The following is a 141,784-nucleotide window of genomic DNA, read 5'->3' on the forward strand; positions in this document are numbered from 1 at the left end:
AAAGGAATGAACCACAGAGAAAGGCTATAAAAGGTCCATCTGGCGACACCCTTAGGCACATTGATCTTTTATGCTGCTGCTTTTCTGTAAGAGAAGATTTGTCATTCTTCCCAGAATTGTTGGTTTATAAGATTAAACACACAGACACCCATTTATACTTCTATACTTCCGCACACTGCCTGCATGGGAGAATACTGGGTAATGGCACAAACTTTTGTGTGCCTCACACTATGCATAGGTGTCTTTATTATGAGCATGTGTGGAAGTGTGGCTTCCTTTCAGAGTAATTGTATCATGTGAACCAGCACGTGGTTCATTGCTCAGGGCTAAAAAAGAATATTTGGCAGTTTTTCATTCGTAATAGAATTGCACAGAAACAGAATTGTAGAGTTGGCAGGGTCCCTGAGAGTCATCAAGTCCACCCCCTGCAATCATAGGACCGCTTTATTAGCTAAGCTTCCTTCGCTGGTGCAATAACAGCCCCACCAAACGCAAACTCTCATTAGCCCCGCATGTAAGCCCATGATTTCTATCATCTTTATCTAATTTGCCAGAAGGCTCTTTTTCCTCATGTGGAATATCAGCTGCTCTCTGTTAAGAAAAATTAGGAGGGGCAGTTTTGCTCTTAGCATTTCTTGTGGGGGTGTTTGGCATTTTCTGAAGCACTGTTCAGTTTCACCAGGGTTCCCTGGGCCCTACATAGAACTAGAGATGGAGAAATGCATTTGTCATTATATTATTCCTTGCTCTCTCTCTTTTTATTTGCTACACCATCTTCAAAGGCTTAAAGCCCCTGAGATGTGCTCATTTCCTTGACAAGGATCAATAACAACTTTATTATATAGCACCTTTTGAGTGTTCAAAGCCCTTCACATACAATAGCTCAGAAATCCTTACAAGTCTACAAGGTAGGGTCCTATTGTTGGCATCCCTCTGTTTCAAGAGACAATGGAAGAGTGAGCCATCAAGGGTAAAGTCAAACTGCTGGAGAGTTACAGTATCTGCTGTGGAGACCCTATATAGGAGAGACATGTTTTATCACAGGTAGGGTAGATGAAGGTTTTGCTGCTACAGATGCACCAGGACATTTCTTCATTCTGTGCTCCTCCCAGCAGTCCTTCCTCCTTTGGCCACTGCTGTGGACACACAATCTGAGTGTCTCAAGGCGCTGTGGTTGTCTGCAAGGGATGATGTCAGCCTTCACGCCCTGTTTGCAGACATCTTTGTAAAGCAGAGTTGGTCTGCCAACTCAGCTCGCCGTAAAGCACCTGCCATCTTCCACTCTGTGGACATGACCAAGGCGGCATAAATGTCATTGAGACAGAAGTGTGAAAATGCTGGAAATGTGGGCTTGGGAGAGCACATCTTTGTTTGAGACTCTTGTCCTGACTTAAAATTCCATTCTTACCATAGTTCTTGTTACATTACAAGTGTTGTTACGATCCTGCCAATGTTTTTAATTGTTTTCAGTGTTCTGCAAGGTAACTTATAATTTCCCCCCATTACTTGTTAAAGTTTTTGTTAGCCTACTGTACAAAAGTAAAATTCACCCTTTGCTTGTGGCCCTGCCCGCCACAGGTATGTGGCCCCCAGAAGGTTGCTCAGGCCAGGATGTGGCCCTTGGGCTGAGAAATGTTCCTCACTCTTGCCCTAAATATATTGCAGGCAGGGCTTTCACCAAGAACAGAGATGGGAAATCATTCTGCCCCCCCCCCAGCAAGTCTCTTTGGAAGAGACAAGGTTCTTTTGGGGCCCAAGCGAATAACTTTTAATGCAAAAGGAGTGCAACATATTCAAAGGATCTGCTTGATCCAATGCAGCACACCCTTTCCCCTTCTTTCATGAGATCAACTAAACTACCTGGCACTCTACTTTGCAGTGAAAAAGGCAACTGATATCCAGCAGGTGGCAGCATAGTTCAACCCTTCCCCGGGCCTGGCACCAGGCTATGCAATAGTTCTCCACAATGGATTGAATCCAAGAGCAGGAGGGGCCTCATGCTTTCATTGCGTTTTATGATTGTTGATTATTGTTATCCATCAATTTCTCTCGGGCTGGTTTTTTACAATTATCCTACATAAGGCTGTGGGCTGCTCCTGGCTCCTCCACCTGTCAGAGCCTTCTGTAGCAAATCATGTAGCTGGAACCTACACTGATTTTACCACTCTGCCAATGTTCCTCCAGTGCAGAGTTTATCCTTCCTGTTTTCTTGGCCCTGGGCTCCCAGATTTAGCAGATGTCCCCAAATCCTTGAGCCAGCACTATCTGGCTCTGTGCCTCCCCTATTCTGTCTCTCTCCCTGCCTCCTTTTTCTTGCACTCTCAGGTCTCTGATCTGGCTTCATCGGCCTGTACATCCATAACCTTCCTCTTCCTTCCTCCCTCCTCCCCCCTCTCTTCCCATCCATCTTTACCAGCTCTTGCCAGCCTCCCTTTCTTAATTCATTACGTTTATGCCATGCCCTTCCTCCAAGGAGCTCATAGTGATGTGCATTGTTCTGCCCCCTCCAATTTAATCTGAACAAAAACCCTGGGAGGTAAGCTAGGCTGAAAGATGACAGCTGCCCCAGGTGAGCATTATGGCCGAGTGGGGACTTGCGCGTTCTCTCCATTCCTTCTCCAACACCCTAATTCTTTTTTTATCTTCCCTGGCTGTGTTTCTTATTTCTCCTCTACCCCACCCACTTCACAAACACAAAACCAGTGCTATCTTCCTTTCTGCCTCCTGCTACAAACCAGATCATATTACCTCCCACTTTCGCTACTGGCAGTGGTGTAGTAGTAAATGCTGACGTGCAAGAGTCCTGAGTCATTTGTAAACCACCTTGTGATTTCTGGATGAACGGTGGTATAGAAGTTTAATAAATAATAACAATATCAGTAATGATGATGAGGATGATGATAATGACAGACCCCTCCATAGCCACCTACATCCTCAAGAAGAACCCCAAAATGCAGAGAGATGTGTTGATCAGTTATTATAGGTGTATATAATCTCACACACACACACCACAAAGAGCAGCAGTACACAGCATGATGCTCAGTGTATTAGGATCAGCATGGTTGCACTCAAATGCAGTTTCCGAGGAGTAAGGAACCCAATGGTACTTATTTCTGACGGCAGAGGTTTAACTCTTAAAACATACTGAGCTTTGACAAAAAATTGTCAGCCACAGCCAACTAAAATGCAATTTTGCAAGGACAATAAGTATTACTGTTTAAACTGCTAGTGTGAAGTAGGAACCCTGTCTAAGAAAAGGAAGACCATGTCTAGCATCTAATTTTGTTCTGCATTCACTTTCTTCTTCTGTGCTAATCTGTTACAAAACTCTAACACCCTGTGTCCACCCATCATCCAGGCACTCTTACATCATTGCCTTGGATTTGAATAACTTTACAGACAGCTTTTGGAATATTTCAGTGATATCCCTTACAATATCAAATAAGAATTTAAAGACAATGTGAATGATAAATCCTACTGTTTATGTAGTATGTTTTTAGTGAGATGGTTCATTGGTATTTCAACTTAATTCACTGGGAGACTCATTATAGATTGATAAAAACCATATTATTGATGTTATGTTATGTTGTTATGTTATGTTATAACATTGTGCAATAAAAAATTCAATATACAGGGAAGTGCAATCTATGGAATTAATGGGCAGAATTCAACATTGCACTGTGATGGACGTTCTCTCTGGTCAAGCATTGCAGCTTGCAAGCTGGAACGATCATCTCTCTCTTCCCCCTGTGCTTTGTTTGTGGGGTCCCCCTACGCCGCAGCCAATTTTGGGGAGCATGAGGGTGTGCAGGGGGAGAAGTGGGAAGCCCTGTTGCATGGTGCTCATTAGCTAGGGTTGCCATATTTCAAAAAGTTAAAATCAGGACACCCCAAAGATTGTTGATTTTGGGGGTATATAACTATGTCTAAATAGTAGTGGGTTATATAGATTAAGAAGAGTGATATGCATACACGGTTAAGTAAGAATGAAGCTTTATTAAATGTAGATATGGATTCTGCAGAGGATGTGAAAAAACTGTTACCAAAGGGTTTTCTATTTTGGGGAGTGGGGGTGGATAGTGGGGGTGGATAATGTTTTGAAAGATCTGTACTTCAATATTCTTGTGGCCACTGGGCTACATGGGGAAACCACACTTCCAAATTGTCACTATTTTGGGGGTGGGATCCCACCATATATCAGAAATCAGGTTGCACCATTAGAGTGAATGGGGAGCTCTAGCACCACAAACCCATTTCCCCCAAAGACTGGACTTTTTTTACAGCAGGGAAAGTGGCTGGGGGAAATGCACTGGAACACGTGTGGGATCAAATGCCAGTGATAGCCATCAACCTAGATGGTTTTAAAAGAAGAATAGACAAATTCAGGGAGGAAAGCTCTGAGGGCTGCCAGCCATGTCGGCTATGTTGTGCCTCCACAGCTGCAGGCAGCAGTGCTTCCAAATGCTAGTTGCTGGAGACCACAGTGGAGGAGAGTGTGCTCCTGCGCTCAGATCCTGCTTGCACTTTCACCACAAGCATCTGGTCGGCCACTGTGAGAACAGGAAGCCTGACCAGGTGGGTCACTGGCCTGATCCAGCCAGGCTCTGCTTATGTTCTTAAATCAGGACAAATGCTCAAGGAGCAGGCTGGGCCTGGAAGCTCCCATTGTCTCCCCAGCCAGTCTTCCAGGTGTCCCCAGCACGGTTTGCATAGGGACAGGTAAGGGAGGGCTGGGCCTGAGAAGCCCCCAAAGCCTTAATATGGAAAGCCCCATCCTCCCATGTCTATCTTTGCGAGGAAAGCTAAGCCACCCCAGTCATGCGCTCTGCTCTTCTCAGCTTGGGTCAAGGAATGTGACACATCAGATGGCAGCTGCTATTTGGGAGGAGGAGAAGCCGGGGGAGACGGGGGGGGGGGCATGTTGGAAACTGCATCGGGGCTGGGGACTCATTGGTCCTGGGCTCCACAGAAAAGAAAAAATAGGGGGATCTTTCAGATGTGGGAGGCACTAAATTTGCTAAGAGGTAGGGAAAGTTTTAGGAGTTGTGGGTTGGGGAGAAGTGAGTGCTGGTGAGCAAACTCAGGAGGGCCGTCTCAGCCTGCACCAACCAGCCTGGCTCCCTTGAAGTGCTGGGATGGGCTGGCTGCAACCTGAGAGCATCCTAAAAATAACCCCCTGCCTGGCAGAGGAATGACCTTCTGGGACTTTGTCCGGCTGGGTGGGCAGGCACCTGGGGCTGCAGCGTCCATGCCCCCTGGCAGGTACCCAGCAGCCGGGGGTGGGAGGTCAGATGCGCGCAGAGGGTGAACATCAAGCAAGGGGGACGGCTGCTTGGGGAGTGCTGCCAGGGCCCAGGTGGCCGGTGGGATTCCCAGCCTGCTAGAAGAGGGGCTTTTGTTATGGACTAGATCGGCAAGCCCAGGCAGTACTCGACGTGACAGGGTGTGCAGGCCCCACCGAGCCATGCAGAGATCTCAGGGGCAGAGCAACCTCCATCCGGCTGGGGGGACGGGACGGGGCTCAGGGAGAGCCCCCCCGAGCCCTGCCATCCCTCCTAAAAGAGCCAAAGTTGCGACGACTGAGCAGGGAAGCCCTGCTGCTGCTGCGCCGGTCTTCCTGCAGGAGCTGACGGACACAACGGTCAGCATCGGCCACAGCATCCTGCTGAAGGTCGTGGTGGCAGGCAGCCCCCAGCCGCACCTGAGCTGGTACAAGGAGAAAGCGCCCATCGCATCCACCAAGGATCAGGACGGCCAAGAGGAGGAGTATGGCAGCCTCCGGATCTGCAGCTGCAAAGCAGCCGACGCTGGGGTCTACAAATGCAAGGCCAAGAATGAACATGGCGAAGTGGTCAGCAGCGCCACCGTGACTGTCGCAGATATGGAAGGTACGGGCAAAGTGAGAGGCGGTGGTGGCGGTGGGCTAAGGTGCTCTGCCTGGTCTCTGCACCGGCAGCAAGAAGCTTTCTGAAAGGATCAATGATTACTGTTCTTCTCAGAGATGGGTGGCTCCAGGTCTTCAGACCTGTTGAGGGTTGAACCACAGCTAGGGCTTCTCACTCTTTCCAGCACAGCCCTAGAAGTGGTGAAATTATGCCTCAGACCATTCACAGAGTGAGTCAACACGGCAGTTTCCAAGGAATGCTTCTGGGATTAGTGGTGCAAGGGGTCCACTCTGGTTGTTGGCTCTTGGGCAGGCTTGAGCCCCTGCACCTCTTTAGAAGTGTATCAGAGGCATGGAACAGCCCTCTGCCGCAGGTAGAGGCATTGCAGGAAGAATGGGGGCTTCCTGCAGGCTGTGTTGAAGACTTGTCACCCTGTAAGCATCTAGGCCTTTTTCCTTGGATAGAACTGGACAAAGCAGTGCTGAAGCAGCAGCAGCTATTAGATAGATAGATAGATAGATAGATAGATAGATAGATGATAGATAGATAGATAGATAGATATAGATGATAGATAGACAGACAGACAGACAGACAGACAGACAGACAGATATTAGGACTAAATTGGAAGCAGGAGCCCCAGAATCTGTGCACTCCCCATACTTTTTGTCATTGCTGGGGTGCAAATTAAACATAAGGAAGTGAGTGTCTCTGAGCACATAAAGAGCGGCAATCCCTATTTACAGAAGGGCCATAGCTCAGTGGAATTGCACTTGCTTTGCATGCATAAGGTATCTCCATGTAGGAAAGCCCAGCCTGAAATCCCGAAGAGCTGCTGCCAATCAGTGTAGACAATACTGAGCAAGATAGACCACTGGCCAGACTTGTTATAAGGCAGCTCCAAGTCGTTCCTAATAACCACAGCTTTCTCTTACATGTCTGCGATAAGGCTTCCCAGCAGCTCTGAATCTGGCTGCTGGTGGAATTTTGATGTTGAAATTAGGTAGCAGACCCCTGGAGGACCTATTAGGGTGCTTTGAAACCTTGCAGGAGAATTCAGCTTGTGGCGCAGATAGTATCAAAGGCTGTGTTTTTAACTGCAACGCAAACCTGGCAAAGATAAGGGGCTCTAGACAGGCACATCCTTCCTACCCACTACGTGAGCACAGCAATCCGTAGCATCTGAAAGCTGAGTCCTTTCAGGAAATTAAAAATGCCTCACACTCTGCCGGCACCCTGCCACGTAGGTTGCTTCTGGCACCATCTTCTGAATCATCCTTCCCTCCCAGCATCCTCCATAAACTTAATATGATCTGTGGTTCTGCAGTGGTGCTGGGTGCGCAATAGAAGCTGAAGCTTACCAACCGAAGATTCCTTCATCGCGGCTTGCGTCAGAGATAGGGGAAGGTGGTGGTTTGGGTTAAAGTGGGCCCACTGGGAAGGTGGCGGCAGTACATAGGCCAGGACTGGCATGTGCAGAGGCGATACATCCTGTTTTTGCATCGCAGTTCTGTGATCTCTGCTCAGATTTAGGGTTAAAGTTGGGGTTCCTGGGTTAGAAAACACAGAGAAAACACCCTTTCCCCTTTAACAGTATTAAGAGAGGCATAGAAGGGACAACACTGCTAGGTGTGGTTTGTTTTTCTGAATTGGCTTCAAGGACAGGAGAGGAAGAGAACAACTCTTGCAGGCTTGGCAACTCTACTGTTGATGTGTTAGGGAGGCCCCTGCCATCTTTGCAGCCTTGGGGTCCCCACATTCCTGAAAAATCCCATATTTGTGTTACAAACACATTTGGCGCCATCTCTGGGTTGTGTTCTCTGAGCATCGTCCAAACCACCAGAGAATCACATGGCAGCTGTTCCTCTTGGGGAATTGTTGGCACTGGCACCCATTTTGTCAGGGAGGTGAAGGTCATAACCTGGATGGATACAGATACATCTGGGCCAGGGGGAAAACAACCCTGGCCCTAATATGGCCCAAAAGTTTCACGGGGAATGTGTGGACGGGAGCTTTGTAAATTTACCCCCCTCCCCCCGTCCCTTGTCCTGTATCACATTCAGTGTCTGCAGAGGAAACAAATATGTTCAAATCCTCAAGCTTTGTATAATTTAAACAGTCTGGGGAGGCCTACCTTCTTCCGGTGCCTCCTTTGTTAGACACAGGGCCAGAATGAGCATCTGGAACACTTGGGTAAATGCCAAGCTAAAAAGGCCATGGTAGGATCTGCCCATGCTGAGGCAGATGCCCCTTCAGCCCACTTGCTTGCCTATTTCCTCCTCTGTGAGCTTCCCTGAGTCTGGGAAGCCACCGGCCATGTTAAACTGCCCAAAATGCACCAGTCCACTCCAAGGCATTGTGGGAAATTCAATATGGAAAGAGGTTCCTCAGAGCCAGGTAAGCTGCAGCTTAAGGAGACGACTGACCAGGGGTGGGGATGATGGCACCCAACTTCGCAGCTGGCCTGGATAGGTGAGTAGCAAATGTTTTGTAACAAGGCCTAACGGTTTCGGTTCCAGAGATACTGGTAACAGAGAAGAAACATAGAGGAGTTCAGTCCTACCTGGTTGAGGCAGCCATTTTTCTTATGCTGTAGGGTTCCCCACTCACCACCATATAATATGATGTGAGGCTAACCGAGCATAATGTTGCTTTCCTCCATGTAAGAGGGAAGGATCGCATGGATTAGGCCTCGGGGTGGAAGGCTCATCTCTAATGTTACCTTATGTGCTTGGTGATGGGAGGGTATGAAACCTTTTCCTCCCTCACAGGGAGACAACTCCTGCCCACAAAGTTGCTGCTCCTCTGGCTCCCACCCATTATGTTCATTTGTTTGTGAACTTGAATGCAGTGTGCAAGGAACAAATGGATGGTTCTTACGGGGAAGAACCTGCAGCAGGGAAGGGGAACCTGTCATCCTCCAGACACTGTGACTATAATTCCCATCAGTCCTAGCCAGTACAGCCAATGCCCAGGGTTAACGGGAATTGTAGGCTAGCAGCCTCTTGGAGGGCTATAGATCCCCCCCCCAAGTCACTGTTTCTCTTAACGCAATGCAGGTTTGCAATGCAGATTTAAGGCTGCTCTGCTGCCACTGGAGGAAGGAATTTACTTTGCTTACAGGACAGCTGGGCACACTGCAGACCCCAGGGCTGGTGAGATTCTGCCCACCCACCATCCACATCTCTACATACAATTTGGCATATAGGTGTTGGTTGTTGTTTGCAAATGTGTGTCATGGACCTGTACCCTGAGTCTTTTAAATACCGCCTAGCAATGCCCCTGCTTTCAATGTTGCTTAGCAATTATCCCATTCAGGTGTTCTCTATGGGTAGAGAACCTACACCCAGAGGAAGAGAGCAACAGGACTGCACTGCTGGCCTCAGCCCCAACATATTGCGTGGCTCTGGCCATGCCCTCTGGATACTCGTGCATGGGCTGTCTGCATGGGGAAAGTTCCACACCGTAAGAAACCCTGCGCAACCAGGGTCTCTGTTTACGTGGGAGCCTATGTGTGAACAGCTGTTCGCACATAGGCTTTCCGTAGGCAGGTGTCTGGACTTCCAAGACACATAGAATGTGCCACATGGATGCTGGGCGTGAGGTCAGCAATGTCATCATGCTCTGACCCCCACATATATGCTCCTGCATGCAGGCTTCCTATAGGCATCTGGTTGGCCACTGTGAGCCTTTGGCCTTATCCGGCAGGGCTCTTCTTAAGCACACACAATGTCTGAGTGAGGACAAGAAAAAGGAAAGTGTTGTTGTTGCTGTTAGTATGTGGGCCAATTCAATTACCACCTCATGCACAATCCTCCCAGGACTGGCCCTGGACATCTTGCCAGTTGCAAGTTGCATGAGGCGGAGTGCATGAAGTGAAGGCGGTGCTGCCACTCGGCAGGACCAAGGTGGGGTGGGGTGAGGTGGATTGATGGTGGTGGCAGGCATAAGTGTGCACACATACCTGGACCCACAGCTGTCAACTTGGGACATGCCTACCCCTGCTGCTGCCCTGCCACATCCTGGTCCCAGAAAGCAGCATAGAATCATAGAATTGGAAGGGTCATCTTGTTCAATCCTCTGCAATGCAGGAAGATTTTGCCCAACACAGGGTTAAACCCACAACCCTGAGCTTCTCATGTTCTACCAGTTGAGCTATTCCAGTGGCCCATTCCATTTCATTACCACAAGCCAACAAGACTGGCAGCTTGATCTTACTTCAGTACTCACAGCACACTCCCCTGCACCGCAGGGCATCAGGCAGGCAGTGGTGGCTGCTGTCAATTGGGACTGGTACGGTGTAATGCAGGAGGCCTGCAGTAGGTGGAGCTAGAGCCAATGGCAGGCAGAGCCAGTTAATTCTGTTTTGGACTCCACCTGCTGATTTCTACAAGGGGCAACCATAAGACCAATGAAGAGGATGGCGATAGCCAGACCCCGGACTGGTTGCAAGTAAACGCAGGCGAGTTCGAGCTCGATAAGGGCAGGCTGAAGTTGGTGGGGGCAGTTGCCCATTTGACCTAATCATGGACCGGCTTCCACTGGCACCAGGCTAGCTTTTGGGTGCAGGGCAGGATGCAAGGTACACACAGCTCCAATACTTAACCTCTGCTCCATGCCCTCAGCATCCACTGCTTGGGTAAACCACCCCACTCTGCCCACATCTCATTCGCAAAGTTAGAAGTTGCCCTTTCCTGCCTATTTTCCTTAAGAACTATCATTGTTCAGTGTAGAAGTAGTAATGTAGACCTAGGTGGTGTGGCGCAATAGGTCTGTGCATCTGGCTATTAACCAGAAGGCTGGCAGTTCAAGCCCACCCAGGGATGGCTGTGGGCTGGATTCCAGCATTGCAGGGGGTTGGACCAAATAATGACCCTGAGAATCCCTTCCAACTCTATGATTCTATGATACTAATCCAGGGCTTCTACTAAGAGTATCCCACGGTATTAGGTAGGGGTCTTGTTGGTACTGATAAAACAAGAGTCTTCTGGGGGTGGGGGGAATCCTACTGCTGATGTCAATTAGACCACCTTTATCCAAAATGTATAAGTTACCTTTCTGGATCAGAACCTTTTTCGTTCCTAACCATGACCAGCCAGATGCTATGGATTGTAATAGTCTGAGGAAGAAGAGGATGGACATCTCATTTTGTTTATGCCACCAACCCCACTCCATTTTCAACCCAGAGGCAGGACCCAAGTATGAGGAGGAAAGAAGCACTTTATTGGGGATCAGAGATCCTGCGGACCCCAGCCCAGGTTGCCGGGAAGCTGAAGCTAAATTGTAGATAAGGCTTGGCAATGTTTGTGCAAGCTGATTTCCCTGTAGCTGTGCACCTACTGTCCAGATCTTTTGGGGTTTTTTCTGGAGCCAATCAAAAGCAGTGCTAGAGCAAAACAAGTAATATTCTGAACAGCGAGTCATGGCCCCATCCCTTCTTTAGAACCGAATGTGTGCTTGTGCAGTTAAACTAGGAATTATCATTTGAGAGACAGAGAGATCTGTGCCCTGTGTGAAATGCGCTCCCAGGGACTCCCAGTCCCAGAATTTCTTGTTTATCAGCAGAAGGAAGGTGCAGCAGAAAGGAAAGACCAACAGCTATCATGATCAGGGACTACATTGGTCACATTCGCACCGTACAGTTTAGGGACACTAATAATTCCACATTTGAAGTGATATAATTAAGCTTCTTCATCATGATTTGGGCTGGGTGGGAATGAGTTTTCATCTAATCCGCCTGCTTGAAAACCTCCCACAAAATACTGACAGTCTGGAGGCAGCCCCTGTTTTCCCAAAACACAATGCCTCCCCCCAGTGCAATTGTTCTGCAGTACAGTGGGCTAGAAGAAGAAAATTATCTGATGGCCACCATGTGCTCTTTACCCAGAATGCCACAGAATGACAAAACACTTAGGGATCGCGATTTAGGAAAATTGCTATGGTGGCTGCCATTGTAGGTGCAGAAACAAAGGTACTCTTGGGCCTCGGCTGGCATCATTTGCTGTGATGTGGTGTCTCCAGGTGGAGAGAGAGATGATGGCTTAGGGAGACATAGGAAGCTGCCTTCGACCAGGGCAGGCTATTTGTCCACCCAGCCTGTCTATGTCTGATAATGACTCAGGGTCTCAGATGGAGGCCCTTCCACCACTACCTGCCCCCGATCCTTTCCAATGGCAATGACAGTGCCTGGACCTAGGACCTTCTGCATGCAAACCAGGTGTCCTGCCATGGAGCTGCGAGGCCTCCTCTTGATTCAAGCCACCTAAACAAGATCACTGCCTGCATTGAAATTCAAGCCATGGCCTGCTTGGCTCCAGCTGACACTCCTCACCACACTGCTACGCCACCTCTATTCAACGTGGCCAATACCTTATTGGAGTTTTCAGCCAAAGTCCCTCTCTGGAGCCTGGTTTTAATTTTTATTTTAAGCCAGCCCTTTGTGTCCTTGCTATGTGCACCTTTCTCCTTCGGCCCCTTTGGCAGCCGTCAACGGTGTTCTCATTCCACCGCCCTTCGCTCTCTTCCTGCAGCCTTTCCGCACTAACTCCTCATTTGCCAAGGACTCACCTGGTCCTTTTCATCTCTCTCTCTCTCTTTCTGACTTGGTGCCCAGCCTTTTTGTATCCATGCTGCAGTGCCATCCTTGGGGACAAACCTTGCAAGAACACCTAGTCCTCTGCTCTGCTCTGCCTTGCCAACCTTCACAGGTGCTGACTTCAGGGCTGATTAGCTTAACAAGGGCAGCAGGGAGGGGTTGGCATGCTGGCACGACTGTCCCCTTCATAATTATGGGATTGAGGGCCCACTTCCAGTGCCCCCATACGTGGGACAAGACTGCATCATGGCTCTGCAGGAGCAGAGAAGAAAACGTAGCAGCGAGCAACATTGCTGGTGAGGCTCAGAGTTTCTGTGCCAGGTGATGATTGATCTCCTGGTACCTTTGCCATTGTCCGACGTAGTTATACTGGGTGGGTGGAGATCCCGCATCTGAGATAGTTACTCTTTTAAGGAGGGTGACATGGGGGCCTGAAGTTTTCAGGTGTCAGCACTGGGAGAATATTTTTGGGAGCACAGCATCATAGACAAGTCATTTGCCTGCCTCAAGAGGCTCTACGGAAATAATAGGTTTGAAACTGGACAGCTGCCAGGCTGTGGACCACAGCCAGCACAATAAACTGTGCAGGTATTTGCCTGGAAGCAAAGGATCAAAACCACAATGCTTTAACATACCCATATGCACATTTGCAAATCCATACATATCTATGCACTTGTATTTTCTGGCTAGCCATCTTTATTTGTTCAAATGTACATGTGAAAACAGGGACAGAATTGCAGAAAGGGGGCCTTAGGTTGCATTAGAAGAGGTGCCAAGTTCTCATTTGGAAAAAAGTGCCTCTGCCTTTCAGTGTTCTGAGGCACCAAAACAGGATGCAGCTGCAGGGCCTTCTGCCCTTTTCCCTCCGTGATCCACATTGCCTATGCCCTGCTCTTCCCTTTCTTGATGTGAGGTAGAATTAGGGTTGAAGCAAATGTGGAAGATCTGTGTGACTAGGTTTCTCATGCTTTCCCTTTAAGCAAATGTGTATGTACAGGGTATGTACACATGCACACATGCATAGTCTCACTGGAGCAGTTTTAATGCTCCCCCTCCCACTGTTTCCCCAGCCTAATGACTCCTCAAAACCCATAATTGACTCTACAGGGTAGGGGAGGCACCCAACTGACCAGGGATTGCTGTAGCAGATTTTCTACATTGGCAGGGACCTTTGATGTCCCTGCCAACTCCATGATTCCATCATACAGGTACTTGCCTTGTTTCCTTCTGTAACAAGGGAGGGGGGGTGAGGTACATATGGGAAATAAGACAAGGGAAGAGCTTAAAGATCCCCACCACTGCGCTGATTGAAAACAGTCCCCCACCTAGCTGTTTTAAAGAGGGTCTGTGTGGAGTGGGAGATCCAATTTCAGATCCTTCTCGCCACAGGTGAGAAGATGATCAGTAGGGGAATCCTGTGAGAGGTACCATGGTTGGCACCTGTCTCAAGCATTAAGGCAAGTTTTCTGGTCAAATGGAAGCTGGTTTGAGGAAAAAGTGCTTTGAGGATTCCTAGGGCTTGTGGCTAAGGTCTTGTAAGTCGGAGTACAATGGAGGCAGAGTAATATTAACATGCTCTCAGAAAGGAGGAGAAGGAGCTGGATCTTCAGAGAGTTGGGCCAAGACATTTGCTGAAAAGATGAGACAAGGGGCTCACCCACACATTTGCTTGACCTGTATTTTGACTGTATTGTGTATTGATCACTTCTCCCAGCTCGGAGCGCGTTTCTCAATGTTCTGAAGCTATGCTTTGTGAAAATCCAATCTTGCCCGCTGAAGTGGATCTTATCAGATGCATATAAAATCTGAAGACTTTGCTTAACTGAGCTTCAGTTCAGCAGCTAAGATAGGATTTTAACAAGGAACAGCTGTGGAAAGATGAGAAAAGCTTTTATACCTGGGAGAATTGATCAGTACACAAGGTGGTCAATATATGTGTCAAGTGATAGTGTGAATAAGTCAGATCATAAGGGGGTGGGGGTGGGAGAGAGATAAGAGTACCATATAGTGAATATGAGGCTAGCATGGCTAAGGAGTGAAGTCTATAAGGTGCAAGAAGTCTGCACTCTGCTAAAGAATGGAAAGATTATTTGAAGACCAAAAGGGGAGTGACCAATGTCTAATCTGCAATGGGTGGAGCAAAACTAAGTGCCAGTAAAACTACCTGGGCAGCCTATTTATGTTGTCCCCTTCCAGGAATATGGTGAGTCCTCAGATCCTTGGCTTTGGGTTCTCCACACCTGCTTGTTCTGAGGCTTTGACATGAATCACTCACCCACTCTCTCTGCAACAAGAGAGCTGCTAATTGTGAGGAGAAAATTGAGATTTGCAGGTTTTTGAAAAGATAGGTCTATTCCATGGTAGGCATGGTGTGCTTTTCTAAGCAGAGACCCCCTCAATTAACACCAGAATAATGAAAACAATGGAATAATCCAGTCTAATTAGTGTTTCGGTCAAAAGTTAGGTGCTGATACAGATCATGATAAAAGTGTTGTAGGCGCCAGCACAAAATGACTGCCAGAAGCAGGGGGGCGGGGGAGTGGCAGCCTTCACAGAAAAGCATTGAGTTTAATCCAGTGTAGGTCTTGCCTTCTCTAGTGCAAACTGAGACAGTGGGCCTCTCTATTCAGAAGGTAATGTAGAATGACCATGTGAAAAAGAAAACAGGACAGTGGCACTCTTTAACATTTAACTTGTCAATCCAGCTACACCTGTTGAAATTCCCTATGCCTATTTAGGGTGCAAGAGCCCCACCGTCTTTTGCATCTGGCCACTCTGGCATCATGTGATGTTGGAAAATCCAGTGCTTGCTTTTAAATCCCAGTCTCCTGCTCCCTGATTTCCCCTTATGGATAAACCAAAAGTGTGATTTACAGGGCAATTCTATATATGCGTGTTCTCAGAAGTAAGTCCCTTTGAGTTCAGTGGTGCTTACTCTTGGTTGGGGAGGTATAGGATTGCAAAATATCTGTAATCGGCTGATTTGAGCTCTGCTTTGTGGGTAATAGCACCAGCCACACCATCCATTAAGTTACATTCAGTGGACATTTAAAGCACATGACTATTATTATAAATTTATTGTTTAGGCACCTTCTAAACAACTTTCTCAAGGTGAAATACACTGAAGATAATTAACAACACAAATAAAGGAAATACATTTAAAGCAAAACTAAAACTTCCACCAAAGAATCCTGGGAACTGTAGTTTCGCCCTCAAGGAGCTACAATTCAGCACACCCTTAACAAACTACAGTTCCCAGGATTCTTTGGGGGAAAGCTTTGTTCTTTAAACGTGTATTGAATGTGCTTTAAATGTGTGGTGTGGCTCTGCCTGAGTTCACCCTGTTCCCTTGCTGACAAATAACCCCCACCAAACTGTCACTAGAGAATTAAAAGAGAAAATTGGAGGGGTACGAGGTGACAAACTTTCCTTTTCCATCAGAAGGGCCTATCTAACAGAACAGTAAAGGTAAAGGGACCCCTGACCATTAGGTCCAGTCATGACTGACTCTGGGGTTGCGGCGCTCATCTCGCTTTATTGGCCGAGGGAGCCGGCATACAGCTTCCAGGTCATGTGGCCAGCATGACTAAGCCGCTTCTGGCGAACCAGAGCAGCGCATGGAAACACTGTTTACCTTCCTGCCGGAGCGGTACCTATTTATCTACTTGCACTTCGGCATGCTTTTGAACTGCTAGGTTGGCAGAACAGCAGATCTCAGTAAATGTGTACCCCAATGGGTGTGTGTTTGTGCATGACCAGGATGTAGGGATTGGGTGGGGGAAGAACATGTGTTTATGTGTGGATATCCTGGCATATGTGCACTGTAATTTTGTGCAAGAGTGAGCAAGTTGTGTGTGCATGTGTTGAAGAAAGGATTAGGTACAATGAAAAAGAGGTGATGGGTTTGTTGCCGTTTCTGTTACCAAATTTGTGTGTGAAGATTCCCATATGTAACATCCTCTGCCCTAGAGGCCATGTTTCCTAATCCTAAATGTGTATGGGCTTGTTATAATTATTTAATAGTGAAAGATGCCATATATGCTATTTCACATCCCATTGCAGACTGTATTCCAGTGCTGACCCATGCTGGCAGTCTCTACATTCTTCTCGGTGAAATATTTTTTTATTTTATTTTAGTACCCAGGACTAGCTGCCTAGACAGGAGATTAGGGTTAGCTCTTCTTTGATCTGCTTTTCCATGCTACAAACACAGATAGGCTTCCCACACGCCTTAGATTATCATTGATCCTCTCTGCACCTGCTGTGCTTGATCACTTTTCTTTGTTTCATATGGTCCGTACTGTTAAATGCCAACTCAACCTCTGAGCAGTAAGAGACTCCAGGAGTTCCAACACTTATCCAGTGTTCAGTTTCCATGGAATGAAGGTCAACTGTGGTGTTTTTAGGCTATATTGTTTTATTTGCACGTAAGTGCAACCTGAGCATAAGATGGAGGAGCTCACAGCATTCACACTTGCTTCTCAATTAGTTACAGCTCTGAATCCAACACAGAGCAAAAACATGTCTCTCTCTCTGCCTCTAGCTCCCAGCTCAGCTCTCACACATTTCTCTGGCTTTTGTTCTTTGTTTATGGCACTTACCGTACCTTGACAAAGGAACTGCTTTGGCAAGCTTGCTCATATACATTCCACCGAATTCCCACACCCAGATCCCAAGATTTGGAAGGAGCCCAGACCGATCCCCCAAACTCCTAATAATATGATTCATTATGCGTTTCCAGCATTGTCCCTACTGATATAATCGGCTCAATTTTGCTTTTGTTGACTAACCAGCATCAGGATGTTTTTCTAGACTGGATGCTCACAAGTGTCAAAACTCCCCTTGTGGAGATCTCTACTAATAACATGCTGACTTTGATTGAAGGTGGGCAGGAGTATGTATGGGCAAACTACACTTACGCCCCTGCTGCAGATGTAGCCTCACTTCTAATGCCCCACAGGTGTTGCATGTCATGTTGTGCTGAAACAGTTCACTGTCCTTCTTCTTCCCCGAGAGAAAGGAAGCTCCAACCACAATTGGGTGGTTTTTAACCTGCTTCACAGGTTTGATGTGAGGATAAAATGGGATAACTCCAAGGTTTCCTTTCTCTTTCTTTGAAAAAAAGAAATCAAAGATGCACAAGGAAATGAAATAACAAGAGTGATGATAGAAAGATAGATAGATAGATGATAGTTAGATGATAGATAGATAGATGTAGACAGACACACGTACACACAAACACACACCCCTTCCCTCTGAGTGTTGTAGACCATAATAAAATCTGCTATTCCCCCCCCCCTTAGATACCCGCAAATTAAAAACAGCAATTTAAATCCTAAACACTTTGGGGAAAGAGTCTGGGTTACTTAGCCCCAGCATTTTGCATTGTGCCCTGGATCTTCTGCCTCTTTTAAAAAGCCAGCGATTCATGTTTTCTCTTTGCTTACAGGGAAGCTGAGTGCACTGTAAAGCACAATGTTGGGGATGCCTGAGCCGACAGATAAATTAGCACATGCAAGTGTTAATGCAAACTTGTGTCCTGGGCCTGTGTCCTAAGTCCTGCTTAGGACTGCTGAAATACAAATGCAAATATGTGGCTAATAAACTAAATAGTTCCAAAGTGATGCAAAGGTTTTGGATCCATCAAGATTCATAGTTCAAAAGGCACAACCTCTTTCCAAACAAGTCACTGACAGAACTTCTATTCTACAGATGTGCATGACTGCCAGGAAGCAATTAACATAGCTGGGGAACAGGGTTCGGATAGCCTGCTTATTGCATCCTATTGGACACTGAATCCATTTGAGTTCCCACCCTATCAGTTAGGGATCTAAAAGCATGGTTGCACCTCAAGACCAAGATCAGTAAAAAAGCATGTGTTTTACATTATTGCTCTTTCTCTGCTTTTAAAATGTCTTCATGCCATAGTGCAACCCCCATTTCTCCTCCTCATCAGAAGCACAAGCGGATAAGTGGACTAAAATCCAGCATAAGTGGTAGTCAAAATGGTCGCCTTGCCCCCCAGATGTGTCAAGCTGAGTGACTTTGGCGCTGTCCAACTGGAAGCACCCCTGGGCCAAGAACAACCCCTCCACACGCTGCCGGGGGGAGGGGCGGCACGTCCCAAATGCATTGCTAGTCCCAGTTTCTGTGTGACGGCTCTGTCTGTTGCAGCTGTCCAGTCAGTCAGCCTCTCGCTTGGGGTTTGGTGGCTATTTTTGCGACGGAATGTGCCAGCCCCTCAGATTCTAGCGGTGCAGCCAGAGCTTGTGTTACACACCAGGCAGAGGGCAAGTGCCAGGCCCACAAGGGGAGTAAATATAGTGCTTACACTAGAACATTGCACTGAACCCTCCTCAGGCATCTAGGCTTTTCTCTGAGTGTTGCCGTCTCATGCCTGAGAACATGGCCGGCTTCTTCTCTCTCCCCACTCCCACTGGCTCCTGACATGTTTCACCACCTTCAGGGCAAGGAGTGGGGGAAAGATGAGGAAGGGTGTCTCCACCAAACACACCCAGTGAAGCTGGCAATACTCACCCAGAGCCAGATATTATTATTATTATTATTATTATTATTATTATTATTATTAGTCAACTTTCACACGAGTCTCAAGCCGACTTACAAACATGCAATAAAAACAATTCAGTGCACTTTGAATGGGATTTCAATCACATGTTGGCAAATCCAGGTTGCACAATTCTAGTTGATTGAGAGGCCTTGACCCAGAAATCCGCTTGCCCTAAAGATGACTTTTTCCGTCAGGAAAATTGTGGGGGGAAGCCCTGGAAAGTGTTGTGTATCCCTTGTTTTGATGCAGAGTTGCCTAACTTCCCTGCAAACAAATTTTAATGAATGTTTATTAAATGGCCAACATTGGCTAATATGCCTGCAAACAAATCAGGATGTATGCTCAATAAACAGGTTGTCTGAAAGTGCCTTTAAAATGGTTTTTAAAACTATGCAAAAAGCATAGATAAGTTTAAAAACAATGCAAAATGAACACCTTAGACCGAGAACTTTTCATGAAAACGCTGTGCAGTCAATTGACAGGGTAAAATGAAGTTACATCTCTTGAGTTTCTGAATAGGAGAATCTGGAGAGATTTTGAATAGCAGACAGGGAAAGTGAGAGCTGAATGAGATTCTTGTTATAACTAATTATACTCAGAGCATTTCAGAAGTGCAGCACAGCACTCTGGGGATAATCTTTCCCATTCTGCTCTCCAACTCCAAGGTTAGAAAGGTTTTGGTGCTTTGCTTCCTGGGAATGGGAAAAAAAAGGCTTCCTCTCTGGCTCAGAAAAGAAAAATATTGGGGCTTGTAATTCTGGTTCACAAAGCATATTAGAAGCAGAGCAACCAGATGTGGAAGGGGAAGGTGCTCCTGCGCCTTTAGTAGTTGTGTAGAAGAGGAAAATTCAGCAGCACCCGTCAAGGTGCAGGAGCCCTGTCCTATTTTTCCATCCAGGGCCAGTCCAAGACATTTTGCTGCCTGAGGCAAAGGAGAAGATGGTTCCAAATGCCCATTCACAGCTGGCTCATAGCAGCCTGGCACTGAATTCTACCTCAGCACTGGTGATGAGAGACCGTCCTTCACTGCTCCTGAGAGCAACAGGCTAGTTTCTGGGCCGTGGGGTACACCACATGGCATACATACAGCTTAGCCCTCTGGCATCTTGCCATCATTCTCCCCACTCTCTCAGCATCCACTGCCTGGAATGGCTGCTTTTCTCAGCCTAATGGCAGGGCAGGCACTGCTTCCCACTGGCCACTCTGCTCAGAGGTGGGACTTTCAAATAAGCCCCAGGACTTGAAAGGGAGGTGGGGATTGTCCAGAGGCCCTCTGAGTACCTCCAGGGAAGAGAACAACTGCTAGGAAAGGAAGCTGCAAATGGTCCCTTCATCGGAAATTACACTTCAGAAGGGCAGTATGAGGTCAGGGGCAAGACTCCAACCCTGGGAGGAGGAACAAGGTCCTTGCCGCCAGACATTTTGACTAGGTAACAAAGCAAGTCAAAATTTGCCCACTGGGGTCGCCCCTACAAAGGTAGCAGAAGTGAGTTGGGGGCATTGAATATCACTTCAAGTTGCTCCATGCTTATATTCCATATTCAACCAGTGCTGTGATTCTACATAAGTCCAAAAAAGAGAGGAAAAACTACAGAATGTGCAATTGATCGAAAAGCATATTGAGGGCCACAGGTTCCCCTTCCCTTTACTAAGGAAAACCTTCCCTCAGCCTTAGGTCAGATGCAACAAAGAAGGACAGGGTCCCTGCGCCTTTAATAATTGTGCAGAAGAGAGAATTCAGTAGATGTAAGCTTCCACGACAAACCACGGCCACTGAAATTTCATCTTCTATACCACTATTAAAGGTGCAGGAACACTGTATTTCTTTTTTTGAACAGAGTTTTAGGGATCACGGAAAAGTGGTATGAGGGCAAGGCTTCTTTAAGAGATGGCCTCGAAGTAACAACCAGTAATATATAAGAAATGAAGGGGTGTGGCTAGCAGTAGAAAACAAGTTGAAAAGATAACTCAGATGCAGTGGTCTTGCAGTACATCAAGGGTGGGGAGCTTTTTCAGTTTGAGGGCCGCATTCCTTTCTGAATGACCTTTCAAGGGGCCACATGTCACTGGTGGGCAGGGCCCGAGGCAAAAGTGGGTGGACCAATATTATAATTTTTTTTACCTTTGTATAGTAGGCTACTTTCAACACACACTTGCCTGCCCTGCTCTGCCCAAGCAAGTAAGAGTATTTTCAGTCTTCAAAGATGCATGACAGCCAGGCAAAAACACACACCAAGGATGTGCCGCAAGGCTGGTGAGGGGTGTGTCTTGTGGAGGGGGTGTATGGCTGGAGAAGGGGCGTGGCCTGGGGAGAGTATCTGTGGCTAGATTGCGTAGAAGAGTGAGTGCAATTAGACTTGAGCCTCTATTTAAGCATTGGCAGAGCTTTTCCCCCTTCAGCCGGAACTCTTCAGAACCCAGTTCCGGCACCTCTCAGGTGGGCGCCATTGCCCTTATAAGAGAACAAGGGAGGCGCTCATGGTAAGTTCTGGCATCGCATGCTGGTATTCTTCCTTTTAGGGCTAGCTCTGCCAAGGCCACTCACAGCATTTGAAGACACCGTTCATTGCAGCAAAAGCAGTAAAACAACAGGAAAGTGTTATAGCAGCAAGGGACGGTGCAAGCGCTAAAGGTCCCCTTCCCTACTGCACCACTTGCTGGGGGGCGGGGTTTGCTTTGCTGTATTGTACCATGATATGGAGCACCAACTCAAAGTAGCTTTGATCCTGAATGTATGGAACAGCCAGTACTCAGCTGTTCTTTTTGCAAGTCTCTGGCATTTTGTGTATTATGTTTCACTGATGTTGTCTTGGTGGTTAGTAATGGTTTGATGATGGTGTTTTTTTGTTTTATTGCTGATATTAACACAATATGTGAAATGGAGGGCATTTCTATGGTGGTTAAACTGCATCGAGCACAGTCAGTGTAGAAAATGGCCTGGATAGTTAAATGCTCCCTAACAAAGAAAAGGAAAAAAATGGCTCTGCACACAGAAAATATGTTTGTTTGTTTGGGAAGCAGGCTATAGGCTGAACAATTCTCTCCAGTATTTTCCTTCTCAATGTCCAAAAATTGAAGTATTTTAACGGGATGTAGTGAGTTATTAAACATGTGATTTCTCCACTTGCACCCTGTATGTTCCTGGAAAAAGAGAGAAAAGATTTACCATTTGATTATGCCGAAATCAAATGTATAAATTGGCCCCAACACAAACCCCATGGCAGTAGTTTGTGGCAGAGGCTGGCTGAGTATGCTCAGGCAGCAATCGGCGCTCCTGCTGGTTTGATTGAGTGAGAGCACTTAGCTTCACATTCAAAATTAATGAATTTTTTAAAAGCCTTTAAAAGCCATTCAGAATTTTGTGTGTGTGGCCTCTGGTAGCTTGAACTGTTTTGTAAGTTGCAGGCTTGCAGCTGATGAAATTGGTCTTGGTTATGGAATAATAGCTGTAGGCCATAATAGATGTAGGCTGGGCACACAGCAAAGAGGACAGGCTGCCTGCACCTTTGTGCATAAAAATCTAGCTGAAATTCACTCTTCTGCACAGAAAATATCTTTTATATGCCTGTTGTCTTTGTCCATGGAGTTTTCTTGGCAGGGCACTGGAGTGGCTTGCCGGTTCCTGCTCCAGATGGATCACGTTTGGTCAGAACTCTCCACTATGACCTGTCCATCTTGGGTGGCCCTGCATGGCATAGTTCATAGCTTCTCTGAGTTATTCAAGCCCCTTCGCCACGGCAAGGCAGTGATCCATGAAGGGGGCACAGTAATTAATGCTGGGGAAATCTTGCCCACTCTTTCGCCTGGCCACCCTGTGAGATGTATTGGTCTTTAGTGTGTCAAAAGACAATTTGTTTAGAATGTGTAGTCTTATGTGCACTGTGGCTAATCTTCTGGTTCTAGTGTTTTGTGACTGGTTTGCATATTATATTAAACCATAGTCTAAAACAAACTATGGTTTTATGGGAATAAGGAGCATGATGGTGCATACTGTTCAGAAGCTCCCACGGAGCTCCTTCCCTGCTGTTACTGCTGCAAAGCCATGAATGAAACAGGCCAGAGTCTGCTTTTTTGTGTCATCTGAACCCAGGCTCATGGTTTGTTTCTCTCCAAACAAACCATAAGTGGTAACCAAGGTTTGTTCTTCACTTACTGACAGTTGTTTGTTTATGAGAAGCAAACCACGAGCCCAGGTTTGGACGATGTGATGAGCCATATTGTGACTTGTTTCATTCATGGTGTGGCAGCAGCTGGAGTGGGAAAGTAGCGCCATGGGAACTTCTGAGCATCATGTACCAGCATGCTGCTCCTTCACATTAAAATTATGGTTCATTTTAAGGTTGCCTCTTGTGCAGGTGTTTGTGGCTGGAGATCATTAGTAAATGATACGTGCTGGTACCAGGGCTGTCCAATTTCCCCACCCCTTGTGATTTTTTAACTGCTGCATGAGAGCCAGTAAACCAGCAGGTGAAACTTTTTACCTGAAGGGACTGAGCTTTTACTAGCTGAATTTTCACCTACCTGCAGCTGCTAAAGCAGGGATGGGGAGTCCCCACAACAGCTGGAGGGCTTCAAGTTCCCACCCCTGTGTTAAAAGCTCAGGAGCTCTGCCAAAAAACACACACACAGAGGTGAGCATTAGTTGGCACACTCCATCACCTTGTTCTTGTAAAAGCAGCAGGACAGCAGGCTGTTTCTTATAGGCTTGTCTGTTGAACGAAATCTGGTGCCTTCCGGTATTTTTTGTACTTCTACTGTGCTAATGGCTTTCACCTTTTGTTCAGCTTGCGCATATACATATGTTATGCATGGAGCTTATGCCTTTCTGGGACTCTGGCTCACTCCTACGCTTCAGTGTTTGACAGATGCAAATATGTACACTTTCTTTTACATTACGCAAACCATGAATGAAGCAGCAAGCAAGTGGCATGAGCAAGTACCTAGGTGGTTCTGGGGATGCTGCATGCGCTGCATGCTGAGGAATTTTGGGTACCTTTTCATAATAACATAACCATTTTTGCATTTTCAAAGCGGCATTCAGACCTTAACACCATAGGCTGTGATTGGAGTAGGAGGTACATTTCAAGGCACACTGTTCATTGTAGGTACACATTTGGTAAATGCACACTAGACATTATTTATATATAGTCTTTAAGTGCAGATAGGAAGTATGCAGACACTTTGCTACATGTGAGGCTTGGGACTCAAAGAGACTCTCCCTTAATGATTGATGTTGTTATGTCATTTATTGATTTATATACTGCTTATATTCCAAAGTGGCTTCTAAGTGGTTTACAGCTATAAACTCAATACATAATTAAAATGCACAATAGCAAAGCCATTGGGGGTATTAAAGCTTCCCCAGTTAAAATATAGAATAAAACAAACAACTGAAAAGCATAACAGTTAAAAAGAGTTAAAACAATAAAGTCAGGAGCTTGCTGCAGCTCCCCTTCCATGTTATTGTTAAACTGCGGCTGGGAAAATGCCAGGCCAGGCCCGTGTCCCTTGAAGGTCATGGCACTGCAGGGAGGAGAAGAGGCTGTGCTGTGAATGACACAGCCTATCTTAAGCAACTTAGCCTTGTGGACAGACACCCAGAGAGCTAAACAAGGGGGGTCAGGTTGCAGTTTACTTGCTCCCTTCTCCCCTCAAGGCTTCCTAGGCACAAATAAAGCTGGTGATGTCATAGTCAGCACCCTGGCCGGATCTTTCTCCCCAAGGTGCAGGCCTGGGTACAAGGTGGGACAGGCCACAGCCAGTCTGGGGTCCTTGCCATGGCGATGATATCAAAGGAAATCCTGGTGAAGGGAGTGTTCTCCCTCACACTAGTACTCTCTCTGCATTAGGCCCTTTTAAAATTCCTGTCAGCTTAGAAAATGTCAGCTGCTTCCTTTTTTAGATGAAAAAACCATGTTCCCCAAAATGTGGAAGGGTGGAGGAAATGAATATCTGCATCCTGTGCACGAATGTGTGAAATATACAGCAAATGTTCCAACTGTTCTTATTTATCAAGAGCAATCTCTGTTTTCAGGTCCCTGGTAAATCGTTGTCACTATTTTGACTGTTTCTGGAGACTGAGGGATGTTTCCCCCCCCCCCTTAAGAATTGAATAAAGGGGTTTGTGACTAACAGGTTTATTATGGCACCAGCCTTCATGGATCGGAGCCCACGTTTGACAGCTGTATAAAATATCTACGGGTATAGACGGGGGGTGGGGGAGGTGTCTTGTGAACAGCACAATCACTGGGGTAAAAAGGTAAAGGTAAAGGTACCCCTGCCCGTATGGGCCAGTCTTGACAGACTCTAGGGTTGTGCGCCCATCTCACTCAAAGAGGCCGGGGGCCAGCGCTGTCCGAAGACACTTCTGGGTCACGTGGCCAGCGTGACATCGCTGCTCTGGCGAGCCAGAGCCGCACACGGAAACGCTGTTTACCTTCCCGCTAGTAAGCGGTCCCTATTTATCTACTTGCCTCCGGGGGTGCTTTTGAACTGCTAGGTTGGCAGGCGCTGGGACCGAGCAACGGGAGCGCACCCTGCCGCGGGGATTCGAACCACCGACCTTTCAATCGGCAAGCCCTAGGCACTGAGGCTTTTACCCACAGCGCCACCGCGTCAGTGGGGTAATAAAATATGAAAAGTACAATCTATGTAAGGCTTAAGTTATGCAAAGTGACCACATTCACAACAGCCGTGACTGGTGATAATTCCATCATCATAGCTGAAGAATAAAAATGTAGTCCATGTACGTTGGCCTACTTTTCATTCTGTAGGGTTCAGCTCTCCTCAGGTCACTGAAGGTTAAGCTCTGGCTACATACACACTCTACATTTAAAGCACATTACTTTCTCCAAAGAATCCTGCCCATGTACGTCGGGCTGCCCTTGAAGACGACTCAGAAACTTGAGTTGGTCCACAGTGCAGCAGCCAGATGCTGGCTGGGGTTCCTTCCAGATGCTGTGTTTTAAAACAGCTGCATTGGTTGCATTTCCAGGCCCGCTTCAAGGTGCTAATGTTGGTGTTGAAAGCCCTAAAATGACTCAGGCTCCAAATAATCTGATATTAACTGTTACAGCTTTTGCATCCATAGATCCTGGGGTTCAATTAAAAGTGGTTCCAGAAAGTCTGCCATCTGCCCACTCCTACTCTAGGGGGAAGGAGTGCCATTGATGGGGCGCCACCACAGATAAGGCCCTTCCCCACATCACTACCCCATACGCTATGCTTGGTGATGGGATCATGAAGAGGGCTTCCTCTGCAGGCTGCAGCTTATAGAGAAGAGTTTTAAGTGTTTGGGACCAAAGTCATTCAGGGATTTGTAAGTGAGTGACAAAAACCTTGAACTGGTCCCAGTAGCATATTGGCAAACCAGTGCAGTTTGAACAGGACCACTCACAAAAGTGGCAGCCACCTTCCACGCTAGCTGCAGGTAGCCGTGCATGGCATGTGTTGCAGCCATCTAAATATGAGGTTACCAGAGCACAGGTAGCTGTTGCTGAGCTATTCTAATCCAGGAATGCTGGAATGGTGCTGGAATGCTGACTGAGCATTGAGGGAGGAACAAAACTGGGGAGATGAGAAATGGAATGGCTGGAATGCCAAACAGGAAAATCTCCAGGCTGCACCATTTTGTTGTACTTGTTAACCCACAAAATGCCAGTGCGCTTATTTCTTTGCGCACCCAGCCTTCGCAACTGGGTAGCAAAGGTGTCCGGATGTGCTGCTGCTATTTTATAAATTCAACCAGACTTATTCTGAAACTTAATATTTCATTCCAACCTCTTTCAGTTTTCAAAACTATTTCTGGTTACGTACTACAGCATATAAAATCTTCTGGCTGGTTTAGTTTCTGATTTTCTGTGGCTTCTCTTTACTGGATAACCTGGAATCTTTCTTTTTTCTTTGGTGTGCTATATAAGGTTGCTCCATTTCGTGCTGCATTGTGGTTATTATTGTGGGAGGGGTTCTTTTGTCGAATTTGTGATGTTGCATAACCTGCAAGAAGAAAAGCGATCAAATGAAAATAAAATGAGAAACTATTTATAGTCAGTAAACTCTTACAATTGGGAAACTGTTGTGTTCAGTTTCTGAAGCTCATGCTCTGCTTCAAAAACCAGTACCAGGAAGTTGTTTTCAGGGTAAATGAGTCCAGCAAGTCAATGTGTAATGGGGGGAGCACGGGGGGGGGGGGCTGTGAGAAGAGAGGTGTTAGTAGGTGCTCCTGCCTTCCTCTGTGAAAGACTGGGTATTACAAAACAGGGCAAATGAGGGTTGCTTGGATCTGACGCTGCGCCCATATTGACGTCTGTGTGGAATTGAAGTGAGCAAGGAGTAGCACAGAGAGGAACTAATGGGGTCTAGACAAACATTGATCATTTGGCTTTATCCCCTTTCCAATTAGTCTGAAAGTGTTGCGTCTTCAGCCCCACTGAGCATTCTCTTGACGGTAGTTTCATCCAGCCCACATTTCTCTTGTGAACATATAAAAATGTCTTATGCAAATGGTCCCCTAAAAGCTTTTCGGCCTGCACCATTGCTTTCGCCTTCTCCAGTATACTAACCGCCCATAGGAAAAAACAATGACTGTGAAAAGGATTAGTTTTGCGGATGTTTTCTTTTTAACAAGTCCATAGGGATTCCACTGTATGTTATGCTATCTCCTTCCACCCCCATTGCTCCTTAAGAATGCTTCTAGCATCAAGACACTGGCCCAATAGCAACCCAACATGGAGATTTCTGAGACATTTACTGTTATCTTTAAAAGGCAGCAGCAACTGCAAATTTAGCTTCCCAGAAAAGAAAAATCACCCACAATCTAGCCTAACTAGAAGATCGGTGAGCATTACTGCCCTGGCATTTCCTGGTTTCCTTTAGTTTGGAATGAACTTGAGTTGGGTATCAATCCACTTGCTGGATTTGTGTGAGTGTGTGCCCCCCGTTTTTTGCAGTTCTTTTTATTTGTAATAAACCAAAATTGGCTCGGGCATCTGCTGTCATTGTGCAGATGACAGCTTCATTGAATAATAATTTGGGTGCATGGTAGTGGTGGGGGCAGATGGAGAAATAAACCAGGTCATGATGTGTACAGCAATTTAAAAATGCTACTTTGAACACAAAGGGTGGGAAGGGGGAACCAACTGCTGTGTTTTAAGCTGCTAATCTGTATATGCCTTGAGCCTAATGCGAAGGACGCTGGCAGGCAGTGCCCCCACCCCCTGGTCTGGCTGTAGGTAAGGAGGCAAGCAGGTGGGGGCTGGCTGAGAGCAGACTGAGGTTGGTGGGGCAGTGCCCCATCTGCCCTAATAGAGCAGACACCACTGGGAATGCACTTGGATTTAGAGGCTTCATAAATGACCTCTTTTAAAAAGGGTCGCTTTCAGACCTCCGAGTGGATCCATTGTTAATGGACCAGTTATGAATTGGACCCAGGGGAGCCTATGCAGCCATTGGTTTTCCCCACCTCTGCTTATTCCCATTTCTAGCTTCAGAAATGCATGTTTGATATGAATTGCCTGTGTTCTTCCATGAAATATTTTTAAAGAAATGCATATCCATTTAAATTATAGTATTTTTTCCCTAGCTTTGCATCTCTCTCTATAAATGAGCATATGCAAAATGTATGCAAATCGCCCCTCCTTTCTCTATTTTTTGTGATGCAGTTCCGCTCTTTTGGTGTTTGCAGAGCTGAAATTCCCTCTTCAGTGCAACTATTAAAGGTGCAGGAGTTCTGTCCTCTCTTTTTCTGGTGCTAGAAAGGCTCAGAAAGTATGTTTTTAGCTAGATCTTGGCCTATCTTATATCTTGCCAACATGACACTTTCAGATAGGGATCCCATGTGTCCAGGCTCTGGACTGATGTGAAATAACTATTCCTTCTTTTCTTTTGGAAAGTACAAATTCCTTTTCATTCCCTGTGAGGACTGCACAATCAGCTTATCAAAAGCTTGAAGCTGTCGCTGTCTGTCTGCACAAAAGTATCTGAAACGAGGAAGATATGTTTACCCCCCTGTGTGAAATGACGCAGTCAGCCCTCAGATTCTCATATCCCACAGAGTGAGGCCTTGTTTATATTTTCAAGTAGAATTTCCACCTTAAGTGTGCACCGTTTGATCCATTTCAAACTAATGTTCCTTTTCTTTATCTGCTAGTACCCAATTCACACTATTTTTTATTTTTTTACTGATGATAGGAACCATGTTGTGTGACTATGTGCAGCAGGCATATTGTTTCATGCAGACTGCCACTCGCTCCATGCAATTTCAACCCCCCACATCTAATTATGGCCTGCTTTGGTCCTGCAAATCTACAAGAATATTTATTTATATGAAGCTCCCAGAATGTCTTAGTAAGGCCACCTCCTGCCCTCAGGCTTATGAGACCCAGTGTGGTATAGTGGTCAGAGTGCTGGACAAGGACCAGGGAGACCAGGGTTCAAATTCCCACTCAGCCATGAAGCCTAACTCACAGGGTTGTTGTGAAGATAAAATGGGGAGGAGGAAGAATATGCACATCACTACCGCCTCTCTTTAAAGCAAATACATCTAAGTGGATCCATTTTTGGAAGCAGCCTTTCACACACTTGCAACATGCTAAATATGTAACTGAGAGTACACATTAGATGTGTGTAAAGAATACATTTGAGGGTGGAAGCCGTCTGTCCACATTACCTTGCCTTCAATAGTCCAAACAACAAAGATTCTTGAGGCATCTTAAAGACTATGGTAACTTTTGTAGGCTTCTTGTAGACCATTGTCCGCTTCATCAGATGCAGGAATCTTTGCTGTTTTTGAAATGTTGAGAGAAAGAGAGAGTCATTTGAGGGAAAAGTAAGTTGGGTGGTAGGCTAGAGGGACAACCGACGGAGAATGAGATGAAGGTGACACTTGAGTATACTTATAAGAGAGTTGATAGTTGTTAGATAAGCTAGAGTGGACACACTGGCCACATTTACACCATTCATTTAAAAGCACTAATATACCACTGCAAACATCCATGGTTCCCTCCCAAAGAATCCTATGAACTGTAATCTTTTAAGAGTGCTGAGTGATAAGGAACACCCCCCCACACACACACACACTCCCACAATCCCCAGATTTCCATGGGAAGAAGGATTGATTGTTTAACCACTTTGGGATGACCCATAGCTCAGTGATCCATGCCTTGCACAGACAGATCACAGGTTCAGCATCTCCAGGGGGAGCTGGAAAGAAACCTTGGAGAGCGACTGTTAGCCCATCCAAGCAATTCCAAGCTAGATAGACGAATGGTCTGATTCAGCACAAGGCATGACAACCAGAGACAGGTTGGGTATTGCCATTCTGTACTGCTTGTAAGCTTATAAACTTCTCATCTGGAGTCTGTCATTGCACAAGGCAAAATGCTGACCAAGGTGAACCAGCATGAAGTAGTCTGAGTCAGCATGGTGATCCTTCTGTAACAATCCTGAATTGCTCCCATTTCTCCCTAAGTTTATGCATCTTATGCTGGAGTTAGAGTGTCCTGATTTGACCTTCTTTGCACTGCTTGAGCTGAGCGGCTGTGTTGGTAAAGCCTATCGCTGGAAAGAGGGCCAGGCGTGTCGGCAGAGTTCTGTGTGGTTCTGCTGGGCCCCCGAAGAGGTTGCACGAAGAACCCTCTATGGTGGGATCTTGGTCCGCTATGTTTGGTTCACCATTTCTGTTTGGAGGGATTGCTAGGAATGAATGGTTTAGTGGATATGAGGAGTACAATTGACTGAAAGTGGGGATTCAAGGTGTGGAAATTTTGAGCAGGAGGCAGTGAGAGGAGGCATTGTTTGTGAAGCTGGTAGCCTTATACAGTATTAGCTGCCATCTGATAGTTAGCCTCTAACCCACACGATGGCAAACTAAAGGCATGGGGCTGTGTACAGCCCCCAGCCCCATTTTATGTGCTCCCCACCCCATGTCTTCTGAAACTGTTACTCTTCCACTCCATCACAGATGCATTCTTCCTATTCGTTTCCTTCTTATCTTTTCTGGATTGTTAAAGGGTCAGTATTTTATTTGATAAATGTACTTGCTTTCTCCCCTTGTTGTATACCTTGGAGCAAAGAAGGTTTCTCTTACCCCTTCCAGATGTCAAAGAACAAATTTGTAGTCTTCTGTTCTATGTATCAAACCTTGTGGGGTTTACTTCTGCATAAATCTGCACAGGACTGGGCATTTTAATTTGAGGTAGCCATTGTGAAAATTGAAAAGGGTGTTTTCTTGATTCTGGAGTAGATAATCCCAAACACCTTTGTCTCTGGCTCATGAGGGCTCCAATTGATGACCCCTCCACCAAGGGAATGCAGCCCTTGCCCACAACCTGCTTTAGCCCTTCTACACATAAGTATTGTGTGTGTGCGCGCATGCACGCGCATTGCACACAAACACACCTTCCTGGTCTTTCCCACTTAACCTAAATTTAGCAGGAGTTTTGCTTTTTCTGTGTTGTTCTGTGCTGCACCTAGAGCGTAGTCCTGCTCAGGGTAGTGGGCAGTGTAGTGTGTTTGCATGTGAATGTCACGCTGTGTACTGGCAGATTTTATCCAGGGATGGGGAAGGGAGAGAGGGGATGTTGAACCTCACAACTTCAGACAGGAGGAAACAAGGACTGCCTTGTAGAACAGAGGAAAACTGCATCTGGTCCAGCATCCTGCTTTTAACACTGGTTATCTGGATGTCTGTGGGAAGCTCTCAAGCAGGGCAGGAAGAAGGCAACAGCCTTTCCTTGTTACCCGTCCCTCGCCCCCCCCCCCACTTCCTCACTGGGGGTATGCTGCTTTTGAACGTGGAGGTTCTCTTTAGGTACCGTGGGAAACTCCTGTCGAGAGACGTCTCCCTCTGCAAGGGGCTTTCCTCAGGGCGCTCTTGGGATGCAGCCGGGAAGCACCGGGGCAGTGCCGATGCCCACTAGACGGGACCCACGTCCCGATGCCGAGTCTTGGCTTTGCACCACGGCGCCCTTTCGCCCGTCCCTGCCTCGATCCTTCCCACGAGGCCACCTCGCCATCTTCCAAGATGGGCAGAAACCACTCGCCTACCTCCAAGCCCTCCATGGCAACCGTGGATTGATGGGCGCTGTCGAGGGTGGCTCTGGGAGGGGTAAGCTCCCCACCCCGCCAGGCTTAGAGGGGAGGCAGCCCTTCTGCGGGGTGGGGGGCCACCCCTCTCATTTCTCTCCCCCCAGCTCCTCCCTCCAACCCCTCCCTCCCTCCCTCCGGCCCCTCCTTCCTCTCGGCCCCCACACCTCCCCGCCTGCGCTGTCATTGTCTCGGGCGGGCGGGCGGCGGGCGAGGCTCCGGGCTGGCTGGCAGCTCTGCCAGCGCAGGAGAGGCAACGAGCGGAGAGAGGCCGGCGCCCGCTTCCCGCGGAGGGATGCTCCTTCTGCCCCGGCCGCCCCTGCGCTCCGAGCCCGGCCCCGCCGCATAGCGCTGACCGCCGTGGGGTGGGGTGGGGTGGAGGGTGCCCAGGGGGCGACGGAGGGGCGGACATGAAGAAGATCTGGGTGAAGAAGCGTCTCCAGGTAACGGGTCCGGGCGTGGGACGGCGGGAGGGGAGGGACGGGGTGCCCAGGCGGGGTGCCCAGCAGGCATCATCAGGGCGTTGTGGACGCCGGAGGGGAAACTGAGGACGCGCACCCCTCGCGGAGCCCCACCCGGCTTTCCCGGAGTAGGATTCCCCGCTGGTCTCGGGATATGTGCCACCTTGTTGCCGGGGTGGGGTTGGCCACGCCAGGGTGGTGGTTGTAGATCGGTGGTCCTCTGCGCTCACCTTCCAAGCCCCTCGGCTCGAGGTGATGATGAGCAAGGTGCTGTGTGGGGCTTTTAAGAAATGCCCGGGATGGGATGGGGGGCGATTAGAAGAGCCGTGCCTCTTCTTCCCCTAAGATGCCCGAGGCGATAGATCCTGGGGGTCGTGGCTCTTTTTACTCTCCATCCCCAAGCCCGGTGGCCACGGAGGCTGAGCGCCTCTGCGTCATGATCCGGCACTGCGCGTCAGCACCTGGCAGGAGCGCAGCTCCTCGTGGCCTGGACGTCACTCGGGGGCCTCCAAGCAGGGATGATCGAAAGGGGGGGGGGGAGGCTCCCCGGTTCAACTAATAGGGGGAAGGGAATCATTCACAGCAGGCATAGCTAGGGCATGTCATCACCCCACCACTGCCTGCTCCAGTAATAACGTACCCCACCACTTTCCCACCCCATCCCAACCTAACCCTCCAGCCCTGATCTTCTAGCCAGGATGCCCCACCAGCTTCCCTCTCTGCAGGGGCGGGACTGGGAAGCAAGGGCACCAGATGAAATAAGGAAGAGGGGTGGGGGCGGGGGTTGTCATCCTTCCTGCTTGGTATCTGTCCAGAAGCATCTGTCTGGGCATCCTTGGAAACAGGATGCTTCATCTTTGATCAGATGGCTCAAGGCTTTCCTCCTCTGTTTCTACAGAGGCCTGCGGCCTTGGCAGCCTGAGGGGAGATGAGCTTTCTAGACCTGAGGACAGGGATGCCAGTCTCTCACCTCTGCAGAGCAGAGAGCTGTTGCATCCCAAACCAGGCAGGCAGGAAACAGACTGACACACATGGTGGAGTGGGGAGCATACAGCCATCCAAAACATCTCTTCCTCTCCTCCTATATGCAGTTAAGAATGGAGAGCGGCAGAGAAAGAAGGACCCTGGCTGGTAAAGAAGGCTGGAGTCCGGTTAGGCCGTACAACCTAGTCAAGGCTATTGTATCCCCATTCATTGCCAAGGCAACAAATCCCCATTGCTAAGAAGGGATTTGCCTCCTGGCAGCCTCCAGCTGCAACACCTTTCGTGCTTGGTACTTACCTCTTTGTCCAAATGCCATTTTCCCTTTTTCGTACCATCCTAGTGCAACTCATATTGAGCAGGATGTCCAGCTTAAATTTTGGGCTGCTTGTGCTATTGGCCACGGAGCAGGGATGCACTTTGCCTGCCCAGATGCCTCTTTGCCCAACGTGCCACAGTAGGAAGCTGCTGGGTATGTGATCCTGGAGCCAGGGCTTGCCCATTGCCATGTGCCCGACAGGGGGGATGCCAGCCAGGTATCCATTACTGCCGTTTTATTGCATTTCCGTTTTCTTAATGGGGGAATTATCCACCAACAGCATAGCTAATCTATTCATACATCTTTCTGGCCTGGCACATGGGCTGCCCGCCAGCGCCAGTCTTGTTTGGGCAAGCTGGCTTGGCTGGAATACAAATCCACCTGGATCAGTTGCTGTTGGGAGCATTTGTTTCTTCTGGCTGGATTTTATGCCTCTGATACCTCCCACCTCAATGATGTCCAGTACAAAAAAGAAAAGGCCAAACTGGGTGGGGTGGGTATGTACATCACCCTCTCTCTTGTGCCAGCACACTGCATCACCACATCTCTCACTTATCACAGAATGATCCTGTCACCTCCATTTATTGCTGCACAAGGTGTTTCACCTCACTATTAGCATTGTGGAAATCTAGCTGGAAGAGCAAATTTTCTGGGAGATGGGACAGCAGGAAATCTGGGAGTGAGGAGTGGGCGACTTTGTGCATCAGATGCTGTGTGTGTGCGCGCACACACACACATACGCACGTATCAGTTTACACACATGCACAAGTGCATCTGTTTCACTGGTCCTGAATTCAGAGAGCTGTCCTTCCCTGATGGATGGCATGATTGGCCTGTTCTTGGGCAACTTGTCACCTAGGAAGCCAGTTGTAGCTGGATGCATGTGCCAGGAATGATTTCCCACGTGGATCCCGTAAGTCTTGATAGCTGCTCGGAACCACATAGAAGAGCATAATGGAGAAGAGAGAGTGAGCAGAGGGGAATTGCCAGTGGCAGCACTTCAGCCTGTTACTGTTAGGTTGGTGTGCCTGCGCATTTGGGGCAACTGGACTGGATCTTCATCTGTGATGAAATGCGCAAGATGTGCCTCTTCTGAGGGGACTCACCAAATGTTGCAGACTCCCAGCTGCTCAGGGCTCACCAGAGGACAGCAAGATGAGAATTTAAACAGTGGAACGCTTATCATTGGGTGGAGGGCAATCTCTCTGAGGATTTCCTCCCAGGAAAGGGGCAGAAAGTCAGCCTCTTCTTTCTTCTGATCTGCCTAGATCACCACAAGCACTCAGGCTCCTGTCCTTCTGACTTTTCCCGACTTTTGGTGGAGCCGGCAGCACATGACCTTCGGTCGCACCCACGCCATATGTTTAATGTACATTGCTTCCTCCAGAGACTCTGAAATCTGCAGTCTACCTCTCAGAGTGCTACAGTTCCCAGTACCCTGATCAAACTACAGTTCCCAGGAGCCATGCACACTAATTGTATGGTGTGGATGTGACCATTGTGCTTGGCTCTGGTGGATCCCATGCCTTGCAAGGCTTGGTGTAGATGGTACAGTAGGGGGCTGATACACTTTTTGCCCTGGTGGCAAGTTCAGGAGTAGGTGGAAGGCCTTTCCCCTGGCCTCCTGCTGGGGTTCTGGTCTTTGTGGTGACTGATGGCTATATCCCGTGAGCACAGCCCTGTTACCATATTTCCACTATCTCCCTCTCTCCATCTCAATCGGAGGTAATGCTTTTTCCTTTTCTTTTTCCTTTGCAGAAAGGTGGCCACTCGCGGCGTTTTGGGCGCTTCACGCATGGTGCGTTGTATTACTTCTGCCCCTTCCTGCCAGAGGCTTTCCTGATATGTTGGGGGCTGGGGGGGGGGAGGAGGGAAGAGAACAGGCAAATAGAAAAAGACTCTAGCTGGGGTTGAGGGGGGTATGACTAGCCTATCCCAGGTGTGGGGAACCTTTGGCCCTACAGATGTGTTGAACTACAGCTCCCGCTATCAATGGCCTAGGGCTGATGGGAGTTGTAGTTCAGCTGCATCTGGCGGGCCAAAGATTCCTCTCCTCCTGCACCCACTTTGGGAGGTAGATTGCGGGGGTGCGATGAGCTTAGCTGATAGAAGTTAGAGTTCAGTTTGTAGACCTTGGGAGCTGTACATATTCTACAAAGGCAAAGGCTTCTGTTCCCTTAACAAGTGATACTTTATTATGTATAGTTTCTCCTACAATGTTGCAATGATGGGAGAAACTACACCTTCGCAAAGTTGACCTGCCTCAGATCTCTACAAGGGATAGAAGCCCTGCCCTTTTCAGAATAAGGAGGCAACATTGCCAAAAGGGGGGATCCAAAGGGAAGCTGTGCACTGTGATATGGTGGCATGTTGTGTGTGTTTTATATAAGGAAGGACCAAAAGACAGATATTTCAGACAGATCAAATTGCTTTGTGCAGAATCACATTTATGACATTTGGATTACCCTGTCTCAGCTGAATCCTATCTCTTGCTCACACACGCAGCCTCTTGGCTCCTCCCGTTATGTTTGAGCAAACAAACTCTCTACTTAAAGCATTGTTTCCTATTTCGTCCAAACCAGGAAAAAATGGTTACCAGCTTTGGAACAAGTCAGGATATTAAACCATAGTTTGAAGTTGGTTTAATCGCCTACATTGTTCTGAAGCTGGAAACTAGATGCCACTCATTGGTGATATATTTAGGACAGGCAAGATGATGTCCATATAGAATTCCCTAGGATGGTACATAGTGCTGGTCTGTAGCTTAGGTGGCTTTAAGATGCATTCAATAAATTCAGAGAGGGTAGGCCTATCTGTTGCCATTAACTGTAATAACTAAATATAAAATGTGCTTGTTCAGAGGCAGTGTATCTTTTATTACCAGATGCTAGGGACAAAATACAGAGGTTGGCCCTCAGGTTAATGTCCTGATTGTGAGTTTGCTGGGGGTGGGTGTTGGAAGGGGGGGGGATTTGTAGTTAGCTACCATTTGGAAACCGTAAATGCTGGAGTAGGTGGATCTTGATCTGATCATGCAAGTTAAGCTCTATATAGTCACATAATAGGGGGCTTTGGTTGCCACCCAGCAAGGTTTCCTGTCATCAGCTGGCACTTCAGTTGCTGTGACTTATAGGTGGAGGCTGCAGCTTGGGGGAAAGGGAATGAGAGGGTCATGGCTTGGGGGAGTGGAGAAGATACTACTGGTGCTGGGCGTTTTGAACCCGGGTCTTGAAACATGTGGGGATTGTTAGAGAAATGGCTGTTGCAACTCCACCCACCCCAGCCCAAATTTTTAACTTAGTTTCCTGCTAGATTTCACTCCCCAGGCAGGTCCTTATGAGTTTCAATGTCAGAGCGGCACCTTCTACCATTTAGGTTATGTCCATATGCCTTGCCTTCTTATCCACTTTCCCTGCACATGTATTCTCCCAAATTTCAATGGGTTTCATGGGCCAGAAGCTATAAATCTCCCCTTCCATCACATGTTGGAATATTTGAGGGCCTGGGCTGATTTGGGCGGTAACGCTTTGTTGACGTGTGTCTCTCTTTCTTGCTGCCCCTATGGAAGCGAAGTTTTCCGCTCCTGCAGAAAGCAAAGTTACGGTAGGAAATTGTGCTGCCTCATGCTTTTCTCTTCCCGAGCTGCGTTTCATCCCACACCCCCTCCCAGCCTACCCTCCTGGCTCTCTCCATGCCCCGTCTTCATCCTGCTGTTGCTGCTCTCTTCCTTTGCGGGGCTCATCCTATTCTAGCAGAATTTGGTGGGCATCCTTTTGCTTCTCTGTGTGACTGGCCTGAGCATCTCCCCTTCCCACGCTGCCGCCAGCCCTTCCCTGCACTACTAGTACATGGCGGAAGGTTCTCTCTGTCTCTCTCTGCGAATCTTGCTATTATGCGCTGACTCGATTTCCCATGGAGATGGACATGCAACGCTGTACATGGATCCCCTCCTGCCCCCAACATGCTCTCTTTTTAACCGAAAGCAGACTTTGAGGAGGTACGGTTGTGGGAGCAGCTTGACACATTCCCTTCCAGCTATTATTCTGCTAAAATAAAAATAAAAGAAATCTCACACGCACACCAGCACTTCAAGTCCTCTCCCCAAAAGGAGCAGGGCTCTCAAAGGCCCAATTTTTTTGTTTGACTTCCGTTCACTTGTTGGCCTTTCTTCAACCTGCCAGTCGATTTGCTGCCACGCTGATCTGTCAAGCGTCACTCACGACTCTCCCTGTGGTTTTCTTAGCTGTGGGGTAAAGGCTCCTACGGAGAGCTGCAGCTGCCAGAAAAATGAGCTTCTTTCTCTCTCTCTCTCTCTCTCTCTCTCTCTCTCTCTCTCCCTCTCCCTTTCCTTTCCTTTTTTTATGGAGGAGCCTCCATGCCCAAGAGGGGCAGACTCCTGGGCTCTCAGTATTTGACTCCAAAGACTTAATAATTTATGTATATTTTTATCCAGTCCTTCCTTGGGGATGTGCAATCCAGGCTGTACTTGGGAGCAATCTGTCATGCTTCCGTGGAATCTCTCTGAGGTTGCTGTTGAACCAAGGGGGGCAGAATGATAACCTACATGTTAATATGTAGTGGCATGTAACTTTTTCAGATTTATATATATTTAAAAAGCAATTTCAGGAGGCTGTAATTGGGCGTAAAGGAATGGTGGCTTGGGAAGGCTTAAGGTATTCCCACCAGCGTGTTTTCCCACTCAGATTAGTTCCCATTAAACTACTCTTTCCACCTGCAGGGAAGAAGCTACAGCCCCCCTCCCATATCTTTCTCCCTGTGGAGAGGAAAGCAGCAGGGGGAGGGGAAAGGCAATTATAAGCAGAAAAATGGCTGCCGGGGAAAAGCACCTCCTTCCCACCCACAGGTCTTCTGATCCAGATTGCAGCCTGACTTTCATTTTTTAAAAGAGAAAATATGTCTATAATATGAAGTTTTGCCATGAAAGCCCATTTTCCCTTGCACAGTGTGGCTTCTGAGGCAGTAATTTGCATCTAAGGAAATGCAAGAAGAAAGGGAGGGGACCCCCCCCCCCCATTCCACTTACCTCTTCCAGTGTTCAGGGCCCTTGTTTACCTAGCAGACAAAATTCTGGAATTCCACAGAGGTAGAATTACAGAGATACAAATCACCTCCTCCCTTGGGCTCTTTTCAAGGGAGAAGGAATGGGCCTTCCAGGCTTCCTTACTTGCAGCTTTGGCATTTGTTTGCCTCTAGGCACTATGGCAGCCCTGAGTATCTAGATCCTGAGAGGGTGGCAAATTATTGAGAGTTGAAACCTGCACTGCAAGGATGCCACTGGTTTTGCAGGGCCCTGGATAATCTGCATATGTTCTTTCACATGGCTGAGTCTGCCCAGTTTGCCATTTGATGCCTTTCCCTGAGACTCCAGGTCATTGCTGTTGGGCATATTGCAAATTAGGGGAGACCTGAAAGAAAATGGAAACTCCACAAAGAGAATGCTTCTTAGAATCAGATTCATTTCATTGTATTTAGTGACCAACCATCATGTCTTTCATTACATTCAGAGCATTCAAAATGATCCGTGATAAGCCTTAGCCCAAAATAAAACTATACTAATGTATAAAATGACCTAGAATGCCACAAATACAACCCTAAAACAAATATTGTTCAATGCTTTTCCAATGCTACAACAATAAAACTGTGAGCATAACAGAGCCCTGCTCCAGGATTCTCTAAAGCTGGGCATTGACGGTGGTTTAAGAGCATCTCTGCTGGAGCAGCACATCTGACATCATTTTGTATGTTTTTCCTCTGTGCCCCCCATACTTTAGTAAACACTTATGAAAAAAGAATCACCAAAAATATAGACAATTCTTTCCAATAATGAATAATTATTTTATGCAATTCAATTTTTATATTGTACCTTCTCTTCATAACGGAGTCAATTTTGTCACAATCCGGCCACCCCTTTACTGAGAGCTGAATTTTCAAGATCTTACTTGGGACTTCTGAGTCGCGCAGGATCTGTTTGTGACTCTGCCATACAGTTTTGTTGGATGAGTACAAGCACCCAAGGCGAAGGTGTGGACTGACCTGTCGATCAAGGTCCTCCCCTCATCTTCTCTTTTCTCTTGCTTCAGACTCGGAGACGGGAGAAGATGATGCCAGCAGCACACAGGTGACCCAGCGCAGCCAGCTCCAGGATGAGACCACCTATAGCTCCCCAACAGGTGAGGAGAAGGCGGCAGGTGAATGGAGAGGTTTGGCATTCTGAGCAGAATGGGCATGGAACTATATTTCAAACAACGATGTTGCTGCTGGTGCCCCAGCAATTCTGCCCCCAAATCCCCTCACAATCCTGAGACTGTAGCCTCCCTGCTGCCTGGCCCTGTCTGAGGCAAGAGTGGTATGTCACATATACCATGCCAACACAAATAGCACCCCCCCCCCCGTGATTTGTTCACCATGAATCCTATGAGCAGGGTCTTTTTCTGTCCCTGAGTGTCCAGCTTTTTTGGATCATTGGCCAAAGAGTTTAACTCTCTCTTCAGGGTTCCTTTTTGCAGGCAGCTACCATTGGAGCATGAGAATTACTGCTCCCCGGAGACATAGCCAACCTGACATCACCTTTTCCTGGAAGAAGGGCACATATTAACCGACGCAGAACATTAATTTAATAAAGAGGGCAACTTTATATCAGAGGAGGACTCAGCAAAGCATAAAGGTCATTAGATTCCACAGAAATAAAACTGAAAAATCGCAGGCTTTAACTATAGCCTCCTCATGCTGGGTTCCTTCAGTACCCGGTCACTTCAGGCAGTGCTCATGCACCTTCCACAGAATGACTAGGCAAATGGGGCAAGGGGAGATAGAGCCCTTGGTTGATCATGCACCCCACTTAGCAAATTGTGCTTAATGGGGGCTGTATTCTGAATTGAGCAACACTTGGAATCTTTAATGAGCAGGGTTTAAGTGTCGATGGGCATATATATCATTCTGCATAACATTATACTGTATAAAAAAGCCAGTCACACTCCCGGGTGACAAAGAAACAGAACTCAGGATGGAGCTGTGCACATGTTTATGCAGATAGGAGCAAGCTGGATTCTCAGAAGTCAGCAGTGTGGGGAGTCAGGTTTATTTCCCTGAGAGCACCCACCTAAGCAGGTGAATAGTTTCCATTCATTCTTTTGAGTAAATGTATGAGATTATTAACCATGCGCTTCTCACTGTTAGCAACCTTCTTTGGCTTTCCAACCTCAGTTTTTCATTAGGCAACTTTTAGTCACCTGTTTGCCTTTCCACAATCTCCTTTAGTTTAAATCGTTCTTTCCTCTCGAAGAGTCTCTTTAAAAAAATGCAGTCCTATTCTCTCACATTCTTTTTACTGAACAAAAAAACAGGTCCGAGTTTTCCATCACAGAAGAGGTTTCCCATTGTTTTGATCACCCCAGTGCCTCTTTTCTGGTGGTTCTGGGGACAACAACACAAGGCATAAGCTCCCATTTTCAGTTTGGGCAACTTTATCCCCAATGAACTTGTCTTCAGTGCTTGGCACAGAGCACTGTGGTTCTGGCCTTCCATCTCTGCTCTTCCTTCAGTAGGTAGTCTTGGGTAAGCTAGTCTCTAAAAAGTTGGGGGAACGATGATCTACCTTGCAAAGCAGGATAAACAAGCCAATGATTGCAATGCACTGTGCATGTTAAAAGAGCTACATGAATATTCATTTATATCATTGCAATAAGAAATTGTTCGTCTCTCCTTCCTTCACTGCAAATGCCTGACCTTGTGTGTTGCATAATTGTGTTTCCCTTCACTCTGGCCGCACCATCTTGGTGGCTGAGTTGAGTTATTAAGTGACCAACCTGGCCTTGTCTTCTTTTCCTTCTTCGCCCCTCTTCTTTGTCCTTTCCAGCTGAGAGAAAAATGCTTATTCTTAGCCCTCAAGAACATGACCTGACGCTAACCCATGATATATGCAGTGGCACTGCACGCTCCAAGAAACTGATACTTTACAGCCTCCTAAATTAAACAATATCGATAGAATCTCGGGTTATCAGGCCTCGATCTGATGCAAGGGAGATGGGGGGCTTTCCAGCCCCCTCGATCAGTCCATGTCTGTCTTTCCTTGCAGGGGAGTCGGACACGCTGGTGGATGCCTCCATGAAGACCACGCCGACCTCAGTGCCAGGCCTGTCCCAGACAGATGAGCACTCCAACTGGTCAGGGAGCCAGACCACGGTGTTGGAGAAGGACCCAGAGGCTGGCCCCACGGTGAGGGGACCCTACCTGCACCCCAGCATTCCAAGGCAAGCACCTGCCGAGGCCCGGCACCTGGGGGTGGAGCCGCTGGTGCGGGCATCACGGGCGGAGCTGATTGGCGTGGCCCCGGGGTCCGAGGACAGCCTGTCTCTGGGGAGCGACCCCTACGGCAGTGCCTTCAGCCTGTACCGGGGCCGTGCCCTCTCCTTGCACGTGTAAGTAGCCGTGGGGCCGTGGAGTGGGGTGCAAGGGCCATTATGCTGGGACCATCTCTTCCCCCCTACTCTCCAGTCATAATCCCTCGCTGAACCCTCAACCTCTTAAGTCATTGATTTTGAGGCACCACCGAAACTTTCCTGAGCCCCATCATCACAGTCCCGATCCCTGATGTCATGGCACCTTCCATCCACAGCCCCCACTGCACTCTCTATACCCTCTGAAGCCACCCACACTATCCTGCCATTGTCTCTCCTACTGCTTCCTCTGCTGCAGTATCTTCCCCCTCCCCATCGCCTGCTGCCTTCGCTCTCCTAAAATGTTGCTATGAGGACAATGGGCTGCATAGGTAGGTATCTGCTGCTGCCCCAGGCTTCCCACTCCCTAATCAGCATAGAGAGCAGAGTCTCCATAGCTTCTCCCCTCCCCAGGTTTTGCTGTCTTCCTTTGGCTTGGAGCTAACCCTGTTTCGCGTAAAGCCAATGGCATCAGTAATAGGCCCTCCAACACCAAACTCTGAGAGATGCCCATTTAATTGGGGCATCAATTGTGGCACTTAAAAAAAACAACAACCCAAGCACAGTGGGCTGCACTCACTCTTCTGGCGCATGGCAATATTATTTAAATTGTTACTAAAATAATGCCTATATCACCTTTCGTTTCAAAAGGAATACCAGTCCTGGTATGGGCTAGCGAAGAAATTGCCATGACCAAGCGAGTCATTTAAGCCCTCCGAATCCTGGATAACCCAAATCCAAATTTATAACTTATGGGTGCAACTGAGCTAATATTAAGCACTTCTGAGTTCCATTTACTTCAAGGGAAGATTAAGCACCTGCTTAAAATGAATCCTTTTGAGATTAGTGGGACATAAAAGTGCTCTACTGAGGCTTGATTGCGCTTTATGTAAATTAGCCAAACCGCGACAGGACCATTGGATGGGAAATTGCCGTTTCATCTGAATGTTTGATTTCACCCACACACAGAGGAGACCTACTTGGTGTAGGTAAAGGTGGAGACAGTCACAGGAGGTTGTGATTGTCATATAGACAGGGGCCTATACTGTTCCCACCAAGGCCTAGATTAATGGGGAGAAATAGCAGGGTTTCGATGCCACCATTCGCGTTTGGGGATTTTAGTTTAGAAAAGTAAAGTAAAGGGAGCGCATCATTCAGGAATATATAATTATGCATGGTGTAGAGTAAGTGAATACAAAGATTTTTTTTCTCTAGCTGGCTACTGTGGAGACAGAATGCTGGACTAGATAGGCCATTGGTCTGGCCCAGCTGGGGTCTTCATATGTTCTTATATTCACCTATTCCTGAGGTCAGTGCATCTGACTGTTAACCAGAAGATCGGGGGCTCAAGACCTCCCAGGGATGGCTGTGGGCAGGATTCCTGCATTGCAGGGGGTTGGACTAGATGACCCTCAGGATCCTTTCCAACTCTATGATTCTATGATTATTAAACAACTTCAGGCAGGCAAATCTGGAGAAACAATAGAATACAGAAGCACAATCAGAGGTAGGTAGTCATCCTCATCCATAAGGATGATGTGAAAGAGAGGCTGGTTGCTGGTGATTAAGGGAATGGTAATTAAGAACCCAACAAATGATGTAATGATGGTGATGTGATTATCTCTTTGGTAGTGGTGCTTTTGGCTACACTAATGCAACTTTTGTTAAATTCAACATACACACACATTTTAACCCCCCCTCCCCGCTAAGAACTCCTTTTATCCCAGAAATGTAGTGATGCAGGGAGGCAAACAGGGAGAGATGATAAGCCGCGTCGAGTGCCAAATCTCTTCCTCATACCATATATAGATCCATTTCAGTTTCTGAGCCATTAGCAGGCACTGCCCACACATTTTTATTATTTCCCCCCTGTAATAATGGGAAACTGGATACCAGCGGTTTTTCTTAAAAGCGAAAGCTGAAACCCGTCATGCTGTGAAAATGGCAGCACACTCCATGTTAACTGCAGAGGCAGTGAGTGTCGTAAGGATCTTTGAGAGGGTGGGTCCAGAGCTACATTAGGTCACTTGAGACTCCCTCATCTCCTTCTTCTTTCCTCCTGAGTTTGCTTTCCCAACTTTATCCTCACGCTTATCATCCTCCGGCTATGGTACCTGACTAAGTATACACTTGCATAATTCTCACTGTGTGCATGCAGCTGGACACGCGTGCCCATTTGTTGTAAGGAACTAAAATGGCCTTGGAATGAATGTATGTGTGCCAAGTATGTATCTGTTCGTATGTACACCTGAGTTAGTGTTTGTACCTGGGGGAAACAGCATGCCTGTGTACAGGATGCAGCTTTCTATTCTCCTACCCTCTGCCTTCTGTTGCATTTCTGGCTGCACCAGGGCCTCCCCTTGTCTTCCCCTGCTTCCTCAAGCCAGGCCAGCCTATCCTCATCTACCACTGATGCACAGCCTGATGAACTCCCCCCAATCTCTTCCTTTGCCCTTGTGCAGCATCTGGCATGGCTCAGTCAGCAGATAAGACCAAGAGTTGGATCTTGCCAGGAAGCGTGGGTATTTTCCCTGGACTCTTGGCGGAGAATCCCAGTTCACCCATCTGGCCAGTCTTGGAATCAAATATGATGATGATTTATTTATATATATATATATGCCACCCATCTGACTGGGTTGCCCCCAGCCACTCTGGGCAGCTTCCAACAAATTAAAACACAAGACATCAAACATTTAAAAAATTCCCACATTTTTATGAGGCAAGACCCATTGCAATGCAATCCAGACCACAGTGTGCCACAGCACAGAGCAGGGGCACTGTAGAAAGGTCTAGGTGGGGCAAACAGCTTGAGGAGATTCAGATAGTAAGCCAAGCCACACAATGCTGGAGAAGGCAAAAACAAACACACACACCCTCCTCTGTACACATGCACACACATCTTCATCTAAGGACAGAAGTAGACGACTGTTCCTCCTTCTCATTGCCTCACCTCTCTCTTCCATGGCTAATTTAAACCCCAGGTCTGCCATTAGGAGGGGTTGGCCATGTGGTTTTTTATTCAGGGGGGTACTCAAGGGTACGCAGTGCTGGCACCTCTTTTGTTGTGAGGCACTTACTGTAACAACTTCATGGTGAGTACCAGCACCTATTTTTTCTAGAAAAATAGCACTAGTTCTCCATATTTATTTATTTATTTCATAAAAACGTAGCAAGGCGGAGTAGGAGGAGAAAATCAACAAAAGATAAAATCAGCAATTATAAGGATAAAATCAACAAAAGTTCCGTAAAGCAGCATTCAAAACATCAATAAGACGTCAGCATAGGCACCTGCTCCCTTGCCGCTCACCTTCTTTTGAGTTTTTCAGGCTGTCCTGCCTTAGCAAACTATGCCATGTCTTGCCTTCCAACTGCAGCAACCTCCCCCATGGTGGGTACCGGAGGGATGATGCCAACAGCAGCAGCAAAACCAGCACAGATACCCTCCACCCACCAGCACAGAAGCCTCCTCTCCAGCGCCCAGTGTCCCCCAGAGCAGGGCAGTGCCCCGTCCACCCGCCTGGGGCTGGCCGTGGCCCCACCCCACCTGTGGCTCCCCGCAGGAAGCTGCTGATGCCCCCCGAGTTCCAAGATACGGCATCCGAGGAACAGGACGAAAAGCTGAAGCGCCCCAAATCATCTGGCTACTCTCAGGCTTGCACAGGAGAGTCCCGGCCCCAGACGCCGCTGAGCGAGGCCTCCAGCCGCGTCTCCGTCCTCCGCCCATCGCCCAAGCTGCCGCGGACGGGCTCCAAGATCTTTGACAAGCTGAAGTTCTTTGAGGAGCGGCGCAAAAGCCTGGAGCAGAACGAGAACCCTTTCGCGGGGCACACATGGCTACCGCTACGCAAGACGCGCTCTTTTGACCAGCCCGGCTTTGACGATGCCAGCCCCTTCCTCTCGGCCGTCTCCCACGAGGACCTGCAAGAGGACACCCGCTCCGAGCTGGGCGGCGTGGCGTTCCGGCGCCGGGCCTTCCACCAGAAGGCGGCCTCCTTGGATGAGCGCGGCCGCTTCTCCAGCCGCGTGCACGACATGGAGCACAAGTTCACGGAGGAGCTGGGCCGCATCAAGCGCACCGTGTCTCAGCAGCAGCTGCGGCGGTCGCAAGAGCTCTTCAGGTCACCGTCGCCACGTTCCTCCGCCGAGCCATCTGCTCCCAGGGTCCCGCCACCACGGAAACTCAAGCCCCTCAAGGCTTTGCCCCTGGCAGAGAATGCCCATGGCGTGCAGCAGCTGGTGTTGTCCAGCGTGGTCCTGGTGGGGCCCAGAGACGAGACCAAGGGGACGCAGAAGCCTCTGGCGAGGAGCGTGGCCACAGCTGAGCAGGTGGCAGAGCCCAGCAGGGGTCAGAAGGAAAGCGAGCTGAATGGGCAGGATCTGCGGAGGAAGGTGGAGCAGTGCCCGCTGACTCTGGCAGCCCCCTTGGGAAGGAGAGACCTCCTGCAGGCTGGGCATCCAGAGAGCAATGACTGCATGGATGGAGGAGGGTCTGTGAGCGCGGCGAAAGGGAGCCATGAGCCCAAGGGTCCAAGTGCAGCCTCGCATGCCCGGAAACGGGAATCTGGCCAGAACGGACATTCCCTGCCCTGGGCCAAGATGGAGCCAGGAGCAGATAGAAGCAGGGCAGGGACCCACGGTGCAAACAGAGAGTTGGAAAGAAAGACTGGGAAAGTGGCAGAGAAAAAGGACAACGCATTGCAGCCTCAGGAAGGGAAGAGCACTCGGAGCAGAGGCAAAGGGCGCCGGACGCGGCGAACGTCGCCTGAATCAGGTATGGAATCAGGGCAAGTGCTGCTGTCTCCTTGGGGAGGAAGCTGGCAAGCTAGGCTGTGCTGTATGCCGTGGGGAGAACTCCACCCAACTTCCCACAGAAATGGAGAGGCCTGTAATGCCCTTTCCTCCACTGTAGGCAAGACCCTTAGGATTCAGGCCAGAGCATCATGCATGCCTGGGATTGTATGAGCTCCTCAAGAGGGTTGGTAAGTGCTCAGTCTTGGCTTGCTCTTATCTGTTCTGACTGCTTCTCACATTTCTGCCCATGTCATCAGCATCTGGGATGTAATCTCAGCCAGGCCTTGCCTGGAAGTGTCATTGGTGCATAAGCATAGCATAGGGCAGGTGTGGGGATCCTTTTGACCTCCAGATGTTGCTGAACTACAACTCCCATCAGCCCCGGCAAGCATGGGGAAGATGGGAATTGTAGTACAGAAACATCTGGAGGACCAAAGGGTTTCCACACCTGGCATAGGGTGTGGGGAAGCGCAGGTTTTTGCAGGGAAAGCTCTGGAGCAAATAGAAACAAATGGTTGGACATGGAGCTTTTAAGCTCAGATCTGTGCCTGGAAAAAGTGGGGCAAAAGCTAAGTGTGGATAAACCCCTCCTCACTATCCTTGGCCCTCTGTCATTTTTGTTCCTTTCCATAAAACAAAGGGACAGCCTCTGATCAATGGAAGTTGGAAAGAGGAGCATGAACTTGAGATCCAGTTTTTGAGGCGGCCGAGTGAGTGTGGCAACTTCATCAGGGCCTTCAAGTAGCTGGCAGATACAAGACACGGTGCAACATTTACAATAGTTAATTAGTTCACAGTTCACTGTGGCTATGTGTATGTTACAGAGAACTGTAGTCTCCTAATGGCTAACACAGGTCTTGTGACAGGATTTTCAGTGCTTCTGAGTCAAGAATGGAAATACGTGCTCTTTAGTGCAGGTTTTGTTCATTTGCTTAGCATTTAGGTACATTCCTCATGCATTCTTGCTACTGCCTTGAAAGGTAAGCAGGCTGGCCTTAGTATCCCCATTTTACAGACTGGAAGTGAGGTTGAGAAATGCACACATCTTGAATGCACAGAAGTAGTGTGTGTACCAAGAGGCTGCTGTACTGGGTCTACCAAATTACTGACAGAAAAATAAGTCCTCCAACTTCCTTCCCAGGTAGCCTGACTCAATAAGTGATCATAAATTTAGACACATTTATGACTAGTGTCAGCTTTGAATGCATTGAGCTGTAACAGTAGTTTTATGAGGGTTCTAAATTTCCCCCCTCTCTAAACAAGTGAAATGAAGCTCATCCTCTTTAGTTATTCTTAGAGACCTGTGAAGGTGGCTATCTGCGTCAAGGCAGAGTGAACTGTGCCACTCAGGAGGCTCCTCTAATCCTTTGGACTCAGCTAGGTAGCAATAGATCAAGAATCCACACTGTGCTAGAGAGACTTGGGGAGATTAAGGATTTTGAGCAAACTGTAATCATCAGCACATAAAAGGGCTCTCACTCTCTCGGGGCATAACAGAACCAGTGCATGTGAAAAAGAGAGCTAAGATTTAAACACATTCCTTCCCAGAAGGCAGTGCAAAGTTTTATATCCATGCAAGTTGTGGGCCTTTCCCCCTCCTCCACACCACCTCTTTTGCAGCTGCTCTTTCTCCCTCTCTCTGCACAGAATCTTCTGATGATTCCTACATCTCGGCGGGTGAGGACCCACTGGAACGCCCCATCTTTGAGATCCCTATCCAGGATGTAACAGTCGTAGCTGGAACAGAAGTGCTGTTCAAATGCATCATCACAGGCAACCCTTCCCCAGAAGGCAAGTGCATGGAGTACCAGGAAGAGTGTGGGATGAGTGATGATGAGCATGCATAGGCAAACCTGTGGGGTGCCCAGTGCAAGTCAGAGTGAGAGGAGCCAGGAGATGGATGGGGGCCATCTACTCTACCTTTGCTGTTGTCTCTTGGATCACACAGGTGTCTTCATTTCCACAGATCTCTAGGGAAAATTGGTTTTATTTGGTTTTGTGTATGTTGCCTACCTCACATCAGTAAGGATTCTGCTTTGAATATGGTCCAGAGCCATGTGGTCCTGGTGGCAACACTAGGAGGAAAAACACAAGGCTGGGGGAGAGAAATGGTTGCAATTCCAGCTGCCCAATAGTACCAAGTAATGTGACTGGCAAGTAATGTTGCAGTTAACTAAAATGGGGGGGAAATGGCCTAACCAGGTTTTTTGCTTTTGTTGCAAGAAAAACAAAGGGCAATACTATTTTATTTTAGCTGCAATCCTTTGATAGGCAGGCAACAATCCTGCTAGACTTTCCCTCCCTTCACCTACCAGGTGTTTGGGCTTCATCACCAGCTCTGCTTCCGTGCAAATAATTCAACCCTTACCCCTGCACCAGAATGTTCTATTTCAAAAGTTGATAACTTTTACTATGATGCAGTTTTCCAGCAGTAACACCTGTGGTGCTGCCAAACTGTAGTCCTGTATTAGGGCTTGGAAATAACCCAGGGAAAATAACCACCATCCCAGGGCATTACCCTCAGCGGCTCTGCTGCATACCCTCTTCAAGTGTTTTTGCCTGGCTGAAATGTGTCCTTGAATTCTGATCATGCTTCTTATCTGGATGGAGGCCAGAGAGGGGAGTGTGAATGTGTGTAGAAACTAGCCTACTGTACAAAGTGGGGGAGATGCATTTGTTTGGCTGTGGCCCTGCCCACCACTGCCATGTGGCCTCCGGAAGGTTGCTCAGAAGGGAATGTGGCTCTCAGGTTGCAAAAGGTTCCTCACCCCTCCTCTCTGAAAAGGACACAGTTCCAGCAGTCAGTGGATAAAGTGGAAAGTGCCATGTATGGGGGGAGGTGTTGTATGTACAGAAGTGAGATGTCCCCACGTGCTCTGACCTCCTGCCCACTTGCCCCTTCCCCACAGTGTCATGGCGAAAGGATGGCGTCCCTTTTCGGAGCAGCACCACTCGCCCTATCAAAGCAGAGGGAGAACGCCACACCCTGCTGGTCAGGAGTGCCCGTGCGGCTGATGCCGGCCTCTACACAGTTTGTGCCACCAATGAAGTGGGCGAGGCCTGCTGCAGTGCCATCTTGACTGTGCGGCCAGGTAAGTGGCCGGGGAAAGCCAGCCAGATGGGCGGGGTACAAATAATAAATTATTATTATATTATTATAAGTGTGTGATGAAGGCAGTGGAGGCAGCCCAGAGAGGACCAGCCGAATCCCTGAAGGCCAAGGGAGGGTTGTAGAGTCATATTCCTTCCCAGGCCAAGTTTGGGGAGAAGCAGTTTTGTGCCTTGGGGCTTAGTTAGCATCCTAGGCTAGGTCTTTTCCTGTCAACCTTGTGGTGCCTCAGGCTGCTGCCGCTGCTCCTGCTGAAAGAGAGATGAGGCTGCCTTTACCCTACAAGGCTTGGTTTAGGCCAGCCTGGCTGACAAACAGCCAGCAGCAGTCTTGAATGCGGGGAAGAAGGGAGAGACGGCCTGGACTGCTGGGCTCTCAGCACCAACCCCACGAGGTGGCGGCGGGGGAGGTCGATCTGGCTGACGGACTGACTCCGATTCCTGATCCGTGTTCCGGACCACAAACTCCGCGGGGAAACCCGTGTCAGCGGCGCTTGCGGTTTGCAAGCCTTCCTGGGCAAGTGCAAATGAATTATCCGAAAGGATGCAAATGAGGTCGCCCGTCTGTTGATCTGAAATGTGAGCCCTGGAGGGGCTGGGGTCGGCGTCTGTCTGGAGCCCCGATGCCTTCCTCGGCTGTGGCTCGAAGGGAAGGCGGTTCCGAAGAGGCTCCTGGATTCTGCCCGGCCTCTGGCGCCTCCGTTGAGGATCCCTTTGCCCACTCGTCTCCTCCGTGTCGGACGCTGTGTTTGTTAAGAATCGGGGATTGAGAGAGAGAGATCATCCTCGGGAAATGGCTGTAGAATCCTCTTTGCCGCGCCGATTGCAGGCTCGGGAGGGGCGCCCCGTTTGTTCCCTGCGTTCTTGCGCTGCAATCCTATGCATGTTTACTCGGAAGTAAGTCCCGCTGCGTTCAATAGAACTTAAACCCAGGTAAGTGTGCATAGGATTGCAGCTTTAGTGGGTTTGGAATTGGGAACTCGGCAGGGAGAGGGAAGGCAACTTTTCAACTCCTAGGTGGGCGTTTTGAGGGGAACAGAGATGGGTGAAGCGGAGAGGGGAGAGTGTCTCTTGCTCCCGTTAACCCTTTGTTTGTACAACTGAATGGTGTGAAGGGATGAGGACCCTCCAACATCACCACATCTGCCCTATAGGTAGGAAGAAATGGGATTCTGCTTTGGGTGCCCCTCTGGGGGCTGAGAATTTATTGGACTATAACCTCCCAAAGCAATGGGGCTGCAGAAGGGGAAGCCAACCTCAAATGCTCTCTGGGCCTCTTACCTTGTTGTCCAGAAACTTGGAGGTGAGAGAGACTCTTATGCTAAGGTGTTTTACCTTGTCTTTGGGGATAGGGGAAAGCAAGGAACTACAAGGCAGGCCATTCCCATCAACACAGGATAATCTTTCCCTGCCTGAAGCAGAGCATGATGGAGGGCTTTGAAAGACTCACCCTTTTGTCTGGATCGAACACACCTCTGCTTCTTCCTCCTATTTTGTGCAAAGGGCTAAGAAACCTATCCTGTCTCTTTAGATTTTCTTGTAAACATCCCACCCATCCCTACTCAGCTTGAAGGGCAGCATTGCCACAGAAATTGCCACAAGACTATTTCCACTAACTGGCCCCACAACAAGGCCTGCTCTTCTCACAATGCATACACTGCAAGTTGCAGTCGTCCCAGCGACTAATGTCACCTTGGCCCCTTTCAGGGAGAGCAAGCCAGGAATGATGCTGCCAACAAGAAAAAGAGTAGTGGCGCCCATGATTGGAGTTGCCTGATTCATGACTGTTTAAAGTCTTTCTTTTTACCAGTTGGAGATGACATAGATATATATCAGCAGTGGGCTTCCCTGTATGCCCCTGGGACTTGGCAGGGTTACAGGCAGTGTTGGATTTGATATCTTCTAAAGCAGTACTGGGAAAATGACTTGTTGTTTCTGTTTCTTCACTCTGCCTCTTTCTGGGTAAGAGGATTGGATATAGACTAGAGCCTAACTGCAAGAAGCGTTTCATAACCCAGATGGTCAAATTATTTACATTTATTTATTATAAACAATGCACTATGCAAATTACACACTAATAGAGATGTTGTTTGTGCAGATTCATATATGCACATTTGAGGTGCCAAACTTTTCACCTCATGACTTTGCCACAACAGATTTGCACAAAGAGCTGTTTCTCTGAAACGGCCCCATTATACACACATGCATGAAAAGTAGTCAAAGAATTGTAGGTCATTACTACGTTTATTTATTTGTTAATACACTTTAATCTCACCCCTCCTCCAATGATTTCAGGAAAGCATAATGGTGTCCCCTCAGCCCCAATTTTATTTTATTTTATTTTATTTTGTCCTCAAAATGACCCTTTGGGGTAGGTAAGACTTGAGAGATAATGACTTGCCCAAGGTGAGCTTCATGGCTGCTGAATATCTGAAAACTAACATTCTTTCTTGAACTGATAGTTGTCATATGGGGGTGAGTTTGGATACAAGCCTCTCTATAGAAAACTGAATTAATAAAATCCTTGCAGAAGGATATTACCATCTCAGTTATGAAGACAAACATAATTCAGAAATGTCACATGGTACAGTCCTACCTCCTCAGAATGCGGGAGGAGGGAAGTTCACATGTTTGTCATTAAAAGAAAAAGCAAAACAGCCTCCATGTCTGTGGAAAGCATGTCAGGAAGAAGGACGGTTCTGACTTAGTCTCTCTTACTTTTCTACTTACAGAGATAGTTAATTTAATTAAACGGGTAGCATTCAAACATGTGATCCTTCAACTGCATTTTGAATGATACAGGCCTAGGAGGACTGTATACCATGTGATGTTTCTGATTGTGTGGTTCTGTTCTAAATCAGCCTCTAGGCTCCATTCCACAGAAGCAGCAAAGGTCTATTTGAGATAACAATGTTCATGCTAGGCTAAGTGCAGTGTCCTAATTGCAAAATAGGGCATAGTGGAACAGTCAAGAGGAAGGATGGAAAGAACTAATGGGGTGTTAGTTGGCTTAGGTAGGGGCAGGAAACTGGAAACTTGCATACATAAGAAGGAACAGGGGAAAGCAAAGAATGAAAACGCTCTAACCATTGCACACCCTTAGGGCCAGTGTTTTCGTTTCAGGGCCAGGGCCACGGTTACATTATATGCTTGCCACTTCCCCAAGTTTCCATCTGGGGCTGCTCTAGTAACGTTTGAATGATGAAAATCACGTAGGAAGAGTTGACAATGTGTTACATCCCACATCAGCAGAGTGGGATGCAGCCTGCTAGGAAGCTGGTAGCCATAATGCCCCAGTAAGAGTATCTAAAGATAACATAAGCAACCAAACATTTCCTGCTGCAATGCATTTCTATTACTGTTTTGAAGGAACCAATGTATTCCAATGGTCAATTTGTGTTATTACTTTTTGTTTGTGCCCCCTCTTCATGCGCTATTTTTTTAAAAGCAAAAGCAAATTGAAATTTCATCCCTTAGAATACACTGTAGGTGCGCTGGGCTATCATGTAGAAAGCTAGATTATATCATTTACTCTGTGCTTGTGGCTAAACCATCAACTAAAATCCCTGTGTATGAGCCCTGACTGCTAGGTGGGCAGCTATGTCCTGGTCCTGCTTTCCCCCTTGTGCTGGAGAGCTTTGCTGCTTCAATGTGCTGTTCACAAGCCATGCCCTAACCCTCTTCTGCCTGTCTAGCTCCCGCAGAGTCCCACAGCCGATTGGTACCCCATCACGAGCTCAGCAGCCCTGTCACATCAGATGAAGAGTACCTGAGCCCCTTGGAAGAGTTCCCTGAGTCTGGCACCCCACGGCACCACCCTGTCATGAAAGTGCAACCCCGATCTGAGATTGGCCCACCCCCAGTGCATGTGGGCATCAACTTCAAGGCTGCCCCTTCCTTTGAGGTGAGCAGGTGGTGAGACTAGCGCAGGAGGGCATGACAGTGGAAAGTAACCTATGGCTTTTGCATACTTGAATGAGGATTCAGGTTATAAGTCGGCACTTCCTTGGATTGGGGTTGGGGGCCCTGGGCTTTTGACATGCTCAGACCTTTGAGGCAAAAGCAAATTTCAGCTTTTACTCCGTTGAAGGTATTGCACCTAGCAGAGCTTGCCCTGCACTCTGCTTATCCCTGCCCCCTGCCTTAAAGAGAACTTGATTCCCATCTCCCTTTGCAGTTGGCATGATCCTGACACCCTCTCTTGCAGGTGACACTGAGTGACCAGGAAGTACTGGAGGGGCAGGATGTGGTCCTGCGCATTCGGGTACAGGGAGAGCCAAAGCCCATTGTGCACTGGTGAGTGGGTTTTATGATACAGCATAACTTCACAAGTAGCCATGTTGTCCTGCGATGAGATGGGTGGCGAAGCTTTCCCAGTTTTGCAAAATAAGAATCTCTCTCAGGCAACCAGTAGGGGAACTTGTGTCCATCAAGAAGAGTGTTGGGTTTATTTCATTTTTCCTGTCTGGCCTTCAGTACTCCACAACTGACTAACAACAGTGTGATATGTAGACTGGCAAAATATTAAACAGACAAGGCTGGTCTTTGATTTCCAAAGGGCACAAGACCCATCCAACCTGAGAATGGTTTGTTTTGTATGTAAGTGGTGGGATGGCAAAAAGAAAGCAGGTCCTCGGCCTTCCAGAATGTATCAAGAATCAGACCTGAGACTGATAGGCCTGGATGTAATGGCAAAAAAAAAAAGGGGGGGGATCTCTGATCTTATGGCTTGAACTGCCTTGACTATATTGTACCAAAAGCTATGTTTGTAGAAGCAACAAGGTTGGGGGAAGGCCAGTGCAGAATTGACCGTCCAGATGAAGTATGTAGCTTCTTCCTGAGGCATGCTGCTGTGGAGGAGGGATGGTGAGATGAGATGACAGAAGAAGCATTTTGTGAAGTTGGATGGAGTTGCAAGCACTGCAGACTCTCAGACCCTCTCCTCTGTCCTCTAGGTTGAAGAACAGGCATCCAATAAAATATGGGCGACGCATTTCTGCTGTGGAGGAGGACGATGGATCTTTCTGCCTACATATCCGCATGGTGGAGTGCACTGATGCTGGCTATTATGCCTGCAAGGCCATCAACGAGTATGGCACCAAGCAGTGTGAGGCCAAGCTTGATGTACAAGGTACCTTTGGAAGCCACAGAGCATGAAGATTAATGCTTGCCTGCCATGGGCTGTCCCCAGAATATCCTGCTTGCATGCCTATTTCCTTGGTTTACTCACTCATGTAAGCATGCTTCTGACTCCCCCCCCCCCCAACATCCTGTGACCTATATCAATCCTCTGCCCACGAGTAGCCTGTGGCTCCATGGCTGCTTGTTTCTGGTTGTACTGTAACTCTGTCTCCTGCCCCTAGAATTCATGACAGCCCTTGACTGAATGTTGCCCTTTTTTCATCATGAGTCTAAGAAATTTAGAGCTCCAGTTTAGAACTTCAGCCTAACACCAGATTATCGAGAGGCACAAGCAATCAGGTTTCTGTGGACTACTATGGTAAATGGGGCAAGGAGAGAGGTTCAGCTGAAAGCAAGAAGGTATCATGAGTTCCTGAACATAAATTAGGATATCTTTAACACTTTTTGAATGTTGAAAGCATTTCCTAAATCCTTACAGCAGACTTGTATGGTAGTTATATTATACCCATGTTGCCAAGGTGGGCTTGAGGTTAAGAAGATAGTGGCTTGCTGAGGGCCTCCAGATTAGTGTAGTAAGAGGCAGATTAGAACTGGGGACTTGGCTATTTATTTATTTTATTTAGCAAAACTTACACACAGCTTTATAGTAATAAAACCACAAAGCTGTTTGACAAATAATAAAAAACATTAAAAGTATAAATAAAAGACAGTTAAACAGGTACTTAGAAAACATTCAAAACTAATTAAAATCAACAGTAAGCTAAACCATTATTCTATGCTACAAGCTTATATTGGTTTTTCTTTCATTTTAAGTGGCATGGACAGGGTGAGGTGTGCCACCTCTGGTAGCAGCTATTAAGTAATGTTAAAAAGCAACAAATTAATTAATCAATAGATTTGGATTTCCTGCCTCAGGCACCAAAATGTTTTGGACTGTCACTATTCATGACTTTCATTAGAGAATCCTGGGAATTTTACTTGCCTCCTTAGAACTGGGGACCCCTGGAAGGAGGGAATGGGGCCAAGCTAGTTGAGATACTTCATTTTGGAATAGTGGATGCTTATGCTGGGATTGAGATCAGCCTTTAATGCTGGGATTAGGGGTGCTCCCAGTCTATTTTTGGGTGGGATTCAGTCACATACTGAGGAATTCATGTTGCACAATTATAGTTGGTTGGGAGGTCTCTACACACCCCAGATAGGACTCTTTCCAATAAGGAAAGTGATGGGAAAACACACTGGATAGTATAGGGTAACACTTACTTAAATGATGCAACATCATTTAACCTCCCACAAACAAATCAGGATGAATGTTCATTAAATAGCCAACATCCTCTAATCTTCCTGTAAACAAATGAGGGTGAATGCTAATTAGCACCAGTCATCTGAAAGCACCCTAGTAAGAGCAGCAACGGGAAGGGGATTCTTCTCCATTCCATTTATTTGTACACTCAAAATTTCACCCACCCATGGGTGGGAAAGCTGTGGGTGGGGACTGTGTGTGTGAATAAACAAAGAGGAAAGGGCTAAGTGGGCCACCCACTTCACTACTCTTCAGCTCTCAAATGCAACCATTAGAAAGTTCAAGTTCACGACTGTAGTGTGGGCATGCTCTGAGCCACTAGCCACTAGCGCAGTCCAACACAAGGCCATGTTTTGGCAATCCTCAGCAACATTTGACACCCTCTCACCCTTCCAGCCCTTGCACTGCCTTCCCAAAGGCTCGGGGGTTTGGGAAGGAGGTGTGAGGGCTCTGACAGGGTCAGAAAGTTAGCTCTTTCTCAGCTCTGAGAAGAAGCTGGAAGGGCCTTAGGACACTGCCAAAAGCATTGCACCTCCTTCCCAAAGCCCTGGCAGCATGAGGTTGCGGGGTGAGGTGTCAAATTTTGGCCTCTCGCTCTCCCCCACCCTGGCGCAACAAGGCAGCGTGTGCCCCACAGGTTCCGTATTGAAGTAGGTAGGAAATGTTGGACCGTCCCTGCACTAGGCTAGGCTCGTTCTCCTGGGGAGCCCTCCATAGGTAGCTGCCTTCTCCTGAGCATGGCAAGTGCAACTGCCTTGAGACCCTTTGGATGCCTGTTCCAGATGGGAAGAAGAGCATTCAGCTGTTGCTTAGCAACCGAGCACCAACTGCCTGTGTTCTCCCAATCCTCCCCCGTCCCACCTTGAGCTGAAACGGTGGCAGCTGCTGTGGAATTTTGGAGAAAGGAACTGTGAGCCTCTGCTCAGAAAGGAAAGAGATGAGAGAGATAGCCCACTGAGGGGGGCTGATGGCTGTGTATACCAATGTACTGCTCCCACATTCCCATAAAGACAGCCTCTGTCTCTGCCAGTGGCTTCCACGCTAACCATTGGGGCAATGAGCAGCAGCAAGGTTTACCGCCAGCTCTCAGTACACTCCTCCCTGACCCCTCAGTCCTACCATGCTTTTTTTTCTTGGCTTGGTTCTGCCTTTCCCCCCACCCTGTGGTACCCAGAACTGGGTCCCAGTGGTGGTCTGCCACCTTCTTTCCAGTTCATTTCCAGCAGAAACTAGGGCCCATCTGCATTATACATTCAAAACACATTAAACAGCCATGGCTTCCTTCAGAGTATCCTGGGAACTGTAGTTTGTCAAGGTTGCTGCAAGGTATTTGGAAACTCTTACTCTCCTCAAGAAAGCTACGATTCCCAGAGTTTGCGGGAACAGGACTCAATTGTTAAGCCACTCTGGGAACTGTTGCTTTGTGAGGGGAATAGAGGTAACAATTCTTAGCACCCTTAATAAATGACACTTCCCTGGATCTTGTTTAGGGAAGCTAAGGCTTAAGTGTTATGATACTGCTTTAAATGTATAGTGCAGATGGGGCATGCGCCAGGCATCGTCACTACCACCAGGTGAAGGAGCAACCCAAGGCATTTTGCTGCCTGAGACAAAAGGCAGGATGTGCCTCCCCATTCCTTGTACAGAATCTGACCACTTACAGTAAAATTACTTCTTCAGTACTGATGCCGGGGCAGCTTCCTCCACTGTACCTGAGGGCTGCAGGTTGCTTTACAGGGCGCAGAGCAGGCTAGTTGATAGGACTTGGGCAAAATGGTTGTAGTGGGGCTGTTGCCACCCCAGCATTTCCTGCCTGACGTAGCTGCCTCGCTTTGCTTAATGGTAGGACTGGCACTGGAGCAACCAGCTCCTGTCCACGTGGGCATCTCTTTACAGTGCCTGTGAGCCTAAATGGGATGCTATCCCTATGCTGGTTACATCTAGTAAAAGGAGAGGCTCACTAGCTGAGGGTATATCCAATATTGGCTCACCTCAGTCTGGCGGGACTTTTGGTTCTTTCCCCTACATCCATTTAAAAGGTGCCCTTTCCACTTTGATCAGCCTCTCTTGCTGCCTCCTTGTGCTGAATGCAAATCCCTCTGATTGGCCCATTGCATCACCTTTTAGGGAAATAGAGGCAGGGCTATTTTCAGGTCCTGAGTGAACAGGACTTGCAGGGTCAGTTCCTAGCATCACTGGATCTGCAGAATGTTCCCAGGTGGCATGTTTTACCTAGATAGGAAGAAGAGTCTGAGACTTCCTATAATGGGTTCTGCCTGGCTTCAGTGTTGGACTGGTTGGCTTGGGAAGAAGCGGACACTGTCAGGCAAATGGGAGTGTGTGTCTGTGTGTAAATGCACTGTGCTTGCTCTTTTGCTTTGCCAGACAGTGTCTACATCTGTGTATCTGCCAGGCAAACCCTTTGCTTTGACCAGGCATGTGTGAATTTGTCTGTGCTTTGCCTCTGTGTCCACCATGCTACACTAACCCTTTGCTTGCTGACTGTGTTTTTGTCTGTACAGGGGGAGTGAGCTAAGGTACTGCTTGGCCCCTGGGCCGCTCTAGCCAGACAACTTGGGCAGTTGCCTCTGCTCCCAGCGTTGACTGAACAAACCAGACTGGCAAGGCTTGGCTCCTGCCCCCACCCACTGGATGGCCAGCGCCGAGACTCACCTGGACCCACAGGGCCTGGCTGCAGCTGGAGGAGTGAGCCACTGTGGGTGGGAGAGTAGTTCTGGGCTGCCCTTAGCTGCGTGAGCTGAACCAATCTGTGGCATCTCCTTAGTGCGTGGGCAGGAAGCCTCTCTGTACAATCGAGTCTCCATGTGATCCACTCTAGGGCATATAATCTCAGTGGTGGGCCCTGTGCCTGTACCCAGGCGTTACACCTCTAGGTGCTGATGGTGTTTAATCCCCGTGCCGGCATCCATTTCTGTCTGGCCTGAACTGTGGCCAATGTGTGGTGCTCTCTGTTTCTTCCATGTGTCCATGTCTTCTTGCCCCTGTTTGCACACTCCTGTTTCCAGGGGCCTGGGGCAGAGCACTAACTTGTCTGCTCCCTGGCCAGCTTCTCTAGAGGCTTGTGCTGCTCACCCACGGACCACACACACTAAAATGAGGCAGCTTTGGAAGGAGGAGGCCCAATCTAGGCCTTGCTTTTCCTCAAATCCAAGAAGGTGTCTGTGGGCAGAAGACTACATGCTCAGCTTTACGCAAGGCAGCGTCCTTATCTGCACGAAGTCTGGACAGCACAAGCTCACTGGGAAGGGACCTTTGCCCCTGAGTTGTGTGGGATGGAGGAGGGCTCAGGGAAATAATGGCACCCCACTAGACTTGAGCCTGCTGGGCTATGGAGCATCTTTAATGAAGGAGGCCAGGGATGCAGTCTCTTACTACCATTGTGCCCACCCTGCTCTGGGAAGGTCTCACAGGGGCTGGGCTACAGTGAACCCCTTTTTTGTAGAAGAAATAAAGTCTGTTTCGTTTGGTAAAAGTGCTGTGTGGTTTGTTCCTAGCGCAGACCCCTGTCTCCCTCTTCCCCACGTCCCCTTCTTACCTCAATATCCTGCTCTTGTGTTCTCCACACCCCATCATTCTTTCATTCACATTTAATTTGCTTCTGAATATGGCTGCCTTCCTCTCTCCTGCTACTCATTCCTGGTTGCAGTGGTTAATGGGTTGCCAGCCTCAAGTAGTATTTTGTTGAAGTATTAAACACAGTACACACAGAAGTATTTGCTCGGATTTGTCTTAACGTGGTAGTTTGAAGTGTGCAAAATTTACAGGCCGTTGGTTCCCTGATGTGTGGAGGAAAGATGACACTGGGCCATGGGGGAAGCAACTTATTCCTTCTCCTTAGTTCTTAGTCTTGCATTCTGGTTTAGCACTAGAACTAGAGTTATTGCATCAGGTTTTTCCATTCTGCATTTATCGTGGCTTTGGGTGTTTGAGATGTAGGGGAGGAACAGGCAGTGCAAGATACATATGCTTCCTCCTCCTTTGCATCTCGAGCAGCTTAAAGTTATTTGTCAAGGTGATGGTATTAGTTACCCCCAGTGAGTTGTGCAGCTCTTGTAGAAAGTTAGCCATGCCTCAGAGCTACTCTGGGAGAATGCAGAAGCCCTAGGGGTTTTTTGTTCATTATACTTATACAATTGAAGAAACTAATAGACATTGAACATAGCCAGAAATGCAGTGAGTGAAGTTTCAGCATACTGAAGTCAGTCATTGCTAGTTTAATCTATCTTAGCATTATTCTTATGAGAATACTGAACCAAAGGAATTGGAATACTGCATGACACTTAACAGTAGGGATGGGGAAGGAATCGCACCCTTTACTCTTGTTGGCAATCAACAAGATGTTGGCCAGCTTGGCAATCTCACTTAGCCATGAATACTCACAACATGCTTCCCCCACCTTGTGCCCTGCATCTTTTCCTGTTTTTGTTCCATTGCTCAGAGACGCATCTTTCTTTCTCTCTCTTTTTTTCCGTTTCCTCCTCCCTCCCCCCTCCCCTCCTTTCCCCCAGTGCACCCTGAGACCCAGTCCTTGGCAGTGCTGGCCCCCCTGCAGGACGTGGTGGTGGGGGCTGGGGATGCAGCTCTCTTCGAGTGCCTGGTGTCTGGCCCACCTGATGTGGATGTGGACTGGCTATGGCGGGGGCGCCTGCTCCAGCCTGCTCTGCTCCAGTGCAAGATGCATTTCGATGGGCGCAAGTGCAAGCTACTGCTTACCTCTGTGCATGAGGATGATAGTGGTATCTACACGTGCAAGCTTAGCACAGCTAAAGGTAAGGAAGGAGGAAATGCTGCACTGGGAGAAGTCAAGGTGCTCCAGTAGCAAGAAGGGGATGCTTGTAACTGGCTGCTCGCTTTCAACCAACCATTGTAACAGTGCCTTTAATAGCAGTGTGATGAACATATATAAATAGGTGATGTTTATCTCCATCCCTTGAATCCCTTAACCTGCTTGTTCCTCCATATTCAGGTGCTCTTACAGGCACGAGAGCAGGTTGGGCTCAGTTTTTTTCTGGTCAGCTGGCAACCCTATTTGCAACAGGGTCATCACTGCACTGATATAATTGGGTGGGGGGATGGTGTCTCTGTGATGCTGAAGTTTTAAGGTTCCATAATTATTTGACCATTCAAAATAGGCACACATGTTTAAAGTGTTACAGTTCATTCCGTATACTAAAGCAGGAAGCATGAATAGCCTGCTGCCATAGGCCCTGGGGGCTGGCACGCCTCATTAAACCAATGTAAGAACCTTCACATCACCCTATCTGCTTCCTTGCCACCTAGAAAACGCATTGAGACTGCACATTACTTGGGAGCACTTGATGGACTTTCTTCTGAGTAGATTTGTTCAGCTGGATAGCTCAGTTGGTTAGAGTGTGGTGCTGATAATACCAAGGATGTAGGTTTGATTCCTGAAAGAGACATCTGTATATTCATGCATTGCAGGGGATTGGACTAAATGACCCTCCGGGTCCCTTCCAAGTCTATGAGTCTATGTACCCATTTGAGAGAAGGTCCTACACATTAAACTCAGTGGGACTTGTTTCTGAATAGATGTGTATAGTGGTGTATCCATCACAGATTTAGTAAATCAAATATATATATATCAAGGCTGGGGAAGGGTAACTGGATTGGATAGGGGCAACTGCAGAACAAATTTAGTTTAGTTTACTTATGGACATCCTGAAGTGACTTAAAATACAATAACAAATTCAATAAAAACAGTACAAATATAAGAATACTAAAAGCGTTCATGCAAAGTGGGTCGTGGGAGTGGAGAAGTCGCCTAACAACATGAAATATGTCCCCACTGCCATACGGGGTGAACAACAGCAGCTACCAGAGCCCAGCCTGCTGTCCAAATGGCCAAGGGTTATACAGCACAAGTTAGAGCCAATCCACACTTTTCTTTGTCCCATGATTTCTAGTCACAGGTCTGAGAGGTTTCTTTTTTGTCCTGCTGCTTTCCCTGGGAAAACCCGCTGTTTCCTGCTGAATCAGAACAAACGTCAAACGACAGAAAACCAAATAAACAGCACAAAAAATATAATGGCATGTTGTGGGAATTCCCTTGCCAGTCTTATTTCTATGCTACTAGTTCATTACAATTCTCCTGCAAGGACCAGGCACCTGGTTGTTTTTAGGGTGTGGGGTAGAGAAGAGCTTCCCTATTTTCTTTCGTGTGCAGAGCTATCTAGGGCTGAGTAGCCACCGTACATTTAAAGCACGTGTATTTCCCCCAAATAATTCTAGGAACTGTAGGTTAGCCCCATAGAGCTATAACTCCCAGCACCTTTAACAAACTACAGTTCCCTGGATTCTTGGAGGGAGAGTGAAGTCATTTGCTTTAAATGTGCTTTCACTGTAGAGTGTGTGCTCAAACATGGTGCACTTGAGTTGGCGTTAGATAAAAAGACATTCCAGACTGGTGAGCTGAGATAAATTCCTGGGCAATTTATGGGTTGGGGGGCAGGGAGTCAAAGGGGCAAGAGGTATAGTAAAGGATGCAACTATGTGGCCGCGCCAGTCCGCTCTGGGTTACAATCCTGGATTTGAGTCCCTAGCTAAGAGTTGCTTTCTGGACCTGTATTAAGGGACAAGAAGCTTCAGCAGAGAAGGAAAGAAATATATTAATATAGTAGGCCTTATACCTTAGGTATGTACCGAGCTTCTGAACTGGCAGGACAAATAATACAGCCAAGAATAACCTCCACAGACCTGCTTGCTTGCTTTTATGTGGCCAGGCTGAAAAGGTCATTTCGTGCGTGGAGAGGTTACATGCAGAGCAGCTAGCTTGCAAAAGTGGGCAAAGGGAAAGCCCCCACCCTATGCTCATATGAGCACACAGTTCACATTCAGAAAAGAAGGCTGTGTACAAACCATACTTAAAGCACCTGTCCTTCACCCAAAGAATCCTGAGAACTGTAGTTTGCTAAGGGTACTGGGAATGGTAGCTCTGTGACGGTTCCTTGAATCCTTGGGATGTGCTTTGAATGTGCTTTAAAGACATGGTGTGTATGTAGCAGAAGACATCCAAGCACCATTTTTTCCCAGGGAAGGGGATAGCCATACCTCTTAAAGAGTTTGCACCAAGTCTTGAACCTGTTTGTCACTCAGATGCTATGTCATTGTGCCCTCTAGCACCCAAGGCCATACACAGCTACTCCGCTATCAAACAGCTGCAATAAGGAACTCCACTGGTGCTTTTAGCTAGGCACCAGAGTTCTAGGCCCAGGCCGGGAGTTCCATGAGAGAAAGGAGCTGAGCAGTCCTATTTGACTTGCCTCAGACACACCCCATACCCCTTTGGAATCTGTTCAGTGGCTTGGATGAATTCCCCAAGTGGTGTGGGATTAGTGAGGGCCTGGAATGGCATTGCTTGTTACCCATTTCTTGCCACAATCACCTCTTTGTGGTAGGAGCGGTGGGGCTGGCTTTAAAAATGGCACCTTGTTTGAGTGCAAGCGGCTTAGCAAGGCGAGACAAGTTATATTGGCACCTGAGGGGGAAAATCCCCATAAGCAGTGGAGGCTGGTTCAATAGGGTGAATGGAGCACTGGGCTGCCAGCCTCAGTCTGTCCTCAGCCAATCCCAGGGGCAAAACTCTGTCGGCTTCCTTCTCCTTAGTCTTAACAGGGTTTCCCTTGCAGAACAAAGCAGGGAGGATGATGGGGGATTTGCTGACTCTGCCTGTTATATTGGCTCTGGTTCCACTGATTGCTGGGCCTCCTTCCCGTCTGCCCCACCAATACCAATGGGAACCAGCCAACACTGCCCAGAAGTGCTTATCACTGGCAACAAAAAATACAATTTTACCTTTCAGGGTTGTACTTATCGCCAACAACCTGTTTGCAAATTAAACCCACTGGTAGTGCCCAGTGTCTTAGTAATGATGACACTACAGTGGCTGTCACTGTTAGAGAGGCCTGCACAGTAGTAGTGGCAACCTGATTAGAGAGGCAAATGACTTTTATTTACATTCTCCTCTCTCCTAGTCTCAGACATGCTCAAGTACATCCTCTGACGGCCCTGTCAGATGACAGATTCAAAGCCAATGAACAGATGTTGGAGGGAGTTGCAGAGGAGGGGAGGGAAACTGGCAAACCTGACGCCTACCCATACAAAGGGGCTTAGATTCTGTTACCTTAGTGATTTGAACAGAGGCTGGCAGCTTTTGCAAGAATGTTCTAAGGAGGGTTGTTGCCACTTTCTCCTCTTACCCACACCCTGGCCTGTGCCTTTAACAGCAACCTGACATGCAGAAATTCAGCAGCTGAGGATTTTTGTGGTTTGGAGATAAATCAGTGTGTGTGTGTGAGAGAGAGAGAGAAGAGAGCACCTTTCCCTGTTTCATTTCTGTGCATCAGAAAGAGTGGCATTCAGTGCAGAAGAGCAGAACCATTTAAAAAGTTGGATAATTCATTCATTCGCCTGCTTATTTGTATGCTGCTTTCCCACAAGATATTAGCCAAAGTGGCTCAAGGTGTTATCAAAAGATGAGCAAGAATTTTCACAAGGAAGAATAGCAAATAATTATATTGCATTAATAAGTAAATGAATCATAAAAATAACCTACCTCCAAGCATTAGGATCTAATGGTCACAAGGAGAATTGGAAGCCAGGGTCAGCTTTAAGACAGTGCCCAGAAAGAAGCAGGAGCAATTAGCTTATGAACTCTCCTCTTCCTTAATAACTCCAACCCTATGCCCAAAGAACGTCCTTCCTGCTCTTTTGCTCCCAACGTTTGCCTTGCTCACAACTTCTCACAACCGTCCCATGCCCAAGGGTATAGCAGTCCAGTCACACAACCTGCTGCCAGCCACTTCCCCTACTGTGCCTTCCATCCATGGCACTGAGACTGCTTTCAGAAGGGAAGGGAAGATTTCTCCAGGGCCCTCCACTGTAGCTGACCCTTCGCTGTGCCTTGCAGATGAGCTGACATGCAGTGCCAAGCTGACGGTCTTGCCCTCGCAGCAGCCACTCTTCACCCGCAAGCTGGAGGCCGTGGCTGTGGTGGAGGGGCGGATGGCACGGTTCGACTGCAAGATCAGCGGCAAACCCACACCAGTTGTCACCTGGACACGCTTCGGTAATAGCCTCCATCTCCCAGTACAGGAGGCTCTGGGTAACAAGGAATTCAAAAATCAGCTTTTGGGGGGTTGGGAGGACAATAGAGTGTGGGATCGGTGCCCATCTATTCATGGTGGCCTTGATGTTGCAGAGAGATCAGGCCGCAGGGTCAAGCTGCTCCCCACTCCACGCTCCTTTTTGGAAACCATGACAACTGGGAGGAGGGGGCAGGGGCAGACCATCAATTTGCTTCTTGAATTGAAACCAGTACATTTGATGATGGTCAAATGTGTCCACCTAAGGACTGGGCACAGAGTCCCTACCTCTCAGTATCTATGGCGTTTGGCTGGGGTTGCACCCATGTACATGCCTCTGTAGCGTTCTCTTCACTGTCTTGTTGGAGTGTCCACAGTTCTCAAGTGCATAGCAGGCCTTTCTGCATACTCTGTTTCCAGCTACGAACTCGGCCGCTGCTCTGGATGACAAAGTTGATCTACAAGTTTTTATTCAGGATCCTGAGCTGTGCTGGATGCCGCCCTCTTCTTCAGACTGGGAGCTGGTTGCTGGCAAAAGAGCTCTCCCACATTTGTAGCAAGACTAGCATGTGTAGGGCAGTGTGGCCTACCTACCCCATGTCATAAATTTCAGTATAGCTACTCTTCTGGGGTGGGGCTGGGCAAGGCCTCTTCCTCTTTATTTCTATTCCCTATCGTGGCCCAAGGGATAGAGGGATGCCACTCCCTGTTCTAGGCCCTAAACCAGGCTTGGTTTCGTTCAGGATAAAGCCTGCCTTGGTTCCTCTTGCTTTCGGACCAGGGCTCTCTGACTGAGATGTGTCTGATGCAGGCCAGCCTGTGCAAGAGGGGGAAACCATGCGCCTGCAGCGGGTCGGAGGGCTGTACTCACTGCTGCTCCTGCACGTGAGCTCCGAGGACGAGGGCCAGTATGGAGTGAGTGCCAGCAACAAACATGGCCGAGCCGAGTGCACTGCTGAGCTGTACGTGGAGGAGCCGAGACCAGCAACCAGCTCTCAGATGTGAGTATGAGGAGAAAGGAAGGGCTGAGGATGGGGCCTAGGATATCCCATTAAATCAGGGGCAGGGAACCTTTTTTCCAGCTCAAGGATCACATTAGCACATAGATAACCTTTCAAGGGGTGAAAGGGGTGGTAGGTAACCTTTCTACAGTAGGCTTCGTTTCAGCCACAGAAAAGTCAGAGAGTGTTCTCTCTCTTTCTCTCTTTCTCTCTGCACCCCCAAACACACACCTTTCTCCATCCTCTCTCCAGGCAAGCAAGGGACATTTCTACAGTTCAGGAACATATTCCAGTCAGAGGGAGAAAGCACTTGGGGCCTGAGGAGTGGGGTGTTAGTAGTCTGGGGCGAGACCCAAGGGCCAGATAGAGAACCTGGAGGGCCACTTTTGGACCCTGGGCCTGAAGTTCCCTACCACTTGCCTTAGGTGTTGGGTCACAGTCAGTTGTGGGCATTGTAATATTTTTTACAGCCAATGTTCTGGCACCAACTATCTTCCTGTGCTAATTTGCTTATGCGAATGTAACCCATGGCCTCCTAATTTGGCTTGCACTGTGCCCTGGCACTGCATCTTTTTTTGTAGGGAGGGCACATTTAAGGCCTGGGCCATTTTTAAACCGTCCTGACCAATGGAATAAATGCTGTTTGTTTTCTTTGGCTTTTGACTACACAGTGTGGCTTCTCCCCAGCCCCCAAGTTCCATATTAATGTCAGGCAATAAACAGCTAGAAGTTGTTTGTCTGTGATATTAACTTCTGTGTTTCAAATGCATTGCCTTACTGACATTTGTATATGAGTGGTGATAGCTGCTCCCCACCCTGGCCCAGCAATCCTAATATGAGGGGGAAACTCCTCAACCTGGGAGTAATTCTGTATTCATGAGAACCAGACCCGGCCTCTGTTCTCACTGACCCAAGCTCACAGGAAGCTCCCTGGAATGCAGGCCCCGTCACAGCCTGGCTCGTTGCCCAAACCAGAGTGGCCCTCAAACACAGTCACTCTCAGAGGGCTCTTGCCGTCTTCTTGTGAGAATCAGCTTTGCCTGTGGCCTTACCAGTCTTTCCCAACATACTCCGCTCTTTTATTCCTGTTCCAGGTCTTATAAGTGCACATGCTCTTTCAGAGCACAAATCCTTCGATGCATCAGCAACTATAATTAGCATGCTTAAAACGAGGGACATTAGCCAGACAAAATAGAGGCATTTTATATTAAGGCCAATTGAACCGATTACATGTAACATAAAAAAGGACCGGGAGAGTCAATCTGTTGTAGCAGAATAGCAGATATCCCTGGCACTGCATGCAAACAGGCAGTTATCTGGTTATTCCAGGGCAATGAAAAGCATTATCCCTCCCCAGAGCCAAGCTGTTGGGTTGATCGCAAAGACATCTCAACTTTAGTTAAAGGCAAATGTTTTTCCATTCCTCTTTAAGCGTGGACAAAACCCTGAAGCGATTGAACTGGGCTGGGTTCAGTACTGTATATTATTACCCAGTTTATTACCCAATATATTACCTATTTCATACAAGCAGCAAATTTTCCTATGGCTATCAAAAACTGCTCCAAGAAAGTATGGCGTTTCCTGCCTTATACACCTACGGTTTTCTGTTTGTGAAGCAGGAGGAAATATGTTCGCCTGCTGCTTTTGCCTGCTTGATTTCTCCTGGCATGGTTCCTTATAGTCACTATCAAACTCAAGTAGTTAGGGATCCTCATTTCCCAGCCACACACTGGATGATATTGATCTGTTATTTCCCCCTGCAATCACTCCATAATCCACATTTGTTTCATACTTCCGCAGCTCCTTTGGGTTCACTTGATCTCCCTTCTGTAACAATGGAAGCACTTCCCAGTCCTCATTTGCCTGCTGCCTGTTTTCCCTGGGGAATGTTTGCAAGAAACTCCCCTATGGCTTTTCTCCACCATGCCTGCATCTGTGAAACCTGATCATGGCTTGCCTGCGGAGATGGCTTTTCCTGTTCAAATAGGATACCTCTGACTTATCATATCTTTGGCTGTGATCCTTTGTGAGATGTGGCTGGGCAGCCCAGCGGCTGGGCTGGCTGCTTCGATTGAGACCTCTCTTTCCTCTCCCTTGCAGCTCCAAGCTGGAGAAGATGCCCTCTATCCCCGAGGAGCCGGAACAAGGGGAGAGCGAAGTGGAGCGCTTCACCATGCCTGACTTTCTGCGGCCGCTGCATGACCTGGACGTGGTGGAATCCAAGGAGGCTGTGCTCGAGTGCCAAGTGGCCGGGCTGCCCTACCCAGCCATCACCTGGTTCCACAAGGGCCGGCGCATCAAGAGCTCTGATGATCGCAGGATGATGCAGTGTAGGCTTCTCCCCTTGCATTTCCCCCATGCGCATAAGGGAGCTGCCTCATGAAACACGGCCCGATCCAGAGCAGGGAGGCATTGGACCAGGGAGCCTCTGTGCACTGCCATCACCTCTTTCTTCCTCCTCCTCGTTGTTGCGGTGATTGTAATGTATCTCATCTGTGAGCTGCTTTGCACAAGAAACAGGTCCCCTCCTGTTTTTGGGAGGGTGGATGTACTTCCCCAGTAAAGAGCTGGAGGATAAGTGGCTATGTGAGCAGCTTCTTTTTTTCTTTCTTGCCACCATTGTTCCCTTGCTCACCTCACCCCCCTCTGGGCCAGAGGAAGGTGGCTGTGGCAAGGAGGCCAAGGGGAAAGGGCCTGAGTCTCTTGGCAGTGGGACCTCTGCAGAGCCATAGGTCGCAGCGGATGCCCGACTGTGCCAACCTCTGACACTGGCCTTGATATAGAAGCACCAGCTGGAGCTGGGGGGGCAATTTGCTGAGCCCTTCCCAGTGAAAATAAGGCAGGGTTGCACCAAAACATACTGGTAATTGAAGTGGAAAATTGGATGATCCCCCCTCTCTTAACAAATTAACATGAGGACGATCCGCCAGGAAGTTCCCCATCTCAGGCCTCACAGGAGCTGTGCTGTGACTTGCACAGTTTCCCGTGATTTCCAAAGGGGCATATGCAGGTTAACTCAGATCTCTTTGTCTCCCATTCTCCTCCTCTTAATGGTGAAAGGTGGCTGGGACCACAATAGGTGGGTGTCATTGCCTCCTGCCTGTGCCCATCACACCTGTAAGGCAGCATGTCCTTACCCCAGCAGCACCTGCAGGATTCTACCTCCCCCCCCCCACATTGCTACACCTTCCCTCCCCATGTCCCTAATACCATTTCCCTAGCAAACATGTCAGTACCTGTAGTCTTTGGCTCTCACTGGTTGTTCCTTTGTACAAAGATTGTAACGTGTTCTCTGTTCCCTCCCTGCCACCGTCCACTGCAGACAAGGATGTGCATCGCTTGGTCTTCATCTCTGTCAGTCACGCCCACGCCGGGGTTTATAAAAGTGTCATTGCCAACAAACTGGGCAAGGCTACCTGCTATGCTCACCTCTATGTCACAGGTAAGGATGGGGAAACAGTGGGAGGAGCTGCTGTTCAGCATCAGCACCCCATGAGGTGCTTTGCCTTGGGCCCAGGGATGGTGTACCTTGGGCCTGAGGGCTGACTATGACCCTCTAGACCTCTCCAGCCCTTGGGACCCTTCCCAGGCCACAACCCTCACTTGCCCTGTTCCCACCCTCAAGTGCCTTTGCATGGCTGGAATGTCTCCTTGAACTATAACAATGCCTGTCACTTGCCTGGAGTCGTGAGGGTGGGTTGGTGTAGAATGTTCCGACTTTTGCACGGCTGGAACGCAGCCTATCTGACAAAGGTAAGAGCCACATCTGTTGATCTGTCACTTTTGACTCTGGTCCGGTTCTCCTTCTGCCTCTGGTCATGCCCATTGCAGCCAAGCAGCCCCACACATCTTCTCTCTCTTTTTTTTTAACATATCATTTTCAAAAGTAATTAAACATACTTTTACATCTTATTCAAATTTTTGACTTCCAACAATCCTGTCTGAAAATTTTCCAATCGAATCTCTCAGTATGCATTTCTTATCTTCCCTATTACATTTCAAACTCATAACCAATATCTCTATCTTTTTCTACTTTGTAACACTTCATATATTTCTCCTTACAAACCTTCTTGTAGTCCTACTAGCGTAATTTGTTGATTACAGTTGCTCTTCAAATAATTCATATACTTCTTCCAATCTTCTGTAAATCTCTGGTCCCGCAGGTTTCGAATCCTTCCTGTCATTTTGTCCAATTCTGCATAGTCCATTAATTTCGTCTGCCATTCTTCTTTCGTTAGAATTTCTTCTTGTTTCCATTTCTGGGCTAACAATACTCTTGCCGCAGTTGTTGCACATAAAAGCCCCACACATCTTCTCAGTGCTAGTGTGGAATGCCCCTCTATAATATTTTGGATCATTCTCTCCCAGGATGGCAAATGTGAAGTCTAAGGACCTGGTTCGAGTCTTAATTGGTCATGGAGCTACTATCTTCTGGTGGAGCAAGAAAGTCAGCTATAGAGGGCTTCAGATGTCTTTCAGCATTCTGCTGTTTGAACCTTTAACATGTAGGAGACCACATAATATCATTGAGTCCTGGAACTCACTCTAGAAAGAGTGACTTAAGCACCCACCAATTAAAAACATAGACTAGTACCCAAGCCTCAGAATCCCCTAAGGAGGGGGCAAATATGATCTTGGTCAGAAAGCAGAGCATACTGTCTGTGTACACACAATATATTTAAAGCACTTTTGAAGCACATTTCCCTACTCCTCAAAGAATTATGGGTACTACAGTTTACCCCTCTGTTACAATTCTCAGCAACCCTTCACAAACTGAAGGGTTTGTGCTTCAAATGTGCTTTAAAGGAATAATGTGTACATAGCCCCTGTCTCCTCATCTTTCCCTGTGTTCTTGATGGGTCCTCACCCACCTCCATGCTTGTCTTTTACAGATGTGGTGCCCACACCCCCTGATGGCCCGCCGGCTATAGCTGCTGTCACTGGCCGAGCAGTCACTCTGAAATGGAACAAGCCCAAGTGGCTGGATTCAGCTATTGGTAAGCAGGGCCAGGAAGGCAAGTGGCAGTGGCAGTGTAGTGGCAGCCGGGTGGAGAAGGAGCTGGGCTGTGAATAGCTGCTTGAGGTGCCAATTGGGAGAATTTGGTGTCAGATGCAGGGGCTGGTTCCCCAGTCTCTCCTGCTGTAGTGCAAATGCATCTTAGAGGACAGGCCATTCCACATAACTGGATTCCTCTGCTGGGCAGCCTGGCAGTTGTCACTGGGCAGGTGGGTGCACAATCTGGTGCTGCGATTGCAAGTGAGGCCCCCGCTCTCACTGACAGCTGCCATTGATGTGTTGTACAGCCCACTCTCTCTGCGTGCTGCTGGCAGGCAAAGGGGGCATTACACATTTGCATACACTGACTGGAAAATGTGTTCGCATTAGCACTGGTGGGTTGTTGTTAGGGGTGTGTCTGCTTCTCTCTCTCTCTCTCTCTCTCTCTCTCTCTCTCTCTCACACACACACACACACACACACACATATACACACACACACACACACACATCCCACACATCCATAGCTGTGCCTCAGAAAAGCTGCATTTTGCAAATTAAGCCAATTTGCACAATTGCTGTTATTTTGTATACTTTATGGTATACAAAATATGTGCAGGCCGGTAAAACAGTTTACCACAAATCTTATTCAGCTACCTGAAAATTTCAGGTGGTGTTACTCACACACTTCCAAGCATATCCTTCTTAGCCCATAAGGACTAGAAACTTACTTTGTTGTTTTACTTCTGTTGTTGCTGACCAAAAGCTGTTGTTCATGCGAACCTAAAGGGCATCAATTAGCTTTAAGGGGGAGAAACTCACTCCAGAGGGTGAGTATTATCCAGTTTTCCCAACAGCCTGCCATATCCTTGTGACTCACATCCTTGTGCTTGCCTCCCCACTACTGTGGTATTGAGTGGGGGTAGCATGCAAGCATAGCATAAAGTCCTAACTCTGGACAAATGATGCATAGCCTCACTAGCTTTTTGCTGGAAGTTCTCTTCTTCTGTTCTCAGACCCTGCAGCTGTGACTTACACCATCCAGCAGCAGGTCCTGGGTAGCAGCCACTGGACTGTGATTGCCACGGGGGTGCATGACACCAGCTACACCGTCCTGGCTCTGAAGAAGGGCATCCACTACATGTTCCGTGTACTCACAGCTACAGCCAAGGCTAATAGCAAGCCCTCTCCACCCACTGAGGCTGTGCAGCTCCTTGATCGTGGTAAGGCAGCGTCAAAGCAGGGAAAGGGGAAGAGGACAGGTGGCAGGGGGCGGGGAACTAGGAGGAGGGAAATGGAAAAGAAGCTGACACTATGGTAGTCTCCTCACACACACATACCCCAAGCTGGAGTGATGATGCCTGAGGGCAAATGAGATTTTCTCAGTCTGATGCTCTGGTGGTTAAACAAGAAACATATTTAGATAGAATCAGACAGAAGCAAATAGCCAAAGGCCCATAACAAAACAGAAGGAAAGGTTGCATTTCTAACTTTCTGCTCCTTTCTAGTCTTATAATTAGGCTGCAGGGTTTATTCGGGTTCTAATCCTAAATATAAAGATTCTGATATAATCAATGCCATTGTTTCTCCAGAGCCCATGGCAGAGAGCCATAAATGCTTTCTCCCTTGGGGGAACTGCTTGCCACCTCCAGCATCTTTGAAGTAGCTCCTCTGTTGAAGTAGAGTTGCTGAATCCTTTGCTTGGCATGTTCTCTATACACATTGAAAGTCCCACGTAAGAACTGCTAGAAGTGGGTTTCCCCCTTGCGGCCAAGAGCCCATATTAGAGCACTTTTGGCATAATGCATATTCTGGGCTAGAGGAGATTCGGCTCCGGGCTCAGTGTCTGGGTACAATAAATCAGGAATTATTCAGGAATGGCCTCTGGAATGTGAACCCCCAAAGTCAGGATTCCTGTTTGATGTGTCAAAACAGGAATCTAACCTAGCTAGCTGAGAACTTGGATATCTGTCCACTCCCCTACATACTGATGGTCCAGGGTGGGGAACCTATGTCCCCTCCAGAAGTTGGCCTCCAAGTCCCAATAGTCTCAGCCAGCATTGTCAATGGTGAGAGATTATGGGAGTTGTGGTCTAGCAACCTCCGGAGGACCACAGGTTCCATATTCCCGATCTAGAACAGCAAACTGACCTCCTTGTGTTGTCTGCTATGGTGGCTGTGCTTGCAGGGCCTTACCTAGCGGAGGCCCCTATGATCCTGGACAAGCCGGATGTGGTGTATGCAGTGGAGGGGCAGCCGGCCAGCATCACCGTAACCCTCAACCACGTAGAGGTTGCTGTCACCTGGAGAAGGTAGGGAAGCTCCCAAGTCACACTTCTATAGAATCCAGCTCACAGACTTGTTGGTACGCTGTTGAGTCAACTGCATGTGCCATGACGATGTTAAGATCTGGGATGAGAACAGCTGCCTTGTATCTTTGGGAAAGGGAGGAGGAGGGTGAAAGGGAAAGAAAAAATAAACGAAGGAGGGATTTTTTCTAAGAGTGGCCTGCAAGGAAGGTATTTGGCTTTTGCTGTGTTTTATTTCATTGCTTGTTTATAGCCCTAGTCTCCAGGCTCAAGGTGAGGTAGAATAATTTCACCAGAAAATCTGATGTCGCTGAAGGACTCACAATTTAAAGGCCATTTTGTCCTTAGCTTGGAGCGCAAGCCTGGGTTTGACATCAAATGTTGAACTCAGCAATGGCAAACCATGACCCTTTTGGTAAGTCCACCTGTCTGATACAGGTCTTTGCAGTGGAGGCTGGCCCATTAGGAGAATGAGAGACTGCCCCACAATCCCAGATCTTCCTCAACCCCAGCCCCTACTTGCCTGCCTTTGTAGTTACAAACAGTCCAGGAGACGGTACTGGCTCTCAGCTTCTTCCTACTTAGTCTTTTTAACAGAAAGGATGGGTACCAAACTGGGATTAGTTAGCTCTGTCTGTCATTGCCTCTGGCTCTACCCACAGTTTGGGCTCCCTGCTTTCTCCCCTAACAGTACCCTAATGGGTCTCTGCAAACACCTGTGCGTCTCATGTTCCCACTTTCAGATATATGGCTGAAATATCTTAGGTGGACGCCAAGGATGAAATTGTCACAACTTTAGCAACCTACGGCACTGAGTGGGTTATACAGTGTTTGGCTGAACATTCATTCTCACCATCTTTTAATTTATTGGAATATGCATGAAAAGGAATTATAACACATTTTTTTATATTGTATAACTTTAGTTTCAGGTGTGACTCAACAGCTCCTCATGCTGCTAATGTTTATGTTTCAAATTAATCAAAAGAGCTGTGTTATGCGTCACCCCCATGAAATATGTCGTGCTTCTCATCAGGAGCTCAGTGTTAAGATTCTGAACAGAAGCAAGAGCTGTGCTCTTAATTGCTGAGGAACCTGGATTTGGTATGAAGCCACAGAGGCAGTTGGTGAGGCAAGGTGACAAGGAACTGCGAGTGGCAAAAGGGGTGCAACAGAGGAGGCTCCCTTATGCCGAGTCAGACCGGCAATCCATCTGGTTCAGGGTTGTGCCATACTGCCTGGTTGTGGATCTCTGACAGGGAACATTCCCAGCCCCACCTGGGGACACCAGGGAATGAACCTGGGACCTTCTGCATGCCAAGCAGATACTCTACCACGGAACTATGTCTCTTCTCCGAAGTAGTGGGATTTATAAGGTGGGCTTCTACTAACTCCCATTGTGCTCCTGGCAGGCGCCTGACTTAGCGCTATGTTGAATACAACCCTGAGCCTCCCACCCCATGCTCTTCTGCCTTCTCCCTGCCAGGTCCGGTGTGGTGCTGAAGGACAGCGATGCCAGCTGGGAGATGAGCATGCCCGATGATGACCAGCACGCCTTGCGATTCTTTCGGGTGGGCAGGGGGGATGTGGGGGAAATGACCTGCGAGGTGAGCAACCAGCATGGATATGACCACTGCTTCATCAGCTTGGAGTTGGCAGGTATGGGATGCCCAGAACCCCTGACATGCTCCAACATCGTCCCCAGTCTTGGCTCTCGGCCGTGTCTCCGCTGATGACCATGCCCCACATCCTTATATATGGAGTCACAGCCTCGCCTATTGGGATAAAACTTGCCTTTAAGCTCTTCCCAGAATCTGGAAGCAGACTTAGGGCTCACCCAAGCCACAGCCAGGTATCACAAGAGGCAGCAGTCTGCTCTCAGTCCTAGGCTTTCACATAAGCTGGATATCACAAGGCCAGAGGAGAAGGTCTTCCCCAGAGGGAGGGAGGAAGATATGCAGCTTCTTTAGTGAACTAAGCTAGGAAATTTATTTATTTTGGGGTCACTTAGGGAGGGGAGGGGATCTTCCCTTGTTTCAACAAATTATGTGTTTCTGTCCCCAGAGGCACCCCGCTTTGAATCGATCATGGAAGACATTGAGGTTGGGGTGGGCGAGACGCCACAGTTTTCTGTGGTGGTGGAGGGCAAACCCCTCCCGGACATCATGTGGTACAAGGTGAGTGTGGGTCTTGGTCTTGGGGAGGCTGCCTGTGACTGAAGGATGTTCCTAAGCTTCAGTCTATGCGTCTACTGTGTCCACCCTGTCAGTGGCTCTCAGTTTTAACTCCTAGGGCCCATGATATCTCAGCCATGGCCTTCTCCTCAGTGGAGCAGATTCCCCTCAATCCTAACCTACTCAAGGGCTTCTTGGCCTGACATGAGATACTCAGGAGTCTCTGAGTGGCTAACTGCTTAGAAGTGGGGCATGTGCCTTCTGTCCTTTCATGTGAATAGCCAGGGCCCAATGGTGTGGAATTAAGGCCTGCCTAATATTCTCATTCCCTGCATCTTGAATAATACAACTAACTAAGTAGAGACATGGGTTTGTTCAGAAAGAGAATCAATTGAGGAAAGGGCCTTGGACAGGGAGTCTCAAAGAGAAGCTCAATCCTCTTACAGTTTCCTGAAGAAAACTGGGCCTGTAACAGCACAGTAAGAGAAAACCGTAAAGGAGATTTCTTCAACCTGTGCTTAGGGATGATGGGAGTTGTAGTCCAAGAACATCTGGAGGGCAACAGGTTGGGGAAGCCTGTCACATGAAATGGTTCCGCCTATCTGATGTTTGCAAGTGGCTTGTCTTGATGAAATATCCCCACTAGGATGAGGTGCTCCTGACGGAAAGCAACCACCTGAGCTTTGTGTACGAGGAGAGCGAATGCTCGCTAGTTGTGCTGAACACTACAGAGCAGGACAGTGGGGTCTACACGTGCATCGCCCGCAACCTGGCTGGAGAAGTGTCTTGCAAGGCCGAGCTGGTTGTCCATGCAGGTACGTGATATTGTGCTAGTCATAAGAGCTGCTGGGCTTTAGTTGGGTGCCAGGACTGCAAAAGCAGTGTTGGCTGTGGGTCTCCTACTGGACCATGGTGGGTGCAAAGGCAAGGCTAGAATTGCAACTGGCAATGCTCAAATCTCGAGATGGCATGTGTGCTGCCCAACCCAGCATCTCTGAGGTCATTTGGTGGAGTTGGAGGCTTTAGTACAACAGGCAGAAGATTCCATTGACTTGACTAGGCAAGGGCAGAAGGCCAGACTCCTGTCATACTGAGAGTGATCCTGACCAAACCAGAGACTGCCTGCCCATCACAGGAGGTATATTGACCATCTCTGCTCTGTTCCAGCCTAAGAACCCTACATGGAACATTGGTAACTGGTTTATACAATCAGACCAGCACAGTATTGTCTACAGAGTTCTAAGCAGGTGTCTTCCCCTGATCTATCTAGAGATGCCAGGAACTGAACCTTGGACCTTTTGCATGTGGAGCACATACTCTACTGCTGAGCTACAGCGCGCAGTTGGCCACTGTGAGAACAGAGTCCTACCCCAGATGGTTCTTTAGCCTGATCAAGCAGGAGCCTTGTCATGTTCTTACGTTCTCAAATATGAATTTGGAAGCACACCCAGAGTGTGAATGAGGATGCTCATCCCCTCCCCAATGATGTTTAAGCCAGGGATTCACTCATTCAGGTGATCTGTGGTGTGTCCGTGGATTTGTGGTTGAAGATGGGGAATGGCGCACCCATTGCATTAGTGATACTGATTTTTAATTGTATTTGTACTGCTTATATTATTTCTCATCTTGTATTTTATTGTATTAAAGTTTGAATTCTATGGAATAACAACATATAAGAAAGACATCATAATTGCTACACGAGGCAGAAAAATGATTAAGTGTTCCAACAAGACGCTCTGAAATTTTCCAGTGGTCCATGGTGAAAAGATTTGGGAACCACTAATTTAAACCCAAGTCCATAAGGGAGTCCCTCATAATGGACTTCCTACTAAAGATTTGCACAACCCATAAAGATTTGCACAATCCTTATTCCTCTCATAATATTGTACCAGTGTGGGTCAATAGGATAAGAGTCAGCTCTACATGAGGATGATGAAGCTTCCCAGGTGAATGTCAAAGGGGGACAGGAGGAGTCATGGTCTTGTGCTGCTTATGCTCCCCCCCCCCAAATACCCCTGATCTATCACTGCTGCTCCCACGGTTGCTCTCTCTAGCTGTGCCAGATGCTGACGCCGCACGGGCAGAAGAAGCCGCACACACAGCTCGTCGCCTGGCTGAATATTACGATGTCCACGAGGAGATTGGCAGGTGAGGGAGTCCTCAGGGAAGATAAAGCAGGTTATACTGGGCCTTCCTCTTGGTGTGAGGTGGCTCAGGCTTGAAGGCTCCTTAAAAAGGAATGGGAAACCTGTGACCATGGAGATGTTGTTGGGCTCCATCAGTCCCAGCCAACATGGTCAGTGATGGAAACTGTAGTCAAACAACGTCTGCAGGGCCACAGGTCAGTCACCCTGACATGCAAAGGAACGGATGCACTACTTGCCCACAGGAGTTTTGCTGGACTTACAAACACAGGTCCACCCATGGGTTGACCAGGTCTGTCCCCCTGGTGTACAGTTTACTGTTACCTGGGGTTCAGTGCAGTTGTCAGAAGCTCACACAGTAAGGCAGTGGCAGCATCTTGCTGCTTTTCCACCTTTGCTCACATATGGGGATTTAATCTGAATCGATTCTTCCTGGGGGGAGGGGGGCAATTGCCTCTCACTCCCAAGTACGTGGAAGGATGTAGCAGACACCTGCCTGTACGACCACCTTGTCCCTGAACTGTGGCAAAGCCTCCCGGCTTCCAGAACACTCTGCTGGTGATAGTGGCACAGCCTCAACCCTGGGAGTTTGCTCTGGGATTAGAGCCTTTCACCGAGGCTTCTCATGCGGCTTTGGTAAAAGCCTGTGCTTTACCAGCATTTAATTGATATATTAATTGGAGGCCTCTCCCTTCCGGTTTAGAACAAGTTTTCTAGAGAGGACTAGAAAACAGCAGGGGCTGGGCCCTTTGCTTCCCCATCACTCCTCCCTCTTCACAGGAGAAGTCACTCTGCCATGCCCTCTGACCTCTTTCCTTGACCAGCTGGGTCAAGGTCAAAACAGGATGACCATAACTCAGCAAAACAAGGGGAAGAGCAAGGAATGGGTCTGGGTGGTGCCTCATGATGACCTGTGCTGTTCCTCAGGGGAGCCTTCTCATATGTGCGGCGAGTGACCCAGAAGAGTTCCGGTTTGGCCTTTGCTGCCAAGTTCATCCCGTGCCGCGCCAAAGCTAAGAAATCAGCACGCCGTGAGCTTGGCATCATAGCTCAGCTGGACCACGAACGCATTGTCTACTTCCATGATGCCTTTGAGAAGAGGAATGCCATCATCATTGTCATGGAGTTGTATCCTCTATTTGGGAGATCTGGTGGTGCTTGGGAGACCCAGTATCCAGTGCAGTAGGCCATTTAAAAAATGTATGTTTTATTTTTTGGTAATGGTTATGAGGTACTCCTAGGTGGACACTGCTTTTGAGAAGCTGGCAGGATGGGGTCTCTACTTACATGACATTCCCCTTGACGGACTATACAGCTGCACAGGAGAAGAACTGCTAGAGCGGATTGCGAGGAAGACCTCTGTGAGCGAATCTGAAGTAAGAGCAGGCTGCTGTCATGGGAACAGGCCCTGAAGGCCATCTTATCTTCATTGTCCTGGAAGGGCTTCATTTCTTAGAAAATGTACTAACGCTCCTTTTTCAGCCTGTATGGCTTTCCTATTAGTTTACATGTAATAATAAAAAAACCACAGCAAAAGAAAACAACTGTATAGGCAGTGAAGCAGCAGGTAAAGTAAAATAATAAGAGTTTGAAAATGATTGAAAAGCAATAGATCTTAAAAATAAAAACCTAGCTAAACAAGTACCAGAGACAAGGACGAGCAGATTTCCATAGCAATGACAAGTTGGTGGTTTGGGCTCCAATCCCACCTTCTGTGTGTGTCTAATTGGATGTCTCTCTGTTTGACTGTACCTTACTCTGACTGTTGCTGGGTTACTCACCTGCAGATACGTTGCTACATGCGGCAGGTCCTGGAGGGTGTCAGCTACCTCCACCATCATGGCATCTTGCACCTTGACATTAAGGTGAGTGCTCCCTGGCGTGTCCTGCTGTGGTCAGCCTTGGCCCTCATCTGTATTCCCTGAGCATTTGGCTTAGCCCGGTTGGGATTCAACTCTTCCTTTGTACAGGCTGAAATCATGGGCCCCATCATACATTTAAAGTACTACGATACCACTTTAAACAACCATGGCGTCCTTCCTGCAAAGGGGAATGTAGCTTACTAAGGCTGCTCCCCTCACAGAACTAGGATTTCTAGAGTAGTTTAACAACCAGTCCTTCCCAAGGAACCTAGTGTAGTGCAGCAAAATTATTATTCCTTATTATTCTTTATTAAATTTATATACCACCCTGTATCCACAGGTCTCAGAGGAGTTCACAGGATAAAATTACAAGATAAAAAACACAAAATACATAATCAAAATATCAACAGAAACAGCCGAATAACGCACCCCAACATATAAAAACAGTTTTAAAAATTTACTTTTAAAAAAACAACACAATTAAAAAGCAGTTTAAAAGTAGTTTAAAAGAATGTAAACAGTACTCTCTGCTGGGCAGCAGCAGTTCTTTTTTCAGGCCCCGCCCCCCTAGGCCTGGTGGAGAGAGGCAGGAGCAGGACCCTCAGACCCTCAGCAGGTGTTCCTTCCTTCCTGGGCAGCAGTCCTTTTGTTGTCTGTCAGGCCCTGTCCTGACAGGGAATGGCTAAACTAATATGATCTTTGATGCCGTGGAATTAGACTTTGCTCTAGAAATGTGTTGGCGAGAGCTGCTGTCCTGTATTGCAGAAACAATTGGAAGGCCCCAGGCTTGTCTCCCTTGCTTTTCAATTCCCTAACATCCTTGGCTTTCCACCAGATTTCCACTGGGCCAATGAATGGGCTGCAAGGAGGTTCTGGGAAGCTTATGGAGTAAGAACCAGCTTGGGTAGCCAAAGGTATCACACTGCCTTGTGAGAACAAAAATTCCAAATAACCTGAGGTTGATGGCAGAACCCCCCTTATAATATATGCTTGTTAAATAGAGAGTGATGTTCTCAAGGTACCTGTAATCTATAGTATGTTGTTGTTGTTTGTTTGTTTGTTTGTTTGTTTGTTGTTTGTTTTATACCCTGCCTTTTCCCCTGATGGGACTCAAGGCACCTTACAGATTAAAAATAAAAAACATAGGAAAACATCTGTAAAAAAACAACTAAACATTGATAGAATTTAAACTATACACATAAATAAAATCTATTAAAACTACAGTAAGGGTGAGCAGAAGGTGGACTGGGATCTACTAGTAGATTTCTGGGTGACTTGATGTAGATTGGCAAGGATTTCTGACTCCCCAATTGTTTAACAATGACAGCAACAAAATTATTATTGTCATCATTGATTTATCAGTTGCCTTCTGAACAGCTGTCTCAAGACGATGTGCACTAAAGATAATTAGAAACAGTTAAAAACACAAAAAAGCAAACACATTTAAAACAAAACTAAAACTGTATAATGTAGACACTTGTGGTAAAGACCCATTTATCTAGCTGGGAAAGCCTGGCTGAACAAAAATGTCTTCAGTTGTTTCCGGAAAGTGCAGATAATGGGTGCCTGTCACATCCCTCCCTTAATTATACTGCTGAAATGAAGGAAAAAAACATTTTTAGGGTGGGAGGATAACCAGGAGTGGATTTTTGTGTGAAAGGATTGTGAGCTCTGTTTTGTTCTCTTACTCAAAACAAATTATTGGGTCTGGTTCTTTTATTCTGAGAAACACATTTGAGATTTTTCAGGAACCATACAATAAAAGCAAACCAAGATGTAAACCAGCACACATAGTACTTAAATGTACAGAATAGTATACAGAGAACCCCAAACAAGGGAGAAAAGGAAAGAATGAACCCCTCCATCCCCGGTCCAGAATGGGAATAACACCAGGAAGAAGACACACCTTGTACACAATCTCACCATTAGGACACACATATCACAAAACAATGAAAGAAAATGGGGGCGGGAGGTATGCACATTCTATGGGACACGATAAGAAATGATGCCGCCCCACCTACGATATCACACTTCACCAGAAGAATTGATGGCAGAGAGACGGCCTGGGCTCCCCCACCCTGTAATTATTATAAGGGGGGAAAAGGAACCTGCCACTTTTTAGTTCACCTCTGGCTGGGTGCGTTTTTCAGATAAAGCTTCCTGCCATACCTGGTTGTGCCACCTCTGGAGGGTAGGTTGTGGTTCGCTTTTCCAATCTCCATCCATGTAACCTGGAGGAGATGGATCATTAGCATGGCGTTGAAAATTTTAATGTGACATGCTGGTACAGTTCTCTGGATTTGTGCAAAACTAAGGGATCAATAAACACACACGCTCCTCCATTCAGGAGATTGCTGGAAATAGTTACAAGCATGCACAGCATTGAGGAAGTAGTGGACATGAAAAGGGGCTAGACACCTTTCTGAAGGCCACAGCATAGCTCACTGGTGTGAATAATGCAATGTTGGCTGTAGGGAATCCCCTGGAGAAGGGAATGATTTCTGTAATCTGTGCCTATTGTGGGTGAGTATCTGTCACGTTTCACAGTTGTGAATTATTTTGCTTACTTAGCAGCTTTTTCTAGGGGGGCACCTCCTTAATACCTCTCCACTTTCCTTTCCCACAGCCTGAAAACTTGCTGCTGGCTGAACCCGGCAGCGATCAGGTGCGGATCTGTGACTTCGGCAATGCCCAAGAGCTGATTCCGGATGAGCTGCAGTACTGCAAGTATGGCACCCCCGAATTTGTGGGCCCCGAGATTGTCAGCCAGAGTCCAGTCTCCGGTGTCACCGATGTCTGGTAAACAGATGCACCTGCACAATATGATGTATGCCTGTGCACACACATCCCTGAAATGAGCGCCAGAAAGGAGAAATTAAAAGCTAAAGGGGAATTCCTGAACTTGAGTATTGGGCAATTTCAGGGAGGAGGAATTACTGGGATAGGCCCTTGCTTAACCTGTAGTCCAGAAGATTTTTCTGGGACTGTGGGATGCCTATTGGAAGAACAAACTCAATTGGACCTGGGCTTGCAATTGCTGGTTTGCATGGGGCAGAGTCAGCACAAGTGAGGTGTCAGGGTTGCTCCCTGTGCAGCTTGTTTTGCCTTGACTCTTGCAGATCAGCCCATGCTGTTTCCCCTTAAAGACAGTGCAAAACACTTTTGTATAAGTCTTACTTGGAGAATGTGAGCATGATGCACTGGCTCATTATCGCCCATTCTACTGTAGTGGATTTGTTTCAACCTTAAGTTGGATCTTGAAGACTGTTACAAATCCAACACTGCAGACCCTAGAATGGCCTGGTTCTCTGGACTCCCTGATCATGGAGCCATACCATTTGCTAGCCAGGGGCTAATCTAATCTATCTATTGTTACATGCACCCCAAGGCTCGAAGCAGTGAGAACTCCAGGGGTGTGTCATAAACTTGATTTCTGAAGGCTTGCTTTTGTTTTGTGACATATGGTTTATTTTCACATGCATACAGTACAAGTTGAACATAGGTGGAGTTTCACAGCATTAAACACACACCAGCAGATGCTTCTCCCTCATCAGGTTAGGGGGGCCACCAGCAATGTAGTATTCTTGCAGAGAGCAAAAACAGAGGCATATGAGTTAGCACATTCCACAACTGGGAGAGGGAAGGTAAGCCCCCTTCCCAAAAGGCTCTCTTCTGGCAGAGGGATCTCCAGCCTATAGCTCCTGTAGAAACAGATCACTTCTACTTGACCATCTATTTTGCAGAAAAAGCCACCACACCTTATCTGACAACTGAAACAGCCCTTCTGTTGTCCAGACCCTAACCTTACAATCACAGAATCATTGAGTTGGAAAGAACCTCAACCAGCTCAACCCCTGATACCATCATCCCATTTAATCTATCTATCCAGGTACCACCTGGATCATATAACTTAACTCCTCCTAGAGATGTCCTGTCAAAGCACTGAAATTTTGTCTGTTCTTTCTTTACAGGCCAGTGGGAGTAATCACATATCTATGGTAAGCCTCAGCTTGGAGGACTGTGCTAGGACTGTTCAGGTTGTTCCCATCTCCCTTGCAGCTCTACCATATTATGGTAAAGAGAAGGCACAATGAGAAATACCAGGGCTCTTGCTTGTCCTGGAAGCAGATAATTCCACCACTATGCTTTGACATAGTGTTCCCATTCAGTTCTCCAGAAAGCCATGCTCTACTGACTCCAGGGTGTGAATTACGGGTTGGGGAACCTTGAAAAGCTACCCCAGTAAATTTCCTCACCCCATCACTACATCCTTGCATGCAAGGGCATGGGAAACCCAGAAAGCTTGCCCCAAGCCTGCGAGCCATGATTTTCTGACTATTCTCTCTCTCAGTCTCACAGGAATCTCCCCGTTCGTGGGTGAGAACGACAAGACCACACTCATGAACATCCGCAACTACAACGTGGCTTTTGAGGAGAGTATGTTCACAGGACTGACGAGAGAGGCTAAAGGCTTTGTTATCAAAGTACTGGTCAATGATCGCCTGTAAGTAATAGGGTATATTAAGGGTCTCCCTGAGGATTAGATAGAGGCATTTACCTGTGTGGGATGCAAAGAGGACTCCCCACACACATACTCCCTGCCCCCATGGCAGAGAGAGGGGGAAAACAACTAAAATTATTCCTTCTCTGAGAAAGGGAAAGCTATGTGTCCAGAGGCACAGAAAGAAAAGCCACCTTAGAGTGGGGGCCAAAGAGAGTCCCAGGCCTCCCCTACCAGCAGGCTGCCAGGGCTTTGCAGAGAGAAAATTATGCTCTAGGGCCCCTCCAGACATCCTTTTATTGTGTGTTGATGATGATTTGTGCTCAGGATGCTCTCAGGGTGGCCACACGTGATTCTGTGGCTTCCTGCTGAAATCCTGCGACTTTTTATACCACAAGGATTCTGGTATACTTTTGTTCAGTTTTTGTAGTCTTATAGCCCCTACAGGTGGCAATAATGTGATAGCGTTGAGGAAGCATTACAGAAGTCAAAGGAAATCAAAATAAATCTCTAATGGACTGTTATTGTGCCAAGAACATATTGCAGAACACACACACACACACACACACACACAATAAAACAACTGCCCAAAGGGGCCAACATGTACTACATCCACTTTAACACACCTTTTGCACTTAGGAAAATTACAGAGATATGCACTGGAAAGTGTGGGACGAATGAATGGTTAAGGAGATATAAGAACCTCAAACTAGCAAATGAGGATGAACGATCATTATTGTATAACCTCCCCACAAACAGATCGGAACGAATGCTCAATGAAGACCAGACATGGCATAACCTCTGTCTGTGTAAGCTTTGTTTAAGCAAATCAGGATGACAGCTCAGTAAACAGGTTGTCTGAAGTAGCCGAAAGACACACAATGCTTGGGGACAACCCCCACCCCACCAAAAAGCTTTGATTTCCCATGTGATCCTCTCACCCTGACTTCCATGTCTACTGTAGTAGCAAGCAAGAATAGTGTATTATTTATTGATGTAACGTATTTTAATCCTACCTCTTGGAAAAAAAACAAGGTGATTGTGCAAGAGTGATCCCACACTTTTTAAGCTGTGAGGTTTGTTAGCCATTCTAGAAAGCAAGGAAATGCTCTCACAGTCCTTTTATTCAAGCCTGGAAAGAAGGAGCATTGGAATGCAAGTAATCAGAGGACGCCATTCTGCTTTTGGTGGGAGAGAGGAGAGTGATTGGAGGTGGGCTGGAGGAAGCAGAAGGAAAGGAAAAGGACAGGCTGAGGAGCAGTGTGTGGAAGTGTGGGGTGTGTGGGCTTTAGCCGCAGCTTTCCTCTGTGCTAGCGAATGCTGTATCTACATATTGACTCGTTCTTGTTTTCCTTCCCAGGAGACCCAATGCAGATCAGACCCTGGAACACCCCTGGTTCAAGGTAAGTCCATTTTCTGATGCCTCTTTAGAAAGAGAAGTGGGGCCCATGTTGGGTGGTGGTGCCTTTCTCTAGGCAGGAGAAAATCTTGGTAGCTCAAAGTGGGAGAGGTTCCTTCAAGCAAAGGCTTCTGCCACACATGCAGGGAGCAAAAGCAACTCTTTCCGGCTGCCTGAGCCAGAGGCATCTCTTTGGCCACTGTGGGAAACAGGCTGGACTAGATAGGCCTTTGTTTTGACCCGGCTACAGAGCTCTGCTTGTTCTTCTGACCCTGCCTGCTTCCACCCTTCCTTTCAGACATTAGCCAAGGGCAAGAGCATCAGTACAGATCATCTCAAGCTCTTCATATCTCGCCGGAAATGGCAGGTAAACTTGGTACCTGACAGCATGATGGCAATTTATTGATTGGTTGATTTGCAGTTGTGAATTCCCTCCAGCAGCAAAATTAAGGAGGGGGTGGCTGGTAAGGTGGACACCATTGTGCAGAAAATGCTGCCGTGGAGCACAAGTGGTGTGTGTGCAATTGTGAGTGTCTGTGTGTGCATATGACCCTGACAATTTTCCATGGTGCTCTTCACATGTTGTTGGTCAACCAACGTGTCCAATGGTCAGGGATGATGGAAACTACAGTCTGGCCTCATAAGGAGGGTGGGCAGCCAAGCCTGTGAAATGAGGTGTGGGTGGAACAGAGGCTCTGTGGGTCTTTGCTTGAGCTCCATCCCATTCTCCCCTCAGCGTGTGCTTTCTTTCCCCAGCGCTCCCAGATCAGCTACAAGTGCAACATGGTGCCACGGCCGATTCCTGAGCTCCTAGAGGACACATCCAGCCACTTGTCTATTGCTGTGCCTCGCCTCCTCAAGGAGACCTCGGTGTTGTCCTCCTCTTCAGATTCTGATGACCCAGAGGAGTTGCCCTACATTCCCATGCCCCATCAGCCCGAATTTTCCGGCTCCCGCATGTCGCTCACTGAGATCCCAACAGATGATGAGCCTCTCAGCCCTGAGGGGGCTCCGGCAGATGAAGAGGGCACATTGATGGAGTGGCAGGATGATGAGGGGCAGGGAGCTGTGGTGGATCCCAAGAGAAAGGAAGAAGCAGAGCTCTCTTTCAGGAGGCAGAAGGGCACGTTGCCACGGAAGCGCTCCACAGAGGCTGAGGAGCCTGGCTCTTCCGACGAGGAGACTCGCGAGGCCCAGAAAAGGCCAGAGTACCCCAGGAAGGCCCTGAAGAAAGGCTCCAGCCTGGATTCCCCAGAAGCATCTGACAAAGCCTCGCGTAAGGGGGAGCTGCGCCGCGGCAGCTCTGCCGATAGTGCCCTGTTGCTCAGTCTCCCCTCGGATGAAGCGGAGCCCCACTCCCGCAAACGCCTGACCAAAGCGGCCTCCATGGAGCTGCCCCGTCGGAGCCCCAGCCCCGGCACATTGTACCGCAGGAAGGGCGGGCTGCCAGAGGAAGAATACACCCAGCGCCTGGAGGTCATGCGGCAGCGCCTGCTGCACGGCAGCCCCGTGGACGGCAAGCTGAGCGGCTTGCGGGGGCCGCTGCTGGAGACCCTCGGCCTTGAGAAAAAGGGCTTGAGGCCTCCCAGGCTGGAGAAGCAGCTGTCCCCCGGGCACAAGATGGTGCGCGCAGCCTCCAGCGAGACGGCTCCACAGCACATGCCCCCTGAGGGGCGCCTCCTCCAAAAGAGCAGCTCCTTCAGCCAGGGAGACGGGGAGCCTGTCACCCTGCATCGCCGCTCCGGAGCACCGCTGGAAATCCCTTTAGCCCAGGCCGAAGTCCAGAGGCTGAAAGAGACGCCGTCCCTCTCCGCTCTGAATGAATCCAGGCCCCACACGCCACACGAGGTTCCCTCCAAACCGCCTACCCCTGAGGCGGAGGCGGGGACAAAGCCCATCGGCAGGGCTAGCTTGAGGAGACCAACCGCCAGGGGACCTGAGGAAAAGGCGTTGGCGAGATTGTCCAAACCTGACGCTCCAGAAGCTGTGAAAGCCATAGGCTCTCCAAGGGAGTCAACAACTCGCACACCCATCTCACCCACCCCAGGCAGCTCGGCCCCCAAGCGTTCGGCCTATGCTGATGTCATGCAGAGCCTGGCTGGAGAGTCATCCCAGGTCCCTCACAGGGAGGCCGCAGAACCTTCTGTGGCTGCCTCAGAAGGTATACCTCAAACCTTTCCAGCTGCAACACAGTCCCACCCCACTGCTGCCTTTGCCAAGAAGGCTGCGCAGACCCCCAGCAAGGAACCCTCCCCCCAAGTTCGCTCCTCCAGTGCTGAGCACATCCTGGACATTGACTCTGAAGAGGTCTTTGAGGCCAAATTCAAGAGAGGCAGGGAAGGCTCCCTCAGCAGGGGCCGCAAGCTGCTCTCCCGGTCTGAGGAGCGGCAGCTGGCCGGGCCGCGGGAAGAGGGCATCTACCGGCCAGGCCCTGTGGGTGCCCCGCTGGAGCTGTCCAAGTCTGGGGTCTCTCGACACCTGGGCGAGCGCTCTCGCTCTGTGCAGGACCTGCATGAAGTGGAGAAGGAGGGCGGCTTCATCCGCAGGATGTCGATGCGACTCCGACGCACGCCTCCCGTCGAGAGGAGGAAGGCCAAGGAGGAGGAAGGAGGGGGAGCCAGGCTGTCTGGGGGCCTGGCTCCCAAGGACAAAAAGGACTCAGACAGCCAGCAGTCGGAGCCTGGCTCCAGTGAGTCGCCCGTCATGGCTGTGCGCAGGAAGATCGGGACCACCATGGGGCGCCTCTCCACGCATCTGCGCAGCCACTCGCAACGTGGCGAGGAAGACCAGGCAGCTGCTGCTGCTGGTGACCGTACCAGGCAGCCTGAGAAGAAAGCTCCTTTCCTCTCTCACCTGCGCCGTGCAACTTCTGAGGGGGAAAACCTGCGTCAAGTGGGTATCCCGCAGAACCAGCTGGCAGCCCAGTCTGCAAGTGTCCCTTCCACAGAGTCCTTCCAGTCTGACACATCCACAGGCAGCGGTGAGCAATGGTCTACAACCATTTCCCACCTGGGAAAGCGGGTGTGTGTATTATGGTTGATGTTTCTCCATTGAGGGATCATGGCTCCTCTGGGCATGTTTAAAGGCATCCTTTATAAGTGCTGCATGACTTCTAACGTGGGGAAGGGAGTGAGGCTTACAAATTGTAGTTCCACCAAGTTGTTGGCCACTTTTTTGGTTGTGGTACAAGTTCAGGAAAATGCTGGAGGAACTGGGGATCAAGGAAGAGAGAAAAAAGAGAGAATAATAAGTTGGATAATATAGAGGATGCTAACACGGCTGAGGTGGAGGAGTATGTGTGATTTGAGAGTGACTAATCCTGCTCTGGGCACACCACACATTCAGTAGAAGCTTCTTCTTTGGCGATCACTTAGCCGAGTAAGATTGTCTTCCATAAAGACGGTTTTAACAATGAGTCTGTAAGTGACTGTGGAGGCCAATTCTGGACCCACACATCCTTCCACAGTGAGGATATTGGTTTCCGGGCGGGAGTTGATCACGGTGTGGATTTGCCAAGCGTGCCTTCCTCCTAGCACGTTTCTCCCTTGCGTCCTGAGTTTGAGTGTCTACAAAGCCCATGACACCTTTGGTAAAGGCTGTTCTCCAACTGGAGCGCTCGCAAGCCAGTGTTTCCCAGTTGTCAGTGTTTATACTACATTTTTTTAGATTTGCCTTGAAACAGTCTTTAAAGCAAGCACTGCGTCACTCAGGCCCCCCAACCATTTCCCAGGATTCTCTTGGCTTGCGCAAGAAAGAGCCCACCCATATCTGTCATTTTCACAGGTCCTGGTGAAAGCCAGCGGCGCGGTTCTCGCTGGGAACGCTGGAGCTTGTCCAGATCCAAGAAAGACAAGGTTGCTTCACAGCCCAACATTCCTGCCAGCCTGAGAGGGGACGGTGTTGTCATTATGAGTCAACCCTATGTGCTCAGCGAGTCAGGTATGCCCATGAAGAAGTGTGGGGCCAGAGCTGCCATTGAGATAAATTCAGCCTGGTGTAGCTGGCCAATGAAAGCCTGAGTTGCTCTCACCTGTTCAGCTATGCTAGAAAGTTCCAGCCGCCGGGGCAATTAGAGTGGGCCGTTCTAGGGAAATGTGATGGCGAAGGGCTGAACTTGTGTCTTCTCCACTCCACTCTATAGGGCAGGGGTGGGAAACCTTTTTCAGCCGGAGGGCCACATTCCCGCGTGGGCTGCTTGTCAGTGGTGAGCACAGCCGGGGCAAAACTGAGTGGAAGAGGTGGGACTCCTTAGAACAGGCCAAATTCCAGTCATGCAAAAGTCAGAGGTTACTCCTCACACCTCTAAATGACCAGGCAAGGAAGAGGCATTATTACCATTCAGGGACACATTCTAGCTAGGCAAAAACACTCAAGGAAATAATGGAACAGGACCAGTGAGGGGTGGAGCATGGGGAAAAGGGGTGGAGCCTGTAGAGAGAGGCATTGTGTAGAATTCTGAGGGCCAGGCAGAGAGTCCTGTGGAGCTGCAATTGGCCCCCAGACCTGGTGTTTCTCCAGCCCTGTTACGGGGATCATTTCTATGCTGGGGATGGTATTCCTGCCAAACCTTTTAGCACCATCTGTGTGGTACTTGGAAGCAGCCTCGGATTTACCCCTTTTATTCTTTGTCCAACGCAGACTTCCCTCCAGTTTTCCACATAAAATTGAAGGACCAGGTATTGCTGGAGGGAGAGGCAGTGCAACTCTGCTGCCTTCCTGCAGCCAGCCCTGCCCCTCGCATACTGTGGATGAAAGGTAAGCATTGTGTCACAAGGAGCGTGTGTGTCTGCATGTTGGGGCAGGAAGAAGCAATATAGTTTCTTGACTCTCAAGATCAGAAAGGTGGAGTCTGATACCTGCCGAGTTGTTTCCCAGTGTGTGATTCCTAACAGGTATCCTGCCAGACAGCCATGATGCAATGCCACCCAAGGCAGGTTCAGACACAGAGCTAGGAGAGGTCAAGCCCAGAACCGAGCTGCCATTTGGGCGTCCATGCTGACAGACCTAGCTGCATACCCCTGCATCACCATGGTGCAAATTGTGTATCCTTGCACTGGTTGCCATCCACATGGTTACATTCTCTTGGAACTCAGAAGTGCCGAACTCTGTTGGGATAGGGACCCCTTGGGTTCAGCCAGGAAAAGAGGTACTCCAACTTCTGATGAAGCTCACATGTTTGAGTAACTGAGTATGAACTCTGTGTCAAAGATGCATTAGAGCACAAGCTACAGGAGGAGGATGTAAGGCAGTGTGCGATATTGATATACCTAGAGTGGTTGTACGGATCGGTTTTCTTGTCCTCTGCAGATAAGAACACCCTGGTATCAGAGGGTGTGCTCAACATTGTGGCATGTAAAGATGGCCGCCAGCTGCTCACCATCTCCAAAGTCTCCAAGAAGGATGCAGGCTTGTATGAATGCAACGCTACCAACGCACTGGGCACTGCCACCAGTTCCTGCACCCTGGCTGTAGCAAGTAAGGATAGAAAAAGAGTGCGCTGTGATTCCCCACCACCCCAGCCAAACATCTATGAGCTTGTTGCGGCAATATATCTCATGTAGCAATGGAAGAGAAATATGATTCAGTGTGCATTGACAACCGAATCTATAAAATTCACCTATTCTGAAACAGCTCTCCCTTTACATTCACACTCATCTGAATTTTGAAGTGCAGTTCTCCAACCAAATAATCTTTACAAAAATGCATGTATTATAGGAATATATGCATAAAAATGAAGATATTTGTGTAAATACGTGTACCTTAGTTTTTTTAAAAATGCATGCAGAAATTTATCAAGAGAAATTTGTACTGAAATGATGGTACATGAGTTTTGTTTTTTTTTTAATCCACAAATTCCTGCAAAATGTGGAGAACTGAATTTAAGACGGGGGGAAAATAGAAACTGTGAGAAACGAAATCGACAGATCCTTCCATCCCATATCTCATTGGTTATTATCTCATGCTTTTCCATTCATTTCTCTTTTCTCAAACCTGTTCCTAACAGAAATTCCTGGGAGACCAGGCACCCCAGAAATCCCCCAGAAGTACAGGAACACAGTCCTGGTGCTATGGAGGCCAGCAGATACTCAGGCACCCTGCACATACACGCTGGAACGGAAGATGGATGGTATGAACTGGTGGGGTGTGGAAAATATTGCCAGCTGCTTTCTGCCCTTTCCTTTGCAGAGGCTTTAGTCGTCACATGCATTCCCCTGGTTCTTTGTGGACCTTCTGGGGCTCCATATCCACCACCTCCATGTTCGCATGTGCAGAATTTTTTATTCTTCTAATAAGGCTACAGTGCAACTTGCAGCCATCTTCTCATTCCTACTCCTTTAGTTGCCTGCCCATTCCCAAACAGCTGGTGGTACATCAATACCGAAAAGTATTGCTTCCTAGCAGTCTCCCTTCCCCATCCTCTTGCATTATATGCAGTTCAGTTACAGATTCAGTCCAAATCTGAGGACAAGATGCGGAGTTCATCACCTTTCTGTAGAGATGAGTGTTTAGATTCAGTCTTCATGCAAGGCACAACCTCTTCCAGTGAGCCCCCCCCCCCCCCGGAGGCAATATCCAGCCACTGTCACACATGTCTTAGTAACATGATCCAGATTAGCAGATATGCTGCACGCCTTACATGGAGCCGATTCTAGAAAAGAAACTTCTGAAGTTCAGAAACTTCAGCTGGTGCAGAATTCAGTAGCTAGGATGGTACTTATCAGAGCATATGACTCCAATATTGTTCATTGGCTAACTGTTCCTAATTCAAAATCCTGGTTATGACTACAAAGCCCCAAAACAGTTTGGGACCAAGCAATTTACAGTCCTGTCTTATTTGTATTCTTCCCCATGCTTTGTGGAGCTCTCTGCCCTGCCCTAATCAATCCTCTCTTTACCTGCATTTCAGTCTGATACCAAATCTTTTTTTCTTGTACCGTGTTTTCATTTGATTTCCCCCCCTGCATTCTGTGGTTTTATTTTTTTGTTTCTGATTTTCAGCATTGGTTTTGTTTGGTCTTTGATGTGTTATATTTACTGCATATAGCTTTAATTGATGTATTTCTTCCCCCGCCCCAGGAGAGCATGAGTGGAAGTTGGTCAGTTCAGGCATCGCTGACTGCTACTTCAATGTGACAGATCTCCCCGTTGCGAGCATGGTCAAGTTTCGTGTTGCCTGTGCTAACAAGGCTGGACAAGGCCCCTATAGCAACCCCTCGGGGAAGGTCTTCATTGAGGGTGCAGGTGAGGACAAGGGAGGTGCTCTTAGTCCTGACAGTCTGAACCAACCAATAGGTTGCCATGGCTGTGTACACACCATACAATGAAAATACATTCCCACCACTACCAGGAATCCTAGGAGCTGTTGTTTACCCCTCCAGGACCTTTAACAAATTACAGTTCCCAGGATTTTAGAGGGGGGATTTGTTTCAGATATATGGTATGCTTCAAAAACTGAATGGTGTGTATGCAGCCATTGTGCTTGCAAGTACTCTACAAGCCATGTCCTAAATTCTGGCTGCAAGCCCACCTCATGGTGTCAAGGTGCAGCTGCCCTCGGTAGGGAGGATATTTCCTTTATTGAGCTGGCTCTGTCATAGTTGGGTTTCCCACTGTTTGGTAGCTGAGAGGGGTTCCCTCTATAGATTTTCCCTTGCCTTCTAAAAGAGGCAGGCCCTCCACTTTTGAGCCTAAATCAGCCTCTTCTCCTCTCCCAGAACCCAAGACTGCCTTCTCAGCTCTCACTGCCAAAAAGAGTACAACTGCCCTGGAGAAAGCCGCTTTCACCAGATCCACCCAGACCCTCACTGACCAGTCTCCCCAACCCGTGCGCAGAAATACAGGTCCCCTGCCGTCCTCCCCTCCCAGGAAGCACAAGGGGGCAGTGCCGGCACAAGGGGGGAAGGCTCCTGCTGCCCCCAAAGTGACTCAACCTGAGGAAAAGCCTCTGGCCACGGTGAAGGCCAAGCTCCCAATTGCGGCCCTGGTTCCATCCTCCAAGGAGGCCTCGTCTTCCGAACCTCCAGCTGTTGCGCCATCCACCTCTCCAGAGCCAGACTCGAAGCCTTCCAGAACAGCATCTTCTCTCAGCACCCACAGTGCCTCAGTGCCCACCAGGGTCTCGCCTGCTGCGGCATCCTCCCCTGGCTCTTCCGTCTCCAAGTTTTCGCCCATCTCTCCTGCCTTACCAACCCCCGCGGCAGACTCGCCAGTGACCATCTCCCCGAAAGCTGTTCCCTACATGGCCACCTCTTTCATCTCCATCCCACCAAGGACGCCCAGCACGACGGAAGGTGCACACAGCCAGCCAGTTACCCCCAGCCCAGAAGAGGGGCCTTCTCACACTCGCTTCCTGAGCCGCAGCACTACCCCTGGGAGTGGGGCTCAGAGCAGGCTCACTTCAACTTCCAAGGACGAGTCGTCGTTGCGCCAAGGGGTCCCTCAAAAACCCTACACCTTCTTGGATGAGAAAGCAAGGTAAGAGATCTTTCATAGGGACATAGGAAGCTGACAGCCCAGTGCATGAAGTGGTCATTCTGGTCCACTGTTATCTAGCTGTTAGTGCTCCAGGTTCACAGGAGAAAACCTTGTTCCCAGCCCAGCACCTAAATATGTCAGGGTCTGAACCTGAGACCTTCTCCTAGATAGTGTGCAAAGCAGCACAGAATGATGCCTCCCTCTAGTCCATTTCTGGACCAGGAATTTCTCAGCATTGGGTGCAGCAACCGACCTTCTCTGATCCTGGATATAACCAAGGGCTCTCATGTTGTGGCCATAGCATTAGCAGCCTCCTTTGCCCCTGTCCGCTGCCTCCAAAGTATCTTCAGAGATTTAGACCCCACACCAGAAGCCCTCCTTCTCCTCTGTGCCCAAGCGATGCTAAACCCCCTTCCATTCCCTTGTGGTACATTTCAGTCACGCACTTGACTCTCCGGCTCTCATCTCCACAGGCCCAATCACACAACCATGTTTATTGCATGAAAATGGCAAGAATCATATGGCAACTGTTTCATTTCAACTAAGCCGACGGAGATTAAACTTGTCAAACAAATTCAAGAGCTCTTTCTACGCATTATGCAGTTTAAAGTAGTAGACTAAAGTGGTAGAATTCTGGATTGCACTACTTCATACTGCTGTGGCTGGGCAACACATATCTTTGAATGTTCCCTCCAATGCTTTTAAAAAACCTTATATGTACTAAACTAGCTTGTCAGAAACATTTAGTTATAAACTCTCTTCTTAATGTGCTTGCTTACTACATGCAATGAACTTGTTACAAGATGGAGCATTCAAAAATGTGACACCTTCGCAGCTGTGATCTGGAGTGGTACTGTCCAAAACTGTACTATCACAGTCTTATAGTCTCACTCTGTAAAGCAGATGGGGAACCTCCAGCCCACAGGCCAATCTTGGCCCACTCTGTCTCAGCCAATCCTGGGTAATTTAACCATGTGAAAACTGTTGTCATATCCATTGAACTCTGTGGTTACATGTGCAGTGCTGTGTAACAGAAGCTATGTACACTGTGCCTTAGCTTTTGTTAGGCAGGCCTAGCAAGCGTCCAGACATGCACTTGGCATGCTCCATGTATATATGTGCAGGGGCCGGTTTGGAGTGATTCGGGAATGCAAAGAGAATGCCACGGGCAAGCGATTCATGGCCAAGATTGTGCCCTATGAAACAGAAGGCAAGCAGAGCGTCCTGCAGGAATACGAGATCCTAAAGGGCCTACACCACGATCGCATCATGACTCTGCACGAAGCATACATCACCCCCCGCTATCTGGTGCTGATAGCTGAACACTGCCCTGGGAAGGAGATCCTCTACCACTTTGTTGACAGGTTTGTTGGGGGGTAGGTTGGGAGGCAGGAGGGGGTTAGGGGTGGGACTCCAGGATGTTAGGAGGAGAAGCTCTGTGTCTGAGGGCCAAGCATGGGTCCACAGAGGGGTTTGGCTAACTAGCAAGGTAACAGAGAGTTGCAAACATAAAAACCAGGACGAGACAGAAGTGTTGGTCTAGTCACATGCAATGGGGGCATGAATCAGTTTGTGGGCCTGAATCAGTTTTAGTTGACCAGAAAATCCATGGCAGAGGTGATAACTTGGCAATTGAAGAGGACAAACTGTGCCAGAAAAAAATGGCACAAAACTGACAAACTGAGACAAACTGACAAACTGAGTCAGAATAGTAGAGCTGAAGGGAAATAAAAGTAACACAGTCCAGATACCTCCACTCGACCCAAACATTTGAACCTATTCCTTGTCATCTTCTGCTTTATAATGTGGAACAGCAAGAGACAAATAAATTATGCTATGCTTTAAGACACTGTAGGACACCTTTAGTAAAACACATCTAGATGGTTCAAGGAAGGGCCTGGCTTGAATGAAGAGTAGTTAGTGAGTGAGGACCACATTATACAGAGGAATTTTTTTCCTGCAATCTTACTTCTGTGAATATGTAAAAGATAAACGATATAAACCTTTCCTGTGCTTTGATGTTATGAGATTGACATGAGCGGATTCCTGTGAATGTGCAACTTGATGGGTTTACAGTCATTAGTTGTTAACCCTTGCCTCTCCTATTCCTCTTGTGGCTGAAATGCATAGTATATGTTCCTTGAGGCAAAGACCTTTTTTGTTGTTGCTTTGCATAAGAAAAGGGGTGAGGGATTCATTGTCCTCCAGATGCTGTTGAATTCTGCCTCTCATCAGCACAGCCAATGGCTGAGTTGGTGAGAGTTGGGAATCCCAAAAACATCTAGAGGGCCACTGATTCCCCACCCCTGCTACAAAGCACCATGTCAATTGATGGCACTGCCATCATGATCATATACTGGCAGCAACCTCAGATCTCTGAGTGCCAGTCCTCATGTAGCCAAAACAGTGCCACCCATGAACAAAAGGCTCAGGGAAGCCCCAAGGTTTGCAAAAGTACAAAACATTTGTGGGGGTGGAGAGACCTAAACAGCCCAATAAGAACTGAATGTGCTCAGTGGGCATAGAATGCAGACCGATGGGTAGAAATGGAATGCAGTATCCTGACAGGAGATACTGTATTTTGTCACGTCCCACATGTATAAATAGTAGTATACTAATTAGTAGTATATCATGATAACAATGATAATAACAAATTATTATTATTATTATTATTATTATTATTATTATTATTGTGTCATCGGATCATAAGTGGCTTTCTGTTGTGCAACTGATACTCCTTGCAACACTTTTAAGTGGAATTTCTTTTTTCAGAAGAGTCTATATAGAGCACAGGTTTCCAGAGCCTCTTATTTTAATTTTAATGCATTTGGCAGCCAAAATGTCTATGTCTCTGTCCTGGATCTAGCACTGTTCAATATTATGATTAATGACTTCAGTAAAACATTAGATTTTGCTGATGATACAGAACCAGAGTGGGTGGGGGAAGGAATTGCAAAATGTTTAGGCTATGATTCAAATCAGAAAGATCACAATCAGTTGGAGAATTGGGTGGGCTGGGGGTAAAACACCCAAACCCAACAAATGGATAAAACACAGGACAGAAAACCCCAAGTGGACACAAGACAACTAGAGGTAACTGCTGCCTATTTCCCTAAAGGGTTGAGGGGCTGCCTCGCCCCTATGTTTCAGACTCCATGTGATTCTTCAAACCCTGCTGTGGTTCCAGCAACCTGATAGCCCTCTCCTCCTCCATGAATTTGTCTCATCCTCTTTTCAAGCCATCCAACTTGGTGGCCTTCACTGCCTCCTGTGAGAGCAAGCACCATAGCTTGGCTGGTGCTGCGTGAAGAAGTACTGTACTTGGTTTTGTCTGTCCTGAATGTTCCAACATTCAGCTTCAGCAGATGTTGACGAGCTCTAGCATTATAAGAAAAGGAATATGGTGGTGGTATTTAGTCACGAAAAGTGGAATCTACAGCAACATGTTGCAGTGTGGAGTGCTTCTGTTCAGTCAGCCCCTCGTGCCTTTGTTCCATTTTCCATTCCACCCATTTCTCTGATGTTCCTCCAGCCACCGGTCAAAATTCCATGGCTGCTAAGTCTGCTTAATCCTCACTGGGATGTCCTTTGGGGCGTTCCTGTCCTCCCTCCTGTGTGGGGGCAGTGCTATTTTGATTGCACGTGCAAAGCCTAAGCAGCAGGAACAAAGGAAATTGCAAAGTAATGTAGAGCAGAAACAGGGTGGTGGTGAAGTGACTGAAAGTAAAAATGAAAATAAGAAAATAACATATTGATCAGCCATTGACCATTTAATTTCCCCCGTTGTCACACAGCAACACACAAGGATGAGGTTGGGGTGGGGTTAAAATTTTAACTTCCAACCACTGTCAGCAAAAGACATCATAGGTGGGCTTTGAATGGGATTGTACAGACAGGGAAAAGTTTTTAAAGAAAAGATCAGTTCAACAAATGTATAAAACAGAAACAAAAATAAATGTATTAGCTGTTTTTTTTAAAAAAATAAAATATAATCATGGGTCTGCACTGTGTATAACATAAACTCACCAGTGTGCTTATTTAGGAGTAATGGTACCATATTGTTGTTTAATTGTACCAGTACAAGTGCAAGTGCAAGGGAAGGGTTCTTGTGTCCTTCGCTCTATCCTTTCGAAGACATGCTTTACTCTACAGGTTCCGTTACTCAGAGGATGATGTGGTGGGGTACGTAACACAGATCCTCCAAGGACTAGAATATCTGCATGGGCGGCGCATCATTCATCTTGACCTGAAGCCTGATAACATCATCGTCAGCCCCACAAACACATTAAAAATTATTGACTTTGGCAGTGCCCAGACCTACAACCCACTGGTGTTGCGCCAGCTGGGGCGTCGTGTTGGCACACTGGAGTACATGGGTGAGTATCTTTATGGGATTGGCATACCAGAAGATTGGGTAGGGGAGGATGTGCGTGAGATTTTGTGGGCAAAACAAACTGCTTGTGGAGTTAAGTTTGCCATGGAATGAACATAGGTGGTACCTATAGGCCGAGCTATACATGTGGCTAATGGGTTGGAGTTGCATACCATTTAATTGACAAAGGGACTAGCATCAAAGAGTGGAGATGGCAGAAATGGGGGGATTCCTCCCTCCCCAGAATGTTAAGTTCTTGGTTTCGTAGGCTACTCTTTTGCAGGACTCACACTAGGAGATGAGGACAGAACTTTAAATCATAGAGTTGGAAGGGACCCTAAGTATCATCTGGTCCAACCCCCTGCAATGCAGGAATATGCAGCTGTCCCATACACTGGAATCAACCTGCAACCTTGGCATTATCAGCACCATGCTGTAGCCAACTGAGCTTTCCCCAAACACTTTACTGCTAGGTGTGTGTGTGTGTGTGTGTGTGTGAGAGAGAGAGAGAGAGAGAGAGATTTGCTGCTCCAGGCTTAGAGCTGTTTACTTTACACAGTTTTGTTCACCTCCCAGGCTAGACCACAGATGATTCACTTGCATCTTAACCATAGAGCGGCAGAGGATCAATCAGCTTAATCCAGTGGGTCTCACTAGCAGAACAAACAGAAGCCCCTCTGGGCTCATTATGGCAATTTATTTATTTATTTTTGTATAAGATTTATTGCCCACCATTCACCATAAGGTCCCAGGAAAGCTTATAAAAATATAATCATACAATTATAAAAGCAAGTAAGGCAGTTTATACAACTATTAAAAAAACACAAGTAAAACCAGCAGTGAGGTAGCATGGAGGGGCAGAGACACCTACCTGACTTTCTGGCATGTGATCCACTGCCATTTACCAGGAGAGAAAAGGGGGATGGGAGGGACACTGGCGTGGTGCAAACACACCAACTCCCAAAATTGCAGCCAGCTCACCTCTCCAAATAAGCAGTAGTGACTGACCTATCAGGAGGTCAGGTAAACACTTCCCCCCACCCCACTGTCCACCCCTGAGTAAAAGAGTTCCAAATAAAAGCAGCACAGTATAGGTTAAACAAAAAAACCTTTAACTGTCAAAGGCCAGGGTAAAGTGGTGCAGCTTCTATGCAGGGAAAGATATGACCCTTCACTGTTTACTTTGCAGCTCCAGAAATGGTGAAGGGGGATCCCATTGGTTCGGCAGCTGACATCTGGGGCTTGGGAGTCCTCATATACATCATGTAAGTATGGCTGAAGAGGACGAATGTGGGAATCTGACAAGCAGGGGGGAAGAGGTGGAATTAGAAATGGATGTCCAGAGCCTTCTTTTCTGACTCACCTGACCAGATTCACTTAAAGGACAGGATTATCCTAGACTCCTGCCTGCAGTCATATATCTCTGATGCACCATAAAAACTTCAGATCGGTACCTCTGATCGGTACCGTGGAGGTGCTGTTCCTCCCTTGCAGCTGGGAGTGCTGGTTTGATGGACGAGTGATATTGTGCATGTGTGTGCCCTGCACTTTTATCTTCTATTTTGCTTGTCAGGCTCAGCGGACGCTCCCCATTCTTTGAGACGGATCCCTTGGAAGTAGAGAGCAGGATCCTGGCAGGGCGTTATGATGCCTTCAAGTTGTACCCCAACGTCTCCCAGAGTGCTGCACTCTTCATCCGCAAGGTTCTCTCTGCCCATCCATGGTGAGTGAACGGAGTGAAAGGCCTTGGAGGCAACGCCATGGGATGGGTGGCGAGGAAAAGTTGCCTTCGTAAAGAGCAGTGGAACAGACAGATCTAGAATCTGGGGGAGCTTCAAGGCAAGACTCAGATTACTGAGGTTTCTCTCTCTGGTGGCATTTGAGCCATGGGAATGGTGCTATGGCCATAGCCCCTGTGTCAAAAAAGCAGGTACTGCTTAGACTTGGATTAGTCTGGAGTTCAGTAATAAAGTCCTGAGAGCTAAATGAGCTGCTGAGGTTGAGAATTCCAGAGCAGATCTTTTCAGCAGTAGCAGAATGCAGTCTGAGTCCAGCATCCCTGAGATCACCATCACCCTTCATGTTTAAAGCGTTTGTACCAGGGATGGGGAACATCTGGCCCTATAAATGTCCTTTGACTCCCATCAGCCCTAGCCTAAATGGCCAGTGGTCAGGGATGGTGGGAGTTGCAGTCCCTCTGGACTAACAATACTAGGACCTGTAATTCCAAACCAGAGGAAGCTAGGTAGGACTGTACTCAGTCTCTAAAGCAAACTGACCATGCAACCCTAGGCATGTGTGCCTGGAAGTAAATTCCACTGTGCTCAACATGGCGTACTCCCAGGTACTCCTGGTGAGTGAGAATGGGCTGTTCTAGGAGATGAGAGCCCTGAGCTATGTCCTCAGTCCCCGGCTTTTCTGCTACAAAGTCTGGGTGTGACCATGTTTGGGGAAGGACTGTTGCCCAGTGATGGAGCTTGCGATTATGTTCTGCATGCAAAAACCATTGGCTTAAGGAAATATAGCTACAAAAGGGAGAGTTCCTGGTTGTCAAGATCCAGGTTTGAGGCAAGTAAGAGAACCCCAGCAGAGATTTAAAATCACAAAACACGCAGCAAATTAAGGCATGCCAAGGTAGGCTGTTAGACCTTTAAAATGTGCATCCTTTAAAGTGAGTTCCAAAGTTTCCCTCTTCCCCTAACATAGAAAAAGACCACATTTGGTATGCTTAAAATGGTTTACATATAAACTCTTCAACAGTCAGATTCATGTGCTTTAGAAAACTGCACAGGCAGTAAAACTTGGCTTAGTTACAGTGGTGATGGTTCCTAAATTATTGGTATAGGTAGAAGTCAAGAGCGGCTTGTGAGAGCCATTCAGCGAAGCTGGAGCAACCAGGTTAGCCTCTTCTCAGGTGGACCGAAGGAGAACAAAGGCTTGAATGCCCAGTTCCTCCCAAGGTGAGCTAAGCCTGGCAGGACAGCTTACTCTATGATCTTAACCCTTTAAGGCATTAATTAGACTTAAGAACATTGCCTATATGAGGCTGGTTAGCCCGCAAAAACTCCTAGGTTCAGTCATCTGAGTGTCCAGGTAGGGCTGGGAAGGGCTGCTGCTCCTGAGCTAGATGAAGCAATGGCCCAGCTCGGGATAAGGCAGCTTCCTATATGTTGTCCACAGCTCATTCCTCCAGTCATGTTCCTACTTCCTCCTTGTTCTTCTGGGTCTGGGGAGTGCTGGAGAGGGGAAAGACAGCCTCATCCTAATATCCCTTGGCCTTGCAGGAGCCGCCCAGCTCTCAAGGACTGCTTTGCCAACCCTTGGCTCCAGGACGCCTACCTGATGAAGCTGCGTCGGCAGACCCTCACCTTCACCACCAGCCGCCTGAAAGAGTTCTTGGTGGAGCACCAGCGGCAGCGCAACGAGGTGGCCACCAAGCACAAGGTCTTACTGCGCTCCTACCATGGCGCCAGCAGCCACATGCCCTAGCCGCCTGCCCTGCCGGAGGAGCCACAGAACATTCCAGCAGGGGGCGTGATGGGCCAAGTACCCACCCAGCCAGCCAGGGTGGGACTTGTTGATATACCTCATGGATCAAGAAGAGTCGTCAGCACTGGCTGCTGTTCTTTGCTCTACCTACCAGTCCTGGAGGTAGCCTGGCCCAGAGAGAGGGAGCCTGGGGGCCGAAAATGGCAGATTGACAAGATTCGCTGCCATGGGGTTGGGTTCAGGGAGGTATGAAGCGCTGTGGGCCATGAAGCCATGCTGTTCCCAGGCCAAGGTCAAGGGGGGAGGAGAAAGCCTTGACGTTTCCTTGTCTAAATAAACTCCTCCTCCCCGTGGGGTTGCCAAGGGCCCTTCCTGTATTGTGCCTCTAGGGCTGCGTCTGTACCCTGCGTAGGTCAGGTGCAACCAAGCGCTCCCATTGACTTAACAGCAGATGCAAAACATGCCGGCTGCAGCCACTGAGCAATGGGGCATCTCTTCCTTACATGCCAGGCTAAGCTGGGAAGATGACAATGAAGGATCAACCCGGAAGTATTGCAGAGAAGGCATTTCAGCAATGGAAAACTCCAACCCCCCCACCTGTGCAGCCAACATATGCAGTATAGGGAGTATAATGGATGTTTCTGGCCTCAGAGGCAGGGGCTGGGAGGGAAGGTGCACATTAAATCCACAGCACCCCTACACTTAAGACAGCAGCTAATAACAAAGACTGCTGGAGTCAAGGGCTGATGGTACTTTCCCTGGGGTTCCTCTCCACTCACCTCTGCTTGGGTATCCAGAAGAAGCCAATCATGTGAGGCACCCACCAGTTTTTCCCTGTTTACATACCTACCATCTCACAATGCCTCTTCTTTGCTGCTGCCTTCCTTGTTTTTTCCTGACATGGATACACGCAGCCCAGTCCTACCTTAAGCTTCAGTACCAGTGCAGAAGATAGATGCCTTCTCTCCCTGCATGCCTTTCTGAATCAAGGACATGCTTCAGATACACCACCCCCTCATACATTTGCCTACATGAGCCCTCCTCTCTTTCAGTGCTCTTTTGCCATAGCCCCTTCTGGCACCTACAGAACACTCACGATGGCACAGAGACAGGCAGAGGTCCTCCAAACATAGGCACCTTCTCCTTTTGCAGTCAAGCACACATGTGACCTTACATGGCCTCTGGTGGTGGGTGGGTTGAAGAGGACAACAGGGTGGGTTCTAAGTCCTGGGATGGGGGTAGTGGCCGTTTGTTTCTCTGCTCTTGACCTGTGTAGTGTCCATAGCAAACCAGACCTGACATACCCCACTGAGAAGGGTGGAGGCCATTTTGAAACTGAGAGTCTACACGTTTTCACAGCTGCACCTTAGGGCAACCCAGGAGGGACAAACCTGGATTTCGTATGGGTAGGGAATGAAGAGAATGTACCATTGGCACAGAGTTGAAAGCAGACCTACCAAATGAAGCAGACCTACCTAACCAGCCCCACCTTGGCTGTGTGAATCCATGACCATGGTTCCCCATCTCAGTCTTTTCACCCCATGCCCCAATGTGTTTTGATTGTGAAGATGCTCGTTTCCCTGTGGCATGGAGCAAGCAAAGCAAACCAGGACTGCTTCCAGATGGGTGGCTTCCTAGCGCTAATAAATCATTGCTCTTCCACTGTAAGGTACAAGAGGAATTGCACACTATCAGGGATATTGCACTTTTCTGTATGTTCATCCTGCTATGTTCCATCCACACCAGTGGGTGTGACAGAGCTGCTGGGTGGGGGAGGGGGAGGAAAGATCTAATTCACCTAAGTGGCCATTTGAAGAAGAAACCTGAGTGATTCTTATAAAAATAAAATAAAAATCAGTTATTTATTTAGCGCTAAGCACTTCTTCATTAAAGTGTGATCGCCCATGATTGCTATGAAAGTGTTTCATGTTTGTTTTGAACCAGAAGTGAAGACTGGAAGTGTATAATTAGGGTGGAAAGCACATTGCTAAAATGGTGGTGACTAGAAATATTTCCCCCCTTTTATTTTTAAAATTAGTGTTATAGCACTGTAGCACTCTTTAAGAAGCATGCCAATATTCACATCCCTATCCTAATACCCCAACAAACCAATAATGTTAACAATACTTACAACATTGTTTAAAAACCTTATGCCCAAAACAAGTGCCACAAAGGCGCTTGACACCGTCTCACTGACCCACCCCTATTGCAAGTGAAAGGGAAGACGGACTGTTTTCAAGGAAGGAGCTCCATGCCAGCTGAGACGCAGGACCAACTGGCTGGGAGCCAAATGGTCCAAGCAACCCCAAACACCTATATAACTGCATGTAGGCTACTTTCTATAACCTACCTCCCAGTCTTCAGCCCACCCCTAACTCCAACCCCACCCACCACACTATATGTCACCACAACACACTAGGTTCGATGGACAATATAAGGTGAGAGACAGGACAACCCAGACGGGTTGGTAGGGAATCATCCTAAAAAATAAACATACCAAATGGCTAGCTTAAAAGCAATTACACTAAATGTGAGGGGATTGGAAACCCTGTTAAAAGAAAATGCATCACCTCGTATGTAAACACCATGAAACCACACAATACCTTCCTACAGGAAATACACAACCCCCACCCAAAGGAAGCAAACTCCTGAGCAAATCCCACTTCAGTCATGGGTGGCACCTCACTCAGGAAAGGCCCGCAGAATAGCCATAATACTTAGTAGAGACCTAAATTTCCAAGTCACAACAGTGCTAAAAGACAAAAAAGGCAGATTCATTTTTGCTAAAGGGGTACTAGATGGCAAAACTAAACTGACAATTGGCTCCATATATGCCCCAAACACAAAACAACTGGAGTTCAAACAGAAAACACTAAACAAATTCCTCTCCTCCTCCAAAGGGGAAGCAATCTGAGGAGGTGACCTCAACCTAAATATGAGACATCCATCCTACAACCCCCTGGGCAATCTTGTCTCACTGCCAGTCACTCAAAGTGAGAGGCAACCTTGCGGCCACTAAGGTTGTGGGAGTGTGTACACATCCTAAGACATGCCTTGTTCCACGTTACAATTTATATTTTAATGTCTGGCGCTGAGCAGACAAGCTTCAAGCCTGCCACACAAAAGACACACTTTGCATCTGATCTAGTACTTACCAGAAGCCATATTTTAAAATAAAACAAGGAGTGAAGGGATATCAATCATCCGAGATGAAGCATCAGCAAAGCACTGCTTAACCTTAACGCCCTCCTCCCCAGCATGGGCAGCAAAAGAAGCATTAACAATTCTCTCCTGAAGCACTTCAGCAGTGCTCAGCTTTGTAAGGGGCTTTTCCAAAAGCCTTCCTTCTTAGCTGTTCACAAGGGAGTGGGAGCAGATAAAGAGCCCCTTCTCCTTTTCTTTGGAGAAAGGAGTGTGTGTGTGTGTGTAAATATATAAAAAACTTCAACCCTCATCCAGTTAATTAGCTCCACTCCTTTCTCTAAAGAAAAGGAGAAGGCTCTCTCTCTCTCTCTCTCTCCCTCCCTCCCAGATATTGCTGGACTACAACTCCCATCACTCCTGACCAATTGGCCTCCAGCTCCCACATCCAACAACAACAATATGAGGGGCGCCATTTTCCCCACCTATCCCTGACACATCTGTCTGCAGCTTCTACTCTTCTTGAATAGGCACTGCCCTAAAAGATAGATAAAGTCCCCTCCCTGGCAAAGGGGGGGGGGGGAATCGACGCCTTCAGTTTTCACTGACTCACTCACCGGTGCTAGAGTCAGGGATGGCTGTACTAGTAGGCAGAGCGAAACTTCCTCTCAGGCAGCTGATTCAGAGTTTGCTGAAAGGTCAGCACATTTGTAAGTTCTTTAATTCATTATTGCATTTATTTATTTTTTTACTACCAGGGAAGCAGGGAGGTGTAGGGCTGGAAAAGACTCCTGCCTGAAACCCTGGAGAGCCATAACCGCTGCTGGTCAGCCCAGAGAATCCTGAGTTACATAGGCTGACCAGTGGTCTGACTCTGTATAAGGCAGCTTCCTGGGTTCTGTTGTAATTTATGTTGCAGTACTGAGGTCAGAACTGCTTGTTCGTTTCCTCGCAACAACGTGTGTGTGTGTGTGTGTGAGAGAGAGAGAGAGAGAGAGAGAGAGACCCCAAACTACTGGGATAAGAAATTGGAGATACTTCTCCCAAGCCCAGGTCGCTGCTGTTAGAACATTCTCTCACATTCCGGGATGGATGCCATTCTGGAAACTGTAGTGCACTTGACACCTCACTAACTCCTCAGGGACGCTTGAGCTACTACTGTACGTCCTTCGGGTTTCTCTTTTAAACCAGACATCATACTAGCGAGTACCAAAGAAGCTATGCAGAAGCTGTGAGACTAGAATACAAGTCCTAAAGCATAATCCAAATTATTTTATCAGGTTAAACGTGAAGGAAAATGCATAATCAATCAGATATTGTAGCCAATCGGCAGTCCAAAGACGTGGCCATGCGAGTCTGTTGCAGTCTTGTGGCACCTTAAAGACTATCACTTTCTTTATGGCATTGGCCAGCTGTGGAGAACCTCGTATCTGGGGATTGAATGCAATCCTTCAGGTCTCCCTATCTGCCCCTCCTCAGGCCACTCCCCTTAGGCCACTCACCTCATCTTTCTTGTCTGGCTGGAATGTGTCCTTGAACTCTGACCATGCCTCTTGACAATGGATGGTCTTTCCCTGGTTACTCATCCTCCATTTTATCATTTTACTGATAAGAAATACATTGGAAAACAAAAAGAAACAACTCCTAGCAGTGCTTGAGTTATGCACAGATCATAGTTGGGGCCCTGACCTGGACTCTGTACCCCACTTATTGATGGCGCTACGTAAATAAGAAATGTGGCATCATCAACAACAATAATAATAGTAATAATAACTGAGCAGAATATTTGGGTTTATACAATATATTTGGGTTTATACAACTGTGCTCCTGCTCTGGAAAATCCACATTCAACCTACTTTCCCTATCAGGACAACTGGGCTGTGGTTCAAAGCACATCCACCTTTGGCAGCCAATTGTACAACTGAAATAAACAGAAGTAGCTGCACAGAAGTGGTATGGAAGAAGCTTTCCCAGGCTTGAAACCAGGCAACAGAGGAGATCTGCTATTGCTGCAGCTCTATAGCAGAAGTTAAATAAATCCTAAACTCCAAAGCAAGGCAGCAGTGTTCAGAAAAAGGCAATGTGGAAAACATGCTATGATGATGGAACCCTTTCTAAGAATCTTGAAATAAACAGGGCTTGTTTTTTTTAAAAAAAGATTTAATTAAAGATCAGATCTAATCAGGACATAATATAACCCATGTTAACAAGGAAATTAAACATTTTAAAAAGAAGCTACAGGGAGGATCAATATCTACAACAAGGGAAACAGATTTCCTGTCTTGCACGTCAAACTAGTATTTTAATAAACTAAAATTTTAATAAACTAACGTTTTAATAGCATTGGGACTTTCCGTGGTGTAGTGATAAATTCTGCAGGAGCTCTTCATGATAACCACCGTAGCCACATCTCTTCAAGATTATACAACAAAAATGAATAATTGGCCAAAGCAGACATAGAACCATAGAGTTGGAAGGGACCACGAGGGTCATCTAGTTCAACCCCCTGCAATGCAGGAATGTTTTGCCCAATGTGGGGCTCCAACACATGACCCTGAGATTAAGAGTCTCATGCTCTACCAACTGATAATGGTTGCAATACCAAGTCTGCCTTTTCTCCTCCTATCCCCCCCACAAAAAAACCCTACTTTTGCTCAATGTCTAGCTTGAAGAGGAGTTCTTCTGGTGGACTCAAAAGCTAGCTCACTATTTTGTGTCCTTTCGATAGCATAGTAAAGGGAATCTATTTCCCCACCAAAATCGAAATGGCTTTTTAACCCTCAGTCATGCATGCTAATCAGTGTGACCCACCTCTTTCTCTGCTCAGCTCATTTGGTGGGTTTCTCTTGGAATGGGAAAAGCTTATTTATTTGGCACACAAAGGATTGGCAAATAGAGCCTGGGTATGGATTAGAGCCCCAGGAGGTGACATCATTGTCCCTGCTGCGAAACAAGTGGAGAGCAATTTCTGGGGACGTGATTATTTTATTGGTTGAAAAAATAATAACCAGTGCCACCTTTTAATTTAAATTAATAGCATAGCCTACCTTTTCATTCAGAAATGAAACGAAGATGGATAACAAGGCTAATCAGCATTCTGTCTACTCCTGAGCATGGCAGTGCAGTTAAACTGCTTCAGGACCTCATGGTCAAATGGGCCTATTTGGAATGTGGATTGAATAAATCCATAAAGATTTCTGTACAGTAGAGTCGGCCGGCATTCTGGGGCCTGTGGACACATTTGCAAGCTGGAGAAGGTGAATGGTATGTTTAAATTGAAATGTACTATGTAAAACTTAATAAAAAATATAAAAGAAAAGAAAAGGACGTGCCTTGGGCACCACACGCACACACACCACAACCAAGACAATGGAAAGCTTCTTCCTAACCTAATTTCAGTGGGGACGAGGTCCTGCAGTGCCATGGAAGGCCTCTGTGGGCACCTGTGTATTGGCAAGCACCACACTGGCATCTCCTGCTGTACTGTACAGTCACATAACTGCTTCAGCACAAGCAGGGCTTCCAAGTTGTCCTTGGCCTTGATCCTATGCCAGTAACTACCACCGGAAATGCAGAAATCAAACAGGTGACTTCCCCCCATTATTCTCTTTTCACAGGCCCCCTTTTCTTCTGTTTAAAAAAGTGCTAAATATCTTCCATACTATGTAGGACAACTGCGTGTCAGAGGTATACATAAATAGGTACATCCGTCTCAGCAAAAAGCAATTGAATCCAGGGGCATTTTAAGGATTAAGAGCTTTATTTTGGCATAAGTATTCATGGACTATAGTCCATTTCATCAAAAAGTGATAGTCATGCCTGAGGGTAAAACGTTTTGCTAGAGAATTCCACAGGAGATATTGGGGAGTGTGTTCACCAACAACGGACATAACTGCTTTTGGTGGACGCTCCTATTTTTCTGTGTGAATCCATATGTAGTCTGCTTAATTTCACTCCTTATTATATGATTTGGAGATGTGTGCAGCATTAGGTGAACTACTGGCTGGTGCCATAGGGATGGGGGAGAATTTTGCTTCTGTTTGCATTTTAAGACAAACCTATTTAATTTGCATTTCCTGTAACAACATGGAAAACAAAACACAGCCATCTTTCCCTGAACTTTGTGGTGAGGTTCTCCACCCAAAAGTGATGTACAAAAATGCCACCAATTAGGAGAAAGTATAAATATGCATATACTCAGGGATAGTGTAAAGAAAAATGCACATATTAGTGAAAAATGACATATAAAAACACAATAGCGAAAAATTGGATTTTAGCCAAAATTGGAAATGAATCAGGCGTTAAAATGCCGTTGGGTTTTTTGCGAGGGCAAATTCACACACTGATACAGAAAACGTGGCAAACTGAATTTAAGATGGTGGAAATGAAGAACTGAGGGAAATTAAAACGGATAGATTTGTTCCTCCCTGGATGAGGGTGTTTTGAGTATACCAAAGGGGTTCATTGTGACGACTGTGGGTGATCCACTCAAGCAGCTTGTCCTGACAATACAATACTGTATCTGCTCATCCGAGCAAAGCTCCAGTTCTTCCCAACTCTTAGGATATCCTCTGATTCTGTTGCTTGCTACCCCAAACTGTTCTCATCCCTTCCAGTCCTCCTAAGGCAGCGTTTGCATTGGGAACAGCCCAGACAGCGGAGCCTCGCCCTGCCACTCTGTCTCTCAGCCAGAGGGCAGGAATGGTTGCAGCTGCTCCATCTGGGTCCCTCTGGGCTGGTCAATGTGATTACACAGCACCGGGCTGCAATCAGTGCAGCCCCAATTCTCACAGGTAGCTGGCAGCAGGCTATATAAGGGAGCGCCCAGGATTCCCGTCTGGGCAGGGGGGACGGGGGCCCCCCCAGCCAAAGAAGGAGACGTCAGGGCAGGAATGCAGCTGTGGGCATGGGCAGACCTGGCTTCTCCCCTGCAGAGATATAAATTTGGGTGGGATGAGGGGCCTGTGGCCTTTTCCAACACAGCGGAGCTGCATTGGTGCTGTCTACGGTAAGAGAGCTCAACCTCATCAGCAGAGAAGGGGACCCCTGAGAACTCATGCCCTGTCCCAGCCCTACCACATGCTCCAACAACACCCTACCTTGGGACATGCCTTGGGGATTGGGAGAGCTGCCTCTTAACTCTCCTTATCTGAGGCACTTTGATCCATAAAAGACATGGATCAAAACAGAACGGCTCAGCCGCTCGCCAACTGGACAACCTCTTCCATGGCTCAGTTGGTAGAGCAGGAGACTCTTAATCTCAGGGTCATGGGTTTGAGCCCCACATTGGGCAAAAGATCCCTTCATTGCAGGGGCTGGACTAGATGACTGTCATGGTCTCTTCCAACTCTACAGTTCTGTGATGCTATGACCCTCACCAGAGTGTGTCTAAAACTGGAGATATAATAATGAGGGTGTGGGCGAAAGCACAACTTTACTCTCATCCCACTTCAGTGGGGGGTCTGGACTGATTTGCCCTGGAAGAGTGAAGATGACACTCAGTGAGGTGTCTTTGCACTTGTATACATGGAGCAAGACAGCATGGGTCCTCTTGAGATGGTTGATGTGAGCCTCATGTTAGAGTGGTACTGGCGTTGGGTGGAAGCAGGGAGGAAGAGGGTTGGACTCTGTGCTATGTAGGAGCCTGTTTCTCTCCCTCTCTCCCCCGCCCCCAATATTGAACCTGCTACTCCTCCATCTCCCCACAGATGTCAAAAGCTGCACCCAAGAAACCAGCAGCAGGTGGTGCAGCCCCTCCCCCTGCAGGATTTTCCCTGGACATAAATGACCCTCAGGTGCAGAATGCTGCCATCCGCATCCAGGCTTCCTATCGTGGGCACAGGTGAGGGGGATAGCAGGTGGGAGGATGGGACCGTTATCAGGGCTGGGCTGAAAATGCACCTCTTTTGTCCCTGCTTTTGACACCCAAGAATGGGTCCACTCTGCTCTTCTGGTGGTAAATCGTTTTAACTGGTTTTCATCTTGCATGTTCATATTGTTGCAACCCACCCTATGGTAAAGGATGGGTAAAAAATCCAAGTATTATTATTATTAGTAGTAGTAGTAGTAGTAGTAGTGTCCAGTAGTGTTGAGCGCAGGAGAGCTTGTAGAACTGAACATCAAGACTGATTATGTCTCCAGTAGTATGTGGTATGGCTGTGCAGAGGGGCTCAGACCCATAACATCTCCACCCCATCTGCATACACTATCGACACTTCCTCTTGTTCCCACTGCTGCTGGGTTCCCCCCAGATTGCCATTTGTTCCAATATATCACTTAAGAGCAGCTTTTCCACCAAAAAGGAGCAAGGCAAGCGGAAAACTTGGCACAGCACAAGTGGAAGGGTTAATGAGCCCTGACCTTGTTTGGTGGTAAAATCATCAGAGGGAGCTCCCTTGGTTGTTCCACTGTCCTCAGAAGTTCAAGGCGTGGTGGCCTGGAAGAGGACATTTTCCATGTGGGGCATCCCTAAATTTTGGAGTTCCCACTCTGCAGAGGTGTGCCCAGCACCTTCATCGCATTCTGAAAATACATCTCTTTACCTTGACATTTGACTATTTATTTATCTGTCTCTCTGTGCTTCTGACAACCCACCCTATTCTTGTGAGTCTAATTTGTTTTAAACATCTTTCAATATTGAGTTTTTAAATTGCTGTGGCTCATCCCTGGGCGCTGGGTAATAAATCAAATAAATAAGGCTCAAGAGTGTGCTCATGAAGACAAAGGGCAACCTGAGCAGTATTTTGAGAAGCTGTGGTGGTTCCAGAATATAGTTGTGCAGTGGAAGAGGGTGCAAGAGATGGCAGTCATGAAATGGATGGGGGAGAAGGGCAAAAACCAAGGAGGAGGTGAGAGAAGCAGCCAGAGACTTTGGGGAGGCAGCAAGTGATCTTGGAGAAGAGGCAACAGAGGACTGGCTTTAGGCATGTAGCAATGAGGGGAAAAACAAAACTCCAGCACATGTGAGAACTGCAGGTTTGCCCTCTGCCATTCTTATTACAGCCCAAAACATTGTCTGGAATTGGGAAGTTTGGCTGCATAAAGATTCCAAAACTTTCATGGGGAAGGGGAACTTTGGGGACGGAAAGAAGGTGGACGGATGCCTTGCTTCACTGGGATAGTTTCTCCTTTGCTCCATTTAACTAAAATACTTAAAATGTAGCACTCCTGGCAGCACACTTAGGGCTCATCCACACTTACCTTTTGCCCTCGGCTTTCTAGGCACATGTCCACATTTTAAAACGCCACATGCGAGAGTTGTTGTGGCCCCCCCCCCTACTTTCCCCAGGAAAACTTGCTCTTTAATGCTGAATCGGAACAAACAGCACTTCAGAGTTTCTGTGGATTGCTGTTTGCTCCAATTTGGTGCTAAAGAGCAGGTTTTCACAGGGGAAGAACCACAGCAAAAAAGGCGGGGCTCAGATATGGAGGTTTAAAACACATACATGTGACTAGAAACATAGCACAAAAGGAAGTCTGGATGAGCCCTGACTCAGGTGGCCTCAAGACAGTCAGCATCTTGCAGGAAGGATTGAGGCACATACAGAAGTTTGCACAATGGCAGTGCTATGTTGCTGTAGCACAACATATCCACTTTTTAAAATAACTGTCTTTTGTGGTTAGGAAGTACACTGTAAAGTGTGGGCTTAATGTATCGTTAACAGAAAGACGCACACACCCCTCCAAAGTAAATCAGGATGAATGCCCATTGCCATAGAGCTACCGCCACAAACAAATCGCCTCAATGAAAATCAGGCATAAGCAGTGAAGTCATTTCCCCTTGCTGCGTTTCAAGCCACTCCTGCACATTGCTGTACACACCAGAGAGTGTGCAGGGATGCCTTCACCTGATGTGCATCACCTCTTTGGTTTTCCTGCGTCTGCCACACACCCACCCTCCAGCACCAAATTCTGATTCAATGAAGCAGTGGTCTGTGTATGCCAATGGGTGTCTTGCATGTTGGTACCTCATCTTAACCTTGGCTTCTGCTTGCAAATCGGATGGAAAATGGTTTGAGGGAAAATGCATCCAACAGCAGAATTTCTCCAGAAACTACAGGATAGACATGAATTGTGGCTAACATCATGTGCTGAGGGCTTCAAACACCAGCAGTGGGAGCGCACTGGAGCCAGAGTAAATGATAATGAGTACACAGCCATAGTCTAACCACCAGGTGATCTTTGTGCAAGAAAATCAGGTTCACACCTCAGCTCCTCCATTCAATCCAGTTTCTGAACTACTAGCAACCTCTTCATTGAGGATTCATTCGGATTTGGTTGCACAAAGTTTGTGAGCAGCTTATATGGCATTGGCTGTTTATTTAGCATTCATTTTGATTTGTTTGCCGGGAGGTTACATGATGACATGTCAAGGAATTGTTATCCCATGATTTCTAGTACGTTTTCTTGTCCCTTCCCCAACAATAATAATAATAACCTGGTTTTATTTTATTGGAAGTGGGTTTGTTGCACCAGAGAGCTAAATCCACATCAATTGCACAATCTGAATTTTCTGGCACGCAGTTGACTCTTGTGTGCAAAATAGCCACAGCCTTGGAAGCACCCAAATCTCCCACCACTCTTGCTCACCACTCTCATTTGCCTTGGAACTAAGGGTGCAGCAGCTATTCAGTTTAAGGAGGTAACTCCAACATCAAAATATAAGCCAATGACTATGTTTTCCTCACTGATTTTACTTGTTTTTATCAATTCTGTGGAGCTGAGGAGAAGAGGGATTGAGTAAGAAGAATTCTGCTGGAAGGTCCCATTTTCCCAGTCAATCAGATTCTACCCATTTAGCCACAGAGCATTTACTATCATCATAATATTGTTGATTCATTAGCTGCAGCTTGATAACATGTGGTTCTGAGTGGTTGGCAGGCTGGTCGGTGGTTGGCTGCTCCTTCCAGGCTGCCCAGTTGTGTCACAGCTGGCGGCTGCTGCTGTTATCTCCTGCCGTTCTTCTGATCTCTGTCTGGTTTGTCCCTGGGTACCATTAGAGGCAGAGCACTTTGCCACCTCATTCATGGGGGAGAGGAGCTCCAAGAGGAGCCTTAAAGGCCTGCTGCTTAACCCCCTCCTCTCCACTACCAGGTCCCGCAAGGAAATGAAGGAGAAGGGCCCCCCACGGGTGCTGAAGAACCTCACAGACGTGATGCTGATCGAGGGGAGCGCAGCCAAGCTGGAGTGTCGCATCAGTGCCTTCCCCGACCCCTTCATCCGCTGGTCCAAAGATGGTGCGGAACTCAAGGACGGGCCCAAGTACCGCTATGTCTTTGAGGACCCAGACATCGTCGCCTTGGTGGTCCGTGACGCTGGCCTTCCTGACCTGGGCAAGTACACCATCTCCGTGAAGAACCCCTTCGGAGAGTGCTTCGACTCGGCACGTCTCCTCGTGGAAGGTAATACGGCCTGCCTCCTTTCCTTACATAGCCACACACCCCTTCTAAACTTAGCCACGCACATCCCCTGGGAAGCCAAGCCCTTCTTGCAAAGTTCCTCATTACGGGGAGATCTCAATTTGGCACATCTCAGGAGGGGAAGGTAATAGCACTCTCTGCTCTGCTCCTTCAAGTCATCGCCCCCCCCCATTCCCTGCCCATTTCTATTCATAGCCTTGTGTCTTGCGTAGAGAAAGCCAAGCCCCTTCTAACTTTAGCCATGCCTCTGCCAAGACGTAGCCTTCTAGATCTCATCGTGGCCCTACCTAGCTATGATGCCAGACCTGAAGGAAGAGAAGAAAGGCAGGGGGAACCCTCTGATGGCAACTCAGGATAGTTTAGTCAGTCATCAGGAAAGGAGGCTAATCCCTGAGAGTTCGGCCCAAGAGGACAGTCTCCTTTCACAACACCTACTGCCTCTAGGCATGGGTTGGAAGGAGGAAACTGCAGAGTCTACATCCCTGCGCAGTATACAAAAACCTGCATAACAAGAAATTGTTCTGACTCTCAACTTCTGTTCTACAGTGAACCTGGTACCTGGAGAGCTCCTTTGTAGGAATTTATTTACCTCGTTTCCCCAAGTATACCTATGGTGCAACAGGGTTTGCCAAGTAAATAACTGGAAGATATTCCGTGGCCATCAGACAGAAATTCTAGAGCACCTGGAACAGGACACAGCACCATTACAAAACTCGCACCCCCAGCATTAGGTCCTCATGACCTAGCAGAGGATTCTGCCGCCCGTCCCCTTGGCAAAAGATGGCTAAGGAAGGGCCCTTCCTCTGATCTCACCTGCTCTCTCCCTCTGCAGTGCCTGCCAAGATTCAGAAGGGCCCAGACAGCACAAAAGCCAAGAAAGGCAGCACAGTCAACCTGACAGCCCACATCAGTGGGGAGCCCGCACCGGATGTTGGCTGGGCCAAGGATGGCGAGGATATTGAAGAGGACGATCGGTGAGTGAAATTCACCACTGGTGTAATAAGCTTCATAGCACCAACACTGCTTGGGCAGGTGGGCAGCAAGGGGAGCCCAAGAACCAGGTCCCCCACCCCTTTCTTTCCTGATCCCATAAAAACTACTCGTTCGTGTTCAAATCAACAGGGCTGGTGCAATAGCTTGAATTCTTGCATGGGGAACGCGATAACATAAGCTTTCCTTTTTGAAAGAAAGAAGGAAGCACGTAGTTCTTCTGGTTATTACAGAGGACCTTAATGTGTAAGAATCAAAGGACACGTGTGTTGAGTCAGGATAAGTGTGATTTCTTCATTTAACACAAGTCCTGTTGATTCCTGTGTTCTCATTTGTATTGGACCACGATGGAACTGACCTGGCAGAGCTAAAAGGATCAAGATCAGGCGCTTCCTAGCCTAGTAGTTAATGGGGAGGAAGTGAGAGAAAGATCAGCATCTGTAATTGCAGTCATTCTGAAATTCTTCAGTCCTCAGCAACTCCCCCCCCCCTCCCTGCAGCATTGGTACCATTTTCAAAGCCAGCACTGCATTTTAAAAACAGACTTTAGGTCAGGCCATCAAGAAAGGTGCTTTTAATTAGTATTTTTTTATGGGGACAGAATTAGTAGACTGTTCCAGTGCCATAATATGAAAATCATGGGCCTTGGGGTAGAGTCTTGTTTTTGATAAGTCCAGCCCAAGTTAAAACAGCCTTGACCTCCATTGTCAAAAATAAAATAAAATAAATCAAGTGCAAGGCCATATTTTTGCTGGTTCTGCAGCCCAGTTTGTCAGCCTCACCCAAATGGAACTGATGGACTGCCAGTGGTCCATGGGTCAATTTAGCAGCTTCTGCTTTGTGTCCCAACACCAGCTGTCTCTAAGGGCCCTGACTTGAGATTTCCACCTTTCCCTTCCCTGCAGCATATACTATAACATCGGCAGTGACTCAACAACTCTCACCATCAAAAAGGTGTCGCCGGCGGATGCTGGGAAGTACGAGGTCTTTGTGGAGAACAGCCTGGGCATGGACCAGTCTTTTGCACGCCTTGATGTGATCTGAGCTCCTGCCTCCCCCTGCCTCCTGTACAGTTCCCCCAAAAAAGAAACTCTCTGTCATTGCAAAGTATGGTCCAGGGCCATTGTCCTGGAGAGAAGGCTGGGGAAAGCAAATTAAGCCCTGCAATGGTGCTGTAGGGATATCCTGTCCTGTCCCCCCTAAGATGCAATAGGGAGTCCTTCTCTCATTGCCCCTTTGGCTCTCGCCAATGTCATTCTGCCATACCTTTCCTGGCAAGAATTCCCCACTGTGCCCCAGGGCTAAATCCATTTCTTGGGCAGGTGGGTCCCATCTCCTTGCAGGCTAATCACTTTGTGCAGCCATCGCTGAAATGCCTCCACTCCAAGGACGCAGAAGGGCTGTGCAGTCCTCCCATCGGCAGCACCCACTTTCCCCCAGCACTTCAGAGATTGTGAACCATCCCAGAAGCCTCCAGATTCTTCCTGACCTGTTTTCTTGCTATATGAACTAAATAAAACCAGCTGGTTGTACAGAGGACTTGTGTGTGCTACATGCAATTTATCAGCAGGAAATTAAAATCCTGGGAATCTCATTTGTGTGCTGCAAAGGTGGGGTGTGGGAAGAGTTTCTAGCTTTTTTTCTTTCTCAGATAAAACCTATAGTCAACAAGAAGGTTCTGTTGGTTCAGAGAATAGGTGCTCATCCTTTTGTCTGTGCCATGTTATCTAGGCACCGGTTTGTAATTTCTAGGTGTGGGTCTGAATGGGGTTCTAGTTTGTCCCATCACTTTCCCCAGGAAAACCAAGTTTGCTTCTAAATCCAGCAATCCATGCAGTTTGCTCCAGTTCAGTGGTAAACAGAGGGGCCAGACAAAAAAAACCCTGCTCCAACACAGGCCTAGAAATCACAGGCCTATGCCTTGAAAGCATAGCACAAATGGAAGTGCAGACGATTCCTAGGATTGCTGCAGACTAGAAGGCCCCGTGAGTCAAGCTGGTCCCCTAATGGGTCCTGCTAAAAAAAGAAATAATAATCTTACATCTTCATTCTGGGTTGCTGGCTGCACAGTTAGGTCTCTCTCCTCTCACATTGTGTTTCCTGAAATGTAGTTCTTCTCAGTAAGTTCTGGAACCAGGACTTTGCCCTTATTCCCTTGGCAACACTGCCTCTTGCAGGCACTAAGGGGCACTGCAGGACCCCTTTCCCCTGCCCCACAAGCAAGCTGTTCTGGAGATATAAATAGTCCTTCCTGACCATATCAGGGATTGTTTGGACTGCACAGCTGCTCATCTTATTCACATGACAACAGTACACAACGCTGTATGTCTATCTCTCACAAATGATGCCATGCCTGGCAGGCTCAACACTAAAGCATATAATGAAGAGTGTTTCTGGGTACGTGCAGAGTGCTTTCTACAAATGAGCATCTTGTAGTGGATCACAGTCCAGCAAGTGTAGTGGTAAATTTTGAAGTACAGCAGCTCATCACAACGGCCTCCATAGCAAGACATCCCAGGAAACGTCAAAAAATGGCAGACAAATGTGTTGATCTTGATGGATTATTGTAACACAAACACCAATATAGAACATAATGCTAAAAGTTATTAGGATTAGGATGCAATTCTATGCAGAGTTTCCTGGGACTAAGCGCTATTGGATTCAGTAGTGCTTTCTTGTAACTGCACCGGTTCAGCTCGTAAAACCACAGAAAGCTTTAAGAAAAGATCCTCAATCAGTAGCCCTTCTTTTAAATTAGAAGTGCAAATCATCCTACAAATAAGTAAGAAGCCACACTCACCTGCCCCACACCCACCGTGTATGCCAGACCTGGCTTAAAATGTGCTTGTACCTTGCAAGCAAGGCAGGAATTTACACAAGCTCCAATAGGGTTGGCTGCCATTTGAGCTCCCAAGTGGAGTCGCTCTCTTCCGAAAAGGGGTTTTTGCAGGCTCTGCCGATTGGTGGCTAATCCTTGCACTACATTAATGGTGAGGGCTGACTGCGCTTACTCAAATGGAGAGAGGAAGCCGTCTGCACATGCTCAGTAATCTGCATTCTCTCTAGAATCACTTCGCATGGTTCAAGCCTGCAATCTGAGAACTGATTCTTGGTTCCGCCCTCGAAGTGCCATCCCTTATAGCCTGGGCAGGCAGAGCAGTTCTTCCTGCCCTGTTTTGCAAAAATAGGCTTGGGGCAGGATGCCGCAAAGTGAAGCACCGTACGAGTCCCGTTTGAGCAGGCCAGTGGCCCATCTGCTCTCAACCCGATGCCTGTGGAAAGAAGCCCGAAAGCAGGACTGTTCTTCTTGGGGCAGCGAGGAAGGACCAAAACCGCCCCACGGCTTGCAACTTCCTCCCCACCCCAAACGCCCTAGCCTTCCCGGACAGCGAAAACAGCCAATCCAGGAGGATCCGCGTCAGCGCTGCCGGCCGGCTTCTCCCGCGGCGACGCGCCGACTGGATCGCTCAAGGCCCGCCCTGCGCGCGGCGGCGGACCCGGCCAGCGGTGACGTGGCATTCTCACGTGCTCGGAAGCAGAACTCGCCGAGGAGGGGACGCAGGATCGGCGCTGCGCACGGCTGCCCCTCTCGTCGCCATCCCTCGCGGGACGCCCTGCCTTCCAGTCTTGCGCGCCCCCCAGACGAAGAGGGCGATGCTGAAAGCCGTGGTCCTCATCGGCGGCCCCCAAAAAGGTGAGAGCCGCCAGCAATCCTAAAGCGGCCGGCCGAGCTTTGCTTCCCTCCCGCCCGGTGCACCTGCCCATCAGAGGAGACCCGCCGCCCCTCCCTTGCCCCACCTGCGGCGCCCATGGGGCTTGCGGGGTCAGGCGGAGGGACGTGGCCTCTGTCTCGAGGGGCGGGAGAGCCGAGTCTAAGGTCAGGGAGAGAAGTGGGGGGCAGGCTTTCCTCCTGGAAGCCGGTTCCCCACATGCTGTGGGTGTGCGAGAGGGAGTTGACTATGTCGTCAGACCTGGGAGACCTGTTTTCGAATTTCCATGCAGCTCACTGGGTGACCTTGGTCCAGCCACTTGCTAACCTACCCCACAGGGTGGTTGTGAGGATAAAATGGAGAGGGAGGGAACCATGTATGCCGTCTTGATTTCCCTGGAGGAAAGGTGGGATAGTAACTTGGTGAGGGACTGACACCCTGTGTGTGTTCAGAAGCCTGCTTGTTCCTTATCCCTTCCTGTATGTGAAGGGTGAATTCTACCCTGCTCTCACATGAATATTCCTTCTCTGCCCCTCCTCTGGCCCACCTGGTGTCACTCCCATTCCTCAGCCTTGGCTTCAGTCGTCTGCTGCTCTTCAGAAGCCTCAGAGTGACATTGGCTTCCCTTGTTCCTCTTCTGGCGGCAGCCATTCCTCTCAAGGCAGCCCACGATTTGTGTGCCTCCTGGCTCATTTGGGAATTTGGTGAGCGACAGCCTACAATTCTGTGGTAACCTTTTCTCTTGCAGGGACCCGCTTCCGGCCGTTGTCCTTTGAGGTGCCCAAGCCCTTGTTCCCTGTGGCAGGAGTGCCTATGATACAGCACCACATTGAGGCATGCACTAAGGTATGGAAGGGGAATTAAGCTGACACCATGAGGGGAGGAGTTCATAAAAACACCAGAGGAGCCCGCTGGATCAGGCCAGTGGCCCATCTGGGCCTCTGTCCTCTTCTCCCAGTGGCTGACCAGATGCCTGTGAGAAGCCTGCAAGATGGACATGAGCACAACAGCACTCCGCCCACCTGTGGTTCCCAGCAACTGGTATTCAGAGGCATAATGTCTCTTGACAGGAGAGGCAGAACACAGCCATTGTGGCTGGGAGTCCTTGATGCCTTTTCCATGAATTTGACTAATCCTGCCTTAAGGTTGGTGGCTATTACTGCTTCCTGTGGAAGTGAGCACCGTTGTTTAACTTTTACAATATGATAATCTTTATTGTGATGCATGAAGGACTTTTGTCTGTCTTGAATCTTCCAACATTCAGCTTCATTGGATGTCTGCAAGTTTTAGTGTTAAGATATCTTACGAAATGTTTCTCTGTCCACTTTCTCCATGCTGTGCAAACTTTTCTAAACTTATTTCAGTTCACCTCTTATTTGCCTTTTCTCTAAAAGAAAAAAAAAAGGTCCATAATGCTTCAACCGTTCTTCATAGGGGAGTTGTTCCACCCCCTTGGTAATTTGGGTCATCCTTTTCTGAACCTTTTCTCACTTTAAAATATTGCTTTTGAGGTGAGCTGACCAGAACTGTACACAGCATTCCAACTGTGTTTGCACCAATAGATTTGTATAGTGGCATTGTGAAACTGACAGGGTTATTTTCAGTCCAGAAAGTTGCCTTGTGCTCTAACATGCAATAAACTGAGCAAGTAGGAATATTTTAGCTCTCCTGCTCTTGGCTTCATATGCCAACCAGTGGTTGCTCCATCTTCCTTTCCCTTCTCTGCAGGTGCCCAACATGAAGGAGATTCTCCTGATTGGATTCTATCAGCCCAATGAGGCCCTCAGCCGGTTCCTGGTGTCAGCCCAGCAAGAGTTCAAAATACCCATCAGGTGGGTGGTCACAGTGCTGGCTCAACCACTAGACATAATGAGGCGGCCACTTCAGGCAGCTGGTGTTGGGTTGCATGAAAGGGCAGCAGATTGTTTGGGTATTTAAATGCATTGATTATTTTTTTTCATAATAAATGCAGTGGTGGGGAGGCTTTTGCTGAGGAGTGGTGGTGCTTGTGGGGTTTTTCTGCCTCAGGTACCAAAATAATTTGCTCATCCTTGGATGCTGTGCAACAGGACAGAGGAAGTGAGATAGAGCCATTCAGTCTTCTGTCTTAGACAGCAAAATGCCTTGGGCTGGTCGCACTGCTAAAGAGAGAGGAAGGGGCTCCATCTTTGCAACCTGCCATTCAGGTCCTGATTCTGCACAGCCTTTGGAAAAGGGGGGTATAACTCTGGTAGAGCATCTGCTTTGCATGCAGAAGATCCCAGGTGCAATCTCTGGCATCCCTAGATAGGGCTGGGAGAAACTCTTGCCTGAAACCCTGGGCACTTGCTGCCAGCCAGTGTAGGCAGTATTATGATCGATGGACTAGTGGCCTGACTCTGCCTAAGCCAGCTCTCTGGGTCCCTATGCACCTGTTGAAACAGCCTGGCACATTTGGCCTAGTAGACCTTGGCACAAGCAATTCCTCCCCCTGCAGTGAAGGGCCTTAGCAGCCTCCTGTTTTGTGTAGGTATCTGCAGGAATATGCTGCGCTTGGCACAGGCGGCGGTATCTACCACTTCCGGGACCAGATCCTCTTGGGTAACCCTGAAGCCTTCTTTGTGCTGAACGCTGACGTCTGCTCCGAATTCCCTCTGGGCGAGATGCTCAGCTTCCACCGGCAACTTGCCAATCCGGACAGCTTCCTCATGCTGGGCACCACGGTAATGGCACAGCCCTAGCCTCTCATGCTGACAGCACTGTGGGCTTGGAAGGAGGGTGCTGCTTAGCACAGGATTGTGTTTGGATTTTGGATTTGGATTTGATATCCCACTTTATCACTACCCTAAGCAGTCTCAAAGCGGCTGACATTCTCCTTTCCCTCCATCCCTCACAACAAACTCTCTGCAAGGTGTGTGGGGCTGAGAGACTTGAGAGAAGTGTGACTGGCCCAAGGTCACCCAGCAGCTGCATGTGGAGAAGCAGGGAATCAAACCCAGTTCACCTGATTACAAGTCCACTGCACTTAACCACTACACCACACTGACCTTTGGCTCTCTTGATACTTGCTGGGCTACCACTCCTATCATCCCTGACCGCACTGATTTAGCTGGTGGGAGCTGGAGTTTGGTCGCTGATGGAGAGGTCCCCCTTCCCTGGCTTTGGGAATGCAGTTTGAGGGCTAGCTGCAGGTTCCTAGCCTTTGTGGGGCAAAATGGTTGCCTTGCTAGGATCCCAGTCCCAGTGCTCCTGGCAACCCTGTCCTGCAAATTCTTCTCTAATCCCTCTCACCCCCTGGTAATGCTCCTGTGACCATTTTTCTTTTTTGTCCCTAGGCCAACAGAAAGCAGTCCCTGAACTATGGCTGCATTGTGGCGAACACTGAGACGCATGAGGTATGTGGAGGTCTGGAGGGAAGACTGGGCAGCAGGCATGCCCCAGTAGAGAGCTGCTCCACCTGGGATGAGGACCCTGTGCCTTCCAGAGGCTGTCCGACTACAACTCCCATCAGCCTTGAGTGTTGGCCATGCTGGCTGAGGCTGATGGGAGTTCAAGAGCCAAGACTGTCCACTGTCTCCCCTATTCCTGTACCCCGTCCAGCACAACCTTCCTGCCTGCTGCTCTCTGGAGCCTGGCTCAAGCAGAGCAATCCCCAGCACTGGATGGTGCAATTCCCAAGACTCTCCCTTCTCTGCCCCACCTACGTGTCCCCTTCCTTCTCCAGGTCCTGCACTACGTGGAGAAGCCCAGCACTTTCGTCAGCGAGCTCATCAACTGCGGCATCTACTTGTTCACGCCGGCCATCTTCCATCACATTGGCGCTGTCTTCCAACGGAACCAGCAGGAGCTGCTTCTGTGAGTGTCTTTCTTAGCTGTTCTTTCCTGCTTCCTGGGAGCAACATCTGGTCACTTATCATCTCTCTCTCTTTCTGTTTCTCTTCCCTCTCTCTGTGTCTCTTCCATCTCTTCTTCGTGCCACCCCTTGCCCACATTTAGGGGCGCATGCCTTGGGTAAGTGTCCATCTCCTCCTTCCTCCTGCATTCCTCATCTCCCAAGTGCTTTTGTGCTTCTCTGCTCCATGGGACTTGGGCACTCAGGCTTAGAACTGGCTTCCTAGGCTTTTAGGCTTTTTTTAAGGCTTTTTGGCTTCCTAGGGATGGGCAAACCTCTGTGGCCCTCAGGATGTTGTTGGATGGACTCCAATTCCCAACAGGTCCAACCAGCAGGGCCAAGGGCCAGAGATGATGGGAGTTGTAGTCCAGCCACCTCCAGAGTGCTTCAGGTTCCTCATCCTCAGTAGCAGTACTTGAGTGGTTGTTTTCCCTGACCTAGAGATACCTTTCCTTGCTGGCCACACATCATCTTTCCACTGAGTCATGTGGGCCCTAACCCTTTGTATGCCTTGTTCGCACAGGGAGGAGAGCACCAATGGCTGGCAACGAGCTGAAGCCATCAGGCTGGAGCAGGATGTCTTCACAGCCCTTGCTGGGCAGGGACGCCTCTTTGCCTACAAGACGGAGGGGTTCTGGAGTCAGATCAAATCTGCTGGGTAAGGAGGAAGTAGAGGGAAGTACAAGCCTGGGAGGTGGTTGTAAGCCTGCCTGTGAGATAGCCAAACATTGAATCAAATTTTTCTCTGTGGATCTGAGCTTTTCTTACCTTTAGCAGATACATGCATGCTTTTTTTGGAGGCGGGGAACCGTAAGAATATGGTGACAATGCAAAAGCCAAAGAGAAACTCCTGAGAATTATTTCTTATATTGGGAAATGGATGGGTTGGGGGAGCGCTGACGATGGACCCTGATCACAGCCTCTCTTTCTTCCTCTATGACTGTTGTTCTGTAGTCACGAGCCCAGGGATGAGGAATTTGTGGCCTTCCAGAGGTTGCTGGATTCCAGCTCATCCCTGAGCATTGGCCATTCTGGCTGAGGCTGATGGGAGTTTGAATCAAACACCACTGGGGCGCGGGCACAAGTCCTCCACCCTTGCTCTCGTATGTGTGGATCCAAACTCTATATTCCTTCCTCTTTCTCTTTTCTCAAGTGTTGTCCCAAAGGCTGTGGGGGGCAGGGATCCAAACTAATAAATATGTGAATCCCTGAAGCAGAACAAGTGCAATTCTAATTTCCTACAATTTAGCTTTTGAGCTTAGAATTTGTGTTTCTGTCACATGGGTGGCCAGAGTCCAATTGTTCAAATGAAAGGCAAGAAAATTTGAACTCCCTGGGAAGGTGCAGAATTGGGTTTACAGGAGATACTGCCAGCTGAATGAGGCAGGATAAAAATGTCCTGTGCTCCATCCCAGGAAGAAAGGATTCTTCTTCTTTTGATCATAGGCTTTATTTTTTGGGTGAGGCACTCATTCATTTTCCTTTGTCCTCAAGAGGACAAAGGCATTCACGGACTTGATGCTGCATTTGGAGGCAGGTGCCAGGTGTAATTTCTGGCTTGTTCTCTTTGCCAGGTCTGCAATCTATGCCAGTCGCCTGTATCTGAGTTGCTACAGCCAGTGCCACCCAGAAAGACTTGCCCAGAACCAACCTGGTGGACCCACCATCCGAGGTACTGGCTCCCTCTTTCCCCATATGGGAGACGAAAACCACGGATGCATGATGTTGGTAGGATGAGATAATTCTGCTTTTGTTCCACAACATAAAGGGGCCATAGCATCTGAAAACAGGTTTGCTGGGTGGAGGCCATATCGGTGGTACAGTTTCCAAGGGGCTTGGGTCATGCCTGCACGTCGCTAGACTCCAGCTACCATCAGCCACAGCCAGCATGGCTAGTGGACCAAAATGATGGAAGTTGTAGTCCAACAGCTTCTAGATGGCACCGGGTTCAGGAAGGCTGCTCCAAAGCGTGTGATGTGCCTCCTTTAAGTGTTTATCCTTTTTGCATTGCTTTTGAATAGCTTTACTAAATTGGGAAATGTTTGCCTGTTTTCTGTGTACTTCATGCAACCGTCTTCAGCCATCATCTTCTGGTGGCTGACTTGGAGCTCTTAGACCTGGTTTCAGAGCCTGCCAGAATGATACTTGATAAAACAACATCACATCGTTCACATCGAAGGCTGTGACAAATACAAAGAACAGCAAATCAGTGCAATAATACAAAGCTAAAATTCCAAATCCTGCATCAATACATAGAAAGAGAGATAGAGATAGAGAGAGAGTGAGAGTCCTGTAAGTACTTCTCCAATGACTCACCCCTCGTTGGGTTATATAGACCCATCTAAAAAAATTTGCTATGGTAGAACCACATCTCAAATTTTATGTTGTTCTTTTTGTATTGAATGTGCTGTATGTGGTTATTTTATTGTTCATATAGTTATATGTTATGACAAATCAGTAAAAATTAGTAAGGAAAGAGGAGATTGCAAGGGTACAAAGGAAGGGGCTTGAATACAAATTAAACATCTGTATCTCCACAGCAATTTTATCTATCTTGCTCCTTTGTGCTTTACACTGGAATTATTAGAAAACCATCAGTTTTAGCAAGAGCACTCCTTCTCTCCCCATAATTGTGCTTGGTGAGAGTCTTCTTTAGTTTTCAAGCTGCGCAGCTTGCAGACTTAACATATAGAATAGGAGAACAAGAAGAACATACATTTAGAGAAAATTGGAAAACATTCATTGAATATATGGGGGAAATTGTGTACACTTGAAAACGTTGGCAGCATTAAGATAAATTCAACTGTGTAAATAAGTTTTGATGGATGTAATAATGGAATACTGAATGGTTTAGTTTTTATAAAATATGCAGGGATTTATTATATGCAAAATGAACCTTGGAAAGAGAAGAAGGGAAGTCATTGATATTTTAAGGATATTTAAATGAGTATTCTAAATTGTAAAACAGAAAATTATATACATTATATGCTCTCAGTGTGGTGTAGTGGTTGAGAGCAGTAGTCTTGTAATCTGGGGAACCGGGTTCTCTTCCGTGCTCCTCCACATGCAGCTGCTGGGTGACCTTGGGCTAGTCACACTTCTTTGAAGTCTCTCAGCCCCACTCACCTCACAGAGTGTTTGTTGTGGGGGAGGAAGGGAAAGGAGAATGTTAGCCGCTTTGAGACTCCTTAAAGGGAGTGAAAGGCGGGATATCAAAGCCAAACTCTTGTTCTCTCTTTAGTTTGTCCCAAGCTACTATGGCAAGGCAGTTATCTGTCTTTGAAAGGAGTCTCTACCCATCTAGGCAACAGCGTGTGTTTGGGTTATTTGCTTTACAGAGTCTGATGTGCACAGAGGTATTCAGCATTGCTGCTGGAAACCCGCATTGTTGTAGAAAAGCAGAATCTCTGCAGTGATGCTTTCAGAGGGGTGGCAATGAATCTTCTCCATTGTGGAGTAAGGAGAAGAACTAACTCTGTTGCTGCTTCTTTTCTATGCAGGGAATGTTTATATCCATCCTGCAGCCTCGGTGGATTCCAGCGCCGTGGTAAGTGTAATGGGCAAGGTGTACTCTGTGCCTGGCTCCAGCATGTGTGGGATAGATTTTAAGGAGCTGTGCATTTTGGTTTAATCTCTGGGCCCCTGAACACACCCCGGACTTAGGAGAGCATACAGATGAAGGGGGCTATTGGCCTGCGCTGGGCCACTGACCACCCTGTGCCTTTTCCCTGTAGCTAGGTCCCAATGTGTCCATCGGGAAGGGGGTGACGATTGGTGCTGGCGTGCGTGTGCGTGAGTCCATTATTCTGCATGGGGCTTCTCTCCAGGTAGGTATTGCTCCCAAGATCCAATGGGTCAAGTTCTAATGTCTTGCATCACCTTAGGGGACTACTCAGACTATTGTTCTTAGTATAACAAATGTGTGGTTTTATTGCTCATTTGTTGCTTGGGATCGAGACACCTTTTCCACAAAGCAGAATTCAAACAGTGGTGTTTCATCACAGGGGAAAAAATAACTTCCTTTCTGCTCCAGCTGGTGCTGCCTGCGGCAGCCATGGCTGTGGTTGTATGAGTGTTGCAGCCCACCCATTGGATGTTGTCTGTGACATCACTTTGATAGGGCTTCCTCCCCATTGTCCAGTTGTGCCATTTTGATAAGAGACCCACCATCCCTCCACTAAATGTAGGAGTCTGCATGAAACCGTTTAAAATGCTTGCTTAAAAGTGACAGCCAGCAACAAGGTCCCTGCAGCGATGCCTAGCAATTTTAGGAACGTTTTCATTATTTTCTCCCCACCCCTCTGCAAACTGCACTTTTTACTTAATTATTTTGGCACTGCGTGTAGGCTCAGCCCACCATCACCCATGTTTTACACAATGGTAGGATCGTTGTACTACTGCTGCCGGATTGGGGTTGGCACTTTGTAGCTCTAATCCAGGGATGGGGAATCTGTGGCCATCCAGATGTTTTCGGGAACCCCATCAGCTGCAGCCAGCATGGTCAGTGGTTAGGGATGGTGGGAGTCGTCATCGGAGAACATCTGGAGGGCCTCAGAAGTCACATCTCTGATCAGAGGCAGGAGGCTGTTTTTGGCTTAGGACAGCTCTTGCTTTGCTTCTCGTTGTTTTGCTAATGCCCTGCAGGTGGCACTAGTGCACTGCAAAGTCTGGTATTCCCCTGCTCGGTCTGCCCCCCCCCCCCCCCACATACGGAGGTAATTTCATTTATGCATTATCAACGAAGACATACAAATGCAGCAGAAGCTGTGGATTCATGAGAGATGTAAAAGATTTGTAAATCTGTGGTGCTGCATCATTTATAAAAAAAATTAGCAGGGCTATTAAGAATTTAGGAGGGGAAATTATTGATACCCTATATCCTCCCCCTTTATTTTCTTGGTATGTCCCAGCTCTAAAAGTACCTAGTATCTTGAGGACTGCAGAAGTCCTGACTGAAATTCTGAAGAGGGGTTGCTAGTCAGACAATAGCTGGATCAGTTGGCCTGATGTGCTACAAGGCAGCTTCTTCCATACATTTCCCATTAAATGTGCAGTACAATCCTAAGCATGAAATATGTCCTGCTGAATCGGATTTACTCCTTCGTTAAGGGCCAGAGTAGATGAGAAGTTAAGTGTGTGTTTGCATTTATCATGTGCTTAAAAAAAAGAAAATGAAAATATCCATGGGAAGGGGGTGTCATAATGGTTATTGGCATTGTGGCAGGCAGGGAAGTGGAGTTCAGCTCTTTCCCCCCCTGCTGTGGCCATGATGGAAAAACCCACTCTTCCACAGCTGCTCTTTGCACTGGGAGGGAAAGCGGGGCAGTTTGGGAGGTGCCATTTCCATCACAACCACAGCAGGGGATGGAGAGGGTCAAACTCTCCCTCTGTCTCAACAAACTCTGTTTTTAAAAAGTGCACATTAAATGCAGAGATGCATTTAACACCGCTTCTAATTTGGCCCTGTGTTTCGGAGGGCAGTTTTGATATTTTTATGGTGCGGCTTTTAAACGCTGAAAGTGCTCCTCCGCATGTGCCTCCAGTAATCCTTGTTTAACAGCTCTACAAAGTTCCTGAATAAATAGAGGAGTTGTTTGTTCTTGTAGAAAATCAATTGAGTCAGTAGTTGGGGTTGTTAAAAGTGGGAAAGAAAGTTTGATGAGTGTCTGGGAAAAGCTGCACTTCAGATTTCCCCACAGTGATCTCCACTTCCCTTTTAAGTGTTTTATAAGCACCATTTACGTCCTGGACTGTCTGGAGGATTAACACCAGTCTTAGTAGCATCCATGGCAAGATTGCTGAATCCCAGGGTGATGCCACCTGCAGCATACGAGGAACGCAGGAACTGTATTAGAGCGGTTGGTGGGGGACAGGAAGAAAAAGCCAGAATTGTACAGGCTCCTTTGTCCTCTCACTTAAAGGAGAAGCTCCTGCTCTCCTTCATCTGACGTCACGGGTGGGTGTGATTTGGGGGACAGTGGCCTTGTGGCCCAAATGGGAACCCTTGGCAGGCCAGGATTGACCCAAGGGCTGGTGGTCCCCCACCCCCATGTTAGTGCCTCAGTTCTACCTTTCCTATCCCCTTTCCCCAGGACCATACATGCGTGCTGAACAGCATTGTGGGCTGGGATAGCACCATTGGACGCTGGGCTCGTGTAGAGGGTACTCCCAGCGACCCCAACCCTAATGATCCCTACGCAAAGATTGACAGCGAGACTCTCTTTCGGGATGGCCGCCTGACCCCATCCATCACCATTCTGGGTAAGCGTCTGCCCACTTTAAACTCTTTCCTGTACCTCCCTGCAAAAGAAGAATACTCTCTTTCGCTTCTCTCTTTTGTGTTGGCTGCATTTCCCCTCTCACCCACCCACTTGCTGATGCCTCTTGCTGCTCCCTCCTCGACAGGCTGCAACGTGACCATCCCTGCCGAAGTGGTCATCCTCAACTCCATCGTTCTGCCCCACAAGGAACTGAGCCGCAGCTTCAAGAATCAAATCATTCTCTGAATGGGGCAGGCAGGAGGGGAACAGAGGGAAACCTCGGACAGTGCTGCCCCCACCCTCAAGCCATGGCCTCTCTTTGGACCTAGCATGGGTCACCACAGACTTCCCTCCAGGTCTGTTCATGGAAGCGGCAGGAGGGGGGATGCGAGCTTCCCTCTTGGGCTGCTGCTATGTCAGGTGGCTTGCCTACTCCTCCTTCAGCTGCCGCAGAACCTTTCCTGGAAGCAGGAGGCTGCCTCATCCCGAGGCCGCAGTGCTGCCTTACTACCAGCCAAAGGCACGTGGCAAGGAAAGGATGTGTGGATACGCTGGGGAGCCTTTATTAAACCTGAGGGCTGCATTCTCTCATGCGCAGTGCTAGAGCCCAAAGTGGGTGGGGCAACAGAATCTTGCCTTTTGTACTTCAGCCACGCAGTAAGAGGTTTTCATATACACACACCTGCCTTTATCAAGGCAAGGAAGAGGCAACATCACAGTCAAAAGGACCTATTCCACCAGGCAAATGTGCTGGTGGAGAGGGCAGAGCAGGGCTGGTGTGCTGTGGGAAGAGTCCCAAGGGGACAGCTAGAGAGACCTGGAGGCTTCCCTACCCCTGGCCTAGGCCACTGAAGGACCCAGGGGTACATATGCATGCCATTTGGGCCTCGGGTGCATTCGTTCAGCACCCCACATTTCCACTAGCTGCAGTGCATTTTTCCTGATTCCCCTTAGTACAGTGGTACCTTGGGTTGCATACACTTCAGGTTACATACGCTACAAACTCCGCTAACCCAGGTTGCAAACTCCGCTAACCCAGAAATAGTGCTTCAGGTTAAGAACTTTGCTTCAGGATGAGAACAGAAATCATACAGCAGCGGTGCAGCAGCAGGAGGAGGCCCCATTAGCTAAAGTGGTGCTTCAGGTTAAGAACAGTTTCAGGTTAAGTACGAACCTCTGGAACGAATTAAGTACTTAACCCAAGGTACCACTGTATGGCAGTGTGTGTCTGTGTGTGTATCATTTTCCTGCTTGTGCACAAAGGCACCAAACTGGGATTGTGGGGATCTGCCACGGAGACATGCTCTAATCTATTTGGCAAGCAGCTGTCCCTTAGTATGTGCACGCAGCCTCATGTTTCTTGCAGAAACTGGATGGTGGAGCCTAGAAGCAATTTGAGTGGGCAGCAAGGGGGGGGGGGGCGGGAGGACAAACTTACTGCATAGCTTAACCTCCGCTGCAAACTGGAGCTTTGATTTTAAAGCTCCAAGACGAATGAGTAGATATTGGTTGAGGGATCAACTGCAGCTTGTTAGAGTGAGTGCATGTTGAGGAAAGTGCTTGAGTCTGTTAGTTTTTAAGTTAATGGGAACAGCTTTCCACAAGGGCTGGAACAGGAGCCTGCATTGAGCAAGGGGCTCTGGAGATCAGATGCAACAGGGACTCTGGCACATGCAAGCTCCCACACTGCTGTTGCGGTTCATTTGCCCTCAGGCTTTACCTTTCCATGTGCAAGGGCTGAGGTTGCAAGGAGAGGGGTTGTCTCTTGCAGAGGTGAAGAACTGGCAGCCCTCCGGGTGATGCTGGACTTGATCTCTCATCACCTCTGACCCTGGGTCTTGCTGGCTAGGAGTAATGGGAGCTGGAATCCAACAACAGTTGAAGGGTCAAATGTTCCTCTATTGATACAAAGTGCCCTGATCTGATTAGGTTCTGCTAACCTGTTTTCCTTGCCTTAATGGCAGGATTCCAACTCGGGGCCTGGGTGTTGGGGGATGCACTAAGCTGCACCTAAGGGAGGTGAAAACCCTGCTCCTGATATAATTCAGCACCAGTGAGGAGGGTTATGTGTTTACATTCTTGCTGTTTGTGAAGCACTTTGAGAACATGTTGGAACATGGACATATCAATGTAAACAGCTATGGAGGATGTTCAGTTTCCAAAGCAACTCACAGCAAGTTTCCTTTCCAAGGTCTAAAGACTGGCTAAGGTCTGCTGCCTCTCTGCCTTGCCAAGTTCAGGAATTAGGACCCTACAGTGAACTGGTAAAAGCATCAGAGGAAACAGCTGACCCATCTCCAGCAGGTAGTGGGGTAGGGGTGAGGGTTATTTGAAACAGGATCTATTGCCTCTCTGTGCTTGCATCCATCTTAAGGACATATTCTGTGGCTGCAGATCCCTTTCTAATTGGTATTTCTCCTGCCCCCATCAGATTGTGACCTGGGTAAAATTCATACTAATAAAGGCATTAGCAATTCAGCATTTTGTTGCTGTCCGGGAGGGGGGCTGGCTGCATTGGTGTGCCTATTTTATCTGCTTGTTTTTTACTTGCAGCTTCTTCCATTAAAAAAATGAAATAAAGAGATCATATTTAAATATATATATTAATTATTCTTGAGCTGCAGCTTTCTATAAAGTAGGATGGGTGGATTGTGAGGATGAAGAGGAGGAGGAGGAGGATTGTAAAATGTGTTGCATACTGCCAAGATTCAAAGGGCAGGTGTTGTTCAAAAACAGCATCCTTGGCTGGGCTAAGGGACGTGTCCAGCCCCACCCTCTTTCTCTGAGATGTGTCCTGCATGTCAGGCAGCTTGTTCTGTTCAGCGGAACCACCCTGGCTTCTGTTTCTTGGTAATGCTAGAAAGAGATGGAAAGTTGGTTGCTTTCATATATACATGCAGCAGATACTATTTCAGGAACAGAATCAGACATGCAAGATAAATGCTAGCCTACCTCCCAACTCTGCAAAAAAATCGAGAGAGAGAATGTCAGTAAGTAAACGGAGTAAAGATTTGTGTAATTAGACCTTTTTATAACACAGGTTGTAAAGTCCCCAATCAAAGGCTCCTGCAAAAGGTTAAGTAGTCGTGGCATAAGCAGAGACATCCTTTTGTAGATTAGCAAGTGGCTGAGTGATAGGAAATAGCAGGTAGGCATAAATGGTCAATTTGCACAGTGGAAAGAGAGAAACCGCAGGGAGCCTCAAGGATCTATAATGGGGCTGGTGCTTTTTAACATATTCATTAATGAGTTGGAAAAGGGATTGAACGGGAAAGCAGCAAAATTTGCAGATGATAAATTATTCAAGGTAGTTAAATCTAAAGCAGATTGTAAGGAGTTCCACGGGGATCTTATAGCAGTGGGAGAGTTGGGTAATGAAATGCAGTGTTGATAAGTGCAACAAAGTACATTTGGGAGAAAATAGCCTCAGCTTTACATACTTGACTCGCTAAGAGTACAGAATTCCATTTAAAGACAACAGTCAAGCAGACTGGCACTAAGCATGCCAAAAGGCAAGTTTGTGGCTGGCTCCAGAAGGCAGCAAGACCAACAGGAGGCCACTGAGGAAGCTGGACAGACCCTTCAAACAAAAGCACTGCTCAGTTTTTGCTCTCCAGAAGGAGAGGGCAAGCAGGTGACAGAGTGGACAGCAGCAACTGCTGATCTCGTGGCTGGCTTTTCTGCCAATTCTGGTCATGATGAAGAGGATCCACCCCAAGCTGGGCTGGGGAAAGGGACACAGGCCCTCCAGAATCCTGGAGCAGGCCAGCTCACTAGTTTAACATTACAAAGGTACAGAAAAAGGCAACCGTGAGGGCCCTGTGTGAATTATGGAAGTCAAGATATATACCAGGAATAGCTAACCCATGATCCCCCCCCCCTGCATATCCCATCATTCCTGACTATTAGTCATAGTGGTTGGGGCTGAGGAAAGTTGTAGTCCAACAATGTCTGAGAGAGTCACAGCTTCCACAGCACAGATAATATGTGGCACAGAGGCCTGCTGTCTGTCCACCTCCCCTGCCATCCTGCCCCAATACTGTGTTGACTAGAGTAGGCCTGTTCTGCTTGTGACCAACCAAGGCAAACTTAGCCCACCTGGCATTGTACTGTGGCACACTCAGAAATTTAAGGAGAGGAGGATGGCCATCTTTCAGGGCTGCTATAGTTCTAAGATTCCTGATCTGCTCAGAGGGTTGATCTAATCCCCCTTCCAACTCAAATGCTTTGATTCTGAATTCAGGTGCTCAACAACCAGCTTTGCTTTTTCAGACTCAGGCAGGCAACCAAAACAGGAAATGCCGTGAGCCTCTGGTAGACATTCAGCTTGGTGGGTCGCAAGTTGCACAGGACTGGACTAGCATCAAAACTATGCCAAAGATTATGTGGCTTTGATTTCTGGCATGATCTCCAAAAATGCCTGCCTGCCACCGCTTTCCAGTAATGACTGTGCTTTGCGATGGGACCTGCCCGTGCCTGGGTGAGAGCTTCATCTTCTAAACTGCTCTGAACTTTATAATGAGAGGAACCGGGTGCAATTTTAAAAAAGTCAGTAGTTAATCATGGTTGTGGGTAAGGTGGACTGCACTGTGACTTTGAACTGGTCTTCAAATATATTTTGAACTTCCTGCTGCATTCACAGGCCCCCTTTTTGTGGGCTGCCAAGTTATTTGTGTGTGCGTATCTGACTTTGTCAAGCCAGTATTGTCAGTGTTTCTATGCCTATTCAGAGGCTGTTGTTGTTTAGTCGTTCAGTCGTGTCCGACTCTTTGTGACCCCATGGGCCAGAGAACGCCAGGCACTTCTGTCTTCCACTGCCTCCCGCAGTTTGGTCAGATTCATGTTTGTAGCTTCGACAACACTGTCCAACCATCTCATCCTCTGTCGTCCCCTTCTCCTTGTGCCCTCCATCTTTCCCAACATCAGGGTCTTTTCCAGGGAGTCTTCTCTTCTCATGAGGTGGCCAAAGTATTGGAGCCGCGGCTTCACGATCTGTCCTTCCAGTGAGAACTCAGGGCTGATTTCCTTAAGAATGGATACGTTTGATCTTTTTGCAGTCCATGGGACTCTCAAGAGTCTCCTCCAGCACCATAATTCAAAAGCGTCAATTCTTCGGCGATCAGCCGCCTTTGTGGTCCAGTTCTCAGAGGCTAGAGTTGCTCAAATAGTGTCTTGTGACTTGTTGTCATGTTTAAGTAAATCTAAATTAAAAGCTGGAGGTGGGATTCCCATAGCAAAGGGGATGTTTTTTCCATGTCAAACTCAAAGCAGCTTTTAAGAATTCTGCCTCTTGGGAAGATAATATGGTGAAAATTGCAAGATTTGGAAAGAGGGTGGCTTGTGTTGGGGAAGGATTAGGACTGAAGGGCAAGACCAGAGTCTTCCAGTAGGGGGCACCATATGGATGAGTACAGAGGCATTGCTTGGGGAAGGTAGACAGGGCTCTTGATGGGGGTCTGCATGGAATAGGAGCTGCAGTGCCCAGCAGGCTGAGCCATTTATTTCCTCCTTTGCTGAACTTAAGATACAGTATTGGTTTTCCCCTTGTGCAAAGGGTGGAGCTGAGGGTGGGAGCAGTGGAGGAGTAATGCAGCCCGGAAATCACATTAGATGTGCAAGAATCCATTAGTCCAGCTCTGAGTCTGTGCCTGGCTTCTGGTACCATCGTCATGCTGGGAGCTGAGTGCCGTAACATGATTTGCTGGTGCGTGACTGAATTGCCTTGCTGCGGCCTGAGAAGCTGCTGGAGATGGTTTGCAGGCAGAAATTCAATAGGTGAACCTTTCCTCATTGCTACTTCTCTGTGCCAGCAAAGACTGCGCTCTTGAATACCTTTCTCTTGTGCAACTGTTAAAAGCACTGAGCACTTTCGGTAAAGAGGCTGCAGGAGTCATGCTCAGAAAACTGCAATGACCGTTCATGTGAACTGGGTTTTGTTTGTGAATTTCTCCCTGCCACAAAATGGGAGAGTTGAATGATGGACCTCACCATTACCTTCCGGTGGTGTCAGTCTCACTTAGAGGACTGCTTAGACATGGTTTAAATACTTCTAGCAGAAAAGAGCAGGGTGGAAGAGGTGTGATTGAATGGGTTTCTCACGACTTCTGTTTCGCTTTATCCCATCAGAACTGGGGAGCTGGGCGCCAGACTGTGAGGTGGTGTTTCTTCATTTCATTCGCTTTCCTCCAGCTTCAAGAGAAAGCAAGGAAGGGTATCATGCCACGCTTGCCAAACACACCAAGTTTCAAGAGCCACCCTAATTTTTCTAATTGTAAGTTTAAAAAACTCTTTTAATTATTGTCTCCTAAATTGTCATAACCCATCCTGGGACTTTAGGGTGAAAGGTGGCCTTAAAAAAATATAATTAAGAATAAATAAATAAAATTGTTTGCTAATGAAAAACAGATTTCGTCCCAACTTAGGCTTTAACAGATCCTTATGGGGTCTTACTCAATCAGTTAAAGCCTTCGCTGGCTGCTAGGCACCACTGCCATCGCCATGTGCTAATGGCACAGGAGTGGGGAACCTCAGGCGCAGGAGCCCAGTGCTGCCCTCCAGCCCTCTCAGTCTGGTGCTTAAAACTCTCTTCGGGCCACACTGTTCCCTGGACCTGCTTTGCATCCTGTGGGGGGGGGGGTTCTGGCCCGACTCTGAGAATGCCTGGATGGAGGACAGAAAAGAGCACGTGAAGAGGAAACTAGCCTAGAGTGCAAAGGTAATGTTTAAATGTGTCGCTCCACCTGCTTTTTGCCTCTGGCCCTGCCCATCTTGGGCAAGTGGCCCTTGAACAATTTTCCAGGAAGGAATGCGGCCCTCAGGCTGGAAAAGATCCTCCAAACAGCAAGGGGTGTATGGGAACCAGAAGAAAAAAGGCCCTTCGGCCTAAGTTGCTTCCCAACCTGTGAAATTTTTGCTGCCCCTTCAACCTGCACCTTAATTTAAGCCTGATCTTGTTCCCAAATCCCGTGCCCTTGCTCAGAGGGGTTGTTTTCATGACCTCTGGCAAAGAGCTGCAGGCAAAATTAGGGCTTGAGCAACACAAGCCCCACCAGGCTTTGCCTTTATGGCTAGCTTACCAGATTTTTTTCAATGAATCTGGGGACACTTTTGAACTTCAATTAATTTTGTATGGAGACTGATTTGTAAATCCAGGGACTGTCCCTGGGAAATGGGGACGTCTGGTAACCTTCCTTTATGGTTAGCTTGTTCCTAGCTATCTGCTCCTTGCCCCCTTAGGCTCAGTGCTAGCTCTGGGCTGGATTTGGGCTTCTAGGACTGCTGCACACCAGCAGAGGGCGCTGCCACCATAGCAAGCTTTTTCGCTGCCAATTTGCTAAACATTGGATTTCCTGTTGAGTATTGAATTTTACTTACACACTCGCCTGGCACAACCGCCCTGCTTCTCCCTCTCTCGCTCACGCATAGAGCACACCTGCAGGCAACCTTGCTGCTTCTTGACCCTCCCCCTGGTCATCCTCTGTGTGACAATGTTCTGGCCGGGGCCGCCACTGGAACATGCTGTCCAGGATGAGAGACAAGGACGCACATCCTTCCTCGGGGACATAGCCCCAAATCTCAATACAGATTAGTCACCCCTTTCCACAATTTAACCAGCCCGTCACACCCACAATCAAGGTGATTAAAAGAGTGCTAAAGGATTTTCACATCCTTTGAGCACATGCTTTTCAGTAAAATTGGAGGTTTCAAACTCATGTGAGTGATTGAGAGTATAAAACCAGGGGGTGGAAGTTATTCTGGATTAATTATCATGGAAGAAAAAACCTGCCACTTTATGTGTATTGTGCTAGGATTTGGGGACAATGTGCAGGGAGCTGTCCGGCGCAATTTGTTGCTTTGCTTCTTTGCAAACTCTTTCCACACTGTGATTGTTTGCAGGGGAAAGCATCAAGGTTCAGCGTAGCCTGGGAATGCCCAGCAGAGGCTGCGGGGGCAGTGAGGGGCACAAGTTGAGCCGCGAGGGAAGAAGCATGACGGCAACCCCAGAATCTCCCAGCAGAGGGCACTGCAGTGTGTAGGGGTGTTTTTTTCCCCACCTCGGTGCAATGTAAAGAGACAAATGCCCTTGCCTGGTGTCTGGAGGAGATGATGTCCTTGGAGCTGAGTGCTGCCTTGGCTGCTGCACAAAGACAGTGCGTGATGTCCCGTGTGAGGCTGGTGTCTCTGGGACAGGCACCCCTCTGCATGCTAAGTGGGCAGGTTGCGTGAAAGGATGGCAGGACAAGTCTAATAGCTGTAGCAGTGGTGATTGGGGGGAGCTCAGCAAGGACCCTTCCATCAGATCCCAACTTCCTTCCGCACATTGCAGGTTCCCCTTTCACTTCTCTGCCAAAACCTCATCCCGCTGAGGCCTGATAAGTACTTGCACCAGAATTTAGGAGGGGGTGTTGTCAAGCAAATAGGAGGCCACACGCATAGGCTTGCAGGCTTTGTGGGAAATTTAGAAGTGCAGGAGGTCATCACGACAGCTCCCATAGCTACAGTCCAAAAGTTAAGGCAGCTGTGTGGGTCCAGAGAGAGAGAGAGAGTTTACAAAAGAGGAAAGAGGAGTTGCACACAGCATCATACACAATTTACTAGGATCAAGGTGACTGCAATTTTATGCACAGTTTCCAGGGTGCAAGCTCCATTGAACATGGTGGTGCTTATTTCGGTCTGCCTAGGTTCAATTTATAAAACACCGAGCTTTAACAAAAGGCATCAGCAAGCAGAAATGCAACCTTCAGCTTTTAACTTGAAATGCAAAACAATACTGCAAGGAAATTTACCATTTAAAACTGATAGCCTGAAATAGGAGCCCCAACAAAGAAAAGAAATATCCCAGCCTCTGCTTATTTTCCTTATGCTCCCTTTATGCTAATGCGTCATAAAATTGAAAGCCTTGTTATCGCCTCATTCATTTGCCAGAGCAAGGAAACACCGTTGGTTATCCTGACACGCCAGCATATGACATCACTGATCATGCTCTGAAAATGCCCCGTACTGCCCAGCATTTCCCCCCCCACACACCACTTGGGGATACAAGTTGTGCAGGCCTATACTGTCTCCTGGATGACAATCTTTGACCCCAACTAGCCACGGAAATTACATACTATTAGCAGGCAATCCTGGGGGCAGTAATCATGATCCCCACTCCTCTGAGATATAAGTGCTTCTGCCCTCCTTTCAGATCTTGCATGCCAGTTCTCTGTCTCTGCAACCAGACAGCAGGCTTCAATTCCCCCACCCGACTCCAGCTTCAAATGCACCTTCCTGTTTCTCTCTTTCTTTCCCCTTCTTTAGTTTCTCTTCAAGGGATGAACCCAGCCAACCCCCTCTGTTCAAGCCCCTTCTCAGTGATGGGCTCATCGGCTGCCTCTTGGCCTCAGTTCCCCAATTTGTAAAGCGAGGCTATTAATAGCCCACCTCCTAGGGATGCCATCAGTATGAACGAGATGAATGATCTCAAAGATCACAAAGCACACACCGCACAGTGACAAAAAACGATAGCCCAAGCTATAAATAACGTATCACCGGGTGCAGACTTCTGGAGCGAGCCCGAGGCAACAATCTGGAGACTGGTGCTCCAGTTGGGGTTGTCTGAACTTGAGGAGGGCTCTGATGCCTCACCCATTTTCAAGAGGAGTCCTGGCTCTCTTACGGGATGTGGTCAGAGTGGGGCTGAAGGCCTACAGGCAAGGGAATGGACTGTAGCAATATGACACAGGCTGGGGGCAGAGGTATCTCTGCTCAGAATAAAAGCTCTTGTCAGTCGGGGGTCTTCAGAATGTGAGAACTTGCTCGAAAGTGGGATTTCAGAAGATGGGACTTGAAAACCACCATATCCCTTTCCTCAGCTCCCTCCTTTCCATCAGCTCACTTCGGCTCCAGGAGTACTCTAATAATATCCTCCTTAATATTGGGAGAGAGAGGAATTCATTATGACTCTGTCCCCCCTGGCAAAATATCTTTCCTGGGCTGGCGTTCCTTGTTGCTGCCTCTCAGAGCTATTTCACATGCTACACAATCCCTACAGATGTAGAACATCCTTTTCATAGGCGCTGCTGAGGAATGACGTAAGAGAACATCGGGTTATGGTGACCAGGCACCGTGACATGCTGCTTTCTCACCACTTTGCAGCTGGTAGGCGCATCCTGGCACACATGTTACAGTTAAGTAGGTGATGTGATAATGTTGGCCTCGAGCCAGGAGGCATGATTTCAAAACTGGCCATGACCTTGGGCAAATCAGTCTCGCCTACCTTACAGGGCTGTCGTGAACATAAAACTGGGAATGATTCTAGGTTTGCAACCTTGAGTTCTGCAGAGGGTGCAAATGCCATACACAGACCTGAAGCAGATTTGCTAAGCACAACACACTGTAACGTGTCGTAGGTGCCATTTCTCTAGACTAAATACCACCACCAAAATTTCCTCTCTCGTAACACTAGAACTCGTGGACATCCAATGCAGCTGAATGTTGGAAGATTCGGGCCAGACAAAAGAAAGTACTTCACACAGTGCATTGTTAAACTATGGAACTCACTCCCACAAGAGGCAATGACAGCCGTCAGCTTGCATGGCTTTAAAAGAGGATCAGACAAATTTGCAGAGAAAGCTATTGATGGCTACCAGCCATAATGGCTATACTCTGCCTCCGCAGTCTGGATACCAGTTGCTAGGAAGCACAGGAGCGGAGAGTGCTCTTGTGCTCGGATCCTGCCACGTAGACATCTGGGTGGTCACTATGAAAACAGGATGCTGGATTAGATGGGCCCTTGGCCTGATCCAGCAGGCTCTCCTTTTGTTCTTTACAGGCAGTGAAACAGAAGTATGCAACTGCCATGCATGTGGATTGCATGCTATTTCCTACACAGAATCTATGGGAGTTACGTGGGCAGAGAAAACCTCAGTCCAGGAGGACAGGGAGATGAAACACTTCTTCCAGCCCACAGGATTCAGGTAGCAACAGGAATCATACCCAGCAGCCTGCCCACCTGTGCCATACTAGGGTTTCCCCCAACAGCAGGAAAAGGCTCCCAAACCTCCAGCCTTCTGCCTCAAATCACAAGAAACGGTCTGTGTCCTGAGTCCTAGGAACTGCCATCAAATCCCCAAGAGATGCGAGAGACTCACATGGTCAGGAGCTTGCCTGTTGCAGCTCCAGAGAAGCCCAGGCGCTGGCACATGGCCTCCCTGCCTGCAGGCCCAGGGTGTTTCTCACACACACCAAACTCTGCAAGGTTGAATTTGAGTAGGAGTTTGGAGCGACTTTAATTACTGCCCGATCGATAGGCTCTGCTCAGCAAAGCAGAATCCAATAGGCAGCCCCAGAGGGTTGCCGAGGCTGCCGCTAACTGGAGTTGAAGGCTCTGGGGAGCCAAGGGGGGCCGTCCCTCCCCACGGCACAGGCCCTGCAGTGGCCGCTCATGCCAAGCGACAGGCGCTCGCAAGGGCTCCCAGGAGGAGGGACGGAATCGCTCCTCAGCCCCGTTTACTGCGCCCACAGACAAATGTGCTCATGGTCAGGACTAAAATGTAACAGCACGGCCCACTGTTCTGAGTGATTCCCCAATGCTTCCAATACTTCTTCATCTGCTGCAGTGGCGAGAAGGCAGTGTGGTACAGTGGTTAGTGTTAGACATGGACTGCGGAGAGCCAGGTCCAAACACCACACTCAGCCGTAAACCTCAAATGGGTGAGAATGGGTCAGTCACCATCTCTCAGCCTACCCTATCTCACTGGTTTGCTGTAGTGGGGGTAATGGAAAGTGAAGGCAGAAAATAAATTGCTAGAAGCCTTGGCCTTCCATTCCATTACTGACAAAGGTCTGAGCCTCTTGGGCTTGCTGATCAGAAGATCGGCGGT

General features: G+C 48.0%; 3 protein-coding genes and 1 long non-coding RNA gene across 11 annotated transcripts; 3 read left to right on the forward strand and 1 right to left on the reverse strand.

Moving 5' to 3' along the window:
• Positions 1-4,515: 4,515 nt before the first annotated feature.
• SPEG (striated muscle enriched protein kinase) lies at positions 4,516-104,394 on the forward strand. 6 transcript variants are annotated; one of them, XM_083431930.1, is made up of 43 exons: positions 32,376-32,571; positions 35,648-35,687; positions 37,463-37,492; positions 39,991-40,080; positions 41,985-42,159; positions 45,720-47,116; positions 48,784-48,927; positions 50,046-50,228; positions 53,940-54,148; positions 54,452-54,540; positions 55,200-55,375; positions 61,219-61,479; positions 65,637-65,795; positions 66,623-66,812; positions 68,913-69,142; positions 70,135-70,254; positions 71,705-71,809; positions 72,824-73,030; positions 73,996-74,119; positions 75,600-75,772; positions 76,178-76,290; positions 76,934-77,102; positions 78,342-78,435; positions 79,359-79,559; positions 79,747-79,807; positions 80,219-80,296; positions 82,920-83,092; positions 84,265-84,291; positions 84,645-84,797; positions 86,155-86,197; positions 86,492-86,560; positions 86,950-89,173; positions 89,977-90,132; positions 90,832-90,948; positions 91,501-91,668; positions 92,198-92,320; positions 93,271-93,435; positions 93,909-94,668; positions 95,793-96,032; positions 98,821-99,044; positions 100,230-100,305; positions 100,614-100,763; positions 102,325-104,394. In XM_083431930.1, exons 1-43 carry the CDS (start codon positions 32,539-32,541, stop codon positions 102,527-102,529), a joined length of 9,924 nt encoding a protein of 3,307 aa, XP_083288056.1. In that variant the 5' UTR covers positions 32,376-32,538; the 3' UTR covers positions 102,530-104,394. The 6 variants fall into 6 exon arrangements, with proteins under 6 accessions (XP_083288054.1, XP_083288053.1, XP_083288058.1 ...); XM_083431931.1 differs by lacking the exon at positions 37,463-37,492; XM_083431928.1 differs by lacking the exons at positions 32,376-32,571; positions 35,648-35,687; positions 37,463-37,492 and adding an exon at positions 4,516-5,888.
• Positions 25,667-35,634, reverse strand: LOC310673612. Its single transcript, XR_014509148.1, has 3 exons — positions 32,820-35,634; positions 29,712-29,824; positions 25,667-27,040 (listed from the first exon to the last, which is right to left on the reverse strand). It is a non-coding gene; the product is annotated as an uncharacterized lncRNA (long non-coding RNA).
• A 1,845-nt stretch (positions 104,395-106,239) lies between the features above and the next one.
• SPEGNB (SPEG neighbor) lies at positions 106,240-117,616 on the forward strand. 2 transcript variants are annotated; one of them, XM_083432119.1, is made up of 5 exons: positions 106,240-106,380; positions 111,379-111,512; positions 114,764-115,071; positions 115,922-116,063; positions 116,985-117,616. In XM_083432119.1, exons 2-5 carry the CDS (start codon positions 111,379-111,381, stop codon positions 117,121-117,123), a joined length of 723 nt encoding a protein of 240 aa, XP_083288245.1. In that variant the 5' UTR covers positions 106,240-106,380; the 3' UTR covers positions 117,124-117,616. The 2 variants fall into 2 exon arrangements, with proteins under 2 accessions (XP_083288245.1, XP_083288244.1); XM_083432118.1 differs by lacking the exon at positions 106,240-106,380 and adding an exon at positions 110,568-110,678.
• A 1,782-nt stretch (positions 117,617-119,398) lies between these two features.
• Positions 119,399-132,519, forward strand: GMPPA (GDP-mannose pyrophosphorylase A). Of its 2 annotated transcripts, XM_083432117.1 has the most exons (14): positions 119,399-119,402; positions 119,633-119,773; positions 120,538-120,635; positions 121,518-121,621; positions 122,299-122,491; positions 123,104-123,163; positions 123,493-123,623; positions 123,765-123,779; positions 124,184-124,318; positions 125,235-125,332; positions 127,161-127,207; positions 127,395-127,487; positions 129,753-129,921; positions 130,066-132,519. In XM_083432117.1, exons 2-14 carry the CDS (start codon positions 119,734-119,736, stop codon positions 130,164-130,166), a joined length of 1,284 nt encoding a protein of 427 aa, XP_083288243.1. In that variant the 5' UTR covers positions 119,399-119,402; positions 119,633-119,733; the 3' UTR covers positions 130,167-132,519. The 2 variants fall into 2 exon arrangements, with proteins under 2 accessions (XP_083288243.1, XP_083288242.1); XM_083432116.1 differs by lacking the exons at positions 119,399-119,402; positions 123,765-123,779 and having other exon boundaries at positions 119,528-119,773.
• The last annotated feature ends 9,265 nt before the right edge of the window (positions 132,520-141,784 follow it).

Source organism: Podarcis tiliguerta, assembly GCF_965153285.1.
Source record: "Podarcis tiliguerta genome assembly, chromosome: 1".
Classification (NCBI taxonomy): domain Eukaryota; kingdom Metazoa; phylum Chordata; class Lepidosauria; order Squamata; family Lacertidae; genus Podarcis; species Podarcis tiliguerta.

Bases quoted from the DNA above. Each gene is read 5' to 3' on its own strand.
- GMPPA (XM_083432117.1), top strand. From the start codon at position 119,734: ATGCTGAAAGCCGTGGTCCTCATCGGCGGCCCCCAAAAAG. The intron at 127,208-127,394 runs GTAAGTGTAATG...TTTTCCCTGTAG, and splicing joins CGGTGGATTCCAGCGCCGTG to CTAGGTCCCAATGTGTCCAT. The intron at 129,922-130,065 runs GTAAGCGTCTGC...CCTCCTCGACAG, and splicing joins CCCATCCATCACCATTCTGG to GCTGCAACGTGACCATCCCT.
- SPEGNB (XM_083432119.1), top strand. From the start codon at position 111,379: ATGTCAAAAGCTGCACCCAAGAAACCAGCAGCAGGTGGTGCAGCCCCT. The intron at 111,513-114,763 runs GTGAGGGGGATA...CTCCACTACCAG, and splicing joins GCTTCCTATCGTGGGCACAG to GTCCCGCAAGGAAATGAAGG. The intron at 116,064-116,984 runs GTGAGTGAAATT...CCTTCCCTGCAG, and splicing joins GATATTGAAGAGGACGATCG to CATATACTATAACATCGGCA.
- SPEG (XM_083431927.1), top strand. From the start codon at position 5,465: ATGCAGAGATCTCAGGGGCAGAGCAACCTCCATCCGGCTGGGGGGACG. The intron at 71,810-72,823 runs GTAAGCAGGGCC...TTCTGTTCTCAG, and splicing joins GTGGCTGGATTCAGCTATTG to ACCCTGCAGCTGTGACTTAC. The intron at 86,198-86,491 runs GTAAGTCCATTT...CCTTCCTTTCAG, and splicing joins TGGAACACCCCTGGTTCAAG to ACATTAGCCAAGGGCAAGAG.